The sequence below is a fragment of the Anabrus simplex genome, chromosome 1 (assembly GCF_040414725.1).
Source record: "Anabrus simplex isolate iqAnaSimp1 chromosome 1, ASM4041472v1, whole genome shotgun sequence".
Classification (NCBI taxonomy): Eukaryota; Metazoa; Arthropoda; class Insecta; order Orthoptera; family Tettigoniidae; genus Anabrus; species Anabrus simplex.
Window position 1 is genome coordinate 1,507,959,404 of NC_090265.1, and position 144,179 is coordinate 1,508,103,582.

Sequence of the window (144,179 nt, forward strand, 5' to 3'; positions counted from 1 at the left end):
AAATACTGGTATTATAACGAAAGATGACCTCGTCTCTTCGCCTGGAGATATCACACAAAATCTCTTTTCAAATGATCGAGAACGATTCATATTAAGTAACTAGCAAATGTACCCGTGCTTCGCTACGGTATTCTACATTGTATCCGGATTTGTCCGTAAATTACTGTAAATGCAGTGAGTAAATTGCACCTACAAACGGACTTCACCATCAGACGACTCGTTCAGTGTTCTACATGGTTGGTCCTGTGATATTTTCCCGTATCTCCTATATTTATGGGTTAGATTCAGTTATTCATTGAATGGGGTGAAATTTGGTACAGTTTTCACATACTACTTTATATTTTTCATACTCGTGTGACCCTGGAATCATAAAATGTTGCGTACATATGGCCACTGGTCATGTCAATGTGCCTGCCCAATGTCATGATTGCATCTTTCCTATAAGTGTGCCAAACAATAACATACACGTGTAAAAAGTACAACATTAACTTGAACTCAAGAAATGCAGTACTATTTAACAAATAAGGGATAGAGATACGACAAAATGTCATAGGTCCAAAGTTGTAGATTTCTCCAAATTGAAACGCGATCTCTTGTGATACGACTTTCGGTTTAGCAACAAATTTTTCCGAAAGGAAGGACTGCACCGTCGTTAAAATTGCATCCATATCTCGATATTTTCCTGGGCCAAAAGTTATACATTTTCATGGCCTGGAAAATGTATTTCCTCCAAGAAAAGATTGTTCAGGTTTAGGGATTAGCACTCGCATACATACGGAGTAATTAAGGAACCAAAATAATACATCTAAGAAAGGTGGTTGTGGTGATTATTGTTTTAAGAGGAAGTACAACTAGGCAACCATCCTCTATATAACACTAATCAGAGGGGGAAAACTGGAAGGGATCCGACGCTTTTTTCTAAGGAAGACAAGGGCCACGAAGGGCGTGAAAATGAAAGACTTCCTAGTCCTCGCAAACCTAATAGCGTCGGGGTCGGAGAGTTGTAATAATAATGTTATTTGTTTTACGTCCCACTAACTACTTTTACGGTCTTCGGAGACGCCGAGGTGCCGGAATTTAGTCCCGCCGGAGTTCTCTTACGTGCCAGTAAATCTACCGACACGAGGCTGTCGTATTTGAGCACCTTCAAATACCACCGGACTGAGCCAGGATCGAACCTGCCAAGTTGGGGTTAGAAGGCCAGCGCATTAACCGTCTGAGCCACTCAGCCCGGCATCGGAGAGTTGACCAAGAGAGGTCGGATAGGATAGATGAAAGTAAGGAGCCTGCCACAAGTAAGTGAAAGCAATGCCAGGACTCAGCTAAGGGCCCCGGTGTCGCCAACCCACGCTCCAAAAGTTCAGAGCCACTGGGACCCCTTCTAGTCTCCTGTTACGACAGGCAGGGGTTACCGTGGGTGTTATTCTACCACCCCCACCCACAGGGGGCATCTAAGAAAGCTGACATTAATATAAAATGGATTATAATTGAGGATAGCCGGATGACGACAAATATGTAAATATTGGAATAAATGTATTGGAAAATCAAATGCCCCTCAATAAATTATGCTGGTGTGAGTTACGGATATAAGAAAGCGGTAACAGAGGAGAAATTTAGGCGCAGGGATTCTTAGGTAAACAGATAAGATGAGTAATGGTGTTATTACTTGGGCTATTCGAGGACGGTTATAACCTCCAACGATATTCCGCCAATATCCCACAGAATGGCCGATTGACGCCTCTCTTGCCTTATACCCAAGGAACAACCACGAATTTAAAGGCATGATGAGGAAAATGACAATACGTTACTTCCCTGCTGGCATGCAGTCAGATACGTTGCCATGGTAACATGTAGGTTCGTTGTCGGTCTGTCGGTCACTCACTGCAGAGCATGATACCCGCAGAAAATAGTAAATTTCTCCGTCATTTGAAGAGTAAGGTGAATCATGAACATAACGAAAGTTGTTTATAATGAAGATGCGTTTCACATACGGTCCACGGAGTTTACAGAAAATCAACAGTATAAGAGAAAATGAAGGAAAACCCTTCTGGTTTTCCTATAAACTCCCCGTCTATTCAAAGATTTTGATATGATATGCATATCGGAACCTTCTTCGGGATGAGTATAATCTAAATATGAAGTTTGGTTGAGATATATCCAGCCGTTTCACCGTGATGGTGGAACAAACAGACAGACAAATAGACACGAAAAATAAAAACCACCGATTCGGCCTTGAGTTGACCTAAAACGGATAAATATCTGAAAAATTGGCAAAACAAACGAAATTACAGACAGCTGACCCCCTACAACTTTATTTATATAGATAACACTATTTGTCAGATGCCTCTTCAATTGCTATGGATCCTTTAACGTGCCGGGATCGGTTCACGGCCATGTCATGAATTTTTACAATGATCTGAGGGTTGGTTCGAAGTCCACTCAGCCTATGTGTCATCAGTTGAGAAGTTATATGATGGTGAGATATCGGTGGCGATCTAGAAAACCAAGAATGACGGCCGACAGGATTCGTCGCGCCGTCCGCGCATCACCTAGTAATCTGCAGACCTTCAGGTTGAGCAACAGACGCTTGCTTGGCTGAGACCCACCAGGGCCATGGTATTTGGTCTATAAATACAAGCGCGATATTATTGTAGGACATCGTGAAGGACCCTTGTATATGGACTTTTCTTTGCGCTGTGTACTCCAAGACAATGGTTATAGTGGTCGTTATCGTTAAAGCAGAACTAGGTAACCACTCCATAAATAACAATTCGTTATGTTTTTTCTTCGCCAGGTAGCTGGGTTTGACGAACAGTAAATTATGTTTATGTACTTTTAGCTGCTGTTCCCACCGTTGTTGTACAATTGCAACAGTGATGTCATCTGGTGGAAGTGAGTAGTAGCAGAAGAGATACAGCACACATCAGCCAGTTAGGATTGTTGATTCGTTCCATATTAGTTAAATAGTAAACCGGTGATTTATAAGGTCTTTATATGACATGCGAATGATTTTAATTAAACAAAATTATCACTTTCGTAATGTCCATATCGTAAATTTTATTTTGGAGAGATTAAACGGAGGAGGATAAGAGCCTCCGTGGCTCAGGCGGCAGCGCGCCAGCCTCTCACCGCTGGGTTCCGTGGTTCAATTCCCGGTCACTCCATGTGAGATTTGTGCTGGACAAAGCGGAGGCGGGACAGGTTTTTCTCCGGTTTTCCCTGTAATCTTTCATTCCAGCAACACTCTCCAATATCATTTAATTTCATCTGTCAGTCATTAATCATTGCCCCAGAGGAGTGCGACAGACTTCGGCAGCCGGCACAATTCCTATCCTCGCTGCTGGATGGGGGCTTCATTAATTCCATTCCTGACCAGGTCGAAACTGGAAACAGGTTAAAGATGTTCATTTCAAACGGAGGAGGTTGAATGTCGGTAAGTAGTAAGATTACATCTCCAGCTACGGAACGTCTAGCAGAGCCCCGGTGCGAAAGACATCAGCATGGATCGTCGGCTAAAAGTTAAATTAAGTTAGGGACTGTAATTATTCCAGGTACTCGTGCTTACCGAACTAATCTCCATCTCGTCTTTCATCGGCTACAGGGACATGGTGGTTATCCTCAGAAGGAACTTTGTGTCGCGAATTTTATAAATGAGAAATTACGACACGACTTCAAAAAGTTTTGTGAGGGAGTATTGCAACCCCTCCGGATTGTATTCCACGCACGAAGTAACATCGCTACATCATTCTTTATTTTGTTCCTTCATTCGTGATCATTTTTATCTTCTTTCTCCCTTACTCTCGACACTTGTGACGACCAAATATCTCGACGCAGGAATTTCCTCGCCAGCAACTGCGAATACGTGAGCAGCACACAGAATGGACGGTCTAGTGGCCGGGAGGCTTAGCGCGCTGGGTGCTAACAACTCCTAGTAAACTGGCTGAGTAAGAAGCACCTGTTCACTGACTGTTCTCTCGTCTCTCGAGACAGCAGATTTTGTTCCGGCCGTGGGTGGAACCTCAAGGCGAGTAGCAACAGATATAAAGACAATTATACATTTGAAAAGAATAATCTACAGTCTCAAATATCGAGCATATCAAAATTTAAATTCCACTTAACAATAACAAAAATGTAAATTTTAGATGAATGTATTGAACTAATGATAGATTTTTATGGTTTAAATGTTGTGTAATGAAAAATCTAATCGTCATGTTTCAATATTTAAACATTTCATGTCAATATAGATATAATTAATCATCGTCAATATTTCAAATTTACATAAGTGCAAGGTAAGAATAATTGAGGCGTTCAGAAGCCAAGCCGACTAACTCCATCAAATGAAAATGTTCGGTACAAACAGTTGAAGTTACTGATCTGTAAAAAAAACTCAATTTATTTCTCAGCAAATTTACAATACACTCATTTATATTCTTACAATTAAGGTTATATATTCAGCACTTTATAAATATATAAAAACATTTCAATGTCTCTGTCCCCCCTAAAGAAGCCACATTCTATGGAGTAGTCACATTGCCAACTGAAAGTTTTGACACAGTATTCTGAGTGGTTCGTATACAAATCATTTTATTAAACAAATTTGCACAAACAAAACCGTTTTACATGAACAATGCACTAGTATTGCTGTAAGTCATTATGTAGTACTTAAAATACACAAAAAAGTGCCTAAAATACAAATACGTTATTCGTTGCCTCTATTCTGCCATCACTGACAGGTTCATCTCTTGCAGTCTTCAAGTTTTTATAGTAGTGGTGATGAATAGGAGGTATAGACTTCAAGAGGTCCATTACATCCTTCTTTTTGCCATGGAGATCGGTCTTGAGGTGCTATAAAGAAGATCTTGTGGAACATTAGCTAGGCTTTCTAAAGGACGTTTCCATTTTTCTTCTGGATATTATTTTTTCCAAAAGGCATTTCTGTGAAGAAAGTTGTTTTAATTTTTATAGTGAATGGTTCAGCCTTCTCAATCCTGACCCTTCTCATTGTCAGCCACTTTGTTTCCTGTTGGTGATACACTTTTCTAAGTTTTCCGTTGAATACAAGTTTTTATGGTTCATTTCTGTGAGGATATATTTTGTTTGTTTTCCTGCAGCCAAGAATGATATCATACCAATCCCTTGGAGAAGAGATGTGGCTACAAGTTTTTGCTCTTTCTTCAATAAAAGATAAAGCTGTGGAGTTAATCACTTTAGCCACTGAAACCACTGGCAAAATGTTCTGTTGCCAGAGCAGATAGCGTATTCTGGCGGCAAAACATTTAACTGTGGAGTAAGTTGTTTTGGCCTCTGACAAATATTCAGTGATGCTACCCAACCAGGTTAATACCTGCACTTGTCAAAATTTTGGAGTTAGTCGGCTTGGCTTCTGAACTCCTCAATTAAATTTTAAGATATAAATTTTGCACGACGATGTGGAAATAATAATAGACAAGATGTAAGTTTTACAAAACTGTGAGAAATGCGATAATTAATAGTCTTTTTTTTTTTACATGAATAGATGGAAACAATTGTTGATTTTCGAGGCTTAACTTTAAATGGAGGTATTTTTTTTTTTTTTGGAACTTGCTTTACGTCGCACCGACACAGATAGGTCCTATGGCGACGATGGGATACGAAAGGCCTAGAAGTGGGAAGGAATCGGCGCTGGCCTTAATCAAGGAACCGCCCCAGCATTCGCCTGGTGTGAAAATGGGAAACCACGGAAAACCATCTTCAGGGCTGCCGACAGTGGGGATCGAAACCATTATCTCCCGGATGCAAGCTCACGGCTAAATGGCGGAATGAAACTAAATATTAAATGTCGTAATGTAAACATTATATGATACTTCGAACTGCGTAACTAGTTATTAAAGCTATTATTCATATTATGTCCATTCAATTTTGTGGTACACTACTTCTTTTCCCGTTAATATATAATATTAAACTCGTCGTTATTTATGTCATTTGTAAGCCTTTTCAATTACATTGAGACATTCTGTTTTCATAGACCTATCCATTCCTGTAAATTACATTATTATACTTATCGTATGATCCATTTCAAAGGACGTGTTTGTTTAACAATATCTCAAATCATGTTATATTTATGTCTAGAATTGGATAGCTTCCCGTGACTTCAATAAAGGCACTACCTTTGTAAGTATACAAAGAAGAGCGATGCAAGAAGACAACCTAAACCTCCTGAAAGTGAAGGTGACATGGAATTAGTCGTACACAATTTTTAGGAATTTGGCTTCACAAGGATATCAAGAAGCCACAAATATATTTCTTCTTTATAGTATGACATAATTCATAAATTTTCTATAGTAAAAGCTTAAACGATCTTCCGCATGTCTAAAGAACAACCTTGAGCGTATACACTAAACATTATGAAATAATATGAAATGACGTATGGCTTCTTTTTTTTTTTTTTTTTTGCTAGTTGCTTTACGTCGCACCGACACAGATAGGTCTTATGGCGATGATGGGACAAGGAAGGGCTAGGAGTGGGAAGGAAGCGGCCGTGGCATTTGCCTGGTGTGAAAATGGGAAACCACGGAAAACCATTTTCAGGGCTGCCGATAGTGGGGTTCGAACCTACTATCTCACGAATACTGGATACCGGCCGCACTTAAGCGACTGCAGCTATCGAGCTCGGTCGTATGGCTTTTAGTGTCGGGAGTGTCCGAGGACAATTTCGGCTCGCCAGGTGCAGCTCTTTTGAATCGGCGCACGCACCCGACCTGCGCATTGTGGTGTAGATGAGATGATGATGAAGACGACACATATACCCAGCCCCGTGCCAGCGACATTAACTACGTATGGTTAAAAATCGCGTCTCTGCCTGGAATCGAACCCGGGGCCCCTGTGACCAAAGGCCAGCACGCTAATCATTTAGCTATGAAGCCGGACACTAAACATTATGAAACCATGCGTCTGTATTGTAATTAGCCGATACGTACCAAATATCCAATAAGTTAGTAATGGAAGTGCAAACATATTGTATAGTAACCTGAAGTCAGTAAGAAACTCCATCTTTTGTATAATTAACTCCCAGTGGAAGTGGTTTTAAGCGAGCTCAGTTACGGACTAATGTTAGTGTTACGGATCAGTAATACAACAAGATTACTGTATTTTATTTTGTTATAGGTACCTGCTTATAGGCTGTTCCTGTGGTCTAGAGGTAGTGAGTCTGCGCCTTACCTGAAAGGCCTGGGTCCGATTCCCCACCAGGACAGGAATTTTCACCTGGATTTGGCGGATGACTCAAGGTTCACTCAGACTTCATAAGAATAACTGAGAGCTGGTGAGATAGTGGCCCCGATCTAGAAAGCCAAGTAATGACAGAGAGGATTTTCCGCGCTGATCACAACACTCTTCGTAATTTGCAAGCCTACGAGTTGAACAGCCCCATGCTCATCAGCAAAGTAGTGCCATGGGGTTTAGTTAGTTTCATGTCTCAAGTCGCACCACACCTATGCTACAGGTTTTGGGTGTAGTTGAGGGAGAATCCAGGAGTAGAAGGTAGTGGTCGTCGTCCTATTTGCCTCGCGTGAAAGTCGTAAACCGCAGACAACCATGTTAAGAGCTTTTACCTACTATCTACTGCAGGGTTCTTAGAATGTGATCCATGGACCCCTGGGGGATCGTCGGACGGGCTTCAGGTCGTTCGTGAAAGTCAAACAGAAATTTAACGTTTATATTTATCATAACACTCACTCACGTGGCTATGAGTGTTCGCACTAAATATCTTTGTGAGGTGGGGTTTTCAGCAATTTAACACTTTAGCCTGTTTCATTTTTGTATGAATTCCCCACTAACTTTTTCGATTATGTATGCCATACACTGCATGAAGCAACCAGTTTTCAATACAATAAATAGTATATTCTTTGCCTTCGAAGTTGTGTTGAAGGGCTTATGTTCACTTTTATGGTTATCACCAGATTTTCAGAGAGGTACTTGACATAAAGAAAAGGTTAAGAACTTCTGGTCTACTGAATGCAAGCTTACAGCTGCGCGTACCGCGTGGCCAACTCCCTCGCTCAAGATTCATCTAGCCTCTGATATCTTATGTGTAATTCATTCGAAGTTTTATATCGGTCCCGTTACATTACCGAAGGTGAACTCATGAAATTACATATACACATATATAAACAACAGTTTTACAAAAAAATTAAGTTTTTTAGATTTAAATATATTCTTTATGAAGAAATGTACAGTATATAATTCCACACTTTCTACTAACTGTCGTTGCGCCTAGATAATCAGCTATGTGATAATATTTCATCTTAGAACTCTGACAAAAAAGGTTCTGTCATGTAAGGTTCAGTATCGCAATATCAACGAATTTTCGCTCATGTGTTGCGGGTCGGTATTCCTCCTCTCAACATTGTCACATAACGGTATTTTGAGGCGCAACGACGATATACTGAAACAGTTCAGAGTTTCCAATTTATTTACACTAACAGGGTTGTTCAAATGAACGGCGATGGCGATGATAACGATGGTTGTTCAAAAATCAGGGAAGAAACATACCTATTTATGTGCTTATCGCCTACTGATAATATAAAAATTATTGCGGGAAGATTCCCACATATAAAGTAAAAAGAGTTATTTTATTACCAAAGGGTAAGGTTCCTGAAACGGGGCACAGCAAATTGAGAGCACTTAAAAGTGAATACAGAAGGAAATGAGAATATTCACGAGAATATTTACTTAATGACAAATCTACAGTATATATATATATATATAAATGAATGTTTGTATGTATGTATGTATGTAAATGAGACATCTCCTCCCGAACCACTCGAGAAAAATCTAAGAAATTTGGTACACTCATAACTTACTATCTGGAGACGAGTACTGTGGGGGTAAGCCATCCCTAGCACTCTTAGGGGTGGGGGGTCAGGGGAGTTATATATAAAATTAATAGAAAATAGTGTTGAATACATAGTTTCCGGGTTCGCTGACATGAATAGTGACATGCCGGATTTTTTAAAAGTCCAAGTCAGCCCCCTTCGTGAAGGGGGGCGAGGGGGAGTGATATATAAAAATAATCGATAATAGCGTCGAATCCATTGATTTTGGGGTCGCTGCGATGAATAGTAACACTCCGGAAATTTTTAAAGACCAACTTCAGCCCCCTTTGGAGTGGGAGTCCGAGGGGGAGTGATATATAAAAATAATCCAAAACAGTGACGAATCTATAGATTTCGCGATTGCTGAGGTGAATAGTGACATTCTGGAATTTTTTTAAAGTCCAACTTCAGCCTCCTTTGGGGTGGGGGGCGAGGTGTTAGTGATATATGAAAATAATCGAAAATAGTGTCGAATCCATACTTTTCGGGCTTGCTGAGATGAATAGTGTCATTCAGGATATTTTTAAAGTACAAGTTCGGCCCGCTTTTGGGTGGGAGGCGTAAAAATATTACCTACTAACTGGAAAATATACTGTGGGGGCAAGACGACCCTAGAACCCCTAGGGAAGGGGGTCAAATGGAACCTATATTAATTAATGGAAGTCAGTTTGGAACGATCATTATACGTAGTACACTGTACTGTATATATAAGTTAAGGTATACAAATTAAAATTGACGTGAATTAATGAGGCACTTCCAGGCATCCTAGAAACTTAAAACTTGGTACCAGAGAAGCTGATGACTTCAGCATCCCTAGCAAATTAGAAAATTTTCAAAATACTCTGAGGGGCCTCGCTGAGAGTCTCAAATTTGGGGCTCATCATAAGAACGCATTCGGATACATTTATCCTAAACGATAACCTATAGGATTCATGGGTTTAAAAGTTTCCTGAAATTACTAATTTTTGATCCCACCCCATATCAAGATCGCGGCATAATCTGCCAGACGAGCTACAAAATTGAAATTTAGCTAAATTATAGCTTTCAGCCCGTAACCGATGGAAAAATTACGAGATGTTTAAAATGTTTAATTTTTACCCCCAAAAATATCGATATTTGGAGGCAATTTTAAAGACGGTGCAGAACTTCCTTTTGAGGTATTTAGTGGCTAAACGGTAAGTCGTGTCACAAAACGGATGGTACATTCTCAGTTCAATTTGGAGTGATCTACAACTTTGGTCCTATGACTTTTTGTCGTATATTTATCCCTTATACGTTAAATTTGGCTCTATTTCTGGATTGTACGTATTTTTGGCAATTTTTACGCGTATAATTGGTAGTTTGATACACTTATCCGAAAGATAGGATCATCAACTTCTACGTGAACCTTGGCCCACGCAGTAGATATATGTGTACCAAATTCTATGTTTGTAGCTGTCATACATGTGTCCGAAAAGTACTTCGCTGTGAGAAAATCTTACCAAAATTTCACCGTGTTCAACCTTTCTAACTTAAACGTATCCACAAATAGATGAGATACGAGAACATATCATAGGACCAGCCATTTAGACTGTTGTATATGGCGTCTTATCGTAGGCTTACAATCCTTTTGTCGATATGATGTACCTTTCAGAGCAATTAATCTTCAAATGAAAGTAAAAATGCACATATTTTCGTATGTCGATCCATATTTATTCATTGAAGTCGATTTGTAACGATCCCTAAAAGGTTTGCGTGCCTTTGTAATTAATACTTTACAAATCGATAATGACTCTCAGCAGGAAGGCGTGCCATTGTAATCAGTGCTCCCCACATCGACTTTAACTGGCACTATGAATGGGGTCTTTCTCCAACTCCTGTGTGCCATTATAATTATTTTCCTTCTCGATTTGACTGGCAGAAGGCTAGGGAATGTGCATTTCTTTCAAAACTCCTTCACCCGATTGTGTTTGGTAGTAGGCTAGGGTGCTCGCCATTATAAACATATTTACCCTCTAAAATGTAGTTGACGTGAGGCATAGTGGCCTGCTATTATAATGTAAACTCAAAATCTCGGTTTGAGTGGCAGTAAGCTGACTGGCATTAGGAGAAGGGTCCTGTCATTATATTGATAACAGCACAACTCAATTTTGACTGGCTGTAGGGAAGGTGCCTGCCATTACAATAGAAATTCCTCGATTGTTACCTGTCTGGAAGTAGGAAATGGAGCCTGTCATTGGAACGAAAACTCCTCAAATATATTGTGACCACGCAACAGGCAATGGGGCCCACAATTATAATGAAAATTCCCAAATCGATTACGAATGGCAGTAGGTAAGTGGACATGCCATTATCGTCACAACTCCGCATCTCGCTCTTTACAATTAGAAGCAACGTATGTGGACCTCCCTATGCTGTTTCTCGGATAACGCTGTGAGACATTAAATTAAAAAGTATCTTATTCACTGCATGTACAGTAATTTACTTAGATATCCGTATACAATATAGAATAACGTAGCGAAGCATGGGTACATTTGCTAGTGACATTATAATTACGAAGGTACACAGCGTGGAGGCAAATACAGGGTCATCCAATTAACGCAGAACCGCAGCTGAGGCGAGACTGAGGTTGAGGTCAGCAAGTTATAGCTTCTCACCGGCCGGACAATTCGAGAGCAAGCTATAGCACTGCGTGATAAATGCTAATGCACTTTAAAATTATTCAACCATGTCACTAAGGGAGATGCTGGAACTGCGTCCTTTTGTTTTCGACATATTTTGGCAACTTCTTATGGAACTATCCATTACTCTTTTAATCTCAGTTGAGGAATCGAACTGGTCTCATAAAGAATTGTTCCTGTAAAGCTTGCGAATTCGTTTTATACACTTTACCTTTTAATGATTCCCAGAGATAATAGTCACAGGTTGCTAAATCAGGATATGGTGGGGGCCATATATTGTTGCTGATAACTCTATCGGCAAATATTCGTTGAATTTCCTGCAATGAAACGTAGAATGTATTAACTGTCTCCGAGTCCTGCTTAAAAAAAATGCGAAAGCACGTTCCCTGTCAGTTAATTCAGCATAAGGAGGTTGAAAATATTTTTCACATATCTAACACAGTAAATGTTGTTTCCTAAAACAGGTCTGGTTGAAGTCCTTGCACCACAGTTCATTTATAGGGCTTTAACTCCAGTAACAACGTAGCCCTCTGAACGGAACCGTAAGAATTCTCCGTTCGCTGAGAAGCATGGGGAAGAGACTAGCAGAAGCGTTATCCAATGTCCTCAAGATTTTCTTCTGTTAGCACTCTAAGTTGCCTTCTTTTCTTCTTATCACTAATATTTTCCGTTTCAAGAAATGTATTAACTAATCTGTTAACCGTCCGACAATTTGGCACACGAATACCCGGGAACTGTTCTTGAAAAAATCTCCTAACAACACGAGTGGATTCTGCGTGGACCTACGGATAGTGAACCAACACTCGATGAAAAATTAGGCCTATTATTATTTTCCGTTTATTGCCGCTTCACTTTGCACACAGGTGTTGGTCTCACTGGACCACGAGGCGTTGCGAGACAAAGCAGGCTCCCCTCCCTCCCGCGCAGCTATCGTTTTAATCAGCCGCCGCTCCGGTTATAAGATAATTGGATGACCCAGTAGACGTATGTAGTGGTGGTAGCCATTCTTGGAACAAACGTAAAATAAATCAGGGGAAAGTATCCTCTCTCGTTTCTCGAACAATACATTTCACTGACACTGAGACTGGCTTCTTGACAGGAAAGTCAACGTCGAGGCCTTTGGTTGAGACGGTCCCGGATTCTATTCACGGCCAAGTCGAGTAATTTCAGTCTTAAACGTAGAATTTCCTTAGCTCGGAGAGCTCTTAATGTGCAATGGAGCTGTCATACTGGACTCACAAGTACTTCGTTCATTGCGATACGAACCTGCTCATTTAGCTGGAAGACTGAAGGGAGAGCACATTCGTGCTTTGAATGCATCATAAAATTTTGCTAGGTAACACATCGGGTTACTTTCATTAACTTTATGCCAGAAGCACAAGATTCCTTCGTATTCCATACGACGCTGGGATGATTGTCTAAAAGAACAAGCTTAGTTTCTTCGCAGTTGTAAACTAGGACTGGAATATTCTAGAAGACTTCCGACACGACAGCGACCCTTGTGTAATAACTCCTTCTGTCTCCATAAGTGGCACAGCCTAACGAAGACATATCATGCTATCGCGTTTCTCTTCTAGTTTTCCGCTGAGTGGAACGACGAAGGCTTAAGACTGCCCACCGATACGATGGAACTGGAGATATTGAAACACAATTGATAGCATTTTATATCTAGTAAGAACATGACACGGATGACTTCGATTTTTCAGAATGAAGTTGCAGTAATAACTCAGAATTCAAACCATCTTTTCAAGGGTCGACCAGTGTTCCTTCTTCCATCAGGATTGTATTCAAGGGCAAGACTTAGTATTTTATTATTTTCTTAATAACGAAATACCGCACAATGTGCATACATAAAATGGTTTAGGAACACAGATCCCCTAATGACAATATTCTTTAGAGGCGTATTTCTGCGGGATAACGTTCGCACATTTTCTTCACACAACTTGCATCAGACTCATGGAAGGTTATTTTGTGGTACAGCTTGTAGTGAAACCCACGGGCCGCAAATCGTGTCATAGAATGTAGCAGTTCGCAGCCTGGGTTCATCCATTTTGAGTTCTTTATGACGTCTGTTCGATGAAAATCTATACAGATAATCATTTCCATGTGACTCCTGACGCAAAGCTTGGTGCTGTGTTATGGAGGGCAGTAGCCTTCTCAGGCGCAGTTCCTGTACTGTATATAGAACGGCTGTTGTGTGAGCTCATAGGTCAGTCTCGATGGAATGTTCTCAACCAGACAGAGGACTTCCTCGGGGTACATAGCCTTCAATCTTTCTATCATAGCCAGTTCATTCTTCGAGAGGAGCTCCCACATAATATCTATGGCATATGTCGTAATGGGGAAAAATGTAGAAGCACTGATTTCATTCATTTGCTGCAACAACTGTAACTGCTCTATCTCTTACGTGCTTGGTGAAAACTCTTCCATTTATTTGAAAGGTCACGCCGAGGTATTTATAGGAATTAGGCATAATCCTGACGATTCCATTTCTTCTCGGCCCTACTTTATGTGTGTTGCTACTTGAGACTTTTCCTCTCTTCAGCGTGTAATTTTAACTTTTTTTTGTGCTATCAGTCTTAGGCTGTTCGTATCCACCCTAAAAGGATACAATATATACAGAAAAACTTCCCCATTTGATATTGTTTCAAAAACATCCATTGTTGCAACGTTTAACACTATCGGACCTGCAGGATCTCCCTGTAATACTCCCGTCGTCTGCTGTATTGCCTTCGATCTTGAGAGATTGTCGTCTATATAAACAATGTTTCTCGATAGTGGTGTGTAAATACTGTAATCCTTCTCAGGTAGTTCTCCCTCTTATGAATTGCTCCAGTTTGCCTATTAATATATTTCAGTCCATGAGTCAAATGCTTTAGTACAATCTATAAACAGAACATGAAGATTTCCATTAGAGAAATGCACAGCCTCTGTAATGTTTTCCATTAGGCATTGAATAGCATGGGAGGTTGCGCGCACCTTTTGGAAGCCAAATTGCTTTTCAGGCATCACTGAATCCGTTAAAGCCACCAGTCTTTTGAGTATTAGATTGGACAAGAGTTTCTATCTTCCTTCATTCTTAGAACGTGCTCTCTCCAGTTTGTCGTATTTTGTAAAATAGAAAATATCTTTTCTTATTTCAATTTTATTTTTTATCTACGAGAGAATCATTCAATGATCTATGAAACTGCGTTTTAAATTACTGTAATGTTAATGGTACCCTTAAATGCGCAGCTTTGTTACCTCATTTCCCGTTATATGCTCATCTACGAAGGATCCGAAAATAGACCACTATTCAATATTGCCCGTTCGCGCCTAACACTCCGGCACCGCCTTCCCACAACAGCAAATACCCTCAATGAAAGTGACATCTTCATTCCCTATGCTTTATTCAAAACTAAAATGAAACGTATTCTAAAGGAGTAAGCTCTCGATTCTCTGTTGCTAACCTGCCCAGAGCATTACTAGTGACACAGACATTATTATATATGTTTCCTACCCCCTATTATTGATTTCATCTTTTTTTAATTTCTAATGAATTTGTTAATATTTAGTCACTTCTTTGTTAGATTTTTGTTTGTTTTCCTGCTGTTAATATTTTATATTTTTAAGATGAAGTACAACTAGGCAATCATTCTCTATTGTTATACAGTCAGAGTAAAATGGAGTACTTTGTACCTGTATCTGATTAATACTAAATAAATAACTATTTTATTTTTACTTAATTTTATTCACCCATGTCTCAACTCAATACATTAAACTCGAAACTGCTATTGTTTAAAAAGATTTACGTTGAGTTTCTCCACGTACCACCTTTTAGAGCTCGTCCAATTGTTCCAAACCTGTAGGCTACTGGTATCGATGACTTTCTTCTCCTTCACCTCGTCAACTTCATGAAGAGATAATTCACAACGAAGGTAGGTAAAGACAATGACTTGTTCTACTGGCTAACTGTCAATTACTATCTTTTCTCTGAGTGGATACCACCCTTACCATGCCAACATTTAGCTTCTTATTTTTGAGCTGCAGATTGTTGTTTCTACAGATGGTGTGAAATATATGTATTGATCTTTGCAGTATATTTTCGATATCTTTTAAAATAAAAAGTTTTTAAGTGCGCCTCTGAATTTGCTGACTCGCCAGTTCAACAAACTTACATACCTAACAACCTTACTGGGATTCGATCCCGCAACCTCAAGCGCAGAAAACGAGCGATCAATTAGCAGTGTTGTTCAGTCGATCTTCATCATCAGCAGCAACGATCTGATTTTAACTCGAGATTTTCTCTGTACCCCCAACTATATACATTGGAAATGTCAATGGTTGAACACATTCGATTAACAATCAAATTAAACACACTGAATGGGAATTAGTCCTTAACAGTCGTTGTAACAGAAGATAATGACGCATAGGACAATCAGACTGACAATAATCCTGTGGCCCGCTGATACTGAGTTCTCCCCGCCCGCATTTGTGTAAATCGGACAACCATAGAATGTAACAAAACGAAACAAAAAACACGTATCTACCCACCACTGTTTGGGTATAGACGGGCGTCACATCGATTCATGCGTTCATACTACCGGAGTCAACCGACTTTAAATTTAATTTCGTGGAATTGTAACTTGCGCTCTGAGAAAGTGTATAATAATAATATTAACAACAACAACAACAACAATAATAATAATAATAATAATAATAATAATAATAATAATAATAATAATAGTTCAGTATGAATAGATATATCAGTGCAGTAGCCTAGCTGCTGACTACGCACTCGAACTTCTTATGCTTCTTCATCTTCTTTCCTGGCCTTTCCTCTGTTGCCTGTGGTTATCAATGATGCGGATTAAGCATAGTTTCACGCCCGGATGTCCTTCTTAAAGCTAGGAATGTGTTTCCTATACGGTGCTTCTGTGTTGTGTGCAAGCGAAGATGTGCATTGAGACGATCACGAACACCGCACCTCCGAGCTAGAGGAATTAACCAAGTATTTGAATCCACGACCCGGCCAGAAATCGAACCCGAGGCCCTATAAATTGAACGCCAGTACGCTATTTAGCCAAGGAGTCAGATGGCTATGTACACGAACAGCCGAGTTTAAGTCCCAGTGAATCCACGGTTGGCTATTTTGCTTTACGTCGCACCGACACAGATATGTCTTATGGCGACGATGGGATAGGAAAAGCCTAGGAAGTGGAAGGAAGCGGCCGTGGTCTTAATTAAGGTACAGCCCCGGTATTTGCCGGGTGTGAAAATGGGAAACAACGGAAAACCATCTTCAGAGCTGCCGACAGTGGGGCTCGAACCCGTTATCTCCCGATTACTGGATACTAGCCGCATTTAAGCGACTGCAGCTATCGAGCTCGGTGGATCCAGGGTTGGAATTATCCTCTAAAAATCACGTGACGTGCAGCCTTTAACCGATTTAAGCCGTAATGAGCTAGGATGGTTCCGAAGACCACAATATTAACTGTGATAAGTTGAAGGAATTATATCGATTAGTGTATTAAGTAAGACTTACAATCAGCCGGGCTGAATGGCTCAAGCAGTACAACATTTGTCTACTGAGGCCAAGTTTGCGGGTTCGATTCCATTTCCGTCCAGTGGTATTTGAAACACTTAAACAAGTCGGATTCATATCAGTAGGTTGACCGGGACGTAGTGAAAACCTACACGGGACAACAGTCCGCCACCTTAGGGTTTCCTAAAACGGTGAAAATAATTAGTGGGAACGTAAATAATAATAATAATAATAATAATAATAATAATAATAATAATAATAATAATAATAATAATAATGTGCGATGTAGTATCAGTCAAAATAATTGAGAATAGACTAGGAAGAAAAGAATCGAAAGAAGAAGAAGAAGCAGAAGGAATTCGTGTAGTTATTACTTGTAAGGTAGACCCTCCGATAGGGAAGTAGGATGATTATTGTTTTAAGAGGGTAATGTCAGTTGTGTACAAGGGACTGCGTAATAGGATGATGGAGGGTGGTTCTGTGTGTGGTGTGCGAGTTGCAGAAATGTTGGATACAGAATAAATATCTACTGACAAAGCGAATTAACTGTTCACGATTAAAATTCTACAATCCGACAAAGAATCGAAAGCAGAACTCTGAGACCCGAAGGCTGACCATCAGTCACGGAGGCGTATAAATGAATTTAAACCAGGAGATACATTCCTAAAAGTGGAATGTGTATCAGATAACGAGTAAATACAGACATTCACCAAGACAGGAAGAGAAATAACGCGAGGCAGTATAAAACACGGTAGTTACCGCTATAGCAGACATTAGTTGTGTGGCTCGCCGAATTCTTCAGAATATGATATCTGAAGAAGTAAGGTAGCTGATCGTAAAAACGTTAGAAAGAAGAGAATCCAAGATGTGACGAGGCACAATGTGGAGAACGCTGATCATACCCAGAAGAATGATGCCTCGAAGTAGCAACGCGGCGCAAGGAATCCTCTTCTGAACATAAAGAACGAACTGACGGCATGCGAATGGGTTCTCCAAAACGCTACAAACGTTCTAAGTGTGGGCTAGTCCCACACATGAGGCTCACGTCCGTTCTCCACAATGGCTCATAAACCTCTGAATGCCTTTCACTGAGTCCGGACAGTTCCTTCACGCAGCAGAATTATGTACTTCCACAGGTGAACCTTTTCTGAATACGGGCATAATGTGTTCTGTTACGAAGTCTAAGTGCCACACGCTTATTAGGGATATCAAGTAAAAACACCACTCGGCCTTTTGTACTGTGATTTAGGATACAGTCAACGGCCCGGCCGGCTTCGCCTCCAGGAATTAATCTAGTACTCATTTGTTGTATAGGCTGAATGAACGTTAGGGCCGGGTAGTGTTCCTGAAGTGGAGACCTTCAGCCTTCCTGACGGGGAATCGAACTCACGTCCCTCAACGTGAACCGCGCACACCTTTATCGCCTCGACTAGGTTATTGTTACTATGTATTGATCGTTTCATTATACTGCCCTTGAAACCAACAATCGCAACCAGAAATGCACATCCAATCAGTTATCGACCGAAAATGCTTTAGTGATTTAGAGAAAGAACTACAGGAACCTCAGTCATTACTAATGAGGGATGCCGTGCTGAGTGGCTCAGACGGTTAAGGCGCTGGCCTTCTGACCCCAACTTGGCAGGTTCGATCCTGGCTCAGTCCGGTGGTATTTGAAGGTGCTCAAATACGTCAGCCTCGTGTCGGTAGATTTACTGGCACGTAAAAGAACTCCTGCAGGACTAAATTCCGGCACCTCGGCGTCTCCGAAAACCGTAAAAGAGTAGTTAGTGGGACGTAAAAGAAATAACATTATTATTATTACTAATGAGGGACAAGTATATTTTTTTTTTTTTTTTTTTGCTTTACGTCGCACCGACACACATAGGTCTTATGGCGATGATGGAACAGGAGAGGACTAGGAGTGGGAAGGAAGCGTCCGTGGCCTTAAGGTACAGCCCCAGCATTTGCCTGGTGTGAAAATGGGAAACCACGGAAAACTATCTTCAGGGCTGCCGACAGTGGGGTTTTGATATTGATGGAAGTAGTGTACATGGCACTCACGATTCTACTGATCTAGCGTTTATGCCTAAAAAAGTTATTTGACTGTGTCTTTAATACTCATGACTAAGGTTTGGATGTTAAGGAAAAGTTATATTTCATTCCTGACGTCATTTAACCCGAAATCTGAGAAGGAACTCTCGATGATGGGTCCCTGACTTCATTTGATGCAATTTAATGTTGCATATATATGCACATTTCGGCCATTTTTATTGTTTTGGTCATGTTCTGATTACGCAGAGAGATACCAAAAAGCATGCTAATACTGAATGAACGGATACTGTACGTTATTTTGTACGATTTAATCCATTTGCTGTATTATCACTTTTTGACTCGTGCAATGTTAGTAATACTCTAATACTTGATAACCATCCCCTAAAATTCTTAGGTCATATTTGACCTATTTTAATGTCATATTTAGGTACTTGTACGGCATATTTGCTTGTATATTTTGTACTTCCGAACCCTGCGCATGACTGAACGTAGAACTGAATACAGTCATTGAGAGCCACTAAACTGGAGTTTCAGTTTGCCTCAGGCAGATTCAGAACATTGTCTTTCCGAGTCTGTAAAACCCTGTTCAGGTACTACTAAGACTGATTACCGGCCGCGGGTTCGATTCCCAGCCGGGCCAGTGTTTTTTAATTGTAATGATTAATATCCCTGGCCTCGGGACTGGGTGTTTATGACTCCCTTAATCTTCCTTTCCTATCACACAACATTCCACACTACCGCCATTCCAATTACACGCACGTTCATACAATACAGTGGCAGGAGGGGCAAAAGATCCACATGGGTCGACGCGCCGAACAAGTAACATTAAAAAAAAAAAGGGACTGATTACTCCATGGCAGAGGAGGAATCGGACTAAAATCATCTTGGTCAGTGTCTATTACAGTAATCAGGAGACCTTGACATCTCCCTTAAATCCTTATTTGTACGAAATAAAGTAAAATACTAATTCTGAAAAACAAACAAAACCCATGACGCTACAGCCCAGATAGCCCTTGGCCTACCAAGGGACCGCTGCTCAACACGATGACCTGCAGATTACGCGAAGACGCGTGGTCAGGGCGATAAATCCTCTCGGCCGTTATTCTTAGCTTTCTAGTCTAGGTCCAGTATCCCACCGTTAGATAGCTCCTCAATTGTTCTCGTGTAGGCTGAGTGGACATTGAACCCTAGTCCTCCAGTTAAGAAGCAGTTTCGCTACCGTTAGAGCACACGGTCGGCGCTAATTCAAAACATTCAAAAGTTGGTAGTCTCTATGGACTACTAACTTTCTTCAGCTTATTTCAGTTATTTTTGGGGTCGCGGGAGCCACTCAGACTCATTTTGTTTTTACCGAGGGTTTAAGGTTCGGATGTCCTTCCTGGTGCCACGTGATTTATAGATGAAATTCTCAACCCGGGATTCGAACCTCAGCCTTCCGAGTTGGAAGCCGTAAGCTATGCTACTGAGCAAATCACTCCCGCTGTAGATGTCTAATACTATTCAGCACTTCCGGCAGAAATTTTTATTCATATACAAACAATGCACTTTTCTTGGGTGTGAATAAATACGGGTAAGATTACAAGCATGATTTACTTCATAAATGCTCAGAATAGCTACTGTAATTTACTTGACATGGAGTTATAGAGTGTTATATCATAGAGGGAGTTCGAGTTTCTTGATGATTCCTGATGACTAATTACTCGTCATATTAACTTCTTGTCTCTCTCAAAGACTAAACGTAATAACAGCTTCCACGTAATATATATCTCTGTAAAGCTCAATAGTGAGAGCTAGGAATGAATCTACCACGAAAACTTAAACTACGACATTTACTTTCTACGAAAATTATTATGAAAAGACTACACGACGACCATCTTATCACAATAAGCTCTTAATAATTATTGACAGAGTAGAGTTGGCTGCGCGGTTTTCCGTGATTTCCCATTTTTACACAAGGCAAATGCTGGCGTTGTACTTTTGTGAAGGCCATGGCTCCTTCGTATTCTGCCCTAGCCATTTCCTATCCCAGCGTCGGGAAAGGTCTATTTACATCGGAGTGTAACTTCATATTTTTTCCTGCAGGGCTCAGTGGCTCAGGCGGTTGAGGCGCTAGTCTTCTGATACCAACTTGGCAGGTTCGATCCTGGCTCAGTTCGGTGGTATTTAAAGGTGCTTAAATACGTCAGCCTCCTGTCCACAAATTTACTTTCACGTAAAAGAACTCCTACGGGACTAAATTTCAGCACCTCGGCGTTTCTAAAAACCACAAAAGTATTTAGTGGGACGTTAAGCAAATAGAGACATAGATAACCCACCTGATAGCCGCCCCTATTTGGGAATCAAAAAATACGCCTCCTAATCAGTTCTTATGAATAATATTTATTTTATATGAAGTTTGGATTGAGCAAGGTTTGAATCATAATTCAAGATTACAATTGCCATCATCAGGCAGATTGTCTCTTTCAGATTTTATTTGAAAAAGAAAATCCAATACATGGTTCTTCAAGTTAGGGAGTCCAAGAACTTCCAGTTTGTACAAGTAACATAAATTATAGGAATGTAACTTTCATTTAAACATTCTCAGATACATTGGTAGGGATTTGAACCCAAGACATCCTGAGAAGAAATCCGTGATAATGTCACTCAGTTATCATGCTCCCGTAAGAGTAATTTCTACGTGTGATTAAATACGATATACTCACATCAATATTTACAGACATCGTAAGAAACCTATTTTGAAGGTACCAAAGTTTTGGTATTCTGGCGTCCCTAAAAACGGGTGATAGCTGAAGACACGTTAAGCACGCACTACTACCACTACTACTACTACTACTACTACTACTACTACTACTAACTCAGGATGTTAATTCTCCCTGCTATTTTTAGAATTCCCTTAATCTTATTCGCTGAGAGATGCTTTCAAGCATAATGTAAAACAAGAGCTAAAAGGTTTTCATCTAAGTGGACAACTTTTATCTCTTGCTTTACATTATATTGCTCTTCAATGCGGAATAATATCAAATTTATTTCCTAAGATGCTTGCAAACTCAAAGCTGAAAGGCAAGTTATATAGCCTATTCCTCGGTCGGTTGAGCACACAATACTGTACATCCATGGAATCTTCTGCCTGTCGTGAGAGTTGACAAATAGGGGTGGTGCCTAAGGCCTCTCAACTTGAATGGGGATATGACAGCCAAATTGGCATCGTCACTGGAATCTTACCAAGGCGACCACGGTTAGAACCCCAGCAACCGCATGTCGGATTTTTGAAATGAAATATATTCCGTATTAAACCTGAAACTGGAGATACCGGAGGTATGAGCACGATATCCACAGTCTTGTAAAAGTACGAGTTTGCTTTATTTTCGAACTTTGGCGATCCAGGAGCCCAGTTGAGTCTAACATCCCTTCCACTTTGCTAGGCTCTTATTTGAACTCCTTGGTCAACTCTTGTTGTCGTTCGATCCCGCCGGTATTAGATTTGTGAGGCATTGGGTGTATTATTTTCATGCCCTGCGTAATTTTTTCCCTTTTATTTGCCAATATTTTCATTCTTTGACGGATTTGATCTCTTCCTTTTTCCTTCTGAAAAGTGTTAAAAGTGTTGCCTAGTTGTAGAGTAAGACTTCCGCAAGGGTTGCCATCGGCCGGTAAGCAAAGGTGCGGTCACCGTCACACCATTCCCGTACGTCCCAAGAACCCATCAGCGTCGACAAATGAACAATCAGACTGAAAAACAGGCAGAAAAAACAATAAAACTTATCTCACCACAGTAAGTGCTGGAAATACCCTCCCGCAGCTTGTAAGAAAAGCGTTGTAGTATGATGATATTCCTGTTCACTCTCTGCAATTCAGCCTTATGACTGTTCAAAATATCAATGCGAATTTCATTTCTCAGTTCTTCTATGGTGCGATCCGCCTCTATGGTTAAATGGTTAGCGTGCTGGAGTTTGGTCACAGGGGTCCAGGGTTCGATTCCCGGCAGAATCAGGAAATCCAACCATAATTGGTTAATTCCGCAGGCACGGGGACTGGGTGTATTTGTCCTCTTCATCATCATTTCATCCTCATAACTACGCGCAGGTCGCCTACGGGAGTCCTCGCACACTCCCGCCACTAAAAGCCATATGCCATTTCATTTTTCTATGGTGCGGAGGTTGCTTCTATACACCCTCTATTTCAATCTCCCCCTTAAGCAGAAGTCGAGCGAGATGCAGTAATTATTCTGTCCCTGAAAACATCGCATTCACTGAATAGGAGCAATGGCACACACAGTCGACGCTCCCTACTTAGCATTTAAGTCGGTGAAACCACACTCAGCGGCGATACCCATCTCGCGGTGCTTGTACAAGCTGCTAGCTTTTTTATTACTCCAAGCGGTTCCTCCGTCCATTGAGTTCAATACAACTGATCATACACAGCGGTTTCTGAGTCAGCGCATGTAATGTTTTCATGTAATTTGATTATCGAAAAATAAATAAAACTAAATTCAGTTTAAAATATCAGTGTGTGTTCAGTGTATACTTCACAGGTAACCATTTTTTCCCTTGGAGGTATATTTGTTCTCATACGAGTATTTTTCTTCGTTATGTTTGTTTTTAGCAATATTAAGTAATTTGTAGAAAAAAAACGATTGACACCCGGATGACCATGCGGTTAGGGGTGAGCAGCTGTGAGCTTGCATTTGAGGGATAACGGGTTCAAACCCCACTGTCGGCAGCCCTGAAGATGGTTTTCCGGGGTTTCCCCTTTTCACACCAGGCAAATGCTGGGGATGTACCTTAATTAGCCCACGGCCGCTTTATTCCCACTCCTAGCCCTTTATTATCCCATCGTTGCCTTAAGACCTATCTGTTTCGGAGCGACGTAAATTAATAAAAAAAAAGAGAGAACAACCGGATGAAATTATGGGTCTTCATATTTCGTTGCTTGTTCGAATAAAGTGTAAAACTGACCTTTCGTTACTCGATCACTCACAATAGGATGGACCCTCATCCATCGATTATTTCCTGTATTATTTATTCTCCTCCAAGATAAATAAATCAAAGGCAAAATAATTATAATCTCTTTCTCCAATAAATAATCTCTGTCAGGGTCCATATTTAGTCGCATCAGCAGTCACACTGCAGCTAATTCACAGTTAAGTGTGTTTTATAAAGTGTTGCCACCAAATCTATTGCCGACTCGGCTAAAACCGCTGTGTGTGTCATCGCTCTTACGAGCGGTATGTGTTGTAGCCTCGTCTTTCTAGAAATATCAGAGTGAACTTTCCTATTCCGTCAATTGGACAAAGACTTGTTCAGTAGTAGTTCTTGAACAGCATAGTTCAGTGAGAATTATTGGTGTCGTTAAAAATGGCCCTTTTAGCATTAATTGCGCACCAGACCCTCCTTTAAGGTAATGAGGTGAAATTTCATAAAGTATTCCTGGATTTTCACATCACCAATACAGGTCATTTAGCGAATTTACACGTCGATACAAATAAAGACACGCCCGATCAGAAAGCAGCACTCTTGATAGGCAGAAGGAAACAATTATTGCAATAATGTTTTCCTGCGGCTGGGTCTCCTGAGCTAAAAGTTTACACTTCTGTGACTTCGTAAAACCTAAACTTCAGTTTTCTTGACGTGCGCCGTGCAATACAATATTAAACCTTACTTTCCAGAGACAGTTTCCTTACATGATTTCGAGGTATCGTTCAATACACTGATTTCTTTCGTCATTTAAAACAGTCGGTTATTTAACTCGTTCTTTTTGTTTAATACTGAACGCATAGTTATGAATTTATTAACATTTTTTAAAATTTTGCAATGCGTTGGCAGTCGCGCTCCGGGAAATTCCTCGCAAAATTATCTTCTTACTCTCCCAGCAGATCCGTGCGTTAAAAATGTACTGCGCATGAAACTATGCTGTTCAACACATTTCAAAAGCCCCGAAACGCACTAAATCGATCAACTACGGCTGTATAAGAAGTAGTCACGCCCTGCGCTGTACGGAAGCTTATCGCAGACTACCTCACATCAAGAATGACTTCGCTGGACGAGCTAAATGGGTTAGGTGGTTATTGCATCATCCATTCACCTAGACACGGCATACGGAATTACTGTCGACTCGACCGAGGCTGGCACTGTACTTTTCGTTAAAGGAACCACCACCACCACCACCACCGAAGGTATGTATGTATGTATGTATGTATGTATGTATGTATGTATGTATGTATGTATGTATGTGTTCGCGGAATTATTTTCCTATTGCCTATGCAGGTAAGACACGAATCAGATCTGCTTGGTTGGAAAATAACCCATAGGACACACCAACACGAAGAGCATGTAAGGCAAGGGAAGGGGCAGAAATTAATCTTAGAGCGAAAAGGACGTCTGGGACCACACAACAAAGCGAAAAGTGTGGCGTTATGTGATGGATACAAATTCTTCTACAGTGCTGTCACAGCCAGCCTCCAACTTTTAAAGTTGTCGCCAATAAAACGCGTCTTTGAGAAGGGTTATTAATATTGTGCTATTCCCCTTTCTTTTTTTCCTCTCTTTCTCCGTCATATTTTCATTCGTCACAATTTTATGGTGTCTTGCTTTGAGAAATGCTGCGAACAAGCTAAAGATATGTGCTAAACATTGCGCGACGTCAGGTTTATGTAATAGTGAATGGTTTAAATATACGCCTCAAAGGCTTTATTTCTTATCGTTGACTTGGAGCGAGGAAATGAAATCACATGTCTTTATTTCTTATATATGAAGCGTGCTGAATGTGGAGTATATTTTTCACACATTTCTTTTTCATATTGCAAGGGCCACCGTTGTTGGTCATTCGTTTGTTTAATGTTCATCGAGGATATGAAGTACAGGAGCAGGTGTTTACAAAGAGCGGTATGTTGTAAGGAACTTAATCAAGACTAGATCACTAAGAAGAGCATTACGTGCTGGAACAGAGATTTATTAACGGAATCGCTTTTCCCTCTGAGAATAAGATGCGTTTATAACATGTTTTCACGGAATCCAATAACCTTCTCTTTTACTCATCAATATACTGCACATCCACACAGAAACATTTCACAAGTTAGAAATTACTTGAGTACTACACAGACTTGATGTCTTATAGAGGAGTAAAGGCGATAATTTAATTGTCACTATGTTAATTCAGCAGCCACTATAATAAACAAATTTAAAATACCACCAGCGTCGCCCAAAAGTAGCTTGTACGTTCTTAACCGAATGGTGCGTGTTCGATTCCTGACTCCGTCAGGGATCTATGATTGATTTGAGGAACAGTGTCCCCTCCAATTATTATTTTTTTTTTTTGCTAGTTGCTTTACGTCGCACCGACACAGATAGGTCTTATGGCGACGATGGGACAGGAAAGGGCTAGGAGTGGGAAGGAAGCGGCCGTGGCCTTAATTAAGGTACAGCCCCAGCATTTGCCTGGTGTGAAAATGGGAAACCACGGAAAACCATTTTCAGGGCTGCCGACAGTGGGGTTCGAACCTACTATCTCCCGAATACTGGACACTGGCCGCAATTAAGCGACTGCAGCTATCGAGCTCGGTCCTCCAATTATTGAGAAGAGAAGTGGATGAAATCCCGATCTCGACCACGCTGGAAACGATTCTTTATTGTTTTCGGTAACATTCGACGTTCTAGTTGTAGCTTCATATTTAGGGTATTAGAGAACTCGTTAAAACATGCAGTGGAGTTAAGCCACATAAACTACCTAATAGTGTAAGGAGGTGCCGTATTTGTCGGTACACAACCTTTCATGAAATAGTAACCTTCCTTTGTGTTCAGTATTGTACTTTTGATAGTCTCTTTATTTGCGTCCTGCCTTCAAAACTTTCGTAACCAGCTGTTCAAGGGTCTTACACTATTATGAGGACGGGTAGTGTGTTAATAGCTCAGTCCTCAGTAGACTAATGCATTGTGTATGCACTCCTAGATACTGACACAATGTCATTAATTATTATGATCGCGCTTGATACTCCAAAATGGGAATACGTTAGTGGTGAGGAATCAAATGAGAAAGTTGAAGAGAAAGCCTAGCATTAGCGGTCCCGTACACAAGGGAATCCATTAGCTATGTCAGGACATATTAATTTTCTAACAGGTCATTTACTGTTAATGATATAGCTGGTTTGCACCAAGGCCCTCAATTTACATATTGATTATTCGCCGGATTATTCCCCTTGCAATAGTAAACCTGTAATATGATCAGTTTTCAAAGCAAAATGAATTCCCATGATGAAGGGACAATATTTTAACTGGGGGCACTGGGTCGATTTCCGGTGTATCGAAGCATTTTATTTCTCGACTGAGGGCGGGGACTGGGTTTACTCAGCCTCGTGAGATCAGCTGAGGAGCTGTTTGTTATCAGAGGAATATATCACGTAGAATTCCAAATATGCAGGCCATTTGTCTGGACAGCAGTCATGTTGATAGGCCAAGACTCATGAGTAAAATGAAACCACCTACTTGATACCTGTATTTTCTGGTCAGCGTACTGGCCTTCGGTTCAAAGGGTCCCGGGTTCGATTCCCTGCCGGATTGGGCATTTTAACCTTCATTGGTTAATTCCAATGGCCCGGGGGCTGGGTGTTAATGCTGTCCCCAACATCCCTGCAACTCAAACACCACACATAACAGTATCCTCCACCACAATAACACGCAGTTACCTACTCATGGCAGGTGCTGCCCACCCTCATCGGAGGGTTTGCCTTACAAGGGCTGCACTCGGCTAGTAATAGCCACATGAAATTATTATTACCTGTATTCTCTTTCAAAAGCTCTGAGAAATCCGTTCAAACTACAATACTATAAACAAACTTTTACATATTTTGTTTCCCTTTAAAGTAGTGTCGTTCATTAGAGTATTGTCATTCGTTAAAATATTGCCATTTATTCAGGTATTGCCATCATTGAACCTGTCGATTTTGAACTCACCATAACCGATATCGACTAATATTGTCATTCGTTAAAGTATTGCCATTTATTCAGGTATTGCCATCATTGAACCTGTCGATTTTGAACTAACCATAACCGATATCGACTAATATCGTATACGGAGCAAGCTTCGAGCCTTGGAACCAGCAATACAAACTGTACCGGGCGGTACACCTCCACTCCGCTAATTTAAAATGTGCGCCAGTTGAAACTCCTCTGCTGGAGGAAGTCTGAACTTTATCTACGCTATTAATTCTCTACTTTCTCAGAAGATGTCACGACGTGGAAAATTTTGGGTTTTTGAACTGTGTCATTTTTGATGTGGTTTTGTTTCACTTGAAGTAAGAAGTGTGAACTTTCTCTTCTAGAGGACACTACTGAAGATCAACAATAGTGCAACCTAGTGAGGAGTCAAAGAACTATTTTTTTTGGAGAAAATTTAATTTCAAGAGTTTGTTCTTTGTTAAATTTCTTTCTGTCATTGTTTAAGTTGGCAATATTTACCCCTTTCTTCCCCTTGTTATGAATGTATCCAATCCCGAAATTCTTCTATTAATTTCTGACCAATCTGGTGTATCTTCCCCCAACTTGTATCGGTTGCGGGGTCCTACCCAATAAAATTATTGTGGGCGGGTGTTTTCATTCCCCTAACGCCTAGAACCTTCCGCGAGAGGATATAAACTGCTGATTTTCGGGTCTCAGCGCCACTTCTGTTCCATCTTTCAGTGTGTTAAGTACATAGCAGGAGGCGGGAAGCGCCCCTTTCTTCGGCAGCGGTCAACAACAAGGTAATGGCCGATTAATAACTTCTTTCTTTGCTAGCTCAGCAGTTTAACTTTCGGGGCGGGTTCTAAGCGTTCAACCATGTAACCTTTTCCTAAAATGTAACTACTCTTTTCATATATTCTCTTTTAAAGCTTCATACTGGGATAGAGAGTGCTAACCCTCTCGAGCTCCCACTCATATTGTTGTGAGGTGAACTTAGTTTTCTCAATCTATTCTTCGTTAACGTAAAACAAATTGTTCTCTTCTTAAGTCACCTCTTTAGTATGGGATTAGCCCTTGTATTAACGGCCTAGGGCCAAGTAGGTCTTAATCAAAGTGTATTAGGAGTGCAAGTTCGCCTCCTCTCAAATTGTTTTAGAGGTCATTTAATTAACCTGCTTTTCATTTAATAGACCTCAGTAGATTGGGTATTTTACCCCTGTGTTTATGTCCGTTGAGGACAGCTTGAAGGTGGAGTTTGGTGTGGCCTGGGAGAGGCTTAAATTAAAGAGCGAGTGGCTCTTTTGGAAACGGAGTGTTGTATGCCTCGAGGAGGCTTTACTGTGTAATTTGGAGCAAGTGCTCCAGGGTTTGATTGGGGTCTTCTGCCCCTTTGTTAAAATTTGTATATCGGAAAGTTGGGCTAGTTGCTCAAGAATTGTGAACTCAGGGCTCGAAGCCCAAATTCTGTAATCCCTGTAATTGTACATTTCAAATTGTGTTTCGGCTACTAAGTACCTGTTCTTTGTTATTACTTAATCTTGAAAAGAAAATATAACCTTGTTAAATTTTACATTAACTTTGATTCCGTAGTTTGAGACCCATTCACGCCCGCACCTTCTTACACCTCTACCTACCACCAAAACACGGTAACAAGTGGTAGCAGAGCGTGGTTGAATGGGTCTCAATTTAGCCCCGTTTGACGGCTAAATATTGTTTTTTCCGAACTCTAACAATTTTCTCAGTTGCTGGAATTTTTCTTGGTTTTGTTTCAAAATTGTTCTGTCACCATGCCCGGCCCTCGCGATGTTCTCCATCTTAACTATTTGCGCAAAGAGGAGTTGATATATGAATTAACTATTAGAAATGTACAATCTGGAGGCACGGTTGCAGTAGACACAAACAAGCTTAGAGAGTCCCTAGATTTGCCCATTTCCATCCCCAATTTGGGAGAGAAAGAAATTGACGACTCTCTTTCCACGATCACGGAGAATATTACTGGTCTAGCTTCTGTAGTTAGTTTTTTTGATGAAAATGATCCGTCTCCTAATCAAATTAAGCGTGTGCAAGGCAGGCTATATCATTTTTCGAATAGGGTTAACGATCTGTTGTCTCTAAAACTGAATGACGTTCAGAGGAAGGAAGCTAGTACGCTCCTGGAAAATATTTCCGAATTATCTAGTAAGGTCACTCTATTGTTGACTGGGGAAGTTCCTCCCAAATCTGATCAACCCACCATAGTGAATGCAGGTAGTGAGGAAGCGCCTCCCAAGGGAGAAGTTAATAGGAAAACCATTGCTGCCCAAACTATCTCTGCCCCATTGGACAACGAGCCTGAACGCCGTGCATCGTTGAGTAACATCCGTTCTGAATTAACTTCCTTGCCATTGAAACCTTTACCTACTATGTCACCCGGGTTTAGCAGCTTGCCTCATCCATTGGCAATGTTGCTCAGAGGTATTTCTAAGTTTTCTGTTAATACCACCAGTGATGTAATTTCATTTTTGAGATTTCTAGTTGAATTTCAGGATCATGCCCTTGTGTTTTCTCTTTCTCCATGTCAAATTTTGCAAATCATCTATCCTTATGCTATTGGTATTCTCTCTGATAAAATCGTAAGAGCCATTGCCGAGCAATCATCTATTGAGGATTTCCATGCCCATTTGTTAGCTAACTTCATCCCGGCTAGGGCCAGGTCCTCCCTTATTCAGAAGTACTATTATCGTGTACAGCGCTTGGATGAAAACTTGGCTGATTTCATACAGGACATTAAGTTTTACACTAGGGTGTTTGCCCTTCATTTTCCTGAAGATCAGATTGTACAGGCTATTGTAGAAGGCATTTCACCATCTTATAGGTCATATTTGTGTTTCGCGGCGTGCCCGCAAAGTTTCTCTGAACTTGAAGCATTGGCCGTCTCAGCGGAAGGAGTTAGATACGCCGATTCCTTGCGTGTCGCGAAAGAACCCCCGCCTTCCTTTAGTAACACTCGGCCTCCACCTCGCCGACCAGTCACACCCCGTAAATGTTATGCTTGCGGGTCGCCTGACCATCTTCGCAATAAATGTCCATCGGTCAAAACTAGTAGGGCAAATACTGGAGCTGGTTCAGCGCAAGGCTGTTTTAAATGTGGGGCTTTCTCACATATCGCCAAGAATTGCCCAAACTCAAATAGCACCCCCTCCTGCTCAACTTCCGGTGCAAATTCCAACTATGCCAATAATAAAAAGTGACTAGTGGCTTCGGCTGAGTCGACTAATCCATCTTAACGAGACTTAGCCCCTAGTAAACAGGTTGTAAATGCAGAGAACGATCAGCCTTCAAATTCATCTTTTGAATGTCCTAAAGAATGTCTTAGGATTGCGGCGGATACCCCCGCACCGGTTCCTTTTCTTAAGATTGAGTTAAATAACGAGCCTATAACAGCTCTCTTAGATTCAGGAAGTGTTTGTTCGATTATTTCGGCTGAATGGTATTCTAAATTGAAAACGGTTTATAAACTTCCTGACTATGTCTCTTCTCCTGTTCAATACGTATCGGCTAATTCATCTCCATTAGAAATTCTAGGTTCCTTACTGGTCAAAATTCGTATTTTTAAGTTTACATGGAAAATTAAATTGTTTGTGGCCAAGCTATTGTCTTGCCCCACTATATTGGGAGCTGACTTTATTTCTCACACTGGTCTTGTGCTCGATCTCCAGTCTAGGTCGTGCACATTCAAATTTGCTTCTAATTGTAAAATCCCACTATTAAAGTGTAATTCTGTGTCATGTTCTTCTATTTCGCCTACCCAGGATGAGATGTTGTTAGACCTTAGACATCTACCTGAGGAGCAGGTTGATAGTATTCGCAAACTGTGTCAGTCGTTTCCCGAGGTGTTCTCTGATACTCTTGGTGTTACTGACCTTATTGAATACAAAATTGAGGTCACGGATTCGATTCCTGTCCGTTTTCCACCTTATAGGCTATCTCCACCTAAAATGAAGGCTCTGAAAGAAATTATCGATCAGATGTTGAAGGACGGTATTATTAGGCCCTCTAAGTCGGCGTATTCATCGCCTATTTTTCTAGTCCCGAAACCCCAAGGAGGCTTCAGGCCTGTCATTGATTACAGGGCTCTCAATCGGAAGGTGGTGTTGCAATCTGTGCCCCTTCCTGACCTTCATTCTTGTTTTTCATGGTTTCGTAAGGCCAAGTTCTTCACCATCTTGGACTTGAATCAGGCCTATAATCAAATTCCCCTTGCCGAAGAGTCTAAACATCTTACAGCGTTTGCTACGGACTGGAATTTATACGAATACAACCGCGTGCCTTTCGGGCTCCCCACCGGAGCAGCTGTACTCACTAGGCTACTAGATAGGGTCTTCTCCGACATCAAATTTGAGTACTTATATCATTACTTGGATGATGTCGTCGTATTTTCAGAGACTTTTGAAGAACATCTAGCTCATCTGCGAGAGGTTCTCGATCGCCTTCGTAAGGCTGGGTTAACTGTTAAGTTGTCCAAGGTTGCCTTTGCTAAGCCCTCTATGTCTTTCCTAGGGCATATTGTGTCACCTGATGGTGTAGCAGTCGATCATTCTAGAACACAGGCCATCCATGATTTCAAACCTCCCAAGGACATTAAAGGTATCGCCAGGTTCATTGGTATGGTGAATTTCTTCAGGAAGTTTATTCCTAACTTCGCTAATAGAGCGGCGCCCTTAAACCTTCTTCGTAGGAAAGGCATCAAATTCGAGTGGGGACCTTCTCAACAAGCCGCTTTTGAAGACCTTAAATTAGCTCTTTGTAATGCCCCTGTACTTGCTATGCCTGATTTCTCGAAGAAATTCATTGTCCAAACCGACGCATCGTCGTCAGCAGTAGCTGCAGTCCTTCTTCAAGAGACTGAACTAGGGAGGCGCCCCATCGCCTATGCGTCTAGGACGTTGTCGGCTCAAGAAGCCAAGTACTCCATCTATGAGCTCGAAGGTTTGGCAGTCTTATTCGCCTTAGAGAAGTTCCGTCTCTATCTGGAACATGTCAAATTCGACCTGGAGACAGATAATCAAGCCTTAAGCTGGGTCTTAGGTAGGCCGCGTCGTACTGGTCGTATAGCCCGCTGGGCCATCCGTATTTCTGCCTTCCAGTTTGATGTTAGACATATCAGAGGTACCGAAAATGTTGTTGCTGATGGACTCAGCCGTATGTTTTCTAACGACGTCGAGACCCACGAACCGGTCGACAGTTCATCATCTTCCGAGTCCATACTATCTAAGGTTAATGCCATCCTAACAGATGCTCCCATGCTCTTTAGGGATATCGAGAAATACCAACGTGAAGATCCGACGCTGGCTTCGATAATGGAAACCCTTTCTTCTGGGGAACATGTTGTCCCTTATGTTCTGAGGAATGGTGTTCTATGTTGCCCTTCGAGGCATGATAAGATGATGAAAGTTGTTGTTCCAGCGGTTCTTGTACCTATGATCTTCAAGTATTATCATGAGACCCCATTAGGAGGGCATCTTGGTATCTTTAAAACTCGTGAAAAGATTCGTGAAATGTTCATCTGGAAAGGTATGGACGGTGAAATCCGTGAACTAGTAAAGGCTTGTAAATCCTGTTTGATTAGTAAACCCACCATGTCCACCAAGGTAGGCCTTTTGTCTTCGCATCAAGCATTGCGCCCCATGGAACGCCTGTATATTGATTATGTAGGACCCTTCCCCCAGTCGAAGGGAAATGCCAACAAATTCATCCTTGTATGTGTAGATGGTTTTACCAGATTTTCTTGGTTATTTCCGACTAAGCTGGCTACCGCTCAGTCTACCATTACTTGCCTAAATTCTATTTTTGCTTCTTTTGGTCCGTGCCAATATATTGTATCTGATAATGCTAAGGCTTTTACATCTAATTTATTTCGTAAATTCTGTTTTGACTTATCCATCTCCCATGTAACTACTTCTGCGTATTACCCTCAACCATCTCTGGCTGAACGGGTTAATCGTAATCTCAGGTCCGCACTGATTGCCTATCATCATGATGATCATTCCAGGTGGGACACGTCCCTGCATTGGTTAGCTTTTGCTTTGAATTCGGCGGTTCATGAATCACATAAATTCATTCCAGCTTCTTTGATGTTCAAGTTTGTTCCCAACTCGCCGCTCTCTAACCTCTGGTCTCTGAGTGACATTCTACCCGAGACAATAGATCCGGATAATATTAAAGATCTTTGGAAGAAGGCTAAAGCCAATCTTAAAGTGTCTCACGAAAAGGTTAGGGAAAAGTATGATCGTGGACGGAGACCCACCACTTTGAAGGTAGGTGACCAGGTGATGGTCAAGAATTTTGTTCCCGCGGGCAAGCTTGCCCCCAGATTTCATGGGCCATGCATCATTCTCGATTTTCTTACTCCGGTTACATTGTTAGTAAGCAATCCAGCCACCGAGAGGATATTTAGGGTTCACCTGTCACAGGTGAAACCAGTGTAAATTTTGTGTTAACTCGCTTCATATAATTTGATAGGAATATGAAGGTTATATTTTTTTGTGAGTTCCACTCTTAAGGCTTTCTGCTCCTTCTATTATATTCCTCTATATTTAAGCAATTCTTGTAAACCTCCCCCGACTCGTTAAACTGCCATCCTGTCCTTGCCACGGCCATTACCACGCTCCCGTCTCCTGCTCCACTATACACAGTGGCTGGCTTAGATGAAATGCCATGGATATCTGCACGCCGCTGGCCCCTCAATCTCTCTACATGCCTGTGCCCTCAAAAGAAACATGATGGTCCAACACAATTCTGCCGCCTAGCTTTAATGTTTCAGTGCCCCCGCAGCCGCGCGGCGCGGTGCCACGTCTGGGTTCGAGGACGGGCCCCCTTGGCCCCAGCGAGGACGACATGCGCACGGCGAGCCGGAGCTCTCCTCCCGGCCAAGGCTGATGTGCGGCGCACGACCTGCTACTTGCCCGCAGCCTGTATATCTTCACCGCGGGCGCGGCGTGTTTCAACACCACTGCTCCCCTCATTGTGCGGGCGAGCGGTATCTCAGGGTACTTGAGGGGTCCGAGCGGCCTCCTTTGGACGCAAGCCGCAACGGCCGGTCTGGCCATCCCACTTCATCACCATCAACTACATGAACAGTTACTATAAGTAATGACTACACTTGGGAATTTAACTGCAATATTTGGTGAACTATGCAAAAATTTTCATCACTTTTAAGTATTAAAGGTCCATCTTCGGAATTCTACTTCTACAAACTTACAAACTATTCTTCATCTGCAACAACAAAATTTTGAAACCAAATCAAACCAAATTAAGAAAACCTTATAAATTTTTTTTGGCAATTAATCTCCATTTCTACATCAAAACTTGGACCTTGTTTTCAAACAATTTCATGTGTCACCCCGGGAGGAACTTTTGGGGGGGGGGAGGTCTGTACCGGGCGGTACACCTCCACTCCGCTAATTTAAAATGTGCGCCAGTTGAAACTCCTCTGCTGGAGGAAGTCTGAACTTTATCTACGCTATTAATTCTCTACTTTCTCAGAAGATGTCACGACGTGGAAAATTTTGGGTTTTTGAACTGTGTCATTTTTGATGTGGTTTTGTTTCACTTGAAGTAAGAAGTGTGAACTTTCTCTTCTAGAGGACACTACTGAAGATCAACAATAGTGCAACCTAGTGAGGAGTCAAAGAACTATTTTTTTTGGAGAAAATTTAATTTCAAGAGTTTGTTCTTTGTTAAATTTCTTTCTGTCATTTTTTAAGTTGGCAATATTTACCCCTTTCTTCCCCTTGTTATGAATGTATCCAATCCCGAAATTCTTCTATTAATTTCTGACCAATCTGGTGTATCTTCCCCCAACTTGTATCGGTTGCGGGGTCCTACCCAATAAAATTATTGTGGGCGGGTGTTTTCATTCCCCTAACGCCTAGAACCTTCCGCGAGAGGATATAAACTGCTGATTTTCGGGTCTCAGCGCCACTTCTGTTCCATCTTTCAGTGTGTTAAGTACATAGCAGGAGGCGGGAAGCGCCTCTTTCTTCGGCAGCGGTCAACAACAAGGTAATGGCCGATTAATAACTTCTTTCTTTGCTAGCTCAGCAGTTTAACTTTCGGGGCGGGTTCTAAGCGTTCAACCATGTAACCTTTTCCTAAAATGTAACTACTCTTTTCATATATTCTCTTTTAAAGCTTCATACTGGGATAGAGAGTGCTCACCCTCTCGAGCTCCCACTCATATTGTTGTGAGGTGAACTTAGTTTTCTCAATCTATTCTTCGTTAACGTAAAACAAATTGTTCTCTTCTTAAGTCACCTCTTTAGTATGGGATTAGCCCTTGTATTAACGGCCTAGGGCCAAGTAGGTCTTAATCAAAGTGTATTAGGAGTGCAAGTTCGCCTCCTCTCAAATTGTTTTAGAGGTCATTTAATTAACCTGCTTTTCATTTAATAGACCTCAGTAGATTGGGTATTTTACCCCTGTGTTTATGTCCGTTGAGGACAGCTTGAAGGTGGAGTTTGGTGTGGCCTGGGAGAGGCTTAAATTAAAGAGCGAGTGGCTCTTTTGGAAACGGAGTGTTGTATGCCTCGAGGAGGCTTTACTGTGTAATTTGGAGCAAGTGCTCCAGGGTTTGATTGGGGTCTTCTGCCCCTTTGTTAAAATTTGTATATCGGAAAGTTGGGCTAGTTGCTCAAGAATTGTGAACTCAGGGCTCGAAGCCCAAATTCTGTAATCCCTGTAATTGTACATTTCAAATTGTGTTTCGGCTACTAAGTACCTGTTCTTTGTTATTACTTAATCTTGAAAAGAAAAATATAACCTTGTTAAATTTTACATTAACTTTGATTCCGTAGTTTGAGACCCATTCACGCCCGCACCTTCTTACACCTCTACCTACCACCAAAACACGGTAACACAAACTGACAGTGCGAGTTTTTTAAAGTAACACTGATTTTGAGTCACCGAAAATTGTGGCAGAAGTGTTCAGTTTTACTAACAACTTATTGCCGCAAACGTAAAGGAAATAATATGCGCAATTCACGGACTGGAGAAAACTTGATTTCATTTCCTGTCTCTTGCTTTCAGGTTAAAATTAGTAAAGGCCGTCTATTGAACTACTCGGGAACACTGATGGTCAATACATAGCCAACTAGACCTATGCTGTGCTGGAGGTGCGAATGCAGAGACTGTCCTTATTATAGGACATGGCCCAAACTTCTCCGCAAATCACACCTCCGAAACAAAACTACTTGGCCTGAGGGGCAGCCTTACTGACTAGTGTAGTAATATTAAGGCATCGAACAACTATGGCTTGATGCAGAGCTGCATTCAGGAGGCGAAAGGTTGGTCCCGTCGTCGGCTGTAATAAGAGTGGTTCTCCGTGGTTTCCCATCCACCTCACTAAGGCAGTTGCCGGGACATTTAATTGTATAGGCCACAGCTCCTCTCCTCTCTTCCTTCTCCGCACCTCAAATCACCTCAACACATCTGCTGGCCAGAGAAAGGGCATCACCCTCCAGGAGACCCGTCGCACCCCATCAGGGTAAGGAATGAAGGCTTTGATAGTTAGGTAAGCAGGTAGAATTGGAAGAAGACATACAGATTTATTGTAAAACTCTAAACTTGGACATTTCATCAGGGTCGAAAAAAAATAGTCGTATGTCCACGCATGTTCATAAAAAACAGAACACTTTGAAAGACTGGAGAGAGAAAGTTCATATTTACAGGACTTGTTCCTTAGTATGTTCTTCAGAAACCATTAGCATTTCAGTCACCTAGATTCAGCATGTGTCCTTTTGCCTAGTAGGCATTAGGTCCTCCATGGGCACTAATAACTTGCTCCATGCGTGATGGCATCGACGCGTATAAGGCGCGAATGGCATCCTGGGGTATAGGCATCCATGCTGCATTCACCTGGTTCCACAGTTCATCCTTGGTGGTTGGCATTGGGTCACAGCGCCGCACCTGTCGTTTCACCATATCCCACACATTTTCGATTGGCGACAAGTCCGGTGATCGGGCGGACCAAGTCTGACATCCTGTGACAACAAGAAGACACGTGTTCGTGCAGCAAAATGTGGTCGCCCATTGTCCTGCCGAAATATGGCGTCTGGGGTGTCGTGCAGAAAGGATATGGCTACGGGTTGCAGGATGTCATTCACGTAGGTCAAACTGGTCAAAGTGCCCTGGACACGAACCAACTGTGATTTGTGGTTGTACCCAATAGCACCCCACACCATAAGGCCTTGAGTTGGCGCTGCATGTCTTGTGCAAATGCAGTCAATGTGATGCCTGTCCCCCTGTCTGCGGCGAACCAAAATGTGGCCGTCAATTTCAAACAGAACCTGGATTCGTCCGATAACACTATCTGCTGTCATTCCTGTCCCCAGGGACGTCGTTCAGTACACCACTACAGTCTAGCATGATTATGCACATTAGTCAAAGGTAGGCGGAGTAGTGGACGACGCGCCGGTAACCCAGACCGTAATAAACGGCGACGGACTGTCACTCCTGGTAGTGTACGATGTGTTACACTGTTCAACTGTTGCGTAGGAGCCGAGGAGGATGCAGATCTGTCCCGCAATGCCATTCGGATGGGGTGTCGATCTTCTCGGGGGGGGGGGGGGAGTGATTGACGAGACCAACCTCGTCGTGTTCTATGGCCTTCTGTGAACCATTCTGTACGCACCCGTTGCACTACCGACATACTTCGTCCCACACGAGCAGCAAATTTCTCGGATGGATGCATCACGTTCTCTCATGCTAATAATGCACCCTCTTTCAAACTCACTCATTTGACGGTACGTTTCTCACACACGTCTGCGAATCATCCTGCACGTCTGCTCAAGTCACACTGCGGTTTATAGCGACAACGAGAGCCGCAGGCTCATTTTACCAGTAGGTGGTGGTGCGCCGAGATATCGATGTGGACCTTGAACCTGAGGGCCGTCATGGTTCAAATGATAATCATTTCTTCAGAACATACTAACGCACATGCTCTGTGAATGAACTTCCTATCTGTAGTCTTTCAAGATGTTCTGGTTCTTACGAATATACGTTTATCTTGCTTAAAAAGGCTCTAAGAAGCTGATATGAAAATTATGAATCTCACTTCGCTCGTTTTATGAACTTGCTCACGTCCTAATCAATGTCATTACAGGCTCGTTGCATAATATACTATTATAATTATAATATAACCCTGTGAATATTAACCACGAGACGAAGTCTGGCAGTGAAACCGATTTTTTTTTAGGAAAAGGTGACATTTCCTTCCATAATTCTCGCAAGGGTTGATTTGAAGGATGGTTTGATGAGAGTCTGGAACCAGTTTCACTGAACCCTAAATTTCTCTTCTTGCCTAAACGGAATATTTATTTCATGTATCTCCAACAACTTCTGAACAACATGCTCTATTCAGAAGGTCACGGCGTTAAAACTAATGTTTAGTTACTTTTACAAGTATCTGGCGTAGTAAAATAAAATCCAACTCGTTAGGTGAATGATAAGCGTGGCGAATTTCGGTTCAGAGATTTCTGGATTCGATTCGATTCGCGCCTGATTAACTCTTATTGCTTGGGGTAAAAAGTGTTTGTATTTCTCTTAACATACTCCTATTTATACACAACACGAGCATTTACTACAGAAACACATCATAATGTAATTCAACAAATCCCTCAATACAGGTTTGGCGTTAAAAAAGGTATCTGGGCTAAGTTCACGGATCACACCTAGGACCCATCGAGAAAGTAGAAAATCAGGAACGAAGAAAGGAAATTCGATTAATACAAAACATAAATATGAAGCAGAACAAGCATGCGTGTACGTAGATAGCATACACAAAGCGGTATTTCCCATAAGGACATCACTATTTACACATTATGGAATACACTGTAAATTTCGAAATTGGGGCGATTCATATTCCTTCATATGCCTTTGCTGGCAGGACCTAGTGTTTACAATGCACTATGTCTTCTGGTATAGGCTAGAGAAATTTTGTTACTTTCATAGATCTGTCTCTGTCTTATACTTGGCTTTGACAATATGCAAGTGACTGAGGTATGAGGGATGCTAGTAATGCCAATCCTAATGCAGCCAGTCCCTGCTATGAATGGTGTGAAAATGTTGGTCATAGGGTCGGTTGGTGTATGCATTTCAGTGGGCTTGGCAGACTGTAATGTAATGGCAACTCTGGCTCGGTGAGGAAAGCAACGGGAAACTACCTCACTCCTCATTTCCCTAGTACGGCTCTTCAGTGATGCCTAGGCCATCTATGACAGCTGATGGCAGAGCTGTTGAGGATCCCACCAGCGGAATCGCTGACGGACTGAACATACATACATAGTCCTTCATGCAATTGAGTATCTTTAAACAGATTTTTATAATAGTATTGTTTTATTTATCGTAGGCTTTCTTTTTAGTACCGGGAGTGTCCGAGGACATATTCGGTTCGCCTGGTGAAGCCCTTGTAAGGCAGACCCTCGAACGAGGATGGGTGGTATCAGCCCTGTATAGGAACTGCGTGTTTTTGTAGTTGTGTTGTTTGCGGTGTGTGAGTTACTTATTTATTTATTTATTTATTTACTGCGCACTACAGGATTTCTAATCCCAATTACAGTGGCAAATGTTTACACTTTTTTGTTTCAATCAGTCTAATATAATATCTAAACTATTCTAATATTATATTTACGTTGAGAAATAAATAATATTACATATCTAATCCTTGCAAGAAACAAGTATATAAAACATATTTTCATATCTAAACTAGTCTAATAACCTAATACCTAAACTATTCTAATATTATATTTACAATGAGTAAGGAAAAGTATTTAACATCTTATCTAATTTAATCTTTACATGAAAGAGGAAAAAAATATAAAAAATAAATTAAAAAATCGTAATTTCATATTTAAACTATTATTTGTTTTTAGTTTTTAGTTCTAACACTTATAATTACATTTGTGGGATAGGGCTTAATGTAGAATGTTTGTAATACATTTTTTGGTTCACCATTACAGAGTTTTCACGGAGATGGTGAATTATTGTAAAAACAGGCCTAGAGGTACACAGAAGTCTAAAGAATTATTTTTCTGAACTGCACTGTTGTAGACATCGCATAACCTGTAGAGTGGAGAATTTCTGTGAGCGGTTGTTCTGACTTTTTTATTATGAAAAATTACATTTGTCCTCGCATTAAAGCGGGGCACGTGGAAGTTCAAGAGGCATAAAAAGTCAGGGTTGTCAATAATAGAGTTTACAGTTTTGTACAGAAACTTCATGTCATCCTTTTTTCTCCTCAGTTCCAAGCTTTCTATTTCAAAATTTAGGAGAAGTTCGTTGTATGCTATGTGTGGATAATTACCGTTTTTTTTGAAATGTAAGTATTTTAAATATCTCTTTTGGATTTTTTCGATCTGTGCAATATATATTTTGTTTGCTGGATTCCATATAACGCTTGCGTATTCTGCCTTGGGCCTGACGAGAGAGCTGTAGAGGTGTATACAGGTTTTTAGGAGTTTAAAGGGTTTGACATTCCTCATCACAAATCCTAATGTCCTGTATGACTCAGCAACTACCTTCTGTATATGTGGAGTGAAGGTGAGTTCTCGGTCTAATTATATCCCGAGGTCTTTAACCTCATTTACTGGTTTCAGGTCATCGTAACCTAGTTTATAGTTAAAGGAAATACACGTTTTATTTCGAGTGAACGACATGGATACACGGAAATGTTTGGGGCAGTACAAACACCCAGTCCCCAAGCCAGGGGAAATAACCGTATCTCTGATCCGGCCGGGATCGAGCCCGGGGCCCTCTGAACCGAAGACGACTACGCTGACCATTCAGCCAATGAGTCCGACACATAACAGTGTAATATGTACACTATCGTAATCAGCTAAATTAAATTTAAAAATTTCGGTTAGATGTGTAATTTTGAGGTATCATGTAAATGTTTCTTAATTGCTGAGAGGATGTTGGTGAATGAAATATGAAAATAATAATACTTCGATGATGCGTTATTTTTGCTATTTGCTTTACGTCGCACCGACACATAGGTTTTATGGCGACGATAGAACAGGAAAGGCCTAGGAATAGGAAGAAAGCGGCCATGGTCTTAATTAAGTTACAGCCCCAGAATTTGCCTGGTGTGAAAATGGGAAACCACGGAAAACCATCTTCAGGGCTGCCGACAGTGGGATTCGAACCCACCATCTTCCGGATGCGAGTTCACAGCTGCGCGCCCCTAACCGCACAGCCAACCCGCCCGGTGATGATACGTTAACCTAATGTAAAAGTAACTCTCGAAAATAGTGTGTATTTGTGTTCGATGATCTTGGAAACTTTTAATAATTCAAGTATTCTAATAAATGACTCTTAGAAATATTGGATAATTGCTGTACATACATTTACAGTACTTCTGATAACGAATAACATCAAGTCGTAGAAAGGAGTAGAAGTTCACTCTTCGAGTAGACAGTAACATGTCCTTGAAGTAATAATCCACCCAGTCAGTAGCGTTCCATTCATTGTGAATGTGACGAGCAGGAAAATTGTTAGAGACTTCTAACAAAGACAGTCGTGGTTCGCTCCTGGCCGTTGAATATGGGATATTCGTACACGTGTAGTTCGGATTTTGTGTTAAAATGGATGTTCTATGGATGTGATCCTGATACCTCGTATTAACACTCATAAAACCACAAAATTCTCCTTGCTAACATACATACAAAGTATAGGTACATTGCGATAAAATCAGTACCAGGTTAATTCCTGGGGGCGAAGGCGGCCGGGCATGGAGCCTAACCACACTCCCACTTAGTGCTGAGGTTACGTTAAGTGGAAGCCTTTACTTTCCACTCCTCTACATATATTACCATCCGTAATCTCAGTACTAAGTGAGAGGGTGGTTAGCTCTATACCCGGCAACTTTTGCTCCCACAAATTAATCTTTTGTTAATTACTACTGTAGGGGGTGTCCCCTGCGGTATTAGCATTAATTTTTAATTTTCCCGACTTTCTAAGATGAAACAAGCATGACTTGGCAGCACTTCTGCAAGTGGAAGGCCCTACCTTCTCATTTGCCACAGAATACGGAATGATACGAATTTCAGACTTTCCAAGCCCTTCCTTCGGGAAGAATAACAACAGAATGAACGGAGCGAATTAGCGGTATTTTACGGGACGTATAGCTGTAAGCTTGCATTCGGTAAATTGTGGGTTTAAAACCCACCTTCAATAAAACAGTTTTCCGTGGCTTTCCATTTTCACACCAGGCAAACACTGGGCTATACCTTATTTGAAGTCACTGCCGCTTCCTTCCATCTCCCATCACCACCGAAAATCTGATTTAGAGCGATGTTAAAAACCAATACCAACAAACAAAAAATAAAGTTTGATGATGATGATACTTGTAGTTTAAAGGGGTATAACATCTAAGGTCATCGGCCCAAAATAAAGTCTTGTCTCCGACTAACGGCCGACATCGATTCCTTTTTGCTAGTGTTTTAAAGTCGCACGACGACGCAATGATTGGGAAGGAAGCGCCCGTGGCCTTCATTAAGGTACAGACCTAGCATTTGCCTGTTTTGAAAATGGGAAACCATCTTCAGGGCTATCGATGGTGGGACTCGAACCCATTCGAACCCACCATCTCCCTAATGAAAGCTCACAGCTACACTCGGTGCGACATTGATTCATATGAAATCAAGCTAAATTAACTTAATGCGGTAGAGTATAATATTCTCTCTCACGTGTGGTCTTTTACAACGCCTCCATCAACACGATAACATTCCTGACTCTCTCGCTGACAACATATCTACCAAAAAGCAACGTTCTTGCGTTGTCCCGACAGTTGGTCTCATACCCGTATCCTAAAAAGCAGCCCGTTAGAGAAGGTTGAGTGGAAGCGTGGATCTTCAGACTCATTCATTAAATGAGTTATCAGTTCCTCTTATTAAAAAAAGACCTCTAATGGCTTTTAAAATATCGTAACAGAAATATGCATCGAATTCCTTCACAGCAGAGTGGCTCATTAAGGTTGTTTCTTTTTGTTTCTCTGGCTAAGCAATTTAATTATGGAACTTTTCTAAGAACAGCTCACAATCAAGTCTCCATAGTGGTTAGACAGGTCTGAGTTTTCTCAAGACGTGAAGGAAATACATGATATTAATCTTTACGAACGATCAACGAAAACGGTAAATGGCACTGACAATTGGCAGCGTCGCAAACTGATATTTGAAGGTAATGCTCCTATAATAATAATAATAATAATAATAATAATAATAATAATAATAATAATAATAATATACCCTACGAAATGCTTTTGCAGTTTACAAAGACACTGAGGTGCCGGAATATTGTCCCGCTGGAGTACTTTTACGTGCTAGTAAATCTATTGGCACGAAGCTGGCGCATTTAAGCACCTTCGTATATTACCGGACTGAGTCGAGATCGAGCCCGTCAGCATTGGTTCATATCAGACACACCGATTCTTTCGTTTGAACCATTCAGCCCGGCGACTGCTAGTGGATTATATCCGGATAATACATTTTTTGCACCCGCACTCTAAAGCAGTTATTTTTCGAGCTGATGACAGTCCGAAAACTTGAACTAAGTCGTCATATAACTTAAACACGTTAGAGGGCTCTTAAAAATACGTCATAAAACAAACTGGTTGCTGTAATCGTTGAAAAGAAACGTGCTTCATTTTAAGTGTACAACGAATATGAAAAAAATTATGAAATATTATATTTTATAACGGGTGAAATTATATCCTAATAAAGTAAAATATATTACGAATCTGATGAGCAAATATCTACAATAGCAACGAGACGAAATTCGTGGTAAATAGACGAACGATTATAGAATCATGTTCAGTCTTTGATTTTGCCTTCACCTGTAACTGTAGGTTTTCATTAGGAGATATTTCAAAAGAAAAGGGCCGATGACCTATATTTTAGGCCCTTTTAAACAACAAGCATCATTATCAACAAGTATCAAAAGAAGGAGCTCTTCAGACTGTCCCCGTTTCCTATCATCAAGAAATCTGCCCCAGACTAGTCAGCCGCACTCAGGCGTGCTCAGTTCGAACTATGGAAATAACTTATAATTACACCCTGGATTTGATGGGAAACATCTATCTAATATGGACAAGACCAGGTCAACTAGTAGCTATAAATGATGCAAGTCGAGGAATGACGTCAGTTTTGAGAAAAGCATGTTTATTAAAATTAAACAAGAAATACGAAATGTATAGCAAAATAATCATCGAATGTGACAAGAAATACATGACTAAGATCTTTCTCGATGGTTATAGAGTTCATCTTGAGGATCAAAATATACTATTGTATTACAATTGATCAAGTGTATGCCGACACACATACTTAACATTTAGCAAACAAATTCCTGAACTTAGGCACTTTAACACTGTGACATGCGTGCACGCACCACGCTTCTGGCTAGTTTGTTAATTCTTTCCAATTCTGATGAGTATTTCCCCTTTTCTGCACACTGTACATTGCAGTGGTAGTCCTTAACCTTAGGAAACTTGTTTTATTGCGGTTCGGGGGGCGGGGGAAATAACTAATCTAATTCTGCACATAAAATTACGCTAAGCGGTAAAACATCCTACTAATATATACACCTCGATAACGAGTCTCCCCATGGATACCTGAACACCTGTGGGTAGGAGCTACACACAATAAAAAATCACATAAATGGCAAAATATATACAAATAAAAAACATGTCATATTTTTCATTACCTAGAAGAAAATGACATGCCGCGTTCAGGCAACTCTCACTCACACATTTTCGATGGGAAATATTAATGAAATAAAATTCGCACTTTGAGCAATCAGTTCATATTCATCGTAGGTTCCTGAAATAGATTACATGACACAAAACGAGTAATCTGGTGGACCTTACAACGTCAAGAATAGATGAATTTGGTTTCCTAAAATAAATTGCATGGCACAAAATTCAAGTAAATAAACACGCTGCTCACAAGTCTACCCGAGGCAAGTTACTCAAACATGAAAATTCAGGCCTTGAAGAATGAGAAATGCGTCCTCTTACTCACCAACACATAATACCGTGTGGTCCACCAGCCCCTTGCGATCCAGTTTTATGCATCCCTTCACATTTAGTACAATTCTGAAAGACATCGGTCCCTCTACCTAAACCGGGGTAATATAACGAAATGTGTGTTTACGGGCTAGAAGACAGCAGGAATCGCGAGCGCCGCTATTCATTCATTACAGGTACCTCGAATGAATCCGTAAAACGAGTACAGATACGCAGACAACGTACTTTAAAACAGGAGGTGGACGAACAGACTGGGAGCACGGCACTGTATAGGCCGGGAAGTGGGGGCCGTATGTCAAGTGTCGCAGTAGCACACACGGCAAGCGGACGGGGAGATATGTGATAGTGGACGCTGCTCGAGGTAGGAGGTTCGAATCCCATATAAAAATATTTTTTAACAGCCAGTTACCTGCGATTTGGTAAGGTTGCATACTTTATAGCTTTCAAGGTTTGATTTATTTATTTGACCCTGAAAAGGGCCATTCGTATAGAGCTGGGTTGATAGAGGGTTGGAAACATGTGACAGGATTTCAGTTATCCACGTCGTTTAACGCAGTACCTACTTGAACTGACGACCTCTGTGGTCGATGCAGAGCTGCGCGCGATGTTTTAAGGACCGTCTGGGCCGTTGCAACATCTCTGGCGAGACGGATCGGCATGCCTTGGTGATGAGCTGTCTAAGGTGACAAGGACTGGCGGGCTCCTGTGCGTACACCAGTTGTTTTACATGGCCCCACAGAAAAAAATCCAGGGGCGTAGGATCAGGCGATCTGAAATCACATCCTGCAGTTGTCAAGGAGTGGCACTCCAAAACCGGTGGTAGCTCATCTTGGAGAAACCGCAGGTGGCGTTGGCTGGTCAGATGGCCCGCAAAGAAATGGGGACCGATGAGGTGATCACCCATGATTCCACACCATACTGTCCCACCTAACGGGGAATATCCGCACTCCAGTAATGCATATTATGGCGATTAACGATTCCAATGTTGTGGAATCTTGCTTCGTCCGTAAATAAGAGAGTCGCTAGAAAAGCAGAACCAGTGTCCACATGCTGTAGGATCCATTGATGGAACGCCACGCGGGCATCAACATCATGACCATGGGGCTCCTGGTGTAAATGCAGATGGTACGGTTGAAACCGGTGGGTATGCAATATCCGCAAAACAGGCGCTCCGCTGATGTTCGTCTCTTGTGCAATGGCCTGTGTCTTAGAATAAGGGTTACGCCGGATAGCATCAAACACGACCTCTTCATTGTCAGCAGACGTTACGGTATGATCATCAACAGGCCGTGTCCTACCCAGGGACGCAATATTCCGCAGGCGTCTTTTCACACCCCGAAATGTCATGCCCGTCGGTTTTCGTCTATCCGGATAGAGTTTTTGGTACAGGCGTTGTGCCTGGTATGCATTATGTCTAGCTTCTCTATAGATAAGTAACATATCCACATGCTCATCGCTGGAATACATCACGAGTCAGTGAATAATTTTTCTGTTGTGAATTGCTTCGAAGGAGGGGAGTTCGCACAGCTACGTACTCACCTGCCATCAAATGTTGCTATCGTACCTGTGGGCTACGAAGCTTGAAACCTCCGCGACGTAGCTAAATGCTACAGACCATCATCTCCTCATCCTCGTCCAATCCAGACCTATACCCAATGCAAAAATACAAAAAGGTATTTTTCATAGTCAAATAAACAAATCAGTCCTTGGAGGCTATCAAGTATGCAACCTCACCACATCCCAGGCAACTGGCTGTTAAAAAAAATTGCAGTATTCGAACCTCCTACCCCGAGCACTGTCCACTATCACATATCTCCCCGCCCGCTTGCCATGTGAGCTACTGCGACACTTGACGTACGGCGCCCACTTCGTAGCCTGTACAGTGCCATGCTCCCGGTCTGTGCGTCCACCTCCTGTTTTATAGTACGTGTTCTGCGTATCCGTACTCGTTTTACGGGTTCATTCGAGGTACCCTTAATGAATTAATAGCGGTGCTTGCGATTCCTGCTGTCTTCTAGCCCGTAAACACACATCTCGTTATATAACCCCGGTTTATGGAGAGGGACAGATGTCTTTCAGAATTGTAGTAAATATGAAGGAATGCGAAAACTCGATCGCAAGGAGCCGGTGAACACCTGGTATATCACATGTCCTAAAGTTGCCAAATATGGTAAAAATATCAGTAACATCGTCTTACTTTCACTCACAAAAATATCATTACCGCGCTGGTCACATACAAGAGCACTCGCGCTCGTAAAGTCAAACTTTAAATCAAATTGCCGACTGTGCTATAACACCATTACTAGAGAGATTGATAAATTACCATCATGGACTTGATTCATGTCCGAAAATCTGAAAGTTATTGAAATATCTTACACGTTCAACTCGAGAAAATGGCTCTAATAACAACAAGGTTTAAAGAAATCTCATTCTAATATTCGGAACATGAAATACGAAACTGCGATCGAAGAAATTGTGAACCAATCGCAAATTCACAACAATAATGACAACGGGCTCATGACGCCACAAAGTACACACATATTTCCATTCAAATAACCATGAAGATGACGCTAACAAAGGACGTGGATCCAAACTCCACCAACACACACATTCTCATCCACACTTCATGCAATGAATCGGAAAAACGTGACGGCATATTCTCGCACAATTCGAAATCTAGTTATCTAATGAATCTAGTATTTCCCGACTTTAATTGAGACCCCTTTTACATTTACATTTAATTCCCGAGACGTTCACTGCGTCTCGAGCATCAGAGAAGAACAAATTATGAAACGTGGATAAAAAAAAAAAACAAAGAAACTGACTTATAAAAGTGACAATAACAGTTCAGCTATAAAATTGCGATAAAAGAAATGAAATTCAAGCTGTGACCTCATGCAATCCGTCTACATGTACTTCACAGTTACATTTAAATATACAAGTTTCCTTACATTTTAATGAGACAGGACGTAATTCTCCCAACAAACAGATTAAGGTAAGGGTTATTCTGCCCGAAGGCAGGTCCGAACCTCCGCAGAGGTGTTCCTGATCCGGAGTTATCGTGCGGTAGGGTGGCCAGTTCCTTTCCGCTCCTCCATTCCCTTACCCCCACCAACAGCGCGTGGCAACCCATCCCACTCCTGACCACGCCCAATGTTGCTTAACTGCGGAGATCTCACTGTATCTGGTGTTTCAACACGGCTACGGCCGTTGGCACAAACAGACAGATTAACCTAATAACATTCAATAAATCCTAACCTATCCCCTTTGCTACATTAAAACACGTGTACAAGTACATTATGACAATGCAAACCTAATACTCATCTTTTTGTCCATTCCGCCGCCTGTCTCCGGTCAGCCGGCTCCCAATCCTTTTAACTAGCCATCTTCACTGTGATGTGTTCAAGTTGAAACTCGTGCAGTCCGTGTATCTCCATCCAGGCGTAGAAATCACGTTCGCGACGTCTTCCTGCATTCGCTGATTCGGAATTTGACTACAACATTCCGATTCACGGTATTACGACGGAGCCAATTGCACCTGCCAGTTATTATTTACAACAGTCGGGCGTGGTTTCCCTTGACCGTGAAAACGAGTTCTCATTGTGCCGCACAACTCTCCGCTTATCTCACCCCCAAACTGCGTCAGTTTTCCCTCTCACTCCGCAGTTCACGCGTATTATTTCACAGCTCTACATCTGGTAACAGTACAGAATGCTGGGCTTGAAACGGTGTCTATCAGGTGTTCGTGTCCTAGGTAAAACCACTTTAATACAGTCAGATATAAACTTGAAATATGCAGGCAACTATGAGCGCAAATGTTCATATCGAAATGTTCTTTTCGTCTAAATTTTGCAGACTTTAAAATGTCGAATTCATCAAGTTCACTTCTGCCCAGAAATGTTAGTGCGTAAAGATCTGCATTGTTCGTACAGGCCCACATGCCTGAAAATATTCTTAGCTCACTCCAAAATTATGAATAACTAACTAACGTCTGTTAAATGTAACACAGTAGAGGAAGTTGAAGTAAAGGTAGACTGAATGGAGGAGTTACAAGGCAATGAAGTAATTGTGAAAGTTAACAAGAAAGCTTCATGTACTATTAAAGATATTTCAGACCTGAAACGATAATTTCCGCATCCCGTATCTCCCGAACAGGAGAAAGCAATTTCACATAACTTTTTAAAGTTTTTATAGCAGGGCTGCACTTAACAAACCACTGGAATGCACATATTTACATTATTATTATTATTATTATGATGATGATTATTATTATTATTATTATTATTATTATTATTATTATTATTATTATTCGTTTAGGCCTACGATGGACCACGTGATTCTTAACTCTGGTGAGCTCTTTCCTTCCTCTTAGCCCAGTATTCCTTCATTCTAGCGCTATGGATGTCTTTTCTTTCTTGAGTTCATTTCACTCCTGTTCCTGGACGCAGTGATTTAGTTGATAGTGACTGGAGAGTGTCAGATGTCTTGACTAACTTTCTGAACTTATCTCGGTTGTAAATGTCAATGTGATCAATGTTAAGGTATTGTAGGTCTTTCCGCACTAAATTCGTCCATTTGGCATTGGTTGCTTTCCCTCTAGATACAGTGTTGAAGATCCTTGAAGTGAGTCTCTGGCTGTCCATCCTGACTACGTGACCATAGAACATTAGTCTTCTCTTCCTCATAGCTGTTGTAATGCTCTCTATTTTACTGTACAGTTCCTTGTTGTGCCTGATTCTGTAGCCATCTCCTTCTTTAATGGGACCCATAATCCTTCTGAGGATCTTTCGCTCTTTCAATTCCAGTTCTCTGAGTTGTCCTTTCCGGGTCATGTTTAGGCATTCTGAGGCGTACAGTACAGATGGTCTTATTACGGTGTTGTAGTGTCTAAGTTTAAGATTCAAGGAGAGGGATTTAGACTTGTATATGTTCTTAGAAAGATGATAAGCTCTTTCTAATTTAGTGCATCTACTCTTCATTGCAAGGTCCTCATTAACATTTGGGGTTATCCATTCTCCAAGATATTTGAATGAGTTGGCCTTGTGTATTATTTTGTTCCCCAAAGAAGTGCAGTTGGGTGCTTCTCTGATGTTGGTCAGAAATTCTGTTTTATTGACAGCACTCTTTAGCCCTACCTTAGCTGCTATGCGTTCTAGGGAGGATAGCTGGTACGTAGCTTCTTCCATACTTGAAGCTAAGAGTGTGAGGTCATCTGCGAAGGCTAAGCAAGTAACTGTTAACTTGTCTTTCTTGTAGCCGATTTTTAATCCAGAGTTGTCAGCTAGTGTGTTCGTCCATTCCCGAATGACCTTCTCCAGCAGACAGTTAAACAGGATAGGGGACAAACCATCTCCTTGTCTAACACCTGTTTTTATCTCGAAGCTTTTTGATAATACCCCTCTGAATTTGACTTTGGACATGGTGTTAGTTAGAGTAGCCTTCACAAGATTCAAAGTCTTCTTATCCAGTCCCATTTCAGTCAACGTACTCTGTGGTGTAGGGGTTAATGTGATTAGCTGCCACCCCCTCGGAGGCCCAGGTTCGATTCCCGGCTCTGCCAGGAAATTTGAAAAATGGCACAAGTGTTGGAACGGGGTCCACTCAGCCTCGGGAGATCAAGTGAGTAGAGGGGCGTTTGATTCCCTCCTCTGCCATCCTCGAAGTGGTTTTCCGTGGTTTCCCACTTTTCCTCTAGGCAAATGCCGGGATAGTACCTAGTTTAAGGCCACTTCCAACTCCTTCCCTCTTCCTTGTATATCCCTTCCAGTCTCCCCATTCCCAATAAGGCCCCTGATCAGCATAGCATGAACCCGCCTAGGCGAGGTACTGGTCCTCTTTGCCGGTTGTATTCCAGACCCAAAGTCTCACGCTCCAGGACACTACCCTTAAGGTGGTAGAAGTGGGATCCCTCGCTCTCTCCAAGGGAAATACCAGCCCTTGTATGGTTGTGAATGCCACACAGTTATAATAGCATTCCTTACGTCTTCTACATGATGTAATCTACGGTGTTTCGCGCGTTTCTCTTTCGGAACAAAGTCGCTATCACAATCGGAGGAAACAGTTAAGTATGTATATTGTTGTATTCTAGCTTCACTTTCTACTAGTTTTGTGTGTTTCTTAGCAAGATTTTCGCTACTTTAGAAAACTTTCTCATATTCATTAATGCCTAACACCTGACCTAAACAAGTCTCAGTCCGGTGGTATTTGAAGGTGCTCAGATACGCCACCCTCGTGTCGGTAGATTTATAGGCACGTAAAAGAACTTCTGCGGGACAATATTCCGACACATCGGCGACTCAGAAAACCGTCACAAGTAGGTAGTAGGACGTAACTTAACGCCCTTGAAAGGGCCATGGCGTGCCCAGCGACCGCTGCTCAGCCCGAAGGCCTGCAGATTACGAGGGGCCGATGGGTGAGCACGACGCATCCTCTCGGCCGTTATTCTGGGCTTTCGAGACCGTGACCGCCATCTCACCGTCAGATAGCTCCTCAATTCTAATCACGTAGGCTGAGTAGACTTCGAACCAGCCCTCAGGTCGAGAACAAAATCCCTGACCTGGCCGGGAATCTAACCCAGGGCCTCCGGGCGAGAGGCAGGCACGCTACGCCTACACCACGGAATAATAATAATAATAATAATAATAGTAATAGTGCCTAAACAAACATTTACTGCACTAAACTAGGGAGCATACAACACATCTCAGACATCTGTTAACTGCTAGCTGAGACCATGGTGTGCGTGGCGTATAGGTCAATTAGTACAAAGTAATCGTGGACATACAGTACACCAGCGACACCTCTTCGAATGTTTTTGAGTAGAAAGGGAAGCGTGTGGACGCAGTTCACACAGCACAACATTGGGGTACTTTAGCAGAAGGAACTGAAGTTCACACATTTTTGGAATTACATCACCTTGTACTACCACTCATCAATGATAATTATTCCAGATTTCATGAAGAAAATTCAATACAATGGTCTAGTATAAACGTGTTGCATATATACGGCAACAAGCGGTAATACTATCCTGCCTGACAAAGAATTGAAGCACCTAGAAGAAATGGTTGGACGCCAATGTAACTTCGTTCACGTACATAAAATCGGCGGGTATGTAAAGAATAAGAGTTGCAGTTCTCTGTAACAAGTAGAGCGGCCACTAGAGTGCATTAGTGTTGTTACCAGGCAGGGTATATAACGGGCGTCAACAGAGTCTCACGACAATGATTAGCCCGCTACTTGAGTATGCCTGTCCTATATAAGACGTTGCCGCCGATTCCCACCTGTGTAAGTTGCAGTCCCTTCAAAACTGGGACATGCGGCTTATAAGAGCCTGTGATCAGTTTACACGTGTCAGCCACCTCCATGACCTGTGTCAGATCTACACCGTTAGGGCGAGAATTGTCAGTCTCTCCAAAACACTTTACAAGAGGTTCCCACTGTGTGGCAAGTCGCTCACTAAAACGCTTGGCTCCTGAGACCCACGGTCTTAAGTACAAGAGGCAGGGAGTACTCATAGAATAATCACTATCCGCGCCTCACGCATCACATTAACTACCATGTCTCCACCCAAACTACTCAGCGCTCATGCTCCCGGCCATACCCTGGCCACTGACTGACAGTGAACAATTCTCACCCTAAGCCACATCATTAGCAAAATTGCAAAATTCATTACGATAGGCTATAGGGTTCAAGACCGGTATAGATCGACGGGCTGAAACGTTCTTGCGAACAGGTCTGTCTGTCTGTCTGTCAGATGTTTAGTGATCACTGTGAAGGACACTGAGATGCCACGTACTCCTGTGAGACAGCGTTATTAGTACATGGCAGAGTTTGAAAGGGGCCTCATTGTGGGTCTCCGGCTGGTCGAATCATGCAATATCCAGATTTGTGAGGATGTGACAGTGGGCCGATGTTGGACTGTATGGGAATGTGAGGGCAGGCATACTCGTCGCCAAGGTTCCAGTCGACCACGTCTGACCACCACAAGGGAGATCAACGTATTGTGAACCAAGCACATCGTAGCCCCATCACATCTGCGCCTGCCATCTGAGAACAAGTAATGTACTCCCTGCAACGTTCTGTGTCATCCCGCACCATTGCTCGAGCAGCAGCCGCAGCAGAGAATTACCGTCCCATGCGTATGTTATGGTTAACACTACAACACAAGCGGCCGCGTTTGGAGTGGTGCCGTGACCTGGATCATTGGCTGTTGATGAATGGCTTCGCATTGTGTTCAGCGATGATTCGCGGTTCTGCACTACCCCGAATGACAATCGTCTGCGAGTGTGGCGGCGACCTGGGGAGAGGTCACTTTCTTCCAATGTTTCCAAGGTTACTCCTGGCGTCATGGTGTGTGAAGCCGTCGGGTACGACTTCAGGACACGACTGGACTGGTAGATTGAGGGAGTTCTGACGGCACAACGGTACGTCACGGACATACTGTGTCCTCATGTGTTACCTCTCATTGGACAGTATCGTGGTGCCATTTTTCAACAAGACAAAGCTCGTCCACATACGGCACGTGCCTCTATGAACTGTCTGTGTGATGCTGAGGTACTCCCGTGGCCAGCTAGATCCCCAGATCTGTCCCCGATAGAAAATGTTGGGACCAACTTGGATGTCAACTCCGTCCCAGTGCCAGTATACAGGATATCAAGGACCAATTACAACAGTTGTAGGCCAGCATGCCTCAGGAGAGGATGCAACGTCTTTATGAAGCCCTTCCCAACCGAATCAGTGCGTCTATCCGGTGTGACTTTATACTGATAACCGAGTTCGTACTGACAAGTTCTTTGCTCTATTTTGTAATCACTGAAATGACATCACATATTCATTCAATATGTGAAATTTAATTTCGTTTTCTCCTCCCCTTCTGGGTACTTCAATTTTTCTCGGGCACTGTATATTTTTGTCCCGACGTCTCTCAGAATTTCTCATTCTGGTCTCTGCACTAATGCTACTTTCTTTCGCTGTAGCTTGAAGGGAAGCTTAGCTGGAGTTTACGCCGCTCTTCTTCCAGTGCCGTTGTACTGAAATGAATTCTCTTTTCGTGTTCTAGTCTGTATCACAGCGGCAGACTTTACACCCTCTCCAGTAGCGTGTGCCTGGGGTTCCTCTCTGATTGGTTAAGAGAAGATCTCTACGTAAAGCTCCTTATTTACAATGTTTTGTGCTCAAGTGTCCCAGTGCAGACAGGAATACTTCCAGAAGAAACGGAATTGAATTGCTACATGAAAATTTACACAAAGGAGACAGAACGATTTCTTCTATCCTGCACATAACTGAGTAGGATGCAACAATGTACAAAGATATATCTCAGTTGAAAACTTGAATATAGTAGCTATTGAGATAAATATTCTTTAATATTCTCAATAATTATTCCGGCATCTGTAGAATAGGAACAGCGAGTCAACCTCTTAATCGGCGGCGCTTATTTCGATTCTCAGCTCGTCGAGTATATTTTATACAGAGGAGGCTGACGGAACAGGGTTCACTTAATCTCAATAGATGAAATGCAGAGTAATGAGACATACGAAACAGAGGAAACTAGTAAATAAACTTATTAAATAAGCTGAGGATGTCAAGCTGACCAAGTCACACTCCAATATCTGCAGGCCATCTGGCTGGGCGCAGTCATCTTGGAAGGCTGTAAGCGCCATATGGTTTGGTTTTTATTCCCTATTAAAAATGTCAGCGGTATTTCACTTTGACTATTATAAGTTATTAACCCAATTACATTATAATGCTATTTGTGATGCTAACGTTCCTACGAATATTTTAAGTCGCCTGACGTTTTTCCTTAATGTGCCAGTGAAGTTACTGACACGGGTCTCTCATATTTAAGCGCTCTTAAATGTCAACTGGCGCGGTGTACGGCGTAACGTGTCTGCCTCTTCCCCGGAAGCCCCGGGTTCAATTCCCGGCCAGGTCAGGGATTTTACCTGGATCCGGAGGTTGGTTCGAGGTCCACTCAGCCCACGTGGTCACTACTGAGGAACTATCTGACAGTGAGATGGCGGCCCCGGTCTAGAAAGCCAAGAACAACGGCCGAAGAAATTCGTCATGCTGACCACACGATACCTCATAATCCGCAGGCCATCGGGCTGAGCAGCGGTCGCTCGGCAGGCCATGGCATGTCAGCTGACTTCATTGGAATTCAGTTTGAGCTCAGGAGGTGAATACTTCGCCAACTACAGGAGCATGTATTAAGAACATCAGTATAAGAGGGCATTTCCATGAATAAACCAAGCTCCTTCACATAGCTTTTATTCGAAATGTGTAATTTTACCCTAATGAGCCATTTAAACTTCACTGACAGTGAGGAAATAATTAATTCTGTCATATATACAAATTAACTTTTTTATATTATCGTTTATTGACCTATTGCTTATATTTAGTTGAAGTATGAAAATACTTCCACAGCACGGTAGTTGATCTACGTACAGCGCATTGTGAGCTCTTCGTAAACATTGTCTAATCCTGAATTTATTTTCCAAGAGGAGTATGATTAGCTACATTCAGATGACACAAGCATTCTCAAGCCTAAGAAAAGTGAATCGTAGTGATCGAACTTCTTAGGCAGTACAGTACTTCCTGAGCCGACCTCAGTGGCATAGTGCGTTAGTTGTTGTCCTCGCATTCCTAAGAAAGTGAGTTCGTTCCCAACCGAGATCTTAGGGCATTTGGAGGTACTTAAATACAGCAACTACATGTCTTTGGATCCCTGCACATCAAATAAATTATGTGGGAAAAAATTCCGACATTCTGGCATACAGTAAACCGTTAATTGCCATGATTCACATTTGTTTGTTTTTCTGTATCAGTTTTGAACCAATCCGTAGGTTGGCAGTGCCAATTTGTTATTTCCATGCTGTCCACAAATTGGTCATTAATTTTTGCGTAATACAGACTGAAAAAGCTTTTGATTAAGAAAGTTTACTTTATTCATACTTTGTGTATGTCGCAGACTGTGTGGCGATCAGTTATGAGTCAAATGAAGTATATTCATTGCCTGCAAAGTTGTGTTTATGTGCTTTTGATCATTTATGTAGGGAGGGAGTCAATATTTTACATCAGATTTCAAATGGCTCCGTGACATAGGAATGGTTACGAACCCCTGGTCTAGAGGTAACCATATAACAATGATTATCTGCATTAGTGTTTACCAGTCTTTTGTTTGAAGGATCCCTAGAAATCTTCAAATAAACGTTGGGAAACCCTGACTGCTTCACACATATTTTAACCTAGAGTGAAACAAACTGGTGTTGGACAGTAGGTAAGGAAAATTATAATTCGTGCATTTTCAATAAGAGTTTAGAACCTGAATGTAATACTCTTCATATAAAATTTACAACTTACTGCTATTGACAAAGTAGTACATTTATACAAAATTATTTCAAATAAAGAAAATATATTAATGCTGTGTCAGGAAAGCATATTTAATGATCCATTCTCTGTTAAAATAAAGTCATAAGTTCTTCAAATGCATAATTCTTTGTATACTGGCAGTTGAATGTGATATTTAGGCTTGTTTTCTGGAGCTCAGTAATTGTATTCTTGGCCGCAACTTTGACAGGAAAAAACGAAGTTGTTCTTCGACGGGCAAAAGCTGATTTCCTTGTTTGGTTTCAATGTTCGTCAAATACAAAAACTATTTCTTCGGTATTTAGTAAGTCCGCATGTCAAATTGTCAGTAAATTTTGTGTGCAACGCCATAAATAGTGCAACAGAAGGACAACGGTTGAGTTTTATTACTGTTCATCAAATAGGCCTCTTTTATGCAAGTTCGCGGAATCCTGGTTGGGAATCGCTCATCCTAAGTCCGTTCATGGAATCTGTGAAGCACTAGCGAGTAAACAAGGCAGCGTCATAGTTGGCTGGTCCAATGAAAAGTCAGCAGGAAATAAATAGAGTGGGGAGGGAAGCCGTTGATGTTACACATTTGGCTTTTGGTCTTGAAGCAGACAATATGTCACAATGGGAAAATGAAACATATTTTATAGTGAAAATAAAACGCTCCGTATTATTTATAAAAATAACGGTAACTTAAGAGAAGTGAGAAGCATCACATCGGAGTTTTGGTATGTGTTCTGCAGATAATGCGTGTGGGGATCTTAACTCGCTGGCTTCCTTCTTCAGACTAGCTGGGGAGAAAGTAAAGCTAGTATGTGCCGCCAGGCTCAGGCCCTCTTCCAAGTGATGTCATGCGTGACCATACTTCATATATTCCGTGAACGGACTTTACACTGTCGATATGATGCACACTATGGTGAGCTACCCTTCAAGGCTTCTCGTTCAAATAGTAGGGTGCGGCCCAGGTGTTGGTCAACCCTGAACTAAAATGAGCACGGTATTCAAGAAGTCGCCCTCATGCAATTTGAAAGTGACGAAATACCTATCCTATATCATTCCACAGTCTATTCACTAATAGCCCTGGAAGTCAAGATATTTGTATACCTGCTCACAGACGTTTACACCAACCCTCTTTTTCTTGGCCGGTCATTCACAACACCCTACCGACAATGGCAGGTCATGTCAATAGCCAGAAGAAAGAAATGAGGTGAAATGGTTAGTGTCTTGCCTCAGCAAGCAAACAAACGAAGAAACGAGAGTCCTTTAGGTTTTATTAGTCCTGTAAACTTTCCCTTGCGACACGCAGAGACCAACTTACTCTATTTATCTTGCGAAGCTATTGTCTCCTAGTTTCTTATATTGCGGCAATAACACCTCACATTGCCCACAGACAGGAGACTCTGGCAACTCAGTGGCTTGACCCAGTTTAAAACACAATTCTCATAATCAGTGGCGGCGATAAGGACCCCGCAGACCCCATGGGTCGAAGGTGGGGGGGGGGGGGGGTACGGCCTGTGAGGGTCCATGACGGTTTCTTAATTCAGTAGCTGAATAGTGATTTTTCATATTGATAAAGGTACAGCACAAAACACAGTATAATTTGTATCAGGTACAGAGGGTTATTCCAAACTTATTTATTTATTTATTTATTTATTTATTTATTTATTTATTTATTTATTTATTTATTTATTTATTAATGTCTTTCTGTACATGGCGGGGCTCAGGCTATGAAGCCTGCTATTATGCCAAACCATATAATTATGCACCTGCATAAACATAATATACTGAACATTATAACTACTTAAAAAATAAGTTAATTATAATTTAAAGTTAATGTGAAATGTAATTTGTATGAAATAGAAAGCATCATAAAAATCATTTTAACATTTTAAAATTAATTTATAATATTTACTATTATTAAAGCTATATCTCGAAAAATATAAACTATAATGTTTCTCCTCCTCTACGAACCATGTGACCTTGCCGCGGTGGGGAGGCTTGCGTGTCCCAATGATGCAGATAGCCGAGCCGCAGGTGCAACCATATCGGATGGGTATCTGTTGAGAGACCAGACTAACGAATGGTTCAACGAAAGGGGGGTAGCAGCCTTTCGGTAGTTACAAGGGCGGCAGTCTAGATGATTGACTGTTACGGCCTTGTAATAATACTCAACATGGCTTAGCTGTGTTCATACTGCTACACGGCTGAAAGCAACGGGAAACTACAGCCGTAACCAACTCCCGAGGACATGCAGCTCTCTCTGTATGAATGATGTACTGATGATGGCTTCCTCCCGGGTAAAATATTCCGGAGGTAAACTAGTCCCCCATTCGGATCTCCGGGTGGGGACTACACGAGAGGGGGCGATCATCAGGAAGATGGATACTGACATTCTGCGAGTCGGAGCGTGGAATGTTAGAAGTTTGAATCGTTGTGGTAGGTTAGAGAATCTGAAAAGGGAGATGGATAGGCTAAAGTTAGATGTAGTTGGTATAAGTGAAGTACGTTGGCAGGAAGAACAGGATTTTTGGTCAGGCGACTACCGAATTATCAACACGAAATCAAACAGGGGTAATGCAGGAGTTGGTTTAATAATGAATAAGAAAATAGGGCAGCGGATAAGCTACTACGACCAGCATAGTGAAAGAATTATTGTCGCCAAGATAGACACCAAACCAATGCCCACCACAATAGTGCAGGTCTATATGCCTACTAGTTCAGCGGATGATGAAGAAATTGAAAGAATATATGAGGAGATAGAAGATTTAATACAACATGTCAAAGGTGACGAGAATCTAATTGTGATGGGAGACTGGAACGCAGTGGTAGGCCAAGGAAGAGAAGGTAGCACAGTAGGAGAATTTGGATTGGGACAAAGGAACGAAAGAGGAAGTCGGCTGGTTGAATTCTGCACTGACCATAATTTAGTCCTCGCCAATACTTGGTTCAAACACCACAAACGACGGCTGTATACGTGGACGAGACCTGGAGACACTGGAAGGTATCAAATAGACTTCATTATGGTTAGGCAGAGATTCAGAAACCAGGTGTTGGATTGCAAAACTTTCCCAGGAGCAGACGTGGACTCTGACCACAACTTGTTGGTCATGAAATGCCATCTGAAGTTGAAGAAATTGAAGAAAGGAAAGAATGCAAAAAGATGGGATCTAGACAAGTTGAAAGAAAAGAGTGTGATGGATTGTTTCAAGGAACATGTTGCACAAGGACTAAATGAAAAGGCCGAAGGAAACACAGTAGAGGAAGAGTGGAGAGTCATGAAAAATGAAGTCAGTAGGGCTGCTGAAGAAATGTTAGGAAGGAAGAAAAGATCAACTAAGAATCAGTGGATAACTCAGGAGATATTAGACCTGATTGATGAACGACGAAAATACAAGAATGCTAGAAATGAAGAGGGCAGAAAAGAATACAGGCGATTAAAGAATGAAGTGGATAGAAAGTGCAAGGTAGCTAAGGAAGAATGGCTGAAGGAGAAGTGCAAGGATGTCGAAGGCTGTATGGTCCTGGGAAAGGTAGATGCTGCATACAGGAAAATCAAGGAAACCTTTGGAGAAAGGAAATCTAGGTGCATGAATATTAAGAGCTCAGATGGAAAGCCACTTCTAGGGAAAGAAGACAAAGCAGAAAGATGGCAGGAGCATATCCAACAGTTGTATCAAGGTAACGATGTAGATAATTTCGTTCTGGAACATGAAGGGGCTGTTGATGCTGATGAAATGGGAGACCCAATTTTGAGGTCAGAGTTTGACAGAGCTGTGAGTGACCTCAATAGGAACAAGGCACCTGGAATTGATGATATTCCCTCTGAATTACTGACTGCCTTAGGAGAAACCAGCATGGTAAGGTTATTTCATTTAGTGTGCAAGATGTATGAGACAGGAGAAGTCCCATCCGATTTTCGGCAGAATGTTGTTATACCTATTCCCAAGAAAGCCGGTGCTGACAGGTGTGAAAACTACCGCACTATTAGTTTAGTATCTCATGCCTGCAAAATTTTAACACGTATTATTTACAGAAGAATGGAAAAACAAGTTGAAGCTGAGTTGGGGGAAGATCAATTTGGCTTCAGAAGAAATGTAGGAACACGTGAAGCAATCCTGACTTTACGTCTGATCTTAGAGGATCGAATCAAGAAGGACAAGCCCACGTACATGGCATTCGTAGATCTAGAAAAGGCATTCGATAATGTTGATTGGACCAGGCTATTTATGATTCTGAAGATGATAGGGATCAGATACCGAGAACGAAGAATTATCTACAACCTGTATAAAAATCAGTCTGCAGTGATAAGAATCGAGGGCTTTGAAAAAGAAGCAGCAATCCAGAAAGGAGTGAGGCAAGGCTGCAGTTTGTCCCCTCTCCTTTTCAATGTTTACATAGAACAGGCAGTAAAGAAAATCAAAGAGAAATTTGGAAAGGGAATCACAGTCCAAGGAGAGGAAATAAAAATCTTGAGATTTGCCGATGATATTGTTATTTTATCTGAGACTGCAAACGATCTCGAGAAGTTACTGAATGGTATGGATGAAGTCTTGGGTAAGGAGTACAAGATGAGAATAAATACCTCCAAAACAAAAGTAATGGAATGCAGTCGAACGAAGGCAGGTGATGTAGGAAATATTAGATTGGGAAATGAAGTCTTAAAGGAAGTAGATGAATATTGTTACTTGGGTAGTAAAATAACTAACGATGGCAGAAGTAAGGAGGACATAAAATGCAGACTAGCACAAGCAAGGAAGAGCTTTCTTAAGAAAAGAAATTTGCTCACTTCAAACATTGATATCGGAATTAGAAAGATGTTTTTGAAGACTTTTGTGTGGAGCGTGGCATTGTATGGAAGTGAAACATGGACGATAACTAGCTCAGAAAGAAAGAGAATAGAAGCTTTTGAAATGTGGTGTTACAGAAGAATGCTGAAGGTGAGATGGATAGATCGAATCACGAATGAAGAGATACTGAATCGAATTGGTGAGAGGAGATCGATTTGGCTAAATTTGACGAGAAGAAGAGATAGAATGATAGGACACATCTTAAGACACCCAGGACTTGTTCAGTTGGTTTTTGAAGGAAGTGTAGGTGGCAAGAACGGTAGGGGTAGACCAAGGTATGAATATGACAAACAGATTAGAGCAGATGTAGGATGCAATAGTTACGTAGAAATGAAAAGGTTAGCACAGGATAGGGTGGCATGGAGGGCTGCATCAAACCAGTCTATGGACTGATGACTCAAACACACATAATGTTTCTAACCTTACATTGACATTTTATTCATTTAACTTAATAATCTAAAATTTAAGGGTACTTCTAAGAGTAAATCAATCTGAGTGTAGGTAAAATTTCCAGCACATTCTTCTGAATAGCTTTAGGTTGCTTATGTCTCTAATTTCAGCCGGGAGAGAATTCCAGGAACGTATGGTCCCCGGTACAAATGACTTGTTATACGTACTACTGTGATGAGTGGGGATGGACAGCAGGGTTTGTAATGATGACCTTGAGGGTGTTCTGCCTGAGGGAGAGAGGTAGTTGAAATCTATTCTCAGATAATGTGGTTTACCTGTTCGCCGTCGTAGTGCAGAGCTTCTTTCATCAATAGGAGTACGGTAGTTATTTCTGAAATAATTTTTGTTTCCCAACCTGTTCCAATAATAACCATTCCTTGCTGCCACTGACAACAATCAACAAGGCTTTTGAAGTAATTAGCCAGTTTTGAGAACCCAGTAGTCAGCGAAGATGCGATAACAAAGACATCCTCCTTATCCAAAACTCAAAATACTGAAGTTTCGAGCCTGTTTATAACTCTCGGCAGTCAGTGTAGCTAAGTAGACTTACGATAGACGGCTGCGTTGTCAATTATTTGGTTCTCGGAATGAGATTATTTCTTAATGTTGTGATGGTCAGCGTGTTTTGGTTACTATCATTGGAATACCCATTTCTTGTGTGTGTGTGTGTGTGTGTGTGTGTGTGTGTGTGTGTGTGTACCATATAAGTGCATTACTTTATTTCTTTCGGATTTGAAAACTAAATTGTGTACCATTATTATTATTATTATTATTATTATTATCATCGTTGCTGTTCATTGTAATAATATACAACCTTGTACTGCGAAATAAACTTGTAACTTTTCTTATGAGGAAACGAGGGCCCCATTTTCAATTATTGCGCGGGGGGGGGGGGGGACGGGACGGGGGCGAGCTTCTTAGCGCCGCTACTGCTAATAATTAATGTTGAACATATAGATTCTCATGAATACCGGAAGGACACGGGGAGTTACAAGACACTAAAGCTACTTTTGTGATTTAGGGCTTGCTCATTTTCGTACCAATGGCTATCCATTTCCGCTAGATTTACCAGTTCGAATCTTGGAGAGAGTTGTTGGAAACGGATTGTTTTTTATTCCCAAATTCCAGAACATGGGGGGGGGGGTCTTTAACTCAAGTTCACGAGCCGTCAGCAAATTCCAGCTTCAAAATCACGTGTTTCTAGAATCCTGTAAAAAGAAAAAAAAAAATATATATATATAGGCTGTGTCGAAAGCCGCGGTCACGGCCGGAAGTTTTCAAGTAGAATACGTACTGTCCCGCGTGTTAGGTATTGTCGAAAAAATTGTTGAATTACACAATACTTCACAACTGTAAACATTCAAGAACTTTCTCGAAATGACAAAACAGAATATTCGTGACTCTCCTGAATCATTCGCGAGAAATTAGGCTCTATGTACACATGAAATGAGTCTGTATCCTCCCGGTTCTCCTTATGCAAGGGCAGCTTTCCTTCTTGGATTTTCTTTTTCGCTGAAGTACATCTTCTGCAATTAATGCCGAACACATTAATTCAATGATATTGTGAAAACCATAACCTTGAAATGAATGACATATTAATAGTAATCCGTACTTTCATTACTTTTCAGCATTCTCTCCAAGTCTGATCACTATTCAAATCCATGTGCTCGACTGGGGCTCGAGTAGCGCGAAACACGCCTCACGGCGCCTTGACTCTGTGACGTTGCCGCTAAGCTCTTTTGGAACTCGACATAGGTGCCTTTGGACGTTTTAGAATTCTCCATCCTGTGGAGTGAATTTTTCATCTTTGAAGATATTTTGTGCCGGCTCCGTGGTGTAGTGGTAGCGTGCCTGCCTCTTACCCGGAGGAGCCGGGTTCGAATCCCAGCCAGGCCAGGGATTTTTACCTAGATCTGAGGGCTGGCTCGAGGTCCACACAGCCTACGTGATTACAATTGAGGAGCTATCTGAAGGTGAGATAGCGGTGCCGGTCTCGAGAGCCAAGAATATTGGCCGAGAGAATTCGTGGTGCTGACCACACGGCAACTCGTAATCTCCATGCCTTCGGGTTGAGCAGCGGTTGCTTGGTAGGCCAAGCCCTTCGAGGGCTGTTGTTCCATTGGGGTTGAACATATTTATTGTCCAGACATCGCGTTAATTTGCGCAAGAAAGGTTTTTTCGCACTTCTTCACCCCCACAATTTTCTCAAAGTTAATTATTTGATTTTAGTTTCACCGTATACTTATAGAATTCAGTGAGGCGAATCAAGCGATATCTCACACGACATGCTACCATGCCGGAGTTCAGAGCCAAACAGTTAGCCGTGCGGCACGGTGATTGTAGTGCCTCAAGATGGCGGTGCTACTGCATGAAGTCATACCGCGGTATGCGGCACGGTGATTGTAGTGCCTCAAGATGACGGTGCTACTGCATGAAGTCATACCGAGGTATGCGGCACGGTGATTGTAGTGCCTCAAGATGACGGTGCTACTGCATGAAGTCATACCGAGGTATGCGGCACGGTGATTGTAGTGCCTCAAGATGACGGTGCTACTGCATGAAGTCATACCGCGGTATGCGGCACGGTGATTGTAGTGCCTCAAGATGACGGTGCTAGTGCATGAAGTCATACCGAGGTATGCGGCACGGTGATTGTAGTGCCTCAAGATGACGGTGCTACTGCATGAAGTCATACCGCGGTATGCGGCACGGTGATTGTAGTGCCTCAAGATGACGGTGCTACTGCATGAAGTCATACCGAGGTATGCGGCACGGTGATTGTAGTGCCTCTCAAGATGACGGTGCTACTGCATGAAGTCATACCGCGGTATGCGGCACGGTGATTGTAGTGCCTCAAGATGACGGTGCTACTGCATGAAGTCATACCGCGGTATGCGGCACGGTGATTGTAGTGCCTCAAGATGACGGTGCTACTGCATGAAGTCATACCGAGGTAAGACTCGTTATTAGGTCTTTCGTCTTTACAATGAGTCAGTGAAAACTGTCACCAACTTGTATAGAAATCATTTCAAATTTATATTTTTATGGTTTTGTAATGTCCAAGTACGGCTCCAAAGCTATCGACATATTTCTACGTCAAAAGCAATATTGACTTGTTTTACAGCAACCAGAAATGTTAAACAATTCGACAAATTAATGAAAACCAAAGTAAACTTGTAATTTTGATGTTATTGTACAGTATATCGTGATCACAACTACGGATCTCATGTTTTATGTGAAATTATTTATGTGTCAGGACAGTTTACCTTACCTGAGAGAATACTACACTCGGCTATGGAGGGTAAGAGAAGTAGAGGCAGACCAAGGCAACGATGTTGAGACTAAACGATGCCACAAAACTAGTTAAACATAGAGGATTGCGGCGGCGTTTAATAAATTCGCAGAGGCTTGCAGACTGAACGCTGAAAGGCATAACAGTCTATAATGAAAATATTTGTATGTATGTAGGTCTATGTACTACCATAATAGAGATATTCACGAATTTATATTTTTATTGTTAAGCCCATCAACGACGAGCATCGCTGACATGAAAATATTGTAAGTCGTCATGATAACGAGGTAACGGGGGAGATGGTGTTGGTGACAGTGGTGGTTTTTACGAGGTTCAAAACCGCGTGGATATCAGCACATATTGATAAGGAAGATAATGAAGATAATTGTCCAAATGAGAAGGAAAACATGAAGAACAATCACTCGAAGAATAAAAGAGAAAGTGATCAGAGAAGGAAAGCAAGGAATGAAAAGCCTCAGGTCATCTTACATAGCCGAACAGGAATAAAACGGAATGCGATGGTCTACAATGTCTTTAACTCAAAAGAAGCAGCTGAAATTATATTACATTACTATTATTATTATTATTATTATTATTATTATTATTATTATTATTATTATTATTATTCCTACCGGGCGAGTTGGCCGTGCGCGTAGAGGCGCGCGGCTGTGAGCTTGCATCCGGGAGATAGTAGGTTCGAATCCCACTATCGGCAGCCCTGAAAATGGTTTTCCGTGGTTTCCCATTTTCACACCAGGCAAATGCTGGGGCTGTACCTTAATTAAGGCCACGGCCGCTTCCTTCCAACCCCTAGGCCTTTCCTATCCCATCGTCGCTATAAGACCTATCTGTGTCGGTGCGACGTAAAGCCCCTAGCAAAAAAAGTAATTATTATTCCTGACATTTTCCATTTTATTAGAGCCTGAACTTGCTATATATTTGACCCTACTTTTCGGCCGGATGTCCTTCCTCACGTCAACGTTATGGTAAGGGAAGTATTCACTACTTTGTGTTTCTGCTGTTGTTGATAATACGGAACCATGTGAACAGAAGTGTATACGAACACAAACACAGCCAGTCCTCCAACCATATGAATTAACCATACGCAGTTAAATTCCCGTCCCAGTCAGGAATCGAGCCCGGGGCTCTCCGAACCGAAGACCATTCAGCTAAGGAGCTGACATTATTATTATTATTATTATTATTATTACTATTATTATTATTCTTGCGTTCCGGCCTTCTAAGGACCACGTTACAATTTCAATTGTTCCTCCTTAGTTCTTTCCTTTTCTGACATATTATTATTATTATTATTATTATTATTATTATTATTATTATTATTATTATTATTATTATTATTATTAACTTTCCTAAAAATATTAAAGATTAGTTGTGTTCAGATACTTTCTGTTCTAACTGTACGTAGTGGTAGGCTATGGAGCAAGAAGCGCTTGCGAGTCCGTCGAGGATTAATACGTCGGGCAAAGTGAGGTAACAGCGTTGGACATTTAAAGAGCCATTTACTATTCTAACTAAAAACGTATGTGTGCTGCATAAGGCAATGAAGGAGAGAAAGATTTTAACTAAACTCGCTGGAAGTAAAACAGCTTTAATCCGTTGAACGGTCGATGTTGTTCCTCACCGAGCAGCGATAGGTCGAGCAGGAGCTGTTCCAGAATTAAACACACAATGCCAGCTCAGGAAGTGGGAATTCGAATCGCATTTGTTCTCACTAACAGAGAGACCAGACGACAATACAAGGAATGACTCCCCTAACATATTTTCCCGTACTCGTTGGGAACAAAAATGATAAAATGCTTTACCCTTAAAACACAAAGCTGACGTTCCATAATTTGTCAGAAGTGGGAAGAGACTGATATTCGAAGTAAGAATATTACCGCTACAAGATTAAAGTAAAGCAAAGTCGTCATTGTACAGGTCCTGAAGGCCCATGGAGGAATACCAGGCAAAGGCTTCTAATTTTCGCAGCTACGGCACCAAATGGAATAGAATGGTGATCTCCACGTTCCGTCATCTTTGTTCCTTAAAATTAATCTTCTAAACTTCGGGCTCAGACGAAGAGGAAATGGCGGGCTTGATACCGACTCAGTTCGATAGTATTTGAAGGTGTTCTAATACGCCAGCCTCAATGCCAGTAGATTTACTAGTACGTGAAAGAACTCCTGCAGGATAAAAATTAGTATTACTAGACCGCAAAATCAATAGCGTTACTTATCATTAATTAAACTGGTACTCATTCGTGCTGCAGACTTAGTGACTGCCTTTACAACACCAAGTGCCTGTTCAGAAGTGGACCCCGTTATCTGTACCAAATTAATATATTTTAGCCACTTAATATTTCATCAGGCTTATCTATGGTGTGCTAAGTGCCTAAAACGGCTTTCACTTAGCAATCGTTGGTACAACTGATCAGAAAATGGGGAGGACGTCTAGCCGGGGTGCTCGGTTTACCGCAAAGGAAATGGACTCTATTGCCCATCGGGGAATAGGGAAATTCAGGAAGAAGACTTGTCGAGAGGTTCATGGATCTGAAATTTACTCCTCCTCCAAGAAAAGGTTTTAGAGGCAGAAGATGCCGGACATAGGGGCTTACCACTTTTTCATCGGCCTCAACCGTTTCCCCTCCCATGCTCGAGTTAATTCACACGTCTTTCGCTGTCTCAGTCATAAGTTAACTCGGATTTCAAACATCACGCTTCCTCATCTCCCTGACCTGAGTTCAGTCTGATTCTCCAGCTCTGTTGATCAACACGACGTGGTGTTTTATTTTGATAGCTGTCTCTTATTTCCCATCATGGCTGTGCCCAAGTGTAAATAAAGCGCGATGGAAGATCATATTTTAAAAGTTTAGGGAAATATGATCAATATGAATATTAGAATTTCGTGTGGCTATTACTAGCAGAGTGCAGCCCTTGTAAGGCAGACCCTGCGATGAGGGTGGACGGCATCTGCCGTGTGTAGGTAACTGCGTGTTATTGTGTTGGAGAATAGTGTTGTGTGCGGTGATCTGAAAATTAATGAGGTATAAAAACTCACCGAAAAATTGAGTTTCATTTATCCCTTTATCATTTTCTCCTCTTTGTAAACCACGTTTGTGGTATTGCCTTTTGGGAGCTAAGATGACCATGATGCACATGTGAGAAACAGTCTTCTCTCGAGTCAAAAAAAAAAAATGTTTGTTTATTTTTAAAAGAGATCCCGGATACCTAATTCCACGTCTGTAACATCTTCAGTTTTAGAGATATAAGTATCCCCATACAAAGAATTCAACCCCTTTATATGTCTTTCCCCTAACCCCATCCCACCGAAGTGTATTGCCGAAAACAAAAACAAAAATACAAATTCTTTATTTTTAAAGGAGATTCCAAGTATCAATTTTCATGTCTGTAACATGTTACGTTTCTAACAGTATACTGTACATACACTGGTACTCATTTTGAAAATTCACCCGCTTTTTCAATTCTTTCACCCCTTAAGTGGATTTTCCTAAAATGAAAACATAGTTGTTCCTTTTTTATATAGGAGATACCAAGAAACAGTTTTCACGTCTGTAACATCTTCAGTTTTTGGGATTTAAGTATCTTCATAAAAAGAATTCAGCTTCTTCTTCCCTTATCTCCACCCCTCTCCCCCTTAAGTGGACATTCCGAAAACAATAAAAACGCGTTTCTTTATTTTTAAAGGAGATTCGAAATACCAACTTTCATATCTGGAACATATTTAGTTCTTTTAGCTATAAGTATCCTCATACAAATAATGCAACTAAGTTTTCAATTCTTTCACCCCCTCAAGTCATTTTCTGAAAACAAAAGAATACGTATTTCTTTATTTCTAAAGGAGGTTCCAAATAACTATTTTCATGTGTAACATCTTTAGTTTTTGAGATATAAGTACCCTCATACAAAGAAAACAGCTATTTTTTAATTTCATTCAACCCCCCCCCCCCCGAGTGGATTTTCCGTAAACAAAAGAATACGTGTTTCTTTACCTTAAAAGAAGATTCCAAATACAAATGTTTGTGTCTGTAACATCCTCAATTTTTCATATAGAAGTATCCTCAAACCCCCAATAAGTGGATTTCCATCCCGACCAAAAATCTGTGTTTCTTTATTTTCAAAGTAGATTCTAAATACCAATTGTCACGTCTGTAACATTCAGTTTTTGAGATATGAGTATGACCATAAAAAGAATTCAATTTCATTCTCTTCCTTTCACCCTCCACCTTAAATGAAATTTCTGAAAACAAAATGTTTCTTTATTCATAAAGAAGCTTCCAATTATCGGCTATCACGACTGTAACATCTTCAGTTTTTGAGATATATGTATCCTCATAAAAATAATTAATCTCCTTTTTCAATACCCTCCCCTCCACAAAGTTCATTTTCTTCCCAAAATGCGTGTTTCTTCCTCTCTGAAGGAGATTCCAAATGGCATTTTTCACTTGTGTAACCTTTAGTTTTTTAGATATAAATATCCTCTAACAAATAATTCAACTAATTTTTCAATTCGTTCTCCCCTCTTTTCCAAAAACGAAAGTACATTTTTCCTTTCTTTTTAAAGGAGATTCCAAATACCAATTATCACTTTTGCAACGTCTTTACTTTTTGAAATGTAAATATCCTCATACAAAGAATTCAAGTATTTTTTTAATTTATTTATTTTGCTAGTGGCTTTACGTCGCATAGACACAGATAGTTCTTATGGCGATGATGGGATAGGAAAGGTCTAGGAGTTGGAAGGAAGCGGCTGTGGGCTTAATTAAGGTACAGCCCCAGAATTTGCCTGGTGTGAAAATGGGAAACCACTGAAAATTATTTTCAGGGCTGCCGACAGTGGGATTCGAACCCACTATCTCCCGGATGCAAGCTCACAGCCGCGCGCCCCTAACCGCACGGCCAACTCGCCTGGTTTTTAATTCTTCACCACCAGAACGTTTATATAAACATGTTGGCTCACGTTAGTGGTCACCTCAGTGGGCGGGCCAAATCCATGATACGAGAAACACCCCCAAAATATCACAAACCCACCTCCGGCTTGAGCCTCACACATCCAGGATAAAATGCTCGACGACGCGCCTCATTGGAATACAGGCAAAAACGTGATTCGCCAGACCACATTACGTTCCGCCAGTTAGCTGCTGTCCATGTCAGATGACTTCTTCTAGCCCAATGAAGGCGCGCAGCTTTAGGTGCCTGTGTGAGCAATGGCCTCGTGCAAGGTGACCGATTCCAAATGTTCAGTAAATGCACTTCTCTCACCAACAGGTTGGGATGGACCTTCATTCACTGACTGCAGCAGTTTATGTCGGGTTTGGAAGCGATTTTGATTCGCAAGCCGTGAAACGCGCCTCCGGTCCCTCTCAGTCAGGATCTTTTTTCGACCACAATTCTGACGTCGTGTTTCGTAGCCACGTGTAGTAACACCAGTGCTTGTAGACACATTGAAACACCAACAAATCCAGTAACTTAACGCACTGTATGGCCATGGGCACGGCCGAAGACGATTGACCATCTTTTGCCACTCTGACATATCCTTACATCTACCCTTGTTGATGCACACTGTCCCCTTGACACATCAATGCCTCACTGAAGGCTACTGACTTATGTTCACGTAGAGGCAGTGCGCGTGCGGTTGAGCACGGGACTCGTTCGCTGCGCCATCTGTACAGGCTTGACGATCCATCGGTGCGTGGGCACTATGTTGACTAATTTTTTGTCCGGTGAGCTTACAACTCCATGATCTGAGTAACAGCTGGATAGCTTCTAGGGACGGAAATGAACTAGCTTCTATTTTGAAGGTACTGAGGAGCCATATTACTCCTAAAACGAAAATACAGTTTCGGAGTAACAACTGTGTGGGCCAAAATAAAAGTCATGCCCTGTTCCCTGGGGTTTTATATTTAGCTGAACCGATCATTTTAATGAAAAATATGTGACCATAGGATGTAGCTCGTTTGCCTTGTGATTGAGATTATTATTAGGGTAATTCCGGGAGAGTTGCCGCACTTCTTATGTCTTTTGTTATATCTCGGTATATTTACTTTAAAAATTGTTGCAAATTCATCGAGCATAATTTGAAAATATGTACATTTGATCAGGGATGAACAAAATATTGGCAATTGAAAGTAAATGGGAGAAAGGAGTGAACAAAGGAATTGTTGCATCTGCGGCGTCTCTCCCTGGATCCCGGTATAGATGCCGACTTTGCTCGGGAGAGATGCCGCGAGTAAAATAATTAATGACAAAATCAAATTTAAGGCAATTTCTTCAACTTTAATATAACTGAACACTAGAACGTACTACAAGACAATTATATCCACATAATATAATCATTCAATGGAAAAAATCTATCTGATAATTTACAACATTAAAATCATATTTTAATTTCGATTTACTATAAATGTGCATGTGCAATGGATTCTTCACTGTGTTATATAAAACCCCACGGCACTTAACACCCTTGAAATGGCTCTGGCCTGCACAGCGACCGCTGCTCAGCCCGAAGGCCAACTATCAGGGAAAGACGCCGCACCCTCCTGTTTTCATACCTCAAGGCTATCATGGCCCAAAATTAGCTTACTCTCAACTACAGTTATGTTTCTGACGTCTACTGTACTAAAAACGTCTGATTTAAGCATTTGAAGCCAACTTAATATACAATAAATTAACACACGCAAAAACTTTGTCAGGAGGAAACATGTACTCGCCTCATGATATCGGCTATAATTGGCGTAATATACGAGCAAATTTCGTCACACTCGCAGACAGTAGTTCTTCCTTAGAAACTGAAAAACCACACATATTGCCATCTAGCTGTAACGATGGGAACCTTTAGCTACAGTGTATGCGGCATCTCTACCGGGGCGGCATCTGTCCCGGATTTACCTTATTGAGAACAGAAATATAAAACATCATGCAAAGATACCGCAAGGGGTGTAAGTTAGCTATAGTAAGAAGTGCTACGGCAAAGAAACATTTTGAGGTTATTCTGGTAGGGATAAGAAGATATCTTTGACTTTCGTACTGTAGCAGACAAATATAAACACAGTAAAATTAAACATTGTTTCATGGATGAAAATTGGAAAATGGAAACATGATCTCACCATAAAAACTAAATATTTTAGTGATATTGAAGACAGGAAAGAGGTTAATATATTTAATAATAATGCAATTTCCTTTACGTCGCACTAACTACTTTTTTACAGTTTTCGGAGACGCCGAGGTGCCAGAATTTAGTCCCGCAGGAGTTCTTTTACGTGCCAGTAAATCTGCCGACACGAAGCTGACGTATTTGAGCACCTTCAAATACCACCGGACTGAGCCAGGATCGAACCTGCCAAGTTGGGTTCAGAAGGCCAGCGCCTCAACCGCCTGAGCCACTCAGCCCGGCATTTAATATATTTAGGAAAAGGTAGTATTATATTAGACTCAGTGAGTTAAGTGAACTTCCACTTTTGGTTTCTGATCACAAAATCTGTGATGAAATGAAAAGAACTTGCTGCTATGTTAGAATACAAGGATATTACATATCACAATTTGTACACCGAGCTCGATAGCTGCAGTCGCTGAAGTGCGGTCAGTATCCAGTACTCGGGGGAGATAGTGGGTTCGAATCCCACTGTCGGCAGCCGTGAAGATGGCTTTCCGTGGTTTCCCATTTTCACACCAGGCAAATGCTGGGGTTGTACCCTAATTAAGGCCACGACCGCTTCCTTTCCAGTCCCATCGTCGCCATAAGACCTATCTGTGTCGGTGCGACGTAAAGCCAATAGGAAAAAAAAGAACTCTTTGTGTAGAAACCTATAATTATATTAGATACCATTTAAAGTGTTTTTATGTTTGTTGCATTCAGTATTTATAATACAAGGGACTGATTTGAACACACAAGCAAGACATTGGAATTTTGTTTGGAATGGACTTTGAAGGATTGTTCTTTTTTTTTTTTTTTTTTTTCAAATCTGTTATTAAACATTTACCCTCTTCTCCGTCCACTCTGTTTACTATTGTTATTGACTCCTAAATGGATACTTCTGACACACTTGTTGCGTACATTGACATTTTAATTTAGTTTTGCTGTTAGATACTCCCTGGAGGAAGGAGAAGGCTGTGCATGACCAGTTCATTTACGTCAAAAATAGAGTAAATAAATTAAGTCAACTTCTTCCCCCCTAAAACTGCTCATGCCTGTTTTAGTGAAAATGCAGTACATATTTTCCCAGAAGATGAAGTTATACGACACAGGTTATCACGATTTCAACGCGTACTAATTACTGTGTTTACCAACAAAGTGAATTATCAGCGCAAGGATACTGCAATATTTAAAATGAGCTTGATGAAGGCTCTTAATCCTCATAGTAATTTAATTCAGAATTATTTTGTAGTTCACTGCATGACGCAAGCATTCGAAGTAATTCTTGACTGAGACGAATCGCTCCCAGAGTTCCTCGATATTCAGAGAGAACACTCGGCTCTTTAAGGAACATTCACTAGAGAGTTCGTTCAGTTAATCTGTCTGCGTACGCGTGATCTTTTGATCTACATCTCCCCTCTTCTGTCACTGCCATCCTGAGTTTCACTTTTCTCTCCTTCATTTATCAAGTCAGCCCTTCTTCGCGCTGCTCCGTAGATTTGGCGAAGTCCTGTATAAACATACCACCACCATCCTTCTCATATGCACACCAACCTCGAAATTGACAGCACCATCTCCAGCATCCCACTTTTTTTCTCTCTTTTCTATTTGTTCATTTTATTCTTGTTTTTCTTACTCCCTTCCCATATTTTGTCTCTGTCTGCCCGTTCGTTTGAAGTGTTGAAACTTGAGTAAAGTTTTTTAAGTTTTTTACCCCCTTCCCCCTTTCGGTTTCTTTTCTGTGGAATTCTTTTGAAATAAGGACACATAGGAGGGAAGTTAGATATATGAGGTAGGGAGAGGGCGCGCGTGTTTGCAATACAAGTGAATAAGTAATGGAAGTTACTAGCTGATAAATTGGCGTCATATAACTTTGTTGAAAATATTCTCCCCGAAAGATAATGAAATAATGGACTGAAGAAGAAGCGGCGATGAAGTTTTAAATGTAGCTATTTATTCTCACTATACAATGCAATCGCAATGAATATTATTTAAAGCTTACTTCTTTTGATTTATATTTTAACTTTGACGATACGTCTGAGTTTTCCAGAAATTTATTATTTGCGGAGCTTCTTTATGGTACACGTTTCTCTCTGGTCTTTTAAGTTATACGAAAATGGAAGCCAGAAGTTGACTTCTTTCCGTACAATGTTGAGACAATAAAAAGAGGGTGGGGTGAAATTGAATCTTTATTTTGTAATAATGAAGTTCGACATTTAATCGTCCTGTGATCAAGAATCTTCTTCTCCGTGGACTTTATTGGTGTCGGAAATTCATGTGGATTTGACCCAGTTTTACGGCAGGATGAGCTTCAAGACGTCAAAATTGTGTGGAGGGATGAATTCGCTATGTTTGGCTAGGAATCGAACTCGGTGCCCTCTGAACCGAAGACAAGTAAGCTGACCATTCAGCCAAGGAGCTGAACGTCCCGTAACCAAGAAAACAAAGTATATACTGAACTCTGAGAGCTAAATGGGCTAACTCTAAGATATTAGTCTCGGCATCGCACTCCCTTCACATCTCCGCAAATAAAGCTGTAAATTCTGTTTGTAGTAACCGATCGAGTTGGCCGTGCGGTTAGGGGCACGCAGCTTGTGAGCTTGCGTTCGGAAGATAGTGGGTTCAAACCCCACTGTGGTTTTCCGTGATTTCCCCTTTTCACGCCAGGCAAATGCTGGGGATCTACCGTGATTAAGGTCACTGTTGCCTCCATACCACTCCTAGCCCTTTCCTATCCTATTGTCGCCATAAGACATCCGTGCCGGTACGGCGTAAAACATCATGTAAATAAAATGTATGTATGGTGATGGTGGTGATAACTGCTTTAAGAGGAAGTACAACTGTAATAACACCCTCCATTAACACTAATTAAAAGGAAAATGGAAGACGTCCGACACTTCAGAGAATGACAAGTATAGGAAAGAGAAGGGCCTCGCACGGCGTGAAAATATGACTCCCTAGGCCTCACACATCTAATTCCATCCGGGTCGGAAACGAACAAGAAAAGACCAAAGGAGTCTGTGTAGGAAATGTGAAGGCCAGGAGCCTAACACAAGTAAGTGGAAGCAATGCCAGGTCAAGCTATGAGACCCGTGCTCAACCAACCCACGCTCCCAAGACGAAAGCCCTTAAGTCCTTCTTTAGTAGCCCTTTACGGCAGGCAGAGGATACCGTGAATATATTCTACAGCCCCCACCTACAGGGGTATGCACGTAAGTAGGTATGTATATATTGAACCCGTAACCTTTAATGCAGAGTGGCAGAGAGCAGGACCAATCACTTTTAATGCATACTGAGAGAGATCAAGACCCATAAATTAGAATGCAGACTGGGACCGCCATTTTAATTAGGTTTCTTGGCTGTGAGGCTGAACTGCCAGGTGGTGTTTCATATCCGTTCCCACGGGAACGCGGTGATGGGCTTGCTTCATGCCGATGTCTAACTTAATAATTTTCGCGAAAATGCGAACACTAGTGCTGTTAGGTGAACCGTCCTGGTTTGTTCATATAGACCACCCTTGTACTCACATTCAGGGCGTTTGAACTGTAATGTAATGTATTCGGACTTATGTAGGGCTTTGAGTTTATGAAGTGAACAATACTGGACTCAGGAAATTTCTTGTTAAGTACACGAACATCGATACTCCAGATGAATCTAATACGAAGAAGCATTATATTCCAAAGTGCTGTGAGTAAATTTCGCAAAATATCAGAGCCATGTGTGAAAATGAGAAAAAAGGAACATGGGTATGTATTGACAAGATTATGGACTCTAGTGGCAGAACAGTGGGTAATGTAGTTGTTGGTGTACTTAAAAATGATGAAAAATGATGAGGCGGCAAACATTCATTTTTGCTGGCATGTTAAAGAATGTCAGTGGCAAATCATATTACAGTAGCTAGGCTATGCAATGGAAATATGCATTTCGTCGCTGCCGGGACAAAACCTCCTATGTAATATTATTTTTGAAGATATACTGACCCGCAGCACATACATTATGAAGAGCGAGAATGCCTTGACCATATTCACACAATATTGTACCTTAAATGATAGAACCTTACCGGCCAAAGTTCTAAGCTAAAATATTTCACATAGGAGGTTTTGTCCCGGCAGCGACGAATTGCTGTAGCGAGATGGTTTGAAATATTATTGTGTACTGCGTTTACTTACGGAAGCTGCGTCTTACGTGAACAAAGCTCTCATCGCCCTTTGTGTGGGTTATCCAAAAATGATACAAGTACGTTGTACATTGCACATGCTCTGCACAGTATGTATGTATGTATGTATGTATGTATGTATGTATGTATGTATGTATGTATGTATGTATGTATGTATGCATGCATGTATGTATGTATGTATGTATGTTTCAGTACGTCAGCGATGCCGCTGGTGGGATCCTCAACAGCTCTGCCATCAGCTGTCATAGATGGCCTAGGCATCACTGAAGAGGAGTACTAGGGAAATGAGGAGTGAGGTAGTTTCCCGTTGCTTTCCTCACCGAGTCAGAGTTGGTATTACATATCAGTCTGCCAAGCCCACCGAAATGCATACACCAACCGACCCTATGAGCAACATTTTCACATCATTCATAGCAGGGACTGGCTGCAGGTGTGTGAAAATATCCGAATACTGCATCCCAATGGGGATACGTTGGTGTCGAACGGGAAGAAAAACTTGGCTAAGTCGCGTATCTCCTCAGAAACGAAAATCGAACACTCCAACGACCGCCAATCGTTTTAGTCACTCGAAGGATGACATGGTTTGCCGCAGTCATGTACTATACGAACGTTTTAGATCGGTTGTAAACGAACTGGACGAAAAAGATGCTTCATGATTAAGATACGAATTTGCGTACATTTCTGCTAACTTGCGAACTGGACGAAAAAGATGCTTCATGATTAAGATACGAATTTGCGTACATTTCTGCTAACTTGAGAGTCTTATGCGTCTCGATAAAAAAAACTAGAAGCAACAGCAAACCTCTTGACGAAGACTCAAGAACTGGATAACACTGAAAGGATATCTCACAGAGGTAAAAAGAAATGGAAACTTTATATTAATTCAAATTCGTTTGTGGAAAAGAAGCACGGGACTTACAAAAATTCGTCAAGTTGCCTCAATTTTATGTACTGAAATATTGATAGACGTAGATATAGCACTTATGAAGTATGTCGAACTGAATTCGAGTGAAGTACGGTCATTTTCAAAATATCGGGCTCTATTCCGGGACAATCGGTAGAGGTTTCAAATGGAGAACATGGAGATGGCGCTCATTGTACACTGCAACGCCCACACAGTTTCAACATATTAGATGACGTAATTGGTGAGTACTTGACATTCATTTGGCCTGATAAACATCACTACTGTAGTTAAGTGGTATTTGATCGAAAATATTTCGAATTTCTTAACACATATGTTTCCATTCTTCATTTATTTTTCATTTGTAGCACCTAAAAATCCTTTTCCTACTTATAAGCGACGGACAGTGCGTCGTGAGGAAGAAAAATAGCCCAGTTAGGAGAGATGAATAAGGTTCAGAGAGCTAAAGAAATTCGAGGTGGGGCAACGAGTCGACTTCTAGCGCGCCTGTGCCAGAGCCAATGGATGTGGATGACGATATCGATGTAAATTAGTGGCACTATACGACAGATTCTGAAGCACAATTCCAGAGATTATTGGGTGTCCAGAGGCATTGGAAATCGCGTGTGAACACTTTCACTGAACGTTTGAGAAGAATCCGTGATTCATGGCTCTTAACTTCAATTTTTTCAGTAGCTTCTTACAGTATTTCGAAGGCCCGCACTTTTTACCTTCTCACTTGTGAACAGAGTTAACAGGGGATAGTTGTATCACTCCCCTGCCCTCTAAATTACCTTTCATTAGTAATTCTTTTCTCTTCTGTATAGGACCTGGACTTTTTTTTAAACCTATGGGGTGCAACAGCCTATTAAGCGGATTGGCCAGTCAAGACGGCTATTGCTAAGGCAGATGGCCTGCAGATATTGGAGTGCCACGAGCAAAATGTGATGACATAAGACATACTTAGCAGTACTTAGAATACAAATCAGATAAATAACAATATTTGTTACTTTTTTTTTAACAACTCTCCTTAAGTGCAACCATAGGAGTTGCCATTTGTTACTGGATTTAAGTAATACCCTGAGCATACTTAATAACAAAAATACTATTCATATAAAAATAATTCACGTCTGAGAAACATTATTCTAGCTACTGATATGCAGACACCATGGGATTTGTTTTCGAACCATAATTTGACTAGAACAAAGTGAAGAAGAACTTTGAGAAACAATCTGTTTATTTGCCAACGTCCTCATATGTCATGGAAAAAGTATCAAGTGAAGTCCATCTCTGATTACAGTCACCGGGCGAGTTGGCCGTGCGCGTAGAGGCGCGCGGCTGTGAGCTTGCATCCGGGAGATAGTAGGTTCGAATCCCACTATCGGCAGCCCTGAAAATGGTTTCCGTGGTTTCCCATTTTCACACCAGGCAAATGCTGGGGCTGTACCTTAATTAAGGCCACGGCCGCTTCCTTCCATCTCCTAGGCCTTTCCTATCCCATCGTCGCCATAAGACCTATCTGTGTCGGTGCGACGTAAAGCCCCTAGCAAGAAGATGATTACAGTGAGTGCAAAAGGGACTCTAGTAACGTTGATTGTTGGAATCTAGTGGTGATGGTGAATACTGCTTTAAGATGAAGTACAATTATACAACACTGCTCTCTTAATACTAATCAAAACCGTCTCTAATATTTTGAAGATTTTTTTTTTTTTTTTTTTGCTAGTGGCTTGACGTCGCACCGACGCAGATAGGTCTTATGGCAACGATGGGATAGGAAAGGGCCATAATTAAGGTACATCCCAAGCATTTGCTTGGTGTGAAAATGGGAAACTACGGAAAATCATCTTCAGGGCTGCCGACAATGGGATTCGAACCTACTATCTCCCGGGCGGAAGCTCACAGTCGCGCACCCCTGATCGCACGGCCAACTCGCCCGGTTATTTAAGAATGGAGATATCGGAAAAAGAAATAAAAGATCCGAGAAGAGTGTGAAAATGAAATAATTCCTAGGCCTCTCAAACCAAAGAGCGCCCGGATCGGAGGAGAACAAGGGTTGACCAAGGGAGATCGAATAGGAGGAATGAAGGAGAGCAGACTGCCAAAAGTATGTGGCAACAATCTCACAGTCAGCTAGGGACTCAGTTGTTGCCAAGATGCGAGATGAAGCGCTGGATTTCTTCTACGCCCCCCACCTACAGGGTACGGTTGTTAAATGGGGTGAGACTTCAATTAAAGTAGAGCTTCCTATCAGCGATTGCTGAGGCAGCAATAAGAGGACCATACCTTACTTACGCGCAGAAGAATGTGTGTTTACACAGTGGTTTACTGCAGCCTCGTTGAGGGTCATTTTCTGTAGAATTTCATTGAATTGTATCTGCACGTGAATAATTCAGTTTACAGTCAGGCCTGTCGTGAGTGGGTACACATATATTCCCGTTATTTTAACTAATGAATTACGTGTAATTAGCGCTTTTGTTAATCACTCAGATGACTACCGCAACCTATGATGAATGGGCTCTGATAACAATGGGGATACACGACACCGTTATGTAAAGCCAGGTATAGTTTTACATCTCGCCGGGTAATGACGTTCTCATGTTCACAGCAATGTAGTGCACGAGGTCAACGAGCAACTCTCCATTTCAAAGGACTTCTACTCTTCTGTAATATATAAATGCACAACAATTCGTCTGTAGTTAATACTAATGTCTATGACCATTCATCGCCCTCACTTTCGAGATTACAAGCCCAATAGCAGCGAATAGCCTACTTCACGCATTTTCAACCCGCAGAGATAATAATACCGGGCGAATTGGCCGTGCGGTTAGGAGCGCGCAGCTGTGAGCTCGCATCCGGGAGATAGTGGGTTCGAACCCCACTGTCGGCAGCCCTGAAAATGGTTTTCCGTGGTTTCCCATTTTCACACCAGGCACACAAGGGCTGTACCTTAATTAAGGTCACGGCCGCTTCCTTCCCATTCCTACGCCTTTCCTGTCCCGTCGTCGTCATAAGACCTATCTGTGTCGGTGCGACGTAAAGCAAATATCAAAATAAGATAATAATAATATTAATAATAATAATAATAAGAAGAAGAAGCCAGTGGCTTAGCGGTTTGCGTCACGTAGCTGTTAGCTTGCATTCGGGAGATAGTGGGTTCGAACCTCATTGTCGGCATACCTGAAGATGGTTTTACGTGGTTTCCCATTTTCACGTCAGGAAAGTGCTGGGGCTGTACCTTAATTAAGGCCACGGCCACTTCCTTCCCACTCCTAGCCCTTTCCTATCCCATCGTCGCGCCATAAGACCTATCTGCGTCGGTGCGATGTAAACCAAATTGTAACAAAGGTAATAACGAGCGCATGGTACAGTATGTTCTTCGCATTTGATATTTTATCAGAATTACGATTTTTAAAAATCACCTGTGATGTGAACAACTCTGTGGATACACACAATAAACATTATGTTTGTAGGTGAGTTGTTTCTAAGACAAGTGTAGCCTACTTATGGGGAACTTATAAAATATCATGAGCAAATTTTTTTTTTTTTGAGTGATGGTACATTCACGACAAACTTGGTTTCTGTGAAATATTGTCTGGTTTGGTTAGCGTTTCAGAACAATTCTATCATTCTACACTCCATTTTTAGTAGGTATGTATGTTATAATTCCTATAGTGCAAATTTACCTTTTGTATGTTTATAGGTATATGTAGTTTAAAGCGCCAGCTAATGCAAAATGTAAGAGGTAAAGATATCTAACTAGTCCAGTTCAAGTAAAATAACATGCGCTTTTGTGGAGTTAACAGGTTATATTGTTAGCGCAAAGAGGCCTACGCCCTCTCGTTAGGCTCCTATACCAGGCCCCAAAGAAATTCGTCACAGCTTCTGTGGAGCGCCCTGCTCGAGATGATTCCTGGCAGGTAGCGTGTATGGAACTTAACGAGCGAGGGGATCCGCTACAGTGTGGTTCACAAGCCGAGCTTCACCAAAACGTGCTAAGAATTGTTGAGTCGTTGCACAGAATATTAACCCAGTTCAACATGTAGACAACGAACTAGCCCACAAAATCTGTTACCTATATCTGGACGTTTGCGACCAATTCAGTAACACCAGCTAGGTCAAGGGACACTGAACGGAGCAACCTCAGCTGAAGTTCACTAGCAGTAGGGTGGCCAGTATATTTCTGTTCCTCCGCTATGCAACAGATCCTGGGGTACCCGTCCTAAAAGCCTAGTAATTTATCTCACAGACTCCGGTGTTTCAGCTTGGCTACGCCGTTGGTCTTTTCCTTTAAAATCAACATTAATATGACGGGTCAATTATACTTTCTGCCAGTAGCCCTATTTGAACCAAAACACAGTTGTCATTGAAATATTTACATGAATAATAATGATAAGATAATATTCAGCTCGACATTTTTCCTTGGTTATATTTACGGCAAAGTTAATATTTGATAAGGTAAGGGTAGAAGGAGAGCTCCCGCAGAACTTTGCCAACTAATAGAGTTTAGGCCGGGACAGGTCAGGAGGCTTCACTCTAGAGAAAAAGAAGAAAATATGAAGATGTAGTTCCACACGTGACAGGTAGCGCGTTTGACCCTAAGTATAGTTAGAGCCCTGTGCGGATGTACAAAATAATATTCGCATTCGCTCCGCATCCGCACTTCTTTATCCGCACTCGCATCCGCATCCGCGAATGGTTATCCGCGGATATTGTATTTTTTTGCTAGGGGCTTTACGTCACACCGACACAGATAGGTCTTATGGCGACGATGGGATAGGAAAGGCCTAGGAGTTGGAAGGTAGCGGCCGTGGCCTTAATTAAGGTACAGCCCCAGCATTTGCCTGGTGTGAAAATGGGAAACCACGGAAAACCATCTTCAGGGCTGCCGATAGTGGGATTCGAACCTACTATCTCCCGGATGCAAGCTCACAGCCATACGCCTCTACGCGCACGGCCAACTCGCCCGGTGCGGATATTGTAAATATTTAACTATATTAAACCCAAAGTATCAAAACTGATATATCTGTTAACTTAATACAATAGGCCTGGCACCTAAAACCACAGGTTTATGAGAGATTTTCTCTTGCGACAACTACCGACGTATTGACGTTTGTTCTTTCCATTAATTGCGCGCGGGAGCCAGTTAGGCTCAGGTCAGATTTACGGTTTTATGGTCTCAAGGCTCTTTATATATCACCATTCTCCCACACCACTGTCAAGGGTCACTTAATCACTAGTAAAAATAATATACCTAAGTGAAAATCAATAAACGTCATTACTTAGAAATTATCAGTAAAACTATCCGCAAAGTTTGTGACCCCCAAGACACTAACTTTGTGGATATCCGTGGATCAATTTGTGGATATCTGCATCCGTGTAGGGCTCTACCTATAGTCTTTGAGTCCTGACATTTTCGTGAAGATAAAATGCCGTTGGAAGTTATAACTTCTCGCGACTCACCAAACCCGTAACATTTCACTGTTCCAAGCAGCGTTGAGACTAACATACTTCAGCAACCCGTTGTTGTTGTTTTTTCTTGCTAGTTGCTTCACGTCGCACCGACACAGATAGGTCTTATGGCGACGATGGGACAAGGAAGGGCTAGGAGTGGGAAGGAAGCGGCCGTGGCCTTAATTAAGGTACAGTCCCAGCATTTGCCTGGTGTGAAAATGGGAAACCACGGAAAACCATTTTCAGGGCTACCGATAGTGGGGCTCGAACCCACTATCTCCCGATTACTGGATACTGGTCGCACTTAAGCGACTGCAGCTATCGAGCTCGGTGGTCCACCTTTCTAAGAAAGGGAAACTCAAACATGTTGATATCTAATTGTAACCAGTCAATAGGTTAGGCCAGAGGCCAAACACTCTCAATTGTGAGAGTATATATGTGACAATGTAAAATATGTAAATTTGTCAGTATACGAGTATCACTACTGTAGCTCGTATGCTGGAGGACTCGACTTCACTTCTATTAAATCATCTATACCTTTCATCTTTAAATACTTCATTATTCAGAGGTTATCATAGAACTTTAACAGCTATTAATACGTTAGTATCACGTACTTAGACAGTTGAATAATACTATCATCATTCTTCGACTTATAATTTGACATCTTCTAATTCAAATCTTCTATTGGACTCGAGTTACGACTCAGGTCCGAACCCAAGATACCTTCATTCGGAACTTACTTCAAAATTGATTATCGTCACAACGTTCGGCTATGCGACATATGAATACATTTCATTACAGGCACGTTTATGCTTGCGTAAAAATAATCACTGTGTGTAAACAATATGGTTTCTGGTTTTAGTTCATCTATTGAAAGAGAATTAAACAAAAATGACAGCGTATGAGCAATTCGAAACGTTTAACCCAAAACCTCCCTAAAATTACTGGAAGTTCATCAACACAATTTTCGACAAGGACAGACTAAACCCAATTAGCATAGACACTCTGTTTGATAGGGCAGTAATATACAGTAAGAGAATGCGTGGGGAATATATCGCGCGAACTTGGCAGTGATAGTAAACAGCAGTAAGTAACAGTAGTGGGACAAATCCATTGTGACACAGTCCCTCAGCCGCTAGAGCTCCCAGCAATCTGTTGTTCGCATTGTACTAGCGTGTGTACCTTTGAGGGCCCACCATCTTGCAGGCGTGCTACATTTCAGTCCGCTTTGTTGACCAATATCACTCGGTCCAATCACTTTCCCCCTTCTCGTGCAAATTAAGATCTAAAGGGCTCTTTACAGAGCAACAAAGGGAGATCGGCCTCTATAGAAACTAGGTTATATACATATTGGGGTAGATACAAGATCGCTTAAAAACTCGAACATAGGGTTAAGTTACGCCGTACACAATAGCCCGAACTTGTTCTGGAAGTACAGCTCCCTTCAAATGTATTTGCCACAAGCGTTTGTGAAAACTCTGAATATACGAACAGATTCAAGCAAACTCAAGTGAACTACATTCAGCAATCTTACCCTTGTAGTCTGCTTTTAAATACAGTAGAATCTCGCTTACCCGACGTAAACTGGCTGGCAGGACATTGGCTTAGGGGAAGAGGAAAACAATATTGTGAATGCACAAATATATTGATTCAGTTCATATCTAAATTCGCTTCACAATGACATTATAATTTTGAGCGTAAAAATGTTGATAAGTTCGTGTACTAATATTTCTTGTTTGGCGACTATATTCTTCTCCTTACCATGTGACGATAACACATCAGTACTGGACGTTTTTCAAGTTGCTCCTCGTATTTTAGTGCTGCTTCAAGGGTTTTTAATACTCCTTTGTGTGTTATTTTGTCACCACCTTCATCAACACTTCTTTTTTCTTGTTAGTTGCTTTACGTCCCATCGACACAGATAGGTCTTATGGCGACGATGGGACAGGAAAGGGCTAAGAGTGGAAAGGAAGCGCCCGTGGCCTTCATTTGCCTGATGTGAAAATGGGAAACCACGGAAAACCATCTTCAAGGCTGCCGACAGTGGGGTTCGAACCCACTATCTCCCGAATACTGGATACTGGCCGCACTTAAGCGACTGCAACTATTTAGCTCGGTCCTTCCTATTCTGGTTCTTATTCACCTTTATGAATAATGTCGACAAAGCAAACTGGTCAGTGGTGATGATTCTTGTTTTAAGAGGAAGCAAGACAAGACAAAGACAAAGTCACCTCCGTACAGGCCATGGAGGCCCTTGGAGGAGTGGAAGGTAAAGGCTTCCACCATTGTTAACCGCGGCACGTGATGGGGTAGAGTGGTTAACTCTACGCCCGGCCGCCTTTGCCCCCAGGAATTAACCTGGTACTCATTTTTGGTGTAGGCTGAGTGAACATCAGGGCCACATGCACCTCCGGAAGTGGAAATCTCGTTTCTTAAATTTTACGACTTCCTGACGGGGATTCGAACCCACGTCCTTCCGGGCGAACCGAGCACGCCTTTAAGAGGAAGTAAACCAGGTAATTATCATCTCTGAACAAATAAAATGGAAACAAAAGAAATATTCAACAGAGGAATTTTAAAGTTAATTAAAAAATAAACAGTATTTTATTAAGCTGAAAATGTCACTGTTCCTGGAATAATAGAACATCTGAAATTCATATACCCTTGATTAACCCACTGTCACACCTAAAGCGAATGACGAGATCAGTAGTATCCGTGTCATCGGCCAGTATGAGTTCGAGTGTCTCCTGCAGGCCAAGGTTCCGTCATAGGCCAGAAAGATCGGCGCACTCTGCGAGAATGTGGGCCACGGTGAAGTCGGTCCCACTAGAACACTCTGAAGGGTCTTCACTCTTCAAGAGGTAAGAGTACGTAGACCTTCCATGTCCTATCCTCAGCCTAGACCTACGACCTCTCTACGTGAAGACCGGAATGAGGACCGCCAAACGGTAGTTTTCTTAACTGTTCTGAGGTTGTTAAGGGTTAGGATAGCTAGTCACTAATTTCTTATCTTAAAAGTATTTTGAAATTAGCAAAAAACTCGGTGTTCGTATAAAGCGGCTTCGGTGCTGGGTAAAAATGGCGTATGGCTTTTAGTTCCGGGAGTGTCCCAGGACAAGTTCGATTTGCTAGGTGCATGTCTTTTAAATTGATGCCTGCGCATCATGATGAGGATGAAATGATTATGAAGACCACCCATACACGCACCCCTGTGCCAGCGGAATTAATCAATGATGGTTAAAAATCCCGATCCTGTCGGGAATCGAACCCGAGACCCCTGTGACCAAAGGTCAGCACGCTAACCATTTAGCCATAGAACCGAACTCGGTGCTGGTTAATGTGAGGCGAATGGAGGAGAACAAGACAAAAATTTGTAGACTCGATTTCGAATAATTTAATGATAAGGTGTGTGAAATTAATGCGCGGCCACGGAGATACTTGCAAATAGAAAGTTGTGGAGGCGCTAAGTTAATTCAGAGGCTTGCTGATTGAAACCTGAAAGGCATAACATTCTATAATGAAGTATGTATGTATGTATGTATGTATGTATGTATGTATGTATGTATGTATGTATGTATGTATGTATGTATGTATGTATGTATGTATAAGTATGTGTGCCTGTGTTAGTGGAGGATATCGTCGTTGCGTCTATAAAAACCGCTATGTGACAATATTTCAGCTAGGAACACTGACCAGAAAGGCACTCCAATATCTGCAGGCCATCTGGCTTGCCAATATCCGTCTTGACTGACCAAGCCCCTTAATAGGCTGTTGCACCCCATAGGCGCAACAAAGGTATATATTTTATTAGTTTATGATCGCCGATTAAATTGGCTCTGAACTGTCTTCATAGGTACGTAGACTTCCGGAGTCATGTTTCCAAATCCGTAGTTTGAATGCCGACCGACATACCTGATTTATAAAAGGCACAACACCCTTATTACATATGACAAAATTAACTCAGCCTTAGAGACAGTACAGTTCTGCTTCGCTACTGGAAGTTAGCAAATAGATACGTCGAAAGGGGTATCGCTTCATTGGGCCTACAAATCGGTATCAACGGCGATACGATAATAATAATAATAATAATAATAATAATAATAATAATAATAATAATAATAATAAAAGCAGCTGTTTACGTCACAATAAGTCAGAGAGGTTTTATGGCGATGTTGAGATAGGACATCCGAGGACTGGGGCTAAAGCGACTGTGGCCTAATTAAGGTACAGCCCCGGCATTTGCTTGGTATGAAAATTGGGAACCGTGGGCCGCAGATAGTGGCACTAGGACCCGCAATCTCCCGATTGCAAGCTAACGGCTACCTGCCTCGAGCCACAAAGCCAACTAGCTTGGTAATAATAATAATAATAATAATAATAATAATAATAATAATAATAATAATAATAATAATAATAATAAAACATGTTAATATGGCAGTGTGTCATCACTAAAGCCGAGAGCTCTCGGTTTATGAGTTATAGAACACGCTGCAATGTGGTTTATGCACAACATGCATTACTTTTCTCCCCTTGTGCTTAATCCGTTCTTAGCGGCTGAATGAGAGCTTCTTGAAACCACCTTTTCCACTAGTAAGATCGTGGAGAGGGAGTGAAATTTACCACGTAGGAACCTGTGCGGCTTGTAAGATTATTCGCAGTGTTTTTGAAAAGTGCATGTTGGAGCATTCTGTATGCGTTTCATAACATGGTGATATGTACGTATTACTCTTCCACCAATGTGGTGCAGGAGTAAGTACGATAACTCCCACCCCCAGTCGCCAAAGATTCGATTCCTGACTCCGCCAGGAAGGTCATCTCAGTCTAATAAAACAATTTAATAAACATGTGGGTTAAAATTTTACTGTTGAGCATCTTAGAAGTGGCTTTTTGTGGTTTCCCCACCACAACTTTCCCATTTTCAATTAATTAAAAGTTCACACAGCATACAAGGTATTCGAGGTAGGTAAAAGCTATTCACCTTAACAAATTAAAGAAGAACAGACTTCTAAACACAGTTAAGCAATACACAATATGGTCACCAACTAATTAGCTACACTACTGGAGTAGTAAGAGAACTTCCGTCCTCAAACACACACGAAAACACGCAGATAATACGGAGACCAAATTAGTTAATCTTACTAAAATACAGCGGGGAACGGCAAGAGCGTCCATATACACCCCAAAAACACGTGATATGTCAGAATATGAATCCTTGCACACCAGACTCGCCCACTAACAAGTTATAAATCCGGAATTTTAATATCTAAACCAGATCAAATTTAATCCAGAACTGTAATAAACGCAATAAAAGCTGCAAGTAGCTTGCTGCACTATGTTGCCATTGTCGGGATTTACTACTACTATCGGTTTTAAGTCCCACCAACTACTAATATGGTTTTCGAAGACGCCGAGATGGTGACATTTTTTCCAACAGGAGTTCTTTTACGTGCCAGTAAATCTACCGTACGAGGCTGGCGTATTTGAGCATTTTCGAATACCACCAGACTGAGTAGGAATCAAACCCCGCCTGCACTCAACCGTCTGAGCTTCTCAGCCTGGCTAGGGGTAATGGGTAGTGCCAACCAATAATTACTCTGGCTCCTGTGAAAACAGTGGAGATCCGCTGCTTTACAGAAAAGCTCACGCCTTTGTAAGACAAACATTTGACCGGAAATTGAGAACTCGTGTCAAGGCTACTGATGTACAGTACCGCGAGATAATAAGAATCAATTTTACTAACAAGGGTGCATGAGTTAATTGATAAAGAATACTAAAATGTATTCGAAACGTTGGCAAGTGTGCATAGTGTAAGTAGAACACCGACACTGTCCAACATGGATGAAAAACTTATTAGTAGTTGTACAGACCGTGAAAACTTAAGACATTTTAAGATGTAAAGAGTAATATTAATATTATGGTGAAAATTCTGCTGGTTTTCTTCAAAACGTTTTGGTCTGTATCAGATGAGATTTCAAATGTGTGTAATTCTATGTGTTACTCTCTCAAAATCACAGGATACATTTAAGCCACCTGGAGAAATTACACTAAATCACTCAATAAATGAGACTAGAACTAGAATGTTGCTCTAGGACAATGTTGGACCTTGTATTTCCTTTGTTTTCTGCAGAATGATACACAAGATTAGTTGGGATATCTTGGCCCTTCTTCGATATTTACCAGATATTGCACCAAAAAACTTAACTTCCACTTCTTTCGATTTCCACACAAATCCATAAATCGTATGTTAATTTAAACACAGTAAAAAGGCACTTGAAAGTAATATTCAGCAATAAATGAGCTAGTTTACGTCAGTGATAATTTAGGATATCCGGGGAATGGAACTACAGTTACAAAAATTACCTTGATGAATAAGTATTTATTGTTGAAGTATTTGTTTGCTTCTACCTTGCTAAGAATTGTCTTGACAATCCAATTCGTAATATTCCCTGCATTTACGACTACGACTGAACGATATAAAGGGGTACATGAATGTCCACGGTAGTCTGAAAAGAACAGAGAGGTACTACTACGTCTCAGAATTGTTTCATTTTAGGAGAAGGTAAAAGAGCATGAAATGTGATCGGTGTACAGTATTCTCTCTCTGATGTCGTAGACGTGTGTTACGACCAGCAATAAATGGAAGAAGATTTATTACTTCTTCGACAGTCTTCAGAATACACTCCCAGAACTGTCGTTGTAAATCATCTACAGTAATGGAAGGCTCAAACGCAAGGTGGTCATAACACAAGATTCTTACTAAATCTCTTTACGACGAGAGAAATAAGTCATATTCCACACTGGAGAGATTTATGCAGCAAAATATGGCATACCATATTTTCTCGTGAGGAGTAGTTTAAGGAGAGTTTTTAGAGTTCGTGATTGTGATGGTCCATCAGTGGTAGTGTGTCCGACTCCTCATGATGCCGAGTTCATGGTTTGATTCCAGCTGAGATAGTCAATTTTAGAAAGGCGGTCATGAATATTGGCTTTGCATGTCAATGTTTTTGGCATGTTTGAGATCTCCGGTGGCGCACTTAGTGTCTGTCACCAGACAACATTAAATTAACTCAAATCATATGAATCTTCCAGTAGAATTCCGTTTTCGTGCTGAAACTGGCAGGCTGAATCTTGAATATGCTTTTTTATTTCGTTAAGAACGAAGCCAATCTTTTTTTTTTCATTGCCGACTCTGTTAATATAACATAAGCTTTTAAGTCAGTCAAACACGAGTTAAATATAACACTTTGTTCACTTTTACATGTATGTTATAGGTATCCTAAGCGTTATATTCGTTCCAACAGTAATGAGGTGACTAGCACAAATATAACAATTTGCGTATTTTTTAAATATATTTTATAATATTTGAAGCAATATATTCATGTTCGACATACTGAAAAGCTTGAAAGTTATATTTTGTTTTTCATATGAATTTGTCAAACTCATATTTTGCCTGTAAACCTGTGAAATTTTGTTATTAGGAAAGTGAGAGCAATTTGTAGCGAATACCAATATTTAAATTCGTTATAAACGCATAGTGGCGAAGTGTAGCTAACTTTCGTGCACTGAATAGCTAAGAGAACTTCGCGATAATGTGCTTCTTCCTTTTGGTTGTACCTGTACTCGCAGAGTTGTCAAGAATTGTGCTTACGTGTTTGGAACTGACGAACAACCTGTGCTGCAATGGGTTCTGTAGTAGTGTAAACTGTAATTGTTGAGGTCTAGAACTGGCTTACATGTTCCAGAACTTCAAAATGATAGTCGTTATGTGGTGACAGTTGTTCTGAGGTACAAAACATTGTATTGTAAGTTCATTTTAACTGTAATAATACTATAAACAAACGATACGACCTTCAAGCAGAAATAGTGGTATATGTAGGCGTCGCAATATGATTACCATCGGAATTGGAAAAGAACAAGGGAAATTAGGGAAAAAGGGAGAAAATCCTAGCTTCATAAATGGAAGCAATTCCAAGCATGGTTCAGATCCCTTGGTTACCTCTCCAGGCTGAAGGATATGAGGTTCTGGGGGTTTAAAAATGTACTAATCCATGCATTGTGTCAGAGTGAGCATCAGACAGGAAAACGGGAGAAAACTGAGGATAAGTCACACTCAGAATTCCACTGTCAGTTTCGGAGTTCAAATCCCAGAGCACATAAAGGTACAGCTTCCGAGTCCTATCATGAGGTTAATTTAGCTGAGGAAATATTTAGTTGTGTGGGAACGGTATAATGTCGGCACGGACATGGGCTAAAGACAATGCGATATTGTCTCCGACTGACTATCGAATTTGCGAACATCTGTCCGATACACCATCAAGTTACCACATCGTTAGTCCCTTGCTAATTTTGAACAGAATATAGGCGATTTGCATACAATAACAACTATAAGAAAATGTAAACAGTTAATAATACGTACAATTAATGATATAAATAAATCGTTCTACAAAATACAGAAGTGAAGAGATGCAAAAGGAAAATATTATTCTTAATGAGATAAAGGCGGAAAAGAGAGTTGTTTCAGAATGGCAGGAACTCTAAGTCAAGTGGGAAATAAATAATAATATTACAGCGTAGACCACAAGTACGTATACGTGGTAAAACGAAACACAGCCGCATCTATCACCCCTCGGAATAGCTTTTTCTCTGCGTTCATAGCCGAGAGCTTTCTGGGGGAGAAAGTTGAAGACATACGCAAATTACTGTAGATTCCGTTTGTTTGAGAAGAGGTCCCTTTTTAGGAAGTAGAATAATGGGAAGATAAAATATCATAGTTAATTAACTACACTCCGAATAAAGTAAAGCATGAATTATTTATACGACAAGGACGTGTATCAACTTCCTGCGCTGTTCAGAAAACAACTCCCTCCCGCGGATCTAAGGAGGGTTAATATTGATGATATCTTGGTTCCGGAGCTATAAGTCAAAACTCTCGACCTTCAGAGGTCTGTACGCTTTTACCATCAATAAAGGTATTGAATTTGAGAATTTTAACTTTTTTCAGAAAAGAAGAAAAACTGTAGTAAGAGATACCTATGCAGTTATGCACACAGAAATGTATATACTGATGATGCTTGCTGTTTGAAGGGGCCTAACATGTAGGTCATTGGCCCCAGAGTATATATCACCCCCCCCCCCCCGCCGAAACAAGACAGCAACATTTTATCTTCGTTTACTTATCGAGATAAATTTCTGTCCAAGGTCTCAGCTTTTAGCTTTTTGTGAGTGCGATAAATTTTTGTTTTCAGTTCAAACCCTTATATATTGCAATAAGTGTAATACCAAAGAAGTACATTAATATCAACGTACACTTCTGTCGGTTAGTTAAAATATTACTTCGAAAATTTGCTTGACATTTCATTAGATTCCCTACTTCCTTTGCGTTTTATAAAGCATTTCTTGCTGACTGTTAAATATTTCAATTTGCAGAAATTATTTCTCGTACCGGAAGCCAACGACACACATTTAACTACTTCCGAATGCTACCGACCTCAGGTGGGATTGAAACTACTGTCTCAGTAAAAACAATATTAATTGTAAAAATAATATTTTGTAACATTGAATAATAATAATAATAATAATAATAATAATAATAATAATAATAATAATAATAATAATAATAATAATAATAATAATAATAGTGTTATTCGTTTTACGTCTCACTAACTCCTTTAACTGTTTTCAGAGAAGCCAAGGTATCCCGCAATGGTAATTTTACGTGCCGCTACCGGTAAAAGGCTGGCGTATTTGAAAACCTTCAAATACCGGCGGGATGACCTAGGATGGAACCCGCCAACTTGAGCTCGGAAGGCCAGTGCTTCTACTGTAACAATGACTGATGTGTATCGTCTTTACAATGTATACTTGCGCAATGCAATGTTTCACGAACATCAGAACCACGTACTGATAGGTAGAGTCCTGCGCATATATACAAAATATTATCCTCATCCGCTCCGCATCCGCAAATGGTTATCCGCGGATATTTTAAATATTTAACTTCATTATATTACATCCAAGGTATTGAAATGGATAGATCTGTTAACATAATACAATAGGCTTGATACCCGGCACCACAGCCACTACAATCACAGGTTTATGAGGGATTTTCTCTTGCGATAACTACCGACGTATTGACCTTTGTTGCTTCCATTAATTGCGGGCAGGAGTCAGGCTTAGGTCAGACTTGCGGCTTGATGGTCTGAAGGCTCTTATATCACCATTCTCCCATATCACTGTCAAGGGCCGCCTAATCACAAGCAAAAATAAAAGCATACTTGTGTGAAAATAACATTCTTTATTTAGAAATTATCAGTAAAATTATCCTCACTGCCATACAGTTTTCACCCGCCAAGACACTAACTTCACAGATATCCGCGGATAAATCCACGGATATCCGCATACGTGCAGGGCTCTGCTGATAAGGTACTGTGGATGAACTACGTCATTTCCGAATCCTACCTTGAATTGAGATCATGAACTTATTCTACAGTGTTCGACCTAAATTTCTGTTGATCTATTTTATAATCTGGACTGTTAATTGTAAATTAACTTAATGGACTTTCAAGAGGATATCTACCGAAGAAGTTGGCTTCATGGTTTGAGCCACGTAGCTGTTCGGGGGATCGTGGATTCCAACACCACTGTCGGCAATCCTGAAGATAGGTAACTTCCTTCCTTCCCTGTCCCCTCCTATCCTCTTTAGAATACCTGTCTGTGTCAGTGAGTCGTAAAACGTACCTACAGCAAGAAACAAGATGGAGAAGAAGAAGGAAAATAAGACTGTAGCCTACCTACTACATTCGAACTTCCTCTAATGGAACAAAGTCAGAATTTAAACCTGTTTTATGCTTTTAAAGAACTTTTTAACATATACTACAAGTAGACCAACAACATTTATATTTAAGTAATAGACTAGCTAAGCTGAAATAGCATACGCGAAAATTGCTCTTAAGGGTGGCAGATTGAATATTCTAACGGTATTATGCAAATGCTACTTAAACAAGTAAGAGACATGTAGGTGACTAGCGGGCTGGTATTTTGGGTCAGTTACTCTAGAAATCGTTACTCATGCTACTAGGTACTAGACCAGTGTATATTCAGAGGAGTTGAAATATGTTAATATATACTTCTTGGCAGTATGTATGTCCGGGCTAAAATTAAAAGTACCCGAGTACAAGCAATACCGAAATTAAAGAGCACGTTATCATAGCGATTTTTTTGGACATCTAAAACACGGTAGTTTGCCTACATTTTTCCAATTATTAGTCTACATTTCATGCTTTTAGAACGAGTTTAAGTGATAACATTCGGTACAAATTTCCCAAAGAAACAATAACAACAACAACTACTACTACTACCACTACGACTACTACTACTACTACAATTTTACAACCCTACGGTTGGTTCGCAGCAAATCTCCAAAGATTCCGGTTTTGTCAGTTCTATATAAGATTGGCATTCCAGCTCCTCCACCATTTTTACCAATATATTCCAGTATAGGCCTTCCTCTACAGTTTCTTCCTCCCACATTGCCCTCCAACCCATGCATTTCTTCTCTTCTTCATATTCTTATTCACTGACATTGTTTTACATGACTGTCGATGTCGTTATCATATCCACGGGACCACTAATTCTTACTGGAGCATGACTTTTCAGAAATTCCCTTGGTTGCATTGTCAAATAGTGACAATGCTGCTCGGCTATCACCACCAACACACCCCCCTCCCCCAACCTCTACCACTGCCTTCGTAATGTACAGGCCGTACTATAGCGAGCACGGGAAAGCAATCAGCTGATCGTTAGAGGGAAGTTTAGCACGTGAGTTAGTTGAGTTACATGTGAATTCTTCGGGGTTTTATTGAAATTTTTAACATTGGCCGCATGTTTACTCAGATATATATCAGACAGTCGTCATCGACTGCATTATTAAGTGAAAAGTCCTCAATTAGTGAAGAGAACCTAGTGTGAGCGCGTATTCATGTGAGGCTATAAGTTGAGAACATCGCTCTGCAGAGTTGTAATTTTGTAGTTTATTTGTGTAATGTTATATCCAAAATGTAAAATGAATTGAGTTAGTACATTCAGCGTTTTTTATCAAACATGATGTGTATATAGTTAAATTAAGGTTATCAGTGAGAGAAATCGCCATGCTAAGAGTTTGTGTGCGCCTGGCTGCAAAGCCAATTACGAGGAGAATACACTCCAGTATTTGTTTTCTTCTGATGAAAATATAGTTAGGTTATGGAAGAAGGCTATTCCTAGAGAGAAAATAATAGTTAATCACCACACAGTTGTGTGTACAACCACTTTCCTGAAGACTAAATCCTGAGGGAAATAAGAGTGTCTCGTCCAGATGGTGAGTTAAAATTTCTTATTACGTCAAAACCGTGGGTAAAAATAGATATAATTTATGTAATCAGACTTACGGCTTATTGGAATTCGGTGTATTTAAAAATTCAAACCCAATTTATGCATTTTACCATTTTAGGTAGAAATGTATTGTGAAATAAGAGTGCTGAGATTTTTCCGATTAAATTTCATATCATAGGCAATGGTAAATTGTCATTCCATGAAAATCAAATACCGTAAGAAAATAATTGTATATGTATTATTTGCTGTTTAAAAATCTACATTTTTAAACAATAACTGCATTTCATGACAGTGGCAGTAAATGTTTTGTTATTGTTGGAGGTTAGCTTACTCGTAATCTTTCTTGTAGGTACTGAACTTTTGGTACAGAAATAATTTACATTTTTAGTATATTATACTGGTAATTGGTTGCTTGTTTTCTATCAGTATGTATGACGTGAATGTTCTTCACTAGAAAATCAATGGAAATCGCAAGAATATGTCTCAAAGTACTCACGGAAACGAACAGATATACGCGAGAAATAGAACGTTACAGGGAAGGATATGCATTGTATGTGAGAACTAACAAATATTTATGAATAGTTTTCGGTTTTATAAGGTGTTAACAGTTTCTTAATTAATTTAAACGAGTGTGTTATTCAAGCGGAGTGGATGCGTATCGCCTCCCAAGTCCCACCCAAAGCGTGACGTCATCAGAGCTACAGTACGGCCTGCATATCACGAAGTCAGTGCCTGTACTAAGAAACTTAATTGGCAAAGTGTGTACTGTGAAAATAGACATTAAAAGGTACGACAGGAAATATTTGATTAAGAACAGACCACATCACGGAAGAAGGTATACAAAGTTCGACGCTGATTCTTCTATAGAAGAGTTCGCTCAGTTTACGTATAATGAAATGTCCATACAAAAACTGAACTCCTAAAATGTAACGGACCCCCCGTTCTGTGGATTTCTCCTCAACGACTTCAGTTAATAAGGGTCACATTTGCGATTTTCTTTCCTCTCTTCTCCTTTATTGTCTAGAAGAACGTCAGTCCATCCACTCAGGGAGAAAGCTGATGATCGAATTTTATATATTCCACATGTTCAATTAGGCGCTGGCTGGCCGAGGCGGTAAAGGCATGCTCGGTTCGCCCGGGAGGACGTGGGTTCGAATCCCCGTCAGGAAGGCGTAAAATTTAAGAAACGAGATTTCCACTTACGGAGGTGCACATGGCTCTGATCTTCACTCAGACTACACCAAAAAAGAGTACCAGGTTAATTCCTGGGGGCAAAGACGGCCGGGCGCATAGCTAACCACTCTACCCCTTCATGTGCCGAGGTTACGTATACTGTAGTTTAAGCCTTTACCTTCCACCTCTCAAGGGAAATCCATGGCCTGTATAGAGATGACTTCGCTTTGTTACATGTCCATTTATGAACGTAATAGAACAGCACTTGGCTTACGTTAAGCCAATATTTATGTTTCAATATATTGCAGAACGAACAAAAATGAGTAACATATGGATGTGTGAGTGTACAGAGTGCGACTGAATGATTTATGTCACGGACAGTCGTTTGGAGAGAAGGCTTCATGCAGAAAGATGCTATTGATAAATTCATAATTATTCAACTTATCCTTTAATAATAATGTGATTTAATTTTACGTCCCAATAACTACTTTTACTGTTTTCGGAGACGCAAATATGCCGGACTTTTGTCATGCCGGAGTCTTTTTACGTGCCAGTAAATCTATCTACACGAGGCTAACGGATTTGGGCACCTTCAAATACAATCGGACTGAGTCAGGATCGAACCCGCCAACTTCAGCTCGGACGGGCAGCGCTCTATCGTCTGAGATGCTCCGCGCGGCTCACACAGAACATACCACCTCGCTGAACAGAGGCGGTCACTAATCAACCAACGCACAGCTAGAAGAGGTGTTCAAAATTAACATCATTACCCCTAAAAATAATTAACAGTGACGAATCCTGGACTCTCAGGCAACTCATAGATGTGAACGGTAGAACGCATCATGTCCAATCCAGCCACCATCCAGCTTTAATAATAGAAATATCCTTATCTGCTATCCACTAGAATTATTGCACTGATTTTAGAAATACTCTAAATAGAATAGCTGGGTTTGGCTATTCGCTGATGAAAGGTATGGTAGTGCAACCGTTAGGGCTTAAATCGTCGCACGTAAACTAAGTATGAACCAGCCTTGAGCACATCGGGCGAAAGGAAATGAAACTGCCCCCGTTAGTTGGGCAACAAATGAGGCTTACATTATGTATATCAGGGCAATATTACTTAATTTGGTTTCAAGGTTAACAATACTGCGCTGTCTTCTTCTCGTCACAGCGTAGGGAAACTGCTCCCTCCGGACTGGCGCGTCGCGGATCATACCCCGGTTAAGCATACAGAATGCTAACTACTGCGTTATATGTCACAGGATATTGCGGAAAACGGCATATATAATTAGCCAGACCTCATAACATCTCCATGGCATAACGGTGAACGGTCACAGTAGGCTATATTCAGTCAGTTGAGTAGACGTTAAGTGAACAAGATTTTTTATTATCAGGGGCTGAGGGCTAAAGGATTAGTGGAAATGAACTCACAGACTGACACCACTGATACTTCTAACTCTTAACGCTGGTAGCATTTTCACCAAATTAATAGTGGCTGAAGGGAAATGAACACTCGGCCTACTCACAATATTACGATATTTTCACATCAGAATAGGTTTAGTATGTTGGGTATTCAGCCCGAAGGCTGGTTTGGTCCTCCACAGTTCCACCAACAGCTATCATAGTTAGCTTAGGCGTCAATGAAGAGGCATACTAGGGAAATGAGGAGTGAGGTAGTTTCCCGTTGCTTTCCTCACCGAGCCAGAAGTTGCTATTACCTATCAGTCTGCCAAGCCTACTGAAATGCATGCACCAACCGACTCTATGAGTGATATTTTCACACCATTCATAGCAGGGACTGGCTGCATAAGGAATGGTATTACTACCATCGCTCATACCTCGGTCACTTTCATATTGGCAAAATCAAGGGTGAGACTGAGAAAGGGCAATGAAAGTAACAAATTTATTCTAGCTCATACCGGAAAACACTGCATCTCACCTTAAAAGGCATACTTTTTTTTTGCTAGTTGCTTTTTTTTTTTTCTAGTTGTTTTACGTCGCACCGACACAGATAGGTCTTATGGCGACGACGGAACAGGAAAGGGCTAGGAGTGGGAAGGAAGCGGCCGTGGCCTTAATTAAGGTACATCCCCAGCATTTGCCTGGTGTGAAAATGGGAAACAACGGAAAACCATTTTCAGGGCTGCCGACAGTGGGGTTCGAACCTACTATCTCCCGAATACCTGATACCGGATACCGGGCGCACTTAAGCAACTGCAGCTATCGAGCTCGGTCATAATGGGTTTAGTGAGTTTTGAAATTATATGCAGAAAATGCAGCTTATTTATTTTTATAAAAGTAATAAAAAAAACATTTCGAAGACAACTGAAAACTTCTCTGATATCTTTCAATAAAATTGCCAACATTTCTAGTAAGAAGCACTTCTAGGTATTACAGTTTTCAAATACGCATTGTCACCAACAATCTAAGGCATTATTAAAGGATTATTAATTATAATTTATTCGAAGTCCATTTGATGCTCAGTTTTGGAATGTAATTTCATTGTCCATCAAAGATGCAGACTGACTGTACGTTCTTGACTGGGTCCGCTGCCTCTTGTATCGTACAGCCTTACCGTTGGCGACAATGCTAGGTGGACTGTGGCACTATGAGATAGGGCCTGTACTAAAACCGATTATGTATTTAGGAAGTCTCGAAAGACTAGGTAATGAAGTTTCGAGTGCAGCAGGAGTATGTCACTGAGTTACGAGCTGGATAATATGTGAAGATATGTGCATCTATTGCGCGAACGTGAGAGATTCGCCCCCTGCCGGACTCACAGCAGGAGCTTATTATGATAATGGTAGGTTTTGTCACTTCCCGTCGCGTCCTACAGCGCTCGTCAAGGATATTGCAACCGGCTGATTCTCGAGGAGGATCATCGTCATGCCTTAGAATCTTATTTGCCAAAATAAATGTTATAGAATGTGATTAGGTGTATTCATTTATAGCCCATCTCTGTGTTTCTAGTTTTCAAAGGAGTTCATTTAATTTTATTCTTAGAAGTCCACTAGTAAGATACCTGTGTTTTGCTATAACGTGAAATTGAATGTTCTCTTTGTTTTAATTTTGGAGATCACACTGTCCGTTGAGGCTGTAGAATACATTCTCAGTTAATATTCAAAATATGTTGTAAGAGTGAATATATTTTTCTATCCAGATTTAATCGTACGTTAAACCCCGCAGAAATAGTATATATTTTTTAAATTTCCTTATTTTACCATCTGGGATATATAAGCTACCATCATGGGAAATTTCGACTTCCTACGTCAAACTGTTCTGGAGGAATGAATTATTTCGTTTTCGGAGTTAATCCCCATTCAAACCCCTCATATGTGGGAGGTTTAAGGAACAATTGAACACAAGAGCCCCCTGAAATATAAGAAAACGCACAGAGGGAGGTTAGGACAAACGCAATAGCTGAAAAAAAAAGGCTGGCTAGGGATTGCAGCGAGATTGAAGAAGGACTCGGCCCCTTCAGTATGCACAAAATGGAGAAGCAAGCAGCTGTAATGTACAGGAACACATGCAGCAGCAGCCTTCTCATAGACAGGCATAGATGGGAATAGTAAAATCCTGCCAATCACCGAAGAACCTACTGGAATGGAAAGGGTCTTGTACAACTCTTCTCTGATAACAGAAATACCAAATCTGGTATCATGGATGATGTTGGTACAGACATTATTAGGAGCAAAGAAAATATACTTTGAACTCATCATAGAATAGCAAAACTTATCGGCTAGATTACATGCATGTAGAAGTCATCAAATGACTTAAGGAGGAAGAATGTCTCACACTGCCAGTTCACATTTTAATAGTAGATACAAAAGCGGCATTATCCCTGGAAAGTGGCTGAAATCAACCTTTATAAGAATATCTAAGAAGCCCAATACCTAGGCATGCAGCGAGTATAGAACCATCAGTTAGATGGTCCTTTTGAAGATCATACACAATTGTATAATCAGATACTGAGAATTTGGTTTAAGGAATGGATTTTGGAACTCGTGAAGTACTGTTGAGCTTTCAGTTTCAAGTCGTTAGCATAAAGGCATCCTCAGCCGCATTACCGACCTTTTCGACCGGATTTGCTGCCGCTCGTGTAAGGCATTGCCTCAGTCGGTGTCATGAAGTAGAATGAACCCCGTTCCAAAATTAAAATCCCTGGATTGGCTAGAAAAATAACGCTGTTACCCCTTCACCACAAGCTGGCTATGAAATGTTGCTTAGTTAACAACTACAAATTAAGGTGCTGCAGAAGTGAACAATCTGGATGATTGAGGTTTCTGTACGGAGACAACGGCTGAAAAGAAAGCACGGCAACCCAACATTCATTTGGAACTTTAGTGGGAAAACTGTGGGAGACCATTTCTACGACGATTGTCCCAGGATGGCTCAAACGAATCTTAAATTCGAGGGAAACAAACTCTATCTTGTAAGATGGAAAGTTACCTTGCCAACCCTTAAACCATGGTGGCGAATTTTCCATATGTCTTTTGTTTTTGTCATTTCAGACTCAGTTTAGTGGATTTTAAGATCAGCTCAACACTTACTCTAGAACACTGTGCTATACCACTAATTATTAAATAATCTATGGAATTACAGATATATCTTGCCATTTAAGACTGTACTTTGACTGGAAGAAATGTGGAAAAGAAACTCGCAGCAATACCATATTCACGATCGCCGATGTCAGAGCTAGAATATAAATCTAAGATCTCCGAAGGGAAGTGTTTCTCAAGTCATATCGTGAAACCTAAAACATCTCGCTGGTGCTCATGGATATTATCCAATGACTTTAAGGCCACAGCAGATACCTGCTTCGCAGGGCAGGTATTTTACTTCGAATCTATGCGTTAGTATTAACGTTTCTGTTGTTTATGTTTAATGCTTAATGATCGTCAGCCTCATGAGGTTTATACTTTTTTCTAAGCATGTTGGATAATTTGCATTGCTGTGCATGTGTACCACGAATTAAGGTGCAGAACTAATAAAATATTTCTTATGGGTTCCGTTAACCCCGAACTCTGCATTGTTAAAGAGTTGAGGTGAGAAAACACAAGAAGACACTTATTTGTAGGAGAGGCAATTCTTGCCAGAACTTAAAAGCACAAACCAGATATCTTCGTCCGTACAAAATTACACTGACTGACAGAGCAAATGCAACACCAAGAAGGAGTGGTTCGATAGGGATGAAAGTTTGGGAAAAAACAGAGACGGCACGGACGAATAATTGATGTTTATTTCAAACCGATATGCAGGTTACACAATGCGCACGGCATCGACTCAGTAGGATGTAGGACCACCGCGAGCGGCGATGCACGCAGAAACACGTCGAGGTACAGAGTCAATAAGAGTGCGGATGGTGTCCTGAGGGATGGTTCTCCATTCTCTGTCAACCATTTGCCACAGTTGGTCGTCCGTACGAGGCTGGGGCAGAGTTTGCAAACGGCGTCCAATGAGATCCCACACGTGTTCGATTGGTGAGAGATCCGGAGAGTACGCTGGCCACGGAAGCATCTGTACACCTCGTAGAGCCTGTTGGGAGATGCGAGCAGTGTGTGGGCGGGCATTATCCTGCTGAAACAGAGCATTGGGCAGCCCCTGAAGGTACGGGAGTGCCACCGGCCGCAGCACATGCTGCACATAGCGGTAGGCATTTAACGTGCCTTGAATACGCACTAGAGGTGACGTGGAATCATACGCAATAGCGCCCCAAACCATGATGCCGCGTTGTCTAGCGGTAGAGCGCTCCACAGTTACTGCCGGATTTGACCTTTCTCCACGCCGACGCCACACTCGTCTGCGGTGACTATCACTGACAGAACAGAAGCGTGACTCATCGGAGAACACGACGTTCCGCCATTCCCTCATCCAAGTCGCTCTAGCCCGGCACCATGCCAGGCGTGCACGTCTATGCTGTGGAGTCAATGGTAGTCTTCTGAGAGGACGCCGGGAGTGCAGGCCTCCTTCAACCAATCGACGGGAAATTGTTCTGGTCGATATTGGAACAGCCAGGGTGTCTTGCACATGCTGAAGAATGGCGGTTGACGTGGCGTGCGGGGCTGCCATCGCTTGGCGGCGGATGCGCCGATCCTCGCGTGCTGACGTCACTCGGGCTGCGCCTGGACCCCTCGCACGTGCCACATGTCCCTGCGCCAACCATCTTCGCCACAGGCGCTGCACCGTGGACACATCCCTATGGGTATCGGCTGCGATTTGACGAAGCGACCAACCTGCCCTTCTCAGCCCGATCACCATACCCCTCGTAAAGTCGTCTGTCTGCTGGAAATGCCTCCGTTGACGGCGGCCTGGCATTCTTAGCTATACACGTGTCCTGTGGCACACGACAACACGTTCTACAATGACTGTCGGCTGAGAAATCACGGTACGAAGTGGGCCATTCGCCAACGCCGTGTCCCATTTATCGTTCGCTACGTGCGCAGCACAGCGGCGCATTTCACATCATGAGCATACCTCAGTGACGTCAGTCTACCCTGCAATTGGCATAAAGTTCTGACCACTCCTTCGTGGTGTTGCATTTGCTCTGTCAGCCAGTGTATTAGCTAGATCTGCTAGCTTGGTAAATTGGTGCGCACGAAAATAAATAAATAAATAAATAAATAAATAAATAAATAAATAAATAAATAAATAAATAAGTAAATAAATAAAATAAATAAATAAATAAATAAATAAATAAATAAATAAATAAATAAATAAATAAATAAATAAATAAATAAAATAATAAACAATCCTTTATTTGTATCTAAGATCTGCGCCATCGTATGCTTCCACATGTGAAATAATTAAACATGTAGTTCCCTTACTTTCCATGATCGAGTCCATTATCCTCTACACCCCCCCCCCCCTCTACCGGTACATACTCTTCTCATGAATATACTATCAAAATAGGTACATATACAATTTCAACTGGTGTGTTCATCCTCCCATTGCGCACTTCTTTCTTATAAAATACCGTTAAACCCAACTGCAAATTCGCTCCATCACCGTACTTAGATTTTATTATTCTCACTACACCACCATTATCGGAGAATTATTACCCCAAATGGTTGAAGTGGTTGACCTGTTCCAATTTCATATTCCCTAGCCAGAATTCAATCCTCTCATGTTAGGTACATTCCAACCGACTTTAATTCGGTTCTGAAAATGTTGAATTTTCTAATATACGCGCTGCTTTTATGTGCTAAGAATATTTTAAGTTGTTTACAGAGTCTGCTATTAGGACAGTGCCATCAGTATAAAGCCAAACTGTTAACAACGTTTTCATGCAGCTCAATTTCATCCCGAAATGTTATACCTTTCCAGCAAATACAAATTACGGACACACACTTTGGTCCACGGACTGTACTCTATTAGGTAAATTACGAATTACTATGAGAAGAGTGATCTAAGATGGTCCCGGTTCTCGGTCTTGACCAAACAAGACATGAAAATTGGAAGCAGACTCTTCTGCCAGAAATGGTTGTACAACATGTCAGTGAGCTTGATTAATAGTCACAATGCCACCAATCAATGGTGCATTAGCATGCAGTCATGTAGAAGGGTAATTCATTTCAGAAATTGAATACGAATAAAGACACGTATTTTAAATTTTAATGGGCCTGTTGTTAGGCTACGTCTCGTGTAAGGTAAGTAGCAACGTCTGCAGGAGGTTGCAGTCTAGCAGTGCGAAGCCTTCAGGGATGAGAAATAACAGTTTACAGTGAATTTATAATTACGAGACCTCAGTGAGGTTTCCACTTCATGTTCACAGGCCAAAGCTCACTTCACTTTGTTTATATTTCCTGTCTGACCACCCTTTCATAACTTTCACTCTCTTCCGTCTCCGGTAGAGTGAGGTTTGTGAGAAACAATGAGGCTTTTATTTCCCTCATTCTCACTGCTAATTCTCTACCTTTATCCGATACCCACATTTATCGATTTTTTAGAACTCTTCGGCTTTCCAATGAATGAAATATTTCTTCGAGCTAATAATTTGGTTGTTTTTCTCTTCCTTTTTTAGTAAACTATAATTATCTCTTCAAGTATTCCGTTGTTCGTCATGATAGGATGTGAACTATTTTGAGGTTATTAATAGTTTGAAATCCCAGATATAGTTGAATGACTGATTGATTGATTGATTGATTGATTGATTGATTGATTGATTGATTGATTGATTGATTGATTGATTGATTATTTTAAAGTATATCATCATTGAGGTACTCAGCCCTGGGGGGAAGGATCAAAACTGCTATCAACCGCTTTCCTTGTGTACCTCTTTTAAGGTTATCTTTATCCTATAAAGTCTACATGCAATATAAAATGCAGCCATTTTATGATGCAGTCACATACCAGTCAAAGTGAAATGTAACGAAGATTTGTTTCATGTCTTTAAAATGTAAGTATTTGATAAGCAACATATCTAAAGTCTCTATATGAAACAACAGCAAAACCTATAATGATGTATTTCTTCTACAGTTCAAATTATTCATCTTATGCCGAGAATTTTGGAGTTGAATTTAAGCTGCGCAAGATATAGCAGGGGTCGTGAAATGACAGTAGATTTCTTTGGTGGATTAACGTTCAGACGTTCAGACGAGAAGTATTCTGCCTCTTAATTCGTTCCGCGTAAGGAAGTAAAGAGTCTGCCCACAGCGAATTCAGCTGATCATCTATGCTGAACTCGCAGAGTCAAGTAGCCAGGCGATTACCTGGCGAGTAGCTTAAAAGGCAACGGTCTTGGAATACTGATAGCCCCAGCGGCCAGATTTATTCATAACCCATCCCGCTGTTTACTCTCTTAATTTGTTAAGCTTAACCGCAAGCAACTTATGTCCATGCTGATGCGATGAGTCGAGTGCTTCAGAGCATCTGCAAGTAATGGCATACCGCTGCAGGGAATCATGAGTTTACATAAGACACAAATATTGAAACCAATCAGTTCTGTAATTTAAGCTCGGATACTCTCTCTCCTTTTGGAGAGTTAGTCAACACTTGTAGTAGAACTTAACACCATTTGATCTCCTGGGTAATGGAGTCTCTGTTCATCCCATACTAATTAACGAAAGCGAAATCCAGAGTTGGGTGATAATCTCGCTAATAATAATAATAATAAGAAGAAGAAGAAGAATTGTGACTCTAGAAACCGTTGGCAGACATTTAGATTACAGTACTTACGTACACGATTTCAACAATCCATTTTACTCTACCTGACGGCAAAGAAATCAGAACTCTATTGTGCGATCTATTTCTGAATTTGAATAATTAATATTGTCGAATAAATAGATGTCTGACTCTTTGGCTGAATGGTCAGCACCGAGGCCTTCAGTTCAAAATGTCCTGGGTTCGATTCCAGGCCGAATTGGGAATTTTAATCGCGTTTGGTTAATTCCTCCAACTTGTGTTTACCCCAGTACACTTTTCTTCGTATTCACATGACACAATACACCACACTAAAAAAACACCTCAGAAACACGCAGTGGTGAATACATCCCTCAATAAAGGCTTATGGTCAGGACGGGCAACCAGCCGTAAAACAACGCTAAATCCCCATGTGCGGCACAGTTCGCACCCGCGACCACCAGGGTGTTGAAAGTAGTAGGGAAAGAAGAAAGATGGTTGAGGAACAAAGAAAGATCTTTTACATGTCGACATTATACGATACGGAGTGCCGGACTGACTTTTTTCCACTCGAGTTTGAACCCACGATCTTGGGAACCGGAGACCGACACTCAGTCACAAACAGAGTTATAATCCAGTCATTTTGCTCCTTAAAACAACAATTAACAACAAACACAATTGGTGTTCTGGACTCACGCATCTCAATATACACGAGTTTGTAGGAGAGAAATGATTTCTTTTCCTGCTGGATTGAATTAGGCCATATCATTATGCAAAACTTACTGCCAAGAACTGGGATAGATCCCATGATCTAAAATAAATATCCAGTAATGCAAACCTATCCGATACATATTTATTAACAGCACCGAAGATCCATTCTCCCATATACGAAAGCGTTAAAAACGTATTTTATTATTAACTACTAATATAAACCCAAGTGGGAACGGTGAATTCGATTCAGACCACTATCTCTCCAAGGTTAAAATCCCTTTACTCCCAATAGGACAAAAGAGAGACCCACCTAAAAAAATGAGATACAACACAAACAAAATGAACACTGAAGACATCATTAGAAGCTTCAGGGACGAAATCCGGACCAGCAGAAAGGGAACTGGCAAGAACTATGCACGGGAATCAATGGAGCCGCAAAGAAAACACTCGGACAGGCTAGGAGGAAAAGAGAGAAATATGGTGGAATGAAGAGTGACAGGAAGCTCTCAGGGAGAGGTCCGAGGAATGGAGAAAAGGGAAATGCTCCAGAGGAAGGGAACACTTGGAACAACTCAGGCAACAGAGGAAAGAAACATCCAGGATATTTCGAAGGACTAAACGATCATTTGAGAGAGCTCAACTGGAAGAGATCCAGACCGACTTTGTCAAGAACAATTCCAGAGACATTCATCAGACCTTCAAGAGAAAACTCAAAGGATACCAAGCGCCAAGTTTGAGCTTCAGAAACGAATAGGGTAAAATCGGACTGAACAACCAAGAAAACTGTGAGATATTAGCCAGATACTTCCACAATCTTGAATTGTCCTTCTCCAACCTCTAAACTAGAATTTCTAGACATACCAGAGAACTCAGAAGATGACGAACCACGAACAAAGGAAGAAGTAAAGGAAGCTCTTGAAAACCTCAAAAACAAAAGGGCAAGTGGATAGGATTCAATAACGGCAGAAATGTTGAAATGGGCAGAACCAGAAATCTTAGATGATCTTCACCAAATCATCAAGGAAATCTGGGAGAAGGAGACAATCCCATAAGGATGGAAAACAACACTTATCCATCCGCTGCATAACAAGGGGACAAGCAGGATGTCAACAACTATACAGGCGTGTCACTCCTCCCGATCGCCTATACAATTTTCTCAAAACTGCTTCGTAATAGAACAGAAGCGAATCTGGACCAACAACTAGGGGAATACCAAGCAGGGTTTAGGAAAGGCCGTTCCTGTATTGAACAAATATTCAACCTGAAGTCAATACTCCGTCACAGAATATTGAGTGGTAAGAAAATTGTTTGTCGTTTATAGACTTCGAAAAAGCCTTCGATTCGGTGGACAGAGAGACTTTGGATAAGATCATTAGGGAATTTGGAGTCAAAACCAAACTGGCAAATATAATCAAAGAGACCCTAACAGGCACAACCTCCGAGGTAAAATTCTTCGGGCATCTCTCACAATCATTTGAAATCAAGATGGGCGTGAGGCAAGGGGATGGACTATCCCCAATCCTATTCTTCTGTGTCCTAGAAAAGATAGTGAGAATATGGAACTCAGAACAACATCAAGGGATAATCCCGATCTGTCTAGGAAGAAAATCAGGTGGGATTAAAGTCAACTGCTTGGCTTTTGCTGACGACTTTGCTATACTATAGAAAGTCCAGAGGTCGCAACTATTCACATTAACCTCTTGGAAAGAATCGCCAGCCAAACAGGACTGAGGATCTCAGCAGAAAAGACTAAATTCATGACGAACATCAAAGATGGACCAAAATTCCTGGAAACAGAGATAGGACGGATAGAAAGGTTCAAGAGGTTCAAGTACCTTGGTGAGACGATACAGGAGAATGAACTAGAAAAAGCTGCAGTGAAAGATCGGATCTCAAAAACGGAGAGAGCATACGGCTTGACAAACAACATCTACAATAAGAAGTGCTTATCCTGGAATTCCAAATTAAAACATTACAACACCGTGGTCAACACAGAATGCCTGCATGCCAGTGAATGCCTGTCCATGAACTACAAGCTGGAGAAGCTAGAGGTCCTGGAAAGAAGAATCCTCAGAAAAATTATGGGAGCTGTACAAACTGAAAGCGGATGGAAACTTCGGAGTAACAAAGAAGTTTACCAGAAGTTGGAAAGAATCTCAGAGACCATGAAAAAAAGGAGGCTGGCGCGTCTTGGACATCAATACAGAATGAACGCAAACAGACTTACCAAACAGATATTTGATTATTCTGGAGAAAAAAGATCACTACAGCACGGATGAAGGAAGCGAAGAAGGATATGGAAAGGTAAAGCATCTTGGAAGACCCGCAGTTAGAAAGGAATACGTTTAGGAACACACTGAAGAATTTGGAAGGTGTTCAAGCTGCAGGAAGAACCAGGAAGACCGGAAAAGCCTGGACAGATGAACAACGGAAGCAGGCCAGCGAACGTATGAAGAAGTATTGGACACAGAGAAAACTCCGCACGAAGAGAAAGAAATGAAGTTGTAGCGTGGTCCTTAGTGGTCCATTTGCTTGTAAAAAACCCCAAGTGGTTAAAAACTATAAACAACTAATATTGTAAGTTTTAGTCTACTGAACTGAGACGACATACAACCAAGTGCTAGCAGAAGTCATCAGATTACCAGGCGAGGAAGAAATAATAAATTGATATTGATATTACAGGTTTTCTGTCCCACTAGCAACTTCTACGTTTTACAGAGACGTTGAGGTGCCGGAATTTTATCTCACAGTTGTCATCTTCTCTTCTTTCTTTCTTTTCTTTTTCACTGGATCCACCGATAAGCCTACAAGGCTGATGTGTTTGCGCACTTTGAAATAACACCAAACTGAGCCGGCTTGGGCTAAGGAAGTCAGCACTCTTCCATGTGAGCTACTCAGCCTGGCTGAATGATTATAGAGTCATACTGGATAGCATGAAAATGACAAAGTAAAATAGAGAACTCGAAGAGAGTGTATAGCATCTCCGCTTTGTTTAGTACAAACTAGCTACCCACTACGCCTTCGCACGGGAGCAGTTCTGAATTTAAAGCGATAGGTTACTTTTAACCGGTAACTTATAAGATTTCCTTATATACGAAATTAGTAGCTTTTCCACCAGTAACGAACACGAAAAAAATGTTTTGATGTAACACTCGAAAGGGATACGTAAAGCTGTCCATGAGAAAAATATTCTCCACTGAACTAAACTCCGGCCACGGTAAGTGCCTGACCCGGTGCTTTGTTTATTGTCATGCCAAAGCAGACTGGAAATTGGACTCGTTTGAAATCTAAAGGCAAATCTGAATGAATCATAGGGTGAGGCCGTTTTTCCTATGCTACAGCCACTTAAATCAGTGGCTTAAATATAAGAGTTTTCTAGAATTTTTACTACAAGTCGAGTCCCACTGCATAACTTTGGCGGTTGCAAATTAACAATACAATTGACATCCCCACTTTCAAAATCAGCTTGTGTGATGGTAAGCCGGAAGGATGTAACGAATTTTTAAATTCTGTTGGGTAATGAATAGCATTTTCACTGTCGACTAATGTATATACTTGAACCTGGGAAGTGAATTTGGAGGAAGATGACTGGCATTGGCTTTCTGAAGTCATTCTTTCTCTGTCCTATGACATTCGGGAATCCATTTGTTGGTCAGTATCATAGTTACATGATAAACGCACTTTTCTCGAATGCTATGTACTACGACCTATATTCGCTTTCTGTCTCGGTATGATGGATTGTCATAGATTTTACACAGATAACGAAAAATCACTGGAAAACTATTAATTATTGTATCGTAGCAAGTTCAACGAATACTGGCCGAAATCGTTGATAGCTCGCGCGCTGGCTCGCATCTACTCAGTCGCTCTGAAGTTGGTCATTTACATTTCTATACTTCAGAATGGAGAATGCGGGAAGAAATTAAAATGACGATATCTCCATCTATACTTTCGGATATAACATTCTGTAAATTACATATTATTACACTAGTTACCTGAGGGGAATAAAGAATGTATTTTTATAAGGATTAACTACTGGTAATTAATTTGGAAAGGTGGAAATCTAATCTTCTAAGACAGCCGAGTGACTTTATCACGTGTGTTACAGTACATTATAAAAACAATGCGCAAACGGTATACGTATAACAGTGGCACATAAAATATCTCACCAATGAATATTAATAAAAGTTACGTTCTAACTTACGTACTCAGCTCTAATAATTCAACTTCGATCAATATTGTAATTTGATAGAACTCACCATGCATCCAATCAAGTCTTAGGCACAAAATAGAAATTTCTTTGCTAGAAGTGAGCTTGACACCAGTGATTAAGAACGGAGGATTGATGAATGACCTTACCTGAAACAAACAAAACAAGAACTAGGTTAATACTTACCAATTATCACCATGACCTAACTACACTACACAATACATACATAGACATGGCAATGGTGTAATGACACCTAGACAACAAAGTACACCAAAAAGATTAAAAAACGGCAAATGCATACGTAACGTTCACATCCTCTTACAAAATGTTATCCGCAGAAAATTTACGTGTCGTCGAATACAAACGCGATTAATAGGAAGGAGTACATATCAATCACTAAGAAATTTTACTTACCTCTGTACAGCTATAAATGGAAATTAGTACCTTCCTTAGTGAGAGAATTAAAGTGTTCAGAGACCGGTCTGGGTCCTGACCAGACCTTCATTTCAGAGGTTTTTAACCATGTCTGGATTCTTCCTCCAGCTCAGAGCCTGGTCGTTTTTCTTAATGCACATCTACCTTTACATACAAGACATTACACTACAAACCACCGGAGAAACACCCGATACACAGAGCGAGTTGTCTACGTGGTTTGGGTCACGTAGCTTTGAGCTTGCATTCGGGCGACTGTGGGGTTCCCCCACTGTCGACAGCCCTGGATATGGTATTCTCTGGTTTCCAATTTTAACACTAGGAAAATGCTGGGGCAGTAGGCCTAACAGTACCTTAATTATGGCCACGGTCGCTTCCTTCACAATCCTTGCCCTCTCCTATTCCATCGACACCATCGTCGCTGAGACGTAAAATCAATAGAAATAAACAGAAAAAAATAAAAGACTCGCAATAATGAATACATAGTGTTGGCGTCAGGAAGAAGAAGTGATCTACGTAGTGTAGTGATCGGAGTTGAAAAATCGTGAAGTAAAAAAGACGTGACTCCCAAATTAACATATATTTTCTTTATGGGGAAGTATAAACATACTCCTTCAACATGGATATGTTTTTGGGCTGGGGGTCTGTATGGAATCATAAAAGCAAAGCGAAGTCATCCATGAAGACCCTTGGAGGGGTGGAAGTTAAAGGCTTCCACTATCCGTAACCTCGGCAATTGATGGGGTAGAGACGTTAGTTCCGGCCGCCTTTGCCCCCAGGAATTAACCTGGTGATCATTTTTGTTGTAGGCTGAGTGAACCTCAGGGCCATGTGCACCTCCGGAAGTGGAAATCTCGTTTCTTAAATTTTGCGACTTTCTGACAGGGATTCGAATCCACGTCCTTCCGGGCAAACCGAGCACGCCTTTGCCGCCTTGGCTAGGCAGCCCCTTTATGGAATTATGGTCAACATTTTTCCAACATCACTGTAACTAAGGCAACCAGCGTTCTTCTATGTGTACTAGGTCAGTAGCCTGATCTTCTCACTGTTCGCTTTCTTCCTGTAATTAAGAGCTTGATAGAACCCTGTTCCACCCCTCAGTCCAGAATTAAAACCCTTGAACTGGCCGGGAAACGAACTCAGAGTCTTGGAATAATAGATACTATAGGGATAATAATAATAATAATAATAATAATAATAATAATAATAATAATAATAATAAATAAAAAATTATAAAAATAAATAAATAAATAAATAAATAAATAAATAAATAAATAAATAAATAAATAAATAAATAAATAAATGAGTCAATCCTGCAATGCTAGGAATTGATAAACAAAAGAAAAGAAACGCAAGGGAAACTTTAAATATTGTATATGGAGCTTTAGAATTAAGAGAAAATATCGTACTTGTTTTCTCCGTCCTTTTCCCCTATCGGGTTAATGTCAAAATAACACGTGTAGGTTTTCGACGACAGCTTTTGGTACCGGTGGTTGTGGTGTCGGCGGTGGTTTTTATTTTTTTAAGAGGAAGTACAACTAGACAATAATCTACGGAAAGCATGGAAGAGTTACTGCACTCTGAAGAACGAATGTGTCGGCAAAAGAAGGAGAAGTACAAAGAGTGCGAAAATGAAAGACTTCGTAGATCTCGTAAATATAATTCAGCGAGAGTCGGGAGAGAACAAAACATGACTTAAGAAGGTCAGACAGGAAGAACCTAGCAAAAGTAAGTGTTAGTCATGGTAAACTAAGTTAGCGGCCCGTGGTCGCATGCTCCTAAACTGAGAAATCTTGGGATTTAGACCTTAAAAAATCACCTCTTATGACTGACTGAGGTCAACGCAGATGTGATTTACATTCGCGATCACAGGGGAAGGTGGAACGGTAAGGGGGCTAAAGTGGGAAGTTATCGATCATGGCCTTACATTAAAACACAGCATCTGCATTTGCCTGAGTGAAAATGTGAAACCACGAATACCGCAAACAGAGCTGTTCTTGAATATAAGACTACAGCTATACGACTCGTACCACGTAGTCATCTTGTTCGGAGTGAGTAACGATTCAGAGGAATGTACCTTTCCTAGGTCCTATGTATTCATAAACCTGTACTCAGAAACCAGGAAGCCTTCCAGGTTGCTGAACTCGAGAAACAGCCTTGATGACAAGACTAACTCAGCTAGCTACGCGTAGTTTATCAAATGATAATTATTCACTATGCAAATCATTTTATAATTATCATCCACTCGTTTCAACGCAGTATAATAACGGAAGTTAATTGGACCATAATTCACCAGAATTACATGTGTTGGAGTAGATCCCTGAACCAGCCAGGCTCGTCATAGTTAATTGTAGGAACTACAGTCCCGCAGAAACATGCCCTAGGGTGTAATATGTTTATGTTATTTTATACTCTAGAGCAATGAACCTTGATAAAACTATTTTGAAGATTGACATTTATCGGCAAACAGGCAAATTATCGTTCCGTTTCGTTACTAAATTCTTTGAACAACTTTGTATAAAGATCAAGGTCATATTAATTATGTTATTCAACAATGCCATTTTAATAATACCCACTAAATACTTTTGCGATTTTCGGCGGCGCTGAGGTGCCGGAATGTTGTCCGACAGAATTTCTTTCTCCGTACTGGTAAATCGACCGGCACGAGGATGACGTATTTCAATACCTTCAAATATCATCAAACAGAGCCACCAGGACCATTTTGTAACATACATACTATGTCTCCTGAGTTTCACTATATATAATATGATTTACCGAGTGGTCACCAAATTAGCGATTTTAATGATATCCTGTCGATGCTCTATTAAAACTTTGATTCCTATCAAATTGTTATATCAGTGCAAAAAGGAATGGCATAGACATTATACTACGACAGACTATACTGAATGTTGTGGAATTGCAAGATTATGTAAAATATCACCTTGTCGTATAAGCAGAATTATAGATAAGATGAAATTAGGTGAACGATCACTCCTGCTCAATGTATTGTTGCGAAAAAAACCAACAACAACACGTGAATGTGTTGGAACGGGCGATCCTTCCGAACTCTTCACTGACAGGTTCCAACTTCCTCTTTCAGTTCACCTCGCTCGCACCTCAGTCACATTTCACATAAGTTTCATAGTCATGTTCAAACACACGAACGTTGGCTATCACACTGCATGACAACTGTACACTTTTACAGTCTGCTTTACGTCCCACCGATACAGATAGGCTTTATGCCAACGATTGGTTAGGAAAGGGCTAGGAGTGAGAATGAATTAGTTGTGGCCTACAACCCCAGCATTTGCCTGGTGTGAAAATTGGAAACCACAGAAAATCATATTCAGTGCTGTCGACAGTGGGGTTCGAATAAACTGCCTCCCGAATACAAGCTCACAACTACGCGCCCCTTAAGCTCAATAACAAATCGCTCGGTAAGTGTACACTTGGCTCGACTCCAGGCAAGACCGATAACTAGCACAATCAACTCACGTGACTGCTCCACACACTGAACTCTCAGACCATGACCCGTAACAGACTACTCAATACACAGTACTCAACAACAAGACAACATAATATCAAGCATTTTTGTTCGAGGCGAGTCTACTTTTATATACCTTCGGGGTACGGCATGAATGAGTGTTCTAGTTTCACCTTCCAGAAAATTCGCGGACACGCCAAAAGTAGGAGAAAATGGAAGCAAGTTGTCACGTGCCCGCACCCGGCAGGTAGCACCCCAGATTGACTCAATCATTCCTTCCAGGAAATACAGAAAGGGGGCTACAAGAGGGCTTAAAAGCGCATTGCCACATAGCATTGAATTGTATATCACCAAGATGAGTGGGAAACAGATGTGTCTTGTGGCGACGATGGGACAGGAAAAGGCCAGGAGTGGGAAGGAAGCGGCCGTGGCCTTAATTAAGGTACAGACCCAGAATTTGCCTGGTGTGAAAATGGGAAACCACGGAAAACAATTTTCAGGGCTGCCGACAGTGGGATTCGAACCTATTATCTCCCGAATACTGGATACTGGCCGCGACTGCAGCTATCGAGCTCAGTAGAATGATAAATGTGATGAAGTTCGGTGAACTAGTCACTCCTACTGAACGTTTAAATTGCACTCGGGAAAAGCTGCTGAAAAATGTGTAAATGAGACTGTGACTATGAAAATAATGGCACTGTGTATTACTTGCAGACTGGGACTGCGGGTACTTTATTTTCAAGGTACTGTGAGGAAGGAAAAGTATCTCAAAGTACTAGAAATATCTACGTGTTAACTCCCCAACTAAAGGCGTGGTTTCCGGTATTAAGCGATAAAATTATACGGAGCCATTTTGATCACAAAATTTCTGAAGAAGTATGGAAGCTTTTGAAAGAGAGAATTAAACTAATAGAACAACGAAACATCAAATAATAGAAAAGTTGCATAATTCAAGGCGAGTCCATCCAGAGAACAAGTAGATAATGCTTCAGCTCGCACGAGATTTAATCAAGGCTAAAGATGGATGTGCAAAGTACTGAATGAATTTCGGTACAGTGTAATATCGTTTTATTGACATATTTGAGTTTGTTGGCCGTAAAATAGACCTGTAAATATTTTTTAAACGTGGATAATACATGAACGGGTTAACATATTTTTTAAAAAAATCTTCATTCTTTGGCCACCCAATGCATGATGATCTCACACCAAGCAAATGCTGGGGCAGTACCTCAATTAAGGCCACGGCCACTTCCTTCCCTCTCCTAGCCCTTCCCTATCCCATCGTCGCCGTAAGACCTATCTGTGTCGGTGCGACGTAAAGCAACTAGCAAAAAAATGTATGATGATCGTAGAATATGCTAGTCGTTATCAATATGACACTCAAACGTTTAGACCTTTGTACATGAGAAGCAAATTAGAATATATTACAAATGGATTATCTTCGCAATCAGGTTGCATTATTATTATTATTATTATTATTATTATTATTATTATTATTATTATTATTATTATTATTATTATTATTATTGTAATATAGTGAATTGTAGAGGGATAAGAAGCGTTAGGGTTGAGTGGCAGAATGTAATACAACAAAATTTGAAATTTTATTACTTTATTTTTATTTTTTTTTAGTTTAAAATTTGAGTAATAAATAATCTGAATCAATTACATCAATATTAATGAGCTCGTCAATTCTAACAATATAGTGGACTTAAAAGTCCGAATATCAGGCACAAAAACTTGAGAGAATACAGATTGTTAATTTACGCAGAAAAGAGATGAATTGCTACAGGAATGTACACTTCGTAGGAGTCTGCACTCCAACTACAAAATATATCACAGTCCAGCCTCGCAGAGGCATCAATTACTTATCGCGCACTTAATTTCTACCTGACAACCTATCGGTTGTCTTCCATTAAAGTATTCACAACAAGTTGCCCCGATGTGGGATTTATCTATTGCTCAACAGTTATAGGGTTCACTGTCTCCGAAGGGAACTAACACCAGAAAAAACTTTAAACACAGAAAGAAATGTACAGGGGCATAATTGCCCATACTAAGTGGCCTTAGTTTAAAATGATAAGGTTGCACATGACCGGCCATAAACAAAATGCTAGGAGGCGAAACACTTGCCCCTTTGATAGAAATAATTAAAACCGTAAGTTGGATTATGATCGAAAGATACAGAGACTAAGCCTATACTACACCGGGGGTAAAAATGGAATGGCGTATCGCTTTTAGTGCCAGGAGCGTCCGAGGGCAAGTTCGGCTCGCCAGATGCAAGTCTTTTGATTTGACTCCCGTAGGCGACCTGCGCGTCGTGATGAGGATGAAATGGCGATGAAGACGACACATACATCCAGCTCCCCGTGCCAGCGAAATTAACCAATTATGGTTAAAATTCCCGAACCTGCCGGGAATCGAACCCGGGACCCCTTTGACCAAAGGCCAGCAGCTAACCATTTGGCCATGGAGCCGGACACCGGGGTGACTAAATGAGAAACATTAATGTCAAATAAGTTTTAAGAAATTTAGAGCTTTTGAAAACGTTAGTCATCCCGTTCCAAGTTGAATGGGAACCGACAGAGGGTAGTCACTCTTTGTTCCCTTACATTACATATTTCCCAGTAGGGAATAGAACAGAGTCCTCAGACTGGCCGAAAATTCTACATTCAAACCACCACACTTAAAAATTTACATTAAATAAAAGAGGTTGAAACCTTCCTCTCACACTACCCACAGGAGCTATCACATATTTATGAAAATTCTGCCATTCACGCAGGCCGCGCCCCTGCCTCCCCTAGGACAGGCCGCGCTCAAATCACTGGAGGAATTAAGACAATCCGTCCCTAAAGCTTCCTGCTTTTATTGTACTTTCAGGAGAAGCTTCCAGAAGTCTTTACTGATAGGCTGGATTCCTATACGAGGTACACGCCCCTGGCTTTAATTGACTAAAGAAGATATATAAAAAAATCGAGGAGGAACCAGCTGAAGTGTTGACAACTTCAGTACATATTAAAAACAATCCTAAGAACTAGGTTAACATACATAAAAAATACATATTTCTTTATGAAATAATTACAGTTTATCGCGCTAGAGGGAGCAATTAAACCTATGGTAGAGACGTCTAACAGTTGAAGACCAAAGTATCTTGTAGTACACCAGTTCAAGTTTGTTTGCACAGACGGCCTTAGAGAAGGCGCGCAGTTTAACTGGCCGCGGAATATTATTATTATTATTATTATTATTATTATTATTATTATTATTAACGATACCGTTATGTGTGTTTAATGTCCATTCTAATAATACCGATCACCAGAGATGTTACTCTGTCAGGCTCTATAAACATCTACTGACATTTAAGCAGTATCAAATACAAGCCAACTAGGTTGAGATCTGAACCTATAACCTTGAGCGCAGGAAGTTAAAATGTAACCAACTACACTATACAGCCACTATATCTGATTACACTGAGTGACTCAGATGGTGGAACCCTGGCTTTCTGAGCTCAAGGAGGCGGGTTTAATCCTGGCTCAGTACGGTGATATTTGAGGGTGCTCAAGTACGGTACCTTCGTGTCAATAGATTTAGATTTGATGAACTGTTTAAACATTTCTTATTTTTGACAGAGGAACAGAAAGAAAAACTTATATTAAATGAATGCTGTGTATGCTTCTTCGCCCAGGAGACACATCTAGAAATTCGTGGATCGTAAGACAAATAAAATAATTTATTTTCTTCTTCCTGTTATCTGTGTACTTTTAGTATGATGCCAAAGAAAAGAGTCAGATCCATAACTCATGAATTGCTAATCATATCATGAGAGTTATCGGATTACCACGTTCATCGCCCTTGGACTCGCTCCAGGTATTTGGTTGTTTGTATCCTTCAGACAATATATCACAATAGCTTCACCAAGTGAAAGGTTATTTTACGAACGTTTCATTCTGGAAAACATTACTCCACATTTACTGTTATTATTAGGGTGCGATAACCGAGTAGCGTCCGGCTCCATGGCTAAGTGGTTAGCGTGCTGGCCTTTGGTCATAGGGGTCCCGGGTTCGATTCCCGACAGGGTCGGGAATTTTAACCATAATTGGTTAATTTCGCTGGCACAGGGGCTGGGTGTATGTGTCGTCTTCATCATCATTTCATCCTCATCATGACGCGCAGGTCGTCTACAGGCGTCAAATCAAAAGACCTGCACCTGGCGAGCCGAACATGTCCTCGGACACTCCCGGCACTAAAAGCCATACGCCATTTCATTTCAACGGAGTAGCATCAGCATTTCATCACGGTAGCAGTAAATTGAATCTCGGTAAATGCACGCGGTACTTTTGAATACATGAAAGCAAGGGCGCCCATAGGATACTTTATGGGAGGGGAGCTAGACCTGGGGGTATGTACCTAGTATTTTTAATATTTTGGAAGATGAATGGCGACTTGTATTCCACGGTAGAATACCACCCACGGTATCCCCTACCACTTCTATGTAATGCCGATTTTTAAATCGTTTTCTCGAAAGAAAACACCTGACTACATTAGATTTTTTCCTTTCTCTGAGAGCTAGGGGGATGTCCCCCTCTTGCCCCCGGGCATGGGTGCCCATGCTTAAAAGTCATGCCCCTATGTTTTTATTCCATATAAAACTAGCCGTCCCATGTCTATGATCACATCACAAGCCGTGTAAAAACACAAACACTCTCCAATATACCTCGTCATTTCAGTTCATTTGTCAGCCATTAATCATTGTCCCAGAGAAGTTCGACAGGCTTCGGCAGCCGGCATAATTCCTATCCTCGCCGCTAGAAGGAGGCTTCGTTCATTCCATTTCTGACCCGGTAGAATGACTGGAAACATGCTGTGGATTTTCTTCTTATCTAACGTCATTATATGCACAATCATGGCATTACATTCTTTAACCCTTTCGCACTCAGCGCGAGAGGTTATGGCGAGAAAGCTCACGGCGCCGATACATCGGCTCTGTCCTATTTACGGATTTTGGTCATTTGCGTGGCTGTTAAATCGTAACAGTTGATCGTGACGGTACCTTAAAGCGTTGAATTTGCGTTCTACTCAACAGATATATGCACCAGCCCTACAAAATATTTTTATTTTCGACAAATGAAATCTGTTGACCGTGAATGTTTATGTTGTGGTTATTTGAAGTTGTTATTGCGTGGATCTGTTTTGGTTGGCTTATGAATACAACAAGTTGATCTTGCTATGAGTTTTGTTTAGAGTTTATTTCGTTTCTTTGGTATATCGTGTGTTCGATGTACTTCGTAAACTACAATTTTACTCCTCTTGATAACTCCGTTGTTGCACGTGCTTGCGTCATCCTTTTATCATAATGGCTAGGCCATATTCAAGGCCGAATGAGGCCGATATCCTTGAATTTTCAGATGATTTAGACAGTAATAATGACCTTCTTTTGCCGAAAGTGATTACCATTATGTGGGAAATGACACAGTCGCAGCTGCTCACCGTGCATCGGACCACGAGGACCTGACATCGATGACCGTTATATGTACACTGAACAACTTTGGGCCATGCTTCATGAGTGAATTGCAGCACACACATCATAACCATAATTTATTTTTTTAAATTTATTTTCGAAATTTAATAATTTTTTAGGTTTTAACAATAACAATACGTCCTAGGAGCATTCATTTCTGAAATGCTCATAGTTCCCTGTATTAGTGTGATTTATTTTATTTTAATGTGTGTTAAACTGTTTACGTGTTGATTTTTTGTAATTTGCTTTGGAAAATCACAAAAATTAGTTTGAGTGTCTACGAGCATATTCCTGCATATAGGCTGAGTGCCAAAGGCTTAAGAACGCAGAGCATTATGGAAGTAATAATAAAAATATTTTTTTCATTATGTCCGTTACTGACATTCTCGTCCTTGTCTTGACGCAAGGTTTTGTTCTCGACTAAACGTTCTTATTCAAAAATTGTGGTATTTAGACGCCTCTATGGCCTACTTTCAGTGTCTGCTAAACGTTTTGAATGGCCCAGTATACTAAAGCGAGTGTAACTGTCTTGCCAATATAGTTCTTTTTAAAAAAGTCGCAGATTCACTTGCTCTTTCACTAAACTCAAACTCATACATTTATGGATGAACGAAGTATTCTTCTGGGTTTTCAGCTAGGTAGCCATCTAAAAAATCATCAATAAATAACGTACGTGATATCAAAACTGCAAGGATCGGTATTCAAGTGTCATTTTGCGTCATAAAGGAAGATTATTCTAACGACAGTCATCATTTCAGCGCTGTTTGGAGATGTCGTTCACTTCTTCAGTGTAGTAGTGAGACCAGGTTTAATTAAGTGAACCACGAGGGAGCAAATTTGCTACGCACGATGCGGAGAGTAAATTGGGCGAGGAACCCCTCAGCTGATAGGATCTTGGGCTAAATAATGGCATGTTGTTACGTGCCAAATTATTATTCATTAGCCGTCCCTTTACGGAGCGCATCACTGCGCTTTGTGGGCCACATGCCTCGGGGTTCGGAACCCCCACGATTCAGAGGATGTACTATTGGATATGCTCGATTAGTTCCTGATAGGTTATCTTGTTCTCAATGAATAGAGATCGCTTTGTTATTTCATTAATTATAGAACAAATTAGTCTCAAACTAAATTAAATGTGAGATTATTAATTATGTAATGCAGTGACCCTGCATACAATTCACATGGTACCAAATGGGTGAAAGCAGACCAAATTAGATACGGTGTATCTGAATCTCATTTTCTACTTTTTTTTTTACATATTCTGTCTCAAACTCAAGGTCTAACCACACATTCAGTTCTCACTCCAAAGCTTCCGAGATACGAACTGTACTTAGGCCTATGATCCGTGAACGAGAAAGAATAAGAACAAGAAGGACGGACTTTAGTTTTATGTGTATTCCGAACCACAGACACGTAATTTCCACCTTTTTTCAAAAATCCCACATACACTGGCCGGGATTCGAACTACGACCGCGTAGCTGAGAAGCCTGTGGCGATGCCACTTGGATATCACGCCCGCTCCCCTCACTTTTGCGACATTGTACCTGCTAACATCTTAACCGATAGTGAGGTATCAACATTTTGTTCCGCTCAAACTCTTTAATGACACGATGTTGTTTCATTCTGACATCCTTGCTGGGATCGAACCTACTATCTTAGGAACAAAAACCAACAACAAACTTAGATCTGCAGTGTGACAACGTAAGTAATTACTGCAAGCAAGCAAGCAAGTAAGTAATGACAGGATGCTAGAAAATTTTAAACACTCTCATTACATGGAAGTTCCGGAAGTAGTGTTTAGAGTATCGATGAACTGAAGAAACGAGGAACTGAAAGCATAGGTAATATTTAGAAGGTTATGGGCGCGGAGCTGTGAGATGGCATTCGGGATATAGTGGTTTCGCACCCCACTGTCGGTAGCCTTGAATATGGTTTTCCGTTGTTTCCAATTCTCACACCAGGCAAATGCTGGGGCTGTACCTTAATTAAGGCCATGGCCGCTTTCTTCCCACTGCTAGCCCTTTCCTATCCCATCGTCGCCATAATACCTATCTCTGTCGGTACAACGAAAAGCAAATTGTACGAGCAATATATAAATATAAGCTATAGAACTGTATGTAGAAGCAGATTTTGTAAGCATAAGATTAATTTCTAACCGAGAAATATTCGCATAATGGTGACGTTATGCCTATTTTTCAACTTGTCTCCCCAGTGCTTTCACATTTATTCTTTTCACATTGTTATGCTCCGTCAAAAGCTGTATCTCAATAATCATGAGCCATTCTAGACATAATTCGCTACACTTTTAACAGATCACGTGCAATTCATGGTCAGTGGGCCAACAGGGAGTATGATACGGGAAGTTTTGAAGGTTGTGATAGCTTGATGAAATCGCCACTGGTGTCTCACCATGGCGGCCGACGTCGAAATCCGCAGCCAATGCATAAGCTATGGAATGTTTACATGAAAAAGGTCACGTTTTGGTTGTTCAGACTGTACGTAAAACCGAACATCCTTTGGCTGTTACTACAATGTGATATGGACTATCACGTGAAACTACAAGTTTCCATATGTTTTGATTTGAACATTCACAGCCTGGTATAACGGACATGAAAATATTTTGGTAATACGTTGTGATACGAGACAAACTATAGATGGTGATGATGATGATGATGATGGTTGTTGTTTAAAGGGGCCTAACATCGGGATCATTGGAACCTAATGGCACGAAATGAGACGAAATGAAATGGCAAATTAAAAGTCCAACTCGGATGGATGGGATGGGATGGGATGGGATGGGATGGGATGGGATGGGATGGGATGGGATGGGATGGGATGGGATGGGATGGGATGGGATGGGATGGGATTGGATTGGATTGGATGGATGGATGGATGGATGGATGGATGGATGGATGGATGGATGGATGGATGGATGGATGGATGGATGGATGGATGGATGGATGGATGGATGGATGGATGGATGGATGGATGGATGGATGGATGGATGTTAATTTAAAACGATCAGTGGAACCGACCCACAGTACCTCACATGCACAGAAGCTGGCACAAAACAATAGGATTATTGACCAAGGGACTGCTTCTACAGCACGATGCTGAATCGATTATGCTTGTAGTATAAACGTGTCCAAGATCCAGGTCATCGGCCCCTCATAATGGTACTTATCGCTAGGAAAGTAGAACCATGGTATTTGTCATGTTGCGGTACTAATCAAAAGTAGCGTAGACTCGCGGTATTCCATAAATTCGGGTACTATTCACAGGTAGTGTAATGCACACATGTAACACAGACCTATGGTGTTTCGCACATTCCGGCGCTATTTACAGGCAACGCAAACCTATGGCGTTCCTCACATACGTGAACTAACCACAGGGACTCATACTATAACATGGTATTCCTCACATAGTGGGAACTATGCATAGGCAAGGCAGAAGCATGGTGTTGCTCATCCCATGGTGTCGCTCATATAGGGGTACTAATCACAGGTACTGTAAGACTCACATCCTGATTCACACACTGTCGATACTAATCACAAACCTATTGCGTAAGTAACATAGTGGTACTAAGTGCAAGTAAATGCGACCCATGGTGTTCCCTGTGTGATGGTACTAATTACAAGTAGTCTCATGGTTCTAATTTCATCATCCCTTGGTCGTCCCTTTTAGTTGCCTCTTACGACAGGCAGGGGATACTATGGATGTATTCATTGTCTGCTTCCCGACCCACAGGGGGTTGTGTGTTTGGTCCGCGAGAGGTATTTTATTTCCCTCAAGTCAGCCGGCAAGCCGGTTAGGACCCCCCTAACCGCCACCTGGGACGCGCCGCGTGGGAGTATCACCTCTCCCCCTTCTACGCCAGCGTAGTAGGTTCGTGGAGAAACTGTAGAAACTTTTTGTATTCCTCCAAGACCTTGCTAAAATTCCTCACAACTTATCTTACTGAATCCAAACGATGCCAGTTTGAACCTGGTCGTAAATATCCTTGACACGGCATATTATTATTATTATTATTATTATTATTATTATTATTATTATTATTATTATTATTATTATTATTATTATATGTATTAGTTTGCTAGTGGTTTAACGTCACACTAACACATTGAATGGTTTCGGCGACGCATGGGTGGGAAAAGGTTAGGATTGGAAAGGTAGCAGCCGTGGCCTTAATTATGGCACAATCCCAGCATTTGCATGGTGTGAAAATGGGAACCACGGAAAAACATCTTCAGGGCTGCCAATAGTGGGATTCCAACACACGAATTCCTGAATTCAAGCTCACAGCTATGCGACCCTAACTGCACGTTAGCATCATCATCATCATCACACTAATGAGTTCCAAATTTGTGTCATATTTGATTACAGCACAGTTGATGTAAATGATGTAGAAAATCATCTCTAGCTTCTCCTTTAAAGGACAGTTAACAGTATCATTACCATCTGCAGCACTCGTTAATGTAGTCTGCTCTTTGGAAGCTTCTACCAAGACGGCAATATTAACAAGCAAATGGCAAACGCGTTTTAAATATAATAGACAGTTAACCATTAGCGAGGAGTGTAACACGCACATAACAAATCTGTCAATGGAGAAAAATTAGTTTCAACGGCGAAATGTTCTACACCGGACTGTTCATGTAAGAAAACCGTTCCTCGAAGAAAACTCTTTATTTTTCTTGCCGTAATGTGATCCATATTAAGTCATTGTACTTTTTGTGTAGGACATGTCTAATGACTTGGGCAGCTGCGGTACTTCATTTATATTGCGAGTGGTTTAACAGCCAACGGGAACATTGAGCGGGCCGTTGACCTTAGATGTTAGGCCCCTTTAAACAACAAGTATCACCAAGGAACATTGAGCGTTGCCAGCATTTGGAAGGGTGGCCACATGCCGTTGGCTAGAGGAGGAGCGAAAAGAACTCGCCACCCTACTGCCTTTAAACCCCGGCTCAGGAAGCGGGATCATTGGCCTTTGGCCTATTTAGTAGCACTGACTAGGTCACCAACGTCCAGGTTTGGGTAAACTACTTAGCTGATTAAAGTGATTTGACGTCGCACTAACACAATGACGGTAGCGGCCAATACCTCATTTAAGGTACAGTCCCAACATTTGATTGGTATGGAAATGGAAAGCCACAGAAAGTTATCTTGAAAGCTGTCAACGATAGGGTTCGAAAACCTTCTCCCCAACTCCCAAATGCAAGATCACAGCTATGCGACCCACCGAACGATACAGTAAAAAAATAAAATAAAAATAAAAATCCATGATGCAGTTTCCTCAAATAGAAGAGCTTGCTGTCGTCGATACTTCTTAAGAACTTTGGATATCATGATCTAGAGTTCCGTGTTCTCCGAGAGAGCCGGGCTAAGTGGTATGGACAGTGAAGCACTGGTTTTCTACGCCAAAGCTGGCGTGCTCAATTTCAGTTCAATCTATTGGTATTTAAAGGTGTTCAAATACGTCACTCTCGTGTCTGTAGATTTAGTGGGACGCAAAATAACTTCTGCAGGACAAAATTCCAACCCCTCAGCGTCTCTGAAAACTGTAAAAGTAGAGTTAGGGAGACGTAAAATGAATAACACCGGACGAGTTGGCCGTGCAGTTAGGGGTGCGCGGCTGTGAGCTTGCATCCCGGAGATAGTGGGTTCGAGTCCCACTGTTGGCAGCCCTGAAGATGGTTTTCCGTCGTTTCCCATTTTCACACCAGGCAAATGCTGGGGCTGTACCTTAATTAAGGCCACGGCCGCTTCCTTCCAACTCCTAGCCATTTCCTATTCCTTCGTCGCCATAAGACCTATTATATCTGTATCGGTGCGACGTAAAGCTACTAACAAAAAAAACAGTACTCGTAGGTGTATCGTGTGTGGTTGCATCACATTCGTTATTTTTCTCGTGTTATTAGTGAGATACAGGTAGAATACCGAATGGATTTCTGTGCATATGACGGGGGAAGCTCCTCTCCCAGTTCAACTGAATAATGGAACAACTCAATACAACTTGCTCCCCTTACATTCTGCTGCCACGACAGCTGTACTATCCCTCAACGAAGAACAAAATTACGACGCAGAAACGGAGATGTATAATTTCTCAGGTATGGCTATCCACAAACGCCCAATGGAACACTAGCCCGAATAAAGAAAAAAATGTTACTTTCAGTACCAACCGGGGACATTCCAGGTAGAATAATTTCAGTCAACATTCGAAACGTTAGAAAAAGCTATGCAGAGCATAATTCCGACATTACATTCAGTAGAAATTCACCTACGCAAAACAGTCAGGCACTAGAAGCTTCCTGGTCACACAGTACGAGTTTAATTAGTGCTCCTTTACATCCGGTTTAGTTGGTACGGTTCAGTCACATCCACCTCCATATGTGAACAATGAATGTAATGGGTATAAGGTCGATTCCCCTGGCCCATTCTACATCTGTTTCGAAAGCACAGTAGAAAACACCCCACGACATTAGGTAAAATTTTATACTCCATTATTCCCTATGGCAAATACGACATTTTTAATATTAGCCCCAATTGAAGGAATATGATTAAAACCCAACCTAACGACTGCTCAAACAGCAAAGTTACTTGGTGAACTGCCAATTTTCACACACAATCATTTCAAAGCTTATATTCCTTATTCGTCTGTGTGTTATTTCTAACGTTGATGCAAGCACTAAAGATAATAAGCTTAAGGATAAATTTAAGGCGATTATCGACTCCCTCACTAAAAGTCTCAATGAAAGACGTAGCCTATATTTAGAAAATATTTATCGTGCCAGTGACCAATTGGTTATTCCACTACAAACGTGTCGTACAGTTTGACTCGCAAGTAATCCCAGACTCCGTAGCTATGTATGGAATGCGTATACCACTCCAGTTCGCCAGTGTTTTAATTGCTTACGGTTTGAACATAACCAGCGTTATTGCAGATCTCAGGCTAGGTGTCGGAAATGTGGCAATCAACACAAAGAATGACACTGTACATCGTTACAACTTCTATGTGTTTACTGCAGCGGTAAACATAGTGTGGCTAGTACAGACTGCCCTGAATATTCTAACAGACAGAAAGTAAACGAAATTTCAGCCACTGTGAACACGGACGCTGTTATGGTGTTGGAACGACGATCTTACGCCGTGGTGGCACGATCCTTACCTCCCACCCATGATTAGTGAGTCCTCCACTTCCAGCACAACACTCCACTAGACTTACTTCTTATAAAAACGACGAACAATGATGCCACCAGCTACCCCTGCATTCGAAAAACCACCACTGCCTTCATCCCCCTCCGAACTTACAAATGACTCTATCAGACACAACCCTTACCCCACTCAACTACACTGTATCCACCCCCCCCCCCCCAACCTTCCCAAGCAAGCAAGAATACTTCTTCCACATCCGATAACTCTTCTGTTGTAAGAGAAGCCCTGGTGTCGAACATTCATAACTTAATTGTACATATACTACAAGGAATTCATTCTAGAAAGGAAGAGTTACGTCAAATGGTTACTCGTTGCAAACACGAGTTAAAAACTAAAAGTTCTGCCGTGGAATTCTAGGTCACTGTTCGCCAACAAGGAAAGTCAACTAAAGGGAATTTATGATTGAGGTATTCCACTCATTGCTGTCTGTGGATCTTGGATTCAGCCAAGAAGTACGATTTCGAGATTTTTGTACTACAGACATGATTACTTTGATGGTTACTGTGGTGTAGTTATCCTTACCGCATCTTAAATACCTTATAAAATAATTGCGCTCAACTCCAATAGCAATTCAAATAGTCGCAGTACGTATCGAGATAGCCCTTTACTCTGGTCTCGATATACTGTACTCCACGATGTGTTAAAACATTCACGAATGGTTCAATCTTACACCATAAATCCACCCTACTTAATTTGTGGTGACCTAAACGGATATAGTAGCATAATGCACGGGCTGTGCATTTACTGATGCTGCTGGTAATGCCCTCCTCGATGTCCTCGATGAATTCAATTTTATCAATCTAAACGACGACTCTCGAACCCGGGTCCCGTGGAGCGGAAAACGTCCTTCCGCTGTTGACCACTATGCTCTCCTATTCTCTCTGATATCCTGTCTGGGGAAACCTTTAGTTTATCCTTGTAGGCTGTGATCAGTTTGCAGCTGAGATTGTACTTCGTGACTGTTGCATTTTTCCAGAGAATATACATCGTACTAAGAAGTGAAAAACGAAACTCGGGGACTAGTTCAAATTTACCTCTACAACTGCAAGTGATGTCTTATCATCGTGGTTCTCCGGAACCCCTACAGAGGTCTGCTATGACCTGGAGGAAATAATTAACTCTGCAGTGAAATCTCAATATCTTAGGAGCTCTTACATTCAGAAGAAGGACCTCCAAATCCTTGGTAGGATCAGGAATAATCTTCAATGGCAAGAATGAAATGGCGTACGGCTTTTAGTGTCGGGAGTGTCCGAGGATAGGTGCAGGTCTCTTGAATTGACGCCCATAAGCATTCTACGCGTCGTGATGAGGATGAAATGATGATGAAGACGACACATACACCCAGCCCCCGTGCCAGCGAAATTAACAATTTATGGTTAAAATTCCCGACCCTACCGGGAATCGAACACGGGACCCCTGTGATCAAAGGCCAGCACGCTAACCATTTAGCTATGGAGACAGACCTTCTTTGATGGTAGAAAACGTCAACAAGCTTTCACTCAACACCAACTAACTCCCCGTGGGATAAATACACTCCGTATCAACAGACTAATGCAAAAGTAAAATGTTATTTTAAGCAACGCAAGAGTCCAAACTGGAGAAATTACTGCGAGAACGTAAATAAGGACACACCATTAAAAATAATATGGGCTCACATTAAACTGTTCCAGGGTGCAAAGCAAAAAGTTTCGTAACGATAACGCGTGTTGAAGAATTTGCCAATATTATTGCACCTCCGTTTTTCTCCCAACAACCATATTTAGCAGATCCGTTCATGGATCAACTGGATCACTATCTCATTTTACAAAGACAGAACTCCAACGGGAGCTTAAGGTAGCAAGAACATAGCACCGGGAAATGATAATAAGCAGTATTCAATGATATCTCATTTATTTATGTCAGCGCTTACACTACTCCTAGAAATGTATAATTCTATATGGACACATATTTCTCTACTGACTGACTGGATACCTCAGATCGTCATACCTACATTAAAATCTGGTAAGGACCGAAGCATAGACTCATCCTATAAACACTGGAGAGAATTCTAAAGAATAGATTGGAGCGGTATACGGAGCACAATGAATCTTCATCTCATCATGGATTTCACAGAGCAAGATGAGCTATGATCACCTCAGCTTGCGGACTATTGACACTGAAAGAACTTCCTAATCTCGAGGATAACTTGCTGCACTTCGTCTAGACATCTTCTGCTACGGAAACTACAATTTTTTAACATACCAAACAATTTTACAGTATATATGGTATAAACACGAATTCAACACGCCTAAAATATATCAGATACAAAAGTGCCTTCATAGGACTACGAATCATTAACGAAAGATTACCACAAGGTGGAGTCCTGAGCCCATTATTATATGCAATTCATTCATCTGACTTAGAATAGATCAGACCACTCCAGTACTTGAAATGTTGATATAAACTCTATCCTGACCCGGGCTGTGAATGATCTGAAAATTCGGCACTTGGTGTGGACATGCGCCGGCATCAATTCTTATTCTTCTTCGAACTTTAATACGATTTATTATGGACTATAGAAGTATGTTACATGCCAACACTCCGATGTACATTATAAAGGAACTTAACGTCTCAAAAATTCGTGGTCTTAGAATCTCGTTTGGTGCGATGTCGTCAATACCCATAAATGCTCTCCTAGTGAAAGCTCATGAAGTTCCATTAAAACCCACGCGAATGTTTCAGGCAACAAAAAGTGTGCTTTAGGGATCAACTCTACAAAAACACCCATTAATCAGTTAATCTACAGCGACTCACTAACTAGTAGATAATTGGTATCGCAAGTCACGAAATCCACCGTTCCTCCTCAAATGATATCAGAATCGAAAATATTATATGCCCCTGACTTTGAGAGCACTTACTTCACATCTGAATGCTCGCTATATAAGACACACTGCTTCTTCCTTTCTTCAGCGTGGAGCTAACATAAATAAAAATGCGATAGATAACAACCTCACATGGCTTGACCACATTCACATATACGCTGCTGGAGCAAAGTTTGAGATCTCTGTTGGACTTGCTTACTACTGCGCATGAATTAAGGAATATGGTTCCTTCTCTCCAAACAGCGAAGCGTCCATCCTTACAGCTGAAGCCTTAGCAATACGTGAAGCATTGTATCTGGAAACTTTCCTAAGAATCAAATCATCTCCGACTCATTAAGTGCAATTATCAAGTTACGATACACTGAAAGAACCACGCTAATGCGTACATGTTGGACATTTCGCAGCAGTGTTTATTCTTGAATAGGTTATGATACAGCGTTACCTTCCTTTTTTTCCACAACGTTGTCCTTTTCTTAAGAGCATACATGTGTCGTATATAATATCGTTGTCCGACTCGTTGGCTGAATGGTCAGCGTACTGGCCTTCGGTTCAGAGGGTCCTGGGTTCTATTCCCGGCCGGGTCGGGGATTTTAACCTTAATTGGTTAATTCCAGTGGCTCGGGGGCTGGGTGTTTGTGATGTCCCCAACATCCCTGCAACTCACACATCACACATAACACTATCCTCCACCGCAATAACACGCAGTTACCTACAAATGGCAGATGCCGCCCACCCTCATCGCATCTGCCTTACAAGGGCTGCAATCGGCTAGTAATAGCCACATGGAATTACAATTATCATTATTATATAATATCGTCGACAGGTTGGCCAATCATGGGGCTTATAATGGACCGTTTCTTTACGATAAGCCTCCTGTGCACTAGTGTTGGCTACTGAATGCATGATTCGAAACAGTGTATCGATTCATTCAAGTGTCCGAGTGAATCGATTCACAGGAACGGCGAGCTCACGGCACACGATTCAGCTTACTCCCAACGGACGCTACTGAGTGGCGCACTCACTGGATGTTGACGGGGAGCGGAGCTTCCGCTGCAGCGAGACAGTGAATCATGGCACATCAAAAGAATCGTGAAGGAGCGCGGCTCAGTGAGACACAAGATACACATGGCTCCTTATCGGCTCCCTGGACACTGGCGGAGAACCGAGCTTCCGCTGCAGCGAGATATAACAGTGAGCCATTGCACACCGAAAGAATCGTGAACGAGCACGGCTCAGTGAGACACAAGATACACACGGCTCCTTATCGGCACACTGGACAGTGGACACTGGCGGAGAGCCGGGCTTCCTCTGAAGTAATACATACAGAGCCATGGTACAGTGAAAGAATCGTACGCTAAATGGACTCCCGAGCTCAGCTCATTTGAAAATAATACCCACTTGCATTCACTGTCCTCTTCTTACAGGGAGGTTTAAATAATAGATGGATTTATTTTCAGTGTTAAAAAGGTAGTCAAAACCTAAATCTAAAGTAGCTAGTAAGTAGGTAGGCTATTAGGTTATACTATTTATTAATTTCATGAATCTTAGTATTATAACTTAGTTGACATTTGACAATTAATTAAACTCGACTCTAGCCTGCTCTATGACTATGAGCCATGCTCATGACCACTCAAAAGTTCCTGTTTTATATTGGGAAGAACGGCTCATTATTGTCTCAGTTCGTATGTCACATGGTTGCACAAGACTTCAATCATATGCGGACAGTAAGTGAGCCGACTGACGCAATAACTTAACCAACAGCATGTTGAACCAGAAAACCAGTGGGCTACTGTACATCTCGGGTAGCCTATACAAAATATGACAATTTTAAAAATCCTCTGCTGATGGAAAAATACAGTACATATTTTCAAAAATGACTTAGCGAGTTGGACGTGCGGTTAGTATCGCGTAGCTATGCCCTTGCATTCGGGGGATGGTGGGTTCGAATCCCACCGTCGGCAGCCGTTAAAATGGTTTTCCGTAGTTTCCCCATTTTTACACCAGGAAATCCTGGGACTGTACCTTAATTAAGGCCATGGCTGCTACCTTCCTAATCCAGGACCTTTCCCATCCTGTGTCGCCGGAAACCTTCGATGTATTAGAGTGACTAGCATTTATTTTTCTAAGAAAGGAGTTCATAGTATGAAGACCAGACGGCAGCGGAGAACAATGAATGCTGTTGCTGCTGTCTTACCATTACATACTACACAAATGCAGTAGGAGTGGTGACTCAAATGTGCCGTGAATCGGATCACTGTATCGATTCAGTAATGTGAACGGAATCAAATTAATCGATTCAGTTAAATGAATCGAATTTTCCATCACTACTGTGCACAGACATTCATGTTGAAAAAAAAATGCGCCAGATCTACACCGAATAGACAGTCTTGTGGAATACAACCCAGCAATACAACGGCAGATGCTATGCCTGTATTCAGCCAAATATACGGATATACCGATACAACCGTGGTATTCAGACACTTGATAGCCCAGGGGACGGATAACAACGATCATACGGGTGAGATGTAATAATGGGTCTTTTCCGGCATATCTGAATAAAACAGGTGTCATCGCTACATCAAATTGTCTGTGTGGGGCAGCTGGGATTCCTCAGCTAACGAGTGTCCAGCCCTCATAATCAAAACTTTCTGAAGAAAAATTAGTATGAAGTGTGTTTAAATACTTCAGTTTATTTATTATTACTATTGCTGTTGTCATTGACATTTTGTGTTTGCGATTTTCTTTTACAAATATGGACAAAAGGAACAGTTATTTTAAAGTAGCTATATGATTGTTTAGGTATTTTGCGTAATTCTGTTTAATTATTTTAAAACTCTATGTACAGTGTTGACTAAATTTCTCCTGAACAAACGTCATGTCAATAAAAAATATCAATTTTACATTAATACTAATCTATTAATCAGGATGACGCCATACAACGCTAATTTGTAAACGCATAAATGTTACGAATGATAAGTGTACAAATGATGATGATGATGATGATTGTTCTTTAAAGGGGCTTAACATGTAAGGTTATCGGTTCCTAATGGCACGAGATGGACGACATGATACGATAATTGAAAGTTTAAAATGTATCCACCGACTAGAATTTAAAACAGAGGATGTAATAATGTTATTTGCTTTACGTCCCACTGACTACTTTTTAAGGTCTTCGGAGACACCGAGGTGCCGGAATTTAGTCCCGCAGGAGTTCTTTACGTGCCAGTAAATCTACCGACACGGGGCTGTCGTATTTGAGCACCTTCAAATACCACCGGACTGAGCCAGGATCGAACCTGCCAAGTTGGGGTTAGGAGGCCAGCGCCTTAACCGTCTGAGCCACTCAGCCCGGCAAACAGAGGATGATGACCAACGATTGTGAGTTTAAAGTAATCAGTGGATCTAATTCGCAATGCCTTATTTTCGATAAAATGATAGGTGATAGATTATGGTAGAACAAAACATTGCCTTAAAATGCAATAATATACCATGAGAACTAATATTTTAAAGAATACATTAAAATATACAAACACAAGTGTACATATCAGAATGCGATATTTCCTTTACAAATCGCCACCGACACCTGTATGTTGGGTACAATACATGGAGTCGGCCATGAAAAATAAAACCGTAATATGATTCAGGAAGGTAAAATCCACGTTTTGTCATCTGTGCTTCTTTAGACCAAAATCGAGAGTCACCTTCCATTATTTATACTTGTATTGTACATTTTCCCTTTCCCCGCCAAATTTAGGAAGCCAAAAATTAACGTTTGGCATATCAAAATCAGGCGTGTACTTTGGGAAGCCCTGGGACTGGGAGAATAAGTGAATAAAAAGTTCGAGCGCTGTAGGGCAGCAGGTAATGTGTTGAACACTGACTGATTTATTAACTCCTCATAACAATATACTTGTTTTCATATTGACTTTTAAGAATAAAATAAAATAAAATCAAACGTAATATTTGGAATGCAGCGAGTCCCACGCGGCCTCTGGGACGCTATTTGGGTATACACTACGTACCATTGTTTGCAAATGGAGACGGGGTTCATTGTGTAAGGAAACACTCGTTCGGAGCTTTCGTGTTTCTCCTTCTGAATACATGCATCTATGCGTTTGTCTAACACAGTGGATGCTTGTTTGAAACATTGTTAAACATGTTTAACATGGAAGAAACAAAGGAATCTGCTCAGTTTTTTACGGTCCCCGTTAGTGGAGCATCAGTTGTCCTGTCATAATATGGCCGTTCTTATGCTCAAGTTATTTGTCGAAGGAATTTTTCTATGTCGTTCTTTCTTATTTCACTGAATGGTGATCCTAATAAGAGACAGAGATAGAAATCAACTTTATTGTCCCGCCACGAAACTGAACAGTATTTTATTCTTGGGAAATCGACAAACTTCTTTCCGCTTGGTGTTATGTCTTTCCGGTTTGAACACTTTGTCGTCTAGGTTTTGTTTCCTTCATGCGATGCACAACTTTTCATGTCTACGATCATGCGCCTACAAAAAGAATTAGTAAGTAATCTGAAATGTGTAAGATATTTTATATAAAATGAATAGAAACGTAGAAAATAAATGCGTATTATCAAGACAATTTCTCAATAAAAATTCCAACATGAAATTAGATAAGCTCATGTCACAAGGTTAATTTTCTCAGGATGAATCCGATAGTTAGGGAATGAAAACTCGTTACTCATTTAATTATAATACCGGTACAGTATAATTTGTGTGTAAGTCTGTCTTCGATCGGGAATCGAATTCGGGGCCCTTTCAATCGAAGGCCACCACGCTGAATGTTCGGCCAGGGAGACGGGCAATATGTTTATAGTGTTACTAATATATTCTACTAAACCCCCCATGGCACTACAGCCCAAGTGACCGCTGCTCAGCCCGAAGGCCTGCAGATTACCAAGTGTCGTGTCGTCAGCACGACGAATCCTCTCGGCCGTTATTCTTGGCTTTCTATACTGGGGCCGCTATGTCATCGTCAGATAGCTCCTCAATTCTAATCACATAGGCTGAGTGGACCTCGAAACAGCCCTCAGGTCCAGGTAAAAGTCCCTGAACTGGCCGGGAATCGAACCCTGGACCTCCGGGTAAGAGGCAAGCACGGTACCGCTACACCACGGGGCCGGAAATATAATCTACTAGCCAACTAGTATTAGCTTTAAGGGGGTTAAAAGCAGGGATGGATGGAGTGAAAGAGAAGTACGAAGTAGAATCAACTAAAAAAAAAAGTGCCTTCAACAAACTACTTTTTTTTTCTTGCTAGTTGCTGTACGTCGCAACGACAGAGATAGGTCTTATGGCGACGATGGGACAGGAAAGGGCTAGGAGTGGAAAGGAAGCGGCCGTGGCCTTAATGAATGCCTGGTGTGAAAATGGGAAACCATGGAAAACCATTTTTCCTTCAACAAACTGAGAAAGCTTTTAACTTCACACAAGATCAGGAATAGGAAAAGCATACATTTTGGAGTGTAGGTTTATATAGTTGTGAGACTTGGACTGTAGGAACTGAGGAAGAAAGGAAGCTAACAACATTAGAGATGCGGTATTACACAATAATAATAATAATAATAATAATAATAATAATAATAATAATAATAATAATAATAATAATAATAATAAAAGCCTGGACTGGGTGGAACCAACATAAAATTGAAGCCAATTATGAAGCCTTCCTCATGCAAAGAAAAGCTACAGCTAACACCATCCGCAGTGCCAAGAGAAATTACCTCAGGAGCCTAATGCAACAGGTTGAAAATAATTTTCAGGGAAACAACTCAAGAGACCTGTACAAAGGACTTAAAAAGCAAACGATCCAGTACACAGCTCCTACCCTCATCCTCCACGGGCCAGATGGAAAACTTCAAATGAACAATAAAGACTGCACCAAAACTCTTGCAGATTATTTCCAGAAGCTACTAAACGCAGAGGAACCTAAAGAAAAGCTTATTTTCCATGAGCCTTCACACAGGAACCCTAATTCTCAACCACCTACGAGAGAAGAAATAACGGACATCGTCGGTGGTCTCAAGAACAACAAGGCTTCAGGTAAAGACGACGGCATAGTTGCCGAGATGTGGAAACATGCAGACGACCAGTCTTTGCAGAGCATCGATCAAATCATAAAGGACATATGGACAACAGGGTCCCTACCCGAAGTATGGACATCTGCCGTGATTCATCCCCTCCACAAGAAGGGAAGAAAGATAGACCTCAACAATTATAGAGACATTTCCTTGTTACAAATTACCTACAAGATCCTCTCTGTAGCCCTGCTCAATAGAGTCACCACACAGGTAGACTCACAGTTAGTTGAATACCAAGCTGGTTTTCGTAAGACTAGATCTTGTCCAGAACAGATACACAATCTTAAGACAGAACAGGAGTTAGACAGGGTGATGGTCTCTCCTGCATTCTCTTCAACTGTGTCCTGGAAAAGATCATTGGGGAATGGAGAACGATGCTACCACCGGGAGCTGGACTGAAGCTTGGGTACAAGAGAGACAACCTCATTGTCCAGTGCCTAGCCTTTGCCGATGACCTCATTCTACTGGCAACAATATAGAGGAGGCTACCTACAACTTACAGAGTCTTTATAGTGTAGCGGTTAAGACTGGTCTGAAGAACAGCATCCAGAAGACTGAATGTATGGCCAATATCAAGAAACCCCTTCTACAATTCCTCTCACAGACGCTACAACACGAAAAGTACCTGCAGTTAAGTACTTGGGAGAATGGATCTCTGCGAATCAGAGCGAGAACCTAGCCATAGATGCCAGATGTACCAAGTCTGAAAGGGCTTATCACTCGTGTTGTAGTATCTATTCATCTAAGTGCCCCTCCAAGAACCTCAGACACTACAACTCGGTCGTCAAACCATCTGTTCTGTATGCTTCCGAGTGCCTTGTAATGGCTAGGAAGGGCCCATTCAGAAAGCTGGAGTTAAAAGAGAGGAAGATCCTGAGGAGGATATTAGGACCAATCAGAGAGGAAGGAGGTACTTACAGAATCCGCCATAATGATGAACTGTATGAACACCAGGAGGACATCGTCACGTCTATAAGGAAAAGGCGCCTGACCTTTTATGGACACTTGGCCCATTTGGATTCCAAAAGACTCACCAACAGGATATTCACAGTAACAGGAAGAGGCAAGACTTCTAAGAACAAATGGATCACGTCAGTTAAGTCGGATATGGAACAACTATATATCCCACTGGGACAACCTCATGACCGTCAGGCCATCCGACACGGAGTTTTCCAACGTCCCTTACAAGTAAGAAGACTACAGGAACTAAGTGGACAGAGGAGAGAAAGCTGGCTCAAAGTCAGCAAATGAAGGAGTATTAGAAGAAGAAAGCAGCAACTTTACCGAAGAGTAGATACGAGCCCCGTGGTCCTCAGTAGGCCTAAAGGACAAAGAAGAAGAAGAAGAAGAAGAAGGAGAATAATGCTGTACGGCTTTTAGTGCCGGGAGGGTCCGAGGACAAGTTCGGCTCGCCAGATGCAGGTCTTTCGATTTGACTCCTGTAGGGAACCTGCGAGTCGTGATGAGGATGAAATTATGATGAAGGCGTCACACACACCCAGCCCCCGTGCCAGAGAAATTAACCAATTATAGTTAAATTTCCCGACCCTGCCTAGAATCGAACCCGGGACCCCTGTGACCAAAGGCCAGCACGCTAACCATTTAGCCATGGAGCCGGACAATGATGTAAATTATATGTACTGACAAAATAACAAACAAGGACTTTCGTCCAAGAGTGGAAGAGAAACGGAAGCTGTGGAACACCATCGTGAAAAGAAGAATGAAACTTATTTGTCACATAATAAGACATGAAGGGCTACTAAAACAATGATTGAAGGGCCTGTTGAAGGAAAAGTAATGAAGAGAATACCTCGGTTGAGCTACTTGAACCAGATTCTGAGAAATGTAGGGTGCAGAAGTTATGAGGAAATGAAGAGGAAAGCGGAGAGGCGAGAAGATTGGAGAGCTGCTGCCAACCAATCTACGAACTGAACACCACGAATATGAAGTATTAAAAATGCATATTTATAGACAAACACAGCATGAAATATATAAATATACATAGTTTTCACACCCTGAATTTATAGTTACCAATGATAAATGCCGCCCCGGTGGAAAACACGCATGCGCTATGCGGCTGTGTGTTGTTTTTGACCAAGCAGGTTCCCGAGAAAAAACGACACCTCATCTGCTGTTCACCTTTCCCTAGCAACAAACTTTATTTATTTAACTATATATATAAATGGGCCAGCCCCGTGGTGTGGGGGTAGCGTGTCTGCCTCTCGCCCGGAGGCCGCGGGTTCGATTCCCGGCCAGGTCAGGGATTTTTCTCTCGACCTGAGGGCTGGTTCGAGGTCCAATAAGTGTACGTGATTAGAATTGAGGAGCTATCTGTTGGTGAGATAGCGGCCCCGGTCTCGAAAGCCCAGAATAACGACCGAGAGGGTGCGTCGTGCTGACCAGACGGCCCCTCTTAATCTGCAGGCCTTCGGGCTGAGCAGCAGTTAAGTGCCGTGGGGTTTGGGTTTTGGTTATATATAAAAATAGATATGTGTGCGTTTGTGTGCATGTGTAAATGACACTTCTCTTTCTAAACAACTGGAGCAATTACAACCAAACTTGGTACACTTATGACTTACTATCTGGAGACGAGCACCGTGGTGGTAAGCCATCCGTAGCACCCTTTAGGGTTAGGGGGTCAGGGGGGCAGGTATAAAATTAGTCGAAAATAAAGTCGAATCCACAGTTTTTGGGGTCGCTCAAATGAATAGTGACACTCCCGACTTTTACAAGTCATAGTTTATTCCCCTTTAGGGTGGGGGAGGGGGTAAGATATGAAAATAATCGAAAATAGTGTAGTATCCATTGTTTCCCGGGCCGCTGAGATGAAAAGTAACATTTCGGATTTTAAAAAATCCAAGTTCAACCCCCTTTAGCATAGGGGGGTGAGAGAGGGTAGAAAAAAGAAATTGTCCAAAATGACCGAGATAATGGATGTATGAATGTTCCAGTATGACTTATACCTGACAAATATACTGTGGGAGTAAGACGCCCCTAGAACCGTTAGGGAAGGGGGTGAAATATAATCCATATTAATAAATGGAAGTCAGTTTGGAGCGAAGTATGTATAATATAATATATATGTTTATAAATTAAGGCATAACAATGAAAACAGACGTGAATTAATGAGACACTTCCAGGCATCTTAAAAACTTGGTACCAGACAAGCTGATGACTTCAGGATCCCTAGAAAATCGAACATTCTCAAAATTGTCTGAGGAGGACACGCTGGAGGTTTCAAATTTGCATAAGAACATAGTCGGATATATTTATCCAAAACGGTAACCTATAGGATTCACGGGCTTAAAAGATTCCTGAAAGTCCTAATTTTAATCCCCTCCCCCATATCCAGATGGCGGCACCTGCCCACTGATCTCTATACCTGGATGGCTGGTAGCTTGGGTAGCAGTAAGCCGAATAGAAGATGACTGGCGTAGTAAGATGGCAGCGAGCGCATGGTGCAATAGACCACGAGGAGCGCGCTTGCTTTGTTTATGCTTAGTTCAGTGACGCCAGGCCTCTTGATTGTAGTTCCACGAGTGTTCTGTGCTGTGTTATTGCAAAGTAAATAGTAGTGTATTTTACGAATCTAGGTTCGTTGCCTTGTAGTATACTTGTGGATTACAAGATTCAATTTAAATATGTACGTGTTTATCTTAAATATGAATGAAGAAACATTCTACGGGGTATTAACATACCGCAGTGTTCAGCTTATGGATGTACAAACAGAACCGATCAGGAGAAGGAGAAATCATTTCATCGGGGAGTTTTATACTGTACATAAGAATCTTCCTAGGGTAGTGTTTTGAGATTTAGGTTTATTGTATCTTATTTCGCATATTCTGGGAGCAAAATGGCAATTAATTTTTGTAGGTTTTCTTTCTCGAGACCCGAACATCTAAGATCATCGATTAGGAGTATCAGGCGGGAGAATTGGGAGCCTTCTAAAACAGCTGTTCTCTGCTCGGATCACTTAGGGGAAGACTGTTTTGATAGAAATGGACAAATTGTACACCTTAGAAGTGATGTACAGCCAACTGTTTTCAATTTTACTGAACATTAACTGCAAGTGAAGATTTACTTATATTTTTTTTATTTCTCATAATTAAACTGACGGTTTCGATGAAATAATTGACGTGACCTTATAGCAATCTTAGAAAATTAAGTCTGGAGGAATTCTAGACCTTATTTACATCAGTAATAATTATGGGTTTCAGACACTGGAGTGGTGGGAGAAGGGAAAGTGTGGTGGGTGTTTGGGGCTATCCCATTATACTATTCGTGGTATTTGGGACTCTTAACTGGTGTTACATATTTTTTATGATGACTATCAATATATCTTTGCTTGCTGAATTTAATTAGAGGTCTGTAATCGTAAATTAAGCTGCAGGTAATGTGATATATTGACAAGTTTTGAATATTTGCTGGTTTTATAAATGTGTACATTTGCTTCAATGATATTTTAATTTGATAATATGCGCGTTATTTCATGGAAACAGGAAACAGAAATTCATTATCAAGCACCGATTACGATATGTCGAATCTAGGCCTGTATAGTGAGCTACGTTTATAGATACATCATTTTAAGAATGCATAATTTCGTGGCATACACGTATACAATTTACAGCAATGTTTCCAGAAACTGATTTTCACTCGTGTTGTGTTACCGATCGCTAATTGCATGTATTCAGCACCTAAGTTAATATTTGTCGGCCGTTACTCTACACTCATGTTTATTGCTATCCCGGAGATTTAGTGACCTCGGAATGACGTGTCAGTGATCCCAATGTCCTTATGCTTTGAGTGAACATGTCTCTATATTTTTAATTATTCCAATGCGCCATTAATTGCGACTTAAAATTGACTATATTATCATTGCTTCCCCATAAGGAGAGCTCTAGGTTGGGTGCGCCAACATGGCGAACCGCGCGCTCAACTTGGCGTACTTTCTCCTGCAGCGGGGACCTGCCATCAGCGATCCATGTATAGAGATCAGTGCACCTGCCAGACGAGCTAGAAAATTGAAATTTGGCAAAATTATAGCATTTAACATGTAATCGACGGAAAATTTACGAGACTTAAAATTTTTATTTTTTACCCCCGAAAAATATCGAAATATGGAGGCAATTTTAATGACGATGCAGACCTTCCTTTCGAGGTATTTGGTGGCTAAAGGGTAAGTCGTATCACAAAACGGATGGCACAATCTCGGTTCAATTTGAGGTGATCTGCAACTTTGGTCCCATGACTTTTTGTCGTATCTCTATCCCTTATACGTTAAATTTGGCTCTATTTCTGGATTCACCTAAATTTTGCACTGTATACACGTATAATTGATGGTTTGAATAACTTATAGGAAAGATAGGATCAACAAATTCTACACAAATATTTACCCACCCAATAGATATATGTGACACAAAATCTATGTTTGAAGCTGTCAAATAAGTATCTGAAAAGTAATTCAATGCGTGAAAACTTTACAAAGGACCAGCCATTCAGATCGCTAAATGAGGTCAGAGGCGTCTTATCATACAATCCGGTTTTCGATATTATGCACCGTTTAGCAGCAGTTATTCTGTAAATGAAGGGGAACATGCATATAATTCCGTATGTCGATCAATATTTATTCACTGAAGTCGATTTGAAGCGATCTAGAAGGGATGTGTCTGCCATTGTAATTAATACTTCACAAATCGATAGTGACTGTCAGCAGGAGGGCGTCTGCTATTGTAATTAGTACTCCACACATCCACTTTAACTGGCAGTTGGAACGGGGTCTTCCTCCAACTCCTGTGTACCACTGTAATGAATAATTCCCTTCTCGATTTGAATTTATTAATTCAGTGTTGACTTTATTTCTACAATTATGGTTCTTACAATATAGCATAAGGTATTTATCATGGAACATTATTTCCAGTCATACAGAGTAGGGTGTCAGCAGTGTTGTCCATGACGTACGAGGATAGACATTTTGTTCTGCAAGATGTGGTTTTCAGATGAAAGCGACATTCACCTTCATGGCTCTATCAAGCGAAGAAAACTCATTTTTAAGGTTTGAACGCCCTGATGTAGTTATACAGAATCCACTACACAGTGCGCCGGGTACGATTTGGTGCGCTGTGTCCGGTCGTGGACTAATGATCCCTTATTTCGCAGAGAATCCATAATCAGTGGACCAGGTAGTCCACAGAGACCTTATTATTACATAATTCGTGTGGGATTTGCGCCGTTTTTTGTCGCGCCAGGAACTTACCCATCCAACGACAATGGATGCAGCAGGATGGAGCTACAGCCTACACTGCGAGGGAGTCACTTTGCTTTCTGCAACGATACTTTGGAGATCACCTAATTTCTTGTGGAACTCCATTCTCCAACCCGTTCTGTTCCCTGAATCTAACGGCCCCAGACGCCTACACACGAGGCATATTAAAATAATCAATTTTCAAGACAGATAACTTTTACAAATATTCCAGAATTACGCGACAAAAGACAAATATTTATCCTTTCAGCAACCTTTGCTCATCAGTTTATTCAATAATCCTCAGAAACGTTATGAATGTCCGCCTCTGTGGTGTAGTGGTTAGTGTGATTAGCTGCCACCCCCAGAGGCCCGGGTTCGATTCCTGGCTCTGCCACGAAATTTGAAAAGTGGTACGAGGGCTGGAACGGGGTCCACTCAGCCTCGGGAGGTCAACTGAGTAGAGGTGGGTTCGATTCCAAACTCAGCCATCCTGGAAGTGGTTTTCCGTGGTTTCCCACTTCTTCTCCAGGCATATGCCGGGATGGTACCTAACTTAAGGCCATGGCCGCTTCCTTCCCTCTTCCTTGTCTACCTCTTCCGTCATATAGCTCCTCAATCGTAATCGCGTAGGCTGAGTTGACCTCGAACCAGCCCTCAGATCCAGGTAAAACTCCATGTCCTGGCCGGGAATCGAACCCAGGGCCTTCGTTATCCCTACACCGCGGGGCAGGATGGGGGTTTAAGAGATTTACATGGCAGATTTAGGGTTGCTGATGGGATGCATTTACACTTATACTATTAAAACAGATGACTAGGATAAACTAGTGTATATTCATTTTATTACCGTATAGTAACTCATATTAATTAATATCTTTCAGAAAAGAAGTAGTACTGTATTAACTACAACTTACTTTACCTTACCCCACTCTTGGCTGCGGTCGCTGAAGGTTTTAACTAATATCTAATGCTGATGCTCTTCCTGACACCGCGTGATTTTTCAGAAGAAAATTCCACTCTAGGGTTTACCAGGATTCGAACCTCGAACGTCTAGGTGGAAAGCCAGCAGCTA